The following is a 118201-nucleotide window of genomic DNA, read 5'->3' as shown; positions in this document are numbered from 1 at the left end:
CCTTATTTTTCCTTATATACATAAAAATAAAGAATGTAATATTGAGTCCTGTTTCCAGTTGAGTAAAAAGCCCACATTGTGGTTGTTAAGAACATCACTGCAACTCTAAGCAGGGGCGATCTTGCCAGAATCTATCAAAACATGAATGCACCGTACTTCAAACCAGCTTGCTCAAAGCATAGAAGCATGCACACATCTTCAGAGAAGTCATGCTCAGAGGCAACAACTAGAAGATCCTTTACAAATCCACGAATGTCTCTTTGGAATGTAGGTGTTGTGAGCTATTTTTTAAAAACACCTACTCTAAGACATTTAAGTTGATTCCATTTTTAAAAAGAAATTGTGGAATAAAACCCATCCCATCATGTGGATTAAATGCAACCTTGATTTTCATAGTCAGTTTCTACATTCTCCCAATTCATTCCAAATAATTACTATTTTCAGGCTAGACCCACACTGACTCACTTTGCTAATGTTGGAATGCATTATAAAGTCAAGGAGCTCACGTTTTCCATTATCAATCTTATTTTTTAGGATTCTCCAGCAATTCCTGCACATTAATAAACAACTTATCTGTGCAGTTTCTTTAATCCTTATTCATAGATATATCCTGAAGCCCTTCCACTGATTCACCCTCAAATGGAGATACTTTCCAAAGTTTGATGTCAATGGTTCATAGTGAGATGGAATCTATCTGGAGATGGAAAAGGGCTCAGAAAACACCATGAATGATTGAAAGCAAATGTTGTTAGGTAGGATACCTGAGAATTGAAGATTAGTAGGTCCTAAAAAAGCATTTTAGGAGGGAGAGAACATATCAACAGAGAATATATTTTTTTCCTAAGAAAGAGGCATTCTTGACTCCTGCTCATCTTCCTTCTTGTCTGAGCTTCCTTCTCAGGCAAGATCACTCTTAACTCACTACTGAGTGTTGAGACTATGCCTTTAAGGTCTTGGAATCAATATGCCCCTTCTTGTGCCTCAAGCATACACATACGGAGGAATTCACCATCGGATATGCAGTCCTCTGCTTTCCACTGAAACACTGGGACATCCTCCACAGGAACTCCTATGTGGACAATAATCTTCAACATGGAGAACTAAAGTTTGTTGTTTCTGTTCATTTGTTCAAAAAGGCTTCCTACCCTAGTTAAATCCACATGTCACTTGGCAACAGTAGGTACATGATAGGAACTGACTTTCACATGAAATCAGACACTAAAGACACTTCTAATACATGCTGAGCTTAGGATCTCCAGGTGAGGATGGGCAGAGATTTTAATTTCTCCATTTCAGGGCTTCCAAGTGTCCCACCCATTCCAGGCTCTTCAATCCCTTTCAGCACTCTTCTTTTCCTTGCCCAAGCCCAATTCACATTGCCAGATGCCCCTCTTCTTGGGACAGACACTTGCATTCTGTGCTTAAACAGTCTTGGTCCTCTCCTACCCAACTGCCTTGGAACCTTGTTCACAGGTGTTGGGACATGCAAGGAGATCAGTAGAAGCCAGCAGAATGCAACCAGCACTACCCTAACAGGAATAATGTGACCTGAATGCCACGGGGACAGGCTCTCTCTTCTCACCCCTACTTCCAAAGATTACTCCTTACTCTTACTCCTCAGCAAAAGCAACTTCTCTTTCATGGTTTTAATCATAATGATCTCAAGTATTTCTTTTTTTCTAAAACAACATATTAAAGCATCAGAACATATGAAGTTAAAAACTAATTCTTGGCATTGGAAATCATAAAGGATAGCCACCAAAGTAAATAGCTCTACAAGAGGTATTCTTGAACAGATGGGCTTTGATAGAACAAAACATAGGTATAATTGAGACCATCCTTTACATTTGCTGAGGAAGGATAAAGGGAGCATATACTTAGTTGAAAACTTTAATTCACAGCCCACAAATTTAAGAGATCACATAAAGGGGAGAAGGAGTTAAGCTGGTGGAGAAGTAGGGAGACCCTGGGTTTTCCTCATCCCTCAAACACAGTTCTGTTGAGGTCTGATCACTTGGACCACCCAGTAAATACATTTGCAGTCTGGCTTATCTCCATAGTTGAGGGAGATGGCATGGCACATGTGAAGTGCATAGATGGGAATTGGGGGAGAGAAAACCTGCGGTGTCACAGAGGGAGGGAACACTCTGTAAGGAGAGACAAAAGGGACAGAAAGAGAGAGGGGCTAAAAAGTGCAGTATCAAGTTAGCACAAGAAGGAAACCTCTCTGGACCATGGAATGGGGAGCAAAAAGTGCTGAGCATCCCAGGTTTTGTTTTGTTTTTTTCCAAACTGTGCTTGGAGCTCAAACTCGAAGTTTTTGGAAGTGAGCAACATTCTCCAGAGCATAGCTGTGCTGTGCACTCCTGCAGAGAAGGGAGCTGGCCCCAGAGCATATAGCATGGTGTAGAGATATCCAGGTGTACACTAGGAGAAAATGGTCCCCTTCCTGGAGTATTTTGGGAAGAGGGTTTTTTGCCTCCCTAAGGAAAGACCCTGCAGGTGCCAGCCAAAGGCCTTTCATCAAGCATCATGGAGAGGCTCTAATGTGGAGGAGGGGAGTGGATCCACGCAAGTGCCAGGTACTTTAAGACTGGGTTTTGAAACCCAGCCATACACCAAAGAAAAAGATGGAGCACAGTTGTGGCACAAGAACAAACAATCCTAAAATTTGTATGCAACCAGGAAAGACCCCAAATAGCCAAAGTAATGTGCACAAAGAAAACCAAAGCTGGAGGTACCACAATTCTGGACTTCAAGCTATGTTACAAAGCTGTAGTCATCAAGACTGAATGAAACTGGTGCAAAAACAGACACATGGATCAATGGAACAGAATAGAGAACCCACAAATGGACCTACAGCTATATGGTCAACTATCATCAATAAAGCAGGAAAGAATAAAAAAAGACAATTTCTTCAGCAAATGGTGTTGGGAAGATTGAACAGCAACATGCAGAAGAATGAAACTGGACCACTTTCTTATACCATACACAAAAACAAATTCAAAATGGATGACAGACCTAACTGTGAGACAGGAAAACATCAAAATCCTAGAGGAGAAAACAGGCAGCAACCTCTTTGACCTCAGCCCCAGCAATTTCTTTCCTAGACATGTCTCTGGAGACAAGGGAAACAAAAGCAAAAATGAACTATAGGGACCTCAACAAGATCAAAATCTTCTGCACAGCAAAGGAAACAATCAGCAAAACTAGAAGGCAACCAACGGAATGGGAGAAGATATTTGCAAATGAGTTAGTATCCAAATCTATAAACATATCGGGGCGCCTGGGTGGCTCAGTCGGTTAAGCGTCCGACTTCAGCTCAGGTCGTGATCTCGCGGTCAGTGAGTTCAAGCCCCACGCCGGGCTCTGTGCTGACAGCTCAGAGCCTGGATCCTGTTTCAGATTCTGTGTCTCCCTCTCTCTCTGCCTCTCCCTCGTTCATGCTCTTTCTCTCTCTGTCTCAAAAATAAATAAAAACTTTAAAAAAAAATTAGAACATATCAAACACAACACCTCCAAAACAAATAATCCAGTTAAAAATGGGCAGAAGACATGAATAGACATTTCTCCAAAGAAGACATACAGCTGGCCAACAGACACATGAAAAGATACTCAATATCACTCATTATCAGGAAAATACGAATCAAAACCACATGATACCACCTCACACGTATCAGAATGGCTACATTAACAGTTCAAGAAACCACAAAAGTTGGTCAGAATGTGGAGAAAGGGGAACACTTTTGCACCTTTGGTAGGAATGCAAACTGGTGCAGCCACTCTGGAGAACGATATGGAGGTTCCGCACAAAATTAAAACAAAACTACCTTATGACCCACCAATTGCACTACTCGGTACTTATCCAAAGGATACAAAAATGCTGATTTGAAGGGGCACATGCACCCCAAAGTTTATAGCAGTGCTAACAGCAATAGCCAAAGTATGGAAAGAGGCATAATGTCCATCAACTGACAAATGGATAAAGAAGATGTGGTAGATACAGACAATGGAATACTGCTCAGCCATCAAAAAGAATCTTGCCATTTGCAACAATGTGGATGGAGCTAGAATGTATTATGCAAAGGGAAATAAGTCAAAGAAAGACAAATATTATATGACTCCATTCACATGTGGAATTTAAGAAACAAAACAGGTGAACATAGAAGAAGAAAGGAAAAATAAGATAAAAACAGAGAGGGAGGCAACCATAAGAAACTCCTAAATTAAGAGAACAAACTGAAGTCTGCTGGAGGGGAGGTGGGAGGAGGGATGGGATACATGGATGGGCATTAAGGAGGACAATTGTTGGGATGAGCACTGGGTGTTATATGTAAGAGAGTAATCAATGGATTCTACTCCTGAAGCCAAGGCTACAATGTATGTTAATGAACTTGAATTTAAATCAATATATATATTTTAAAAAAGGTCACATGAAGGAAATTTATTATTCAAGCTGGTTAAACAGAATTTTGACTGTTTATACAAAAATAAAAACTAGGGGCACCTGGCTGGCCGCGTCAGTTATGCTTCCAACTCTTGATTTCAGCTCAGGTCACAATCTCCCCATCGTGGGATGAAGCCTCAATTCGGGCTCTGCACTGAGCCTGGAACCTGCTTGAGATTCTCTCTCTCCCTCTCTCTCTGCCTGTCCCTTGGTCACGAAAGCGCTCTCTCTCACACAAAAATAAATAAAGCTAAAAATATAAAAGTCACTATCCTTAACACATGCACACTGAAACAGTGTAAAATTAAGTTCCAAAGAATATTTTCACCAGAAAGAGCAGGTAACTGTTGACGCCTCATACCTGAGTATGACACAGTAAATGTGGAAGGTAAAAAACTGTAAAGATGTTGGCACCTATCTTCCTTTCCTTCCGTCTCCCCTTCTCCTAGTCTCCCCACTCCCTGACTACGCTAATGCCCTTTCCTTCTGTTCTCACCGAACCCACTGCTTCTTGCTCACTTCACCTGTCCTTTGCTATCCAAGTGTGCTGTCAAGACCAGGGGACCAGCATGCTCTGCAACCTGTCACCCCTCATGACCCCCACGCCGTCCATCCTCCCTTCCCCGTGCACACCACGGCGCTGACAGGGACCCTTCACACCTCTTCGCCCCCTCCCCGGCCCAGACCCCGCGCGCGCCCACACCTATGTGCACAGGGACCTGTCCCCCCTCTTCACCCCCGCCCCCGCCCGGTTCCCCGCCCTCAGGTTCACAGGGGCCCATCACCCCTCCTCACCCCCTCCCCCATCCACCCTCCCTTTCCAGCGCGCGTCACCACACTCACAGGGACAGTCACCCCTCCATACCCCCTCCCCCGCCCGGTCCCCTCAGTCCCGCTCCCACCCCCGCGTTCATAGGGACACAATCAAGACAGTCCCCCGAGGGGAGTGTTCCCGGCCGGAACGTAAACACACCCTAGCAGGCATAACCAGCGGCAAGGCATCCGGGACCCTCGCCTCTCCCAGCCCAGGACTCAGGCGGGATGGGGCCGCGAAGCGCGGAGCTCAGCCAGAGGCTACAAGCTCACACTCGCGAGCAGGTGCGGTCTTGCCAGAGAGGGCCTCCGGGTCGCGGGGTCGCGGGGTCGCGGGGTCGCGGGGTCGCGGGGTCGCGGGGTCGCGGGGTCGCGGGGTCGCGGGGTCGCGGGGTCGCGGGTCTTGGTGAGCTGAGGGGGCGGGGCCCGAGTGTGCGGTCTCGGCACTTCCTTCCGCTCCGGGCGCGGCATTTCCGGTCCGTCCCGTCCCGTCCGGCGCGGGGAGTCTCAGGGCGTCCACGCAGGTGTACGGGGCCGCTTCTGTTCTGCAAGTGAAGTACTTCAGCTACTTTCAAGCCAAAGCGTGCAGTTAGGAGGACACGTAATAAGGGCTGAGATGTTTCTTTGTCAACCGCTTGGAAAGGGTTTATGTCACAAACTGCCTTTTCTAAGTGTTTGCTGCGAGTGGGTTGAGAGCAGCTGGGTTTGGTAGTCGGGGACCCTGATGGGCGGGGGCGTCGAGCGGATGAGAGAAGGGGGGCTGTGGGGACCGGGGACCCGGATGGGTGGGGCGTCGAGTGGACGAGAGAAGGGGGGCTGTGGGGGCGTGGGACCCGGGTGGGAGGGGGCGTCGAGCGGATGAGAGAAGGGGGGCTGTGGGGCCCGGGGACCCTGGAGGGCGGGGGCGTCGAGCGGATGAGAGAAGGGGGGCTGTGGGGACCGGGGACCCGGGTGGGTGGGGGCGTCGAGCGGATGAGAGAAGGGGGGCTGTGGGGGCCGGGGACCCTGGTGGGTGGGGACGTGGAGCAGGAGAAGCAGGGGGTCTGTGGTGGCTCGGGACCCCTGTGGACAGGGGTATCCAGCAGGAAGAGCGTAAAGGGCTGTCGGTTGTGGCCTGGGCCACGGGGGCACCAGGGGTAGAACAGGGGGACATTGGTGGCCACAGCCAGTGGGCGAGGGGATGGAGCAGGTAGAGCGGGAGGGGGGGCTGGGGGGGGGTGGGAAAAGCCAGTTTGTGAGCACACCCGCCCCCCCCCCCCCCCCCCGCAACCCTCCCGTCGGCAGCCCAGGCTGAGAGACTGTGGAACCAGACTCCGTGTCCACGCAGGAGGCAGAAGCACTGCCCGGGGCTCCTACATGGCCTGGAACTCCTTTCTTCTTTACATTTGCTTTATCCTGTTTAGAATTTGTACAGGTGATGGGGTGCTTGGGTGGCTCAGTTGGTTAAGCTTCAGCCTCTTGACTTCAGCTGATAATCATGATCTCTCCGTTTGTGGGTTGGATACCCTCATGGAGCTCTGTGCTGATAGTGCGGAGTCTGGTTGAGATTCTCTGTCTCTCCCCATCCTCCTCTCCTTCTCCCTCTCCCCCTGCCCCACTTGTGTGTGCACACACATAGCTCGCTCTATCGCCCTCAAAAATACACTTAAAAAAAAGAAAAAATGTATTGAAAAAGAACTTGTACAGATGACTTATGAATTCTAAATGAGGAATGATGATGGCATTCCACAATTTGCTTGAACCAGTCTAAAGTATTTTAATCTTTTCATATCTTTGCTCGCATTATTATAATTTGAAATATATGAGATATTTATGATTTTTTCTCTATTTCTGAATATTGTGTGTCTCGTATGGAGACATTGAAAGTATGTATTTTTCAGGAAATAAGTCACTCTGTTGTTAACTAAGGAAACATTAGCTTTTCAGTAGTTCAGGCATAGTTGTTATGGATGTCTATTCTTTTACATGAACATTTCAAGGTTTTTTTGTTTTTTGTTGTTAAATTTTTTTCAATGTTTATTCATTTCTGAGGCAGAGAGAGACAGAGCATGAGTGGGGGAGGGGCAGAGAGAGAGGGAGACACGGAATCGGAAGCAGGCTCCAGGCTCTGAGCTGTCAGCACAGAGTCGGACACCCGGCTGGAAGTCACAAACCGTGAGATCATGACCTGAGCCGAAGCCGGACGCTTAACCGACTGAGCCACCCAGGCGCCCCTTCAAGTTTTTTTTTAATGTTTATTTATTTTTGAGAAAGAGAGAGGCAGAGTGTGAGTGGGGGAGGGGCAGAGAGAGAGAGAGGGAGACACAGAATCCAAAGCAGGCTCCAGGCTCTGAGCTGTCAGCACAGAGTCGGATGCGGGGCTCGGACCTATGAGTCGTGAGATCATGACCTGAGCTGAAGTCAGACGCTTAACCGACTGAGCCAACCAGACCCTAAAATGCTTTAACTCCAGTGGTCGTTAAAAGATTCCAGAAGGGAGAGGAATTTCCTGTGCTTTTCCAGACGCTTTCATTATTGCCCGAAATGAAGAGCCATGCTACTTTGTTTTTGCGAAAAGCTGCGAAACGGTAATGAGGCAGGATTTAGACGACGAGAGCACGGTCTAGCACGAAAAATAAACAGCCCGTGACCCAAGCAACGTGGGGACTGGACCATTGCATGGGTTACAGTGGATTTGGGGCTGGTCCAGCCTTGGGTTTCTTTCCTTTGCCCGTGTTTTTCACGGACGTTTTCTTGTTCTACAGGAGGCAGCCTGCACTCGATGGACAAGATTCCCGTCCAAAGACCAAAGCACCTTTGAGGTAAGTGCTAGACAGGGAGGAAGGAGAAGTTACTTGCTCTTCAGAAGGAAATCCTTGTCATCCAGAGCCATACAACTTTTCTTGATGCTCGTTAGGGATTTTCCAAAGTTGGAAAATATAGACAGCATGCGTGTGCTGCAGTATTTTCACCACCAACTCCAGTGGTTCTCCAATTTTGCTGCCCGTAACCATCATGTGGAGACTTCAAACCTCAAGGCCCAGGCCTCAAAACAAACCAACAAACAAACCAACAACAAATGATTGGTATCTTTAGGGCAGTGCCTAGGGAACAAAAAGTTTTAAAACCCAACAACTGTTTGCAATTTGAGAAAACCTGCCAGTCGGTTTGCACACAGTGCTTTTCACAATTTAATATACGTAAGATCCACTTAGGGATATTGTTTATATGCATATCTTGATGCATTGGGGCTGAATTGTGCCTAAGGTTTAGTGTTTTTAATAAGACACAGGTCCTACCAAGCTCCTTTTTATTCTCAGATAAATAAACTTTGATGAATGAAAATGATTTACAAAATGATCTCCAATGCTTCAAAGTTAAAATACTTGTACAGTGTATCGTATTTGTAAGAATTTTATTGATAGTGAAATAACTTTTAAAGGACACAGTTTCAATGGTGTTTAATAATCAAAATGTACCAGACAGTAGAGTATTCCCCACCATGGTTTCCACTGAAACACTTCAGCAGAGTCAAAAACTCTTGTCTCTGGAGAGGACACTGCTGAAAAGATGCACACCATATAGATGGGTCCTTTTCCCAGATTGTATCAAAATTTAATCATTTGCAGACCACATGCAGGTGAATTTCATAGTATTCTCTTTACATTACAGTTGAAACCCTACTCACACAACTTGACTCATTTTTAATAAAATTCATTAATTTAAAAATAATTTATATGCCAGTTTAATAAGTTCCGTTTACATACATACAATTTAAGTTTACGTGACTAAATATGCAGTGTCTGTGTGTGTGTCCCCCAAGCATTATCTGCAGTGTCCCGCCATTTGCACACATACCGCAGCTGAGGAAGCACTGAACAACCAGAAACAGCTGTTCGTATATCTTCCTCCTGTCAACTCGCTCACAGTCCCCTCGAGTCACTCGCTCCCAGTCCTTCTGAGAGAGGAGACCAGAGGTCTTCGCAGAGGACCCTCGAGGGGACAGAGGGACAGTGTCTGCAAACAAGAAACTGAGGGCTCCTGCTTCCCAGGAGGATGGAATGAGAGCCGCCATTGAATCTGGAGCTCCATTAACCATTGTCTTATCCAGTGAAGACCATCCTGAGGGACGGCCAAGAACATGGCTGGGTGGCGAAGGAGGAGGAGGCACGGTACAGGTATAGACAGCATTCAAGGGGAGGCCTTGTTGCCTGGAGGCCAGAGGTCAGTGATCAGGACCTGGGCTGGTGTCTTCCTGGTCATGTGGGGTGTTGCTTTTGGTCCAAGTCCATTTGTAGTGGACAGAAACTGGAGAGTCTGGACAGCCTCCAGATCAGGTCTCTGAGTGCTCTCCTGGGTGATCTGGCATGGAATGTGTCTTACTTTATTTGGGGGCTTAAGGCGCGTCTCTGGACGGGCATCTGGTCAAATCTCTTGCCGGATGCCTCGAGGCTGAGCTTAGAGTCCTGGCCCCGTATACATGCAGCAGGATGGGAGTTCAGTGTTGAGGGCATATTATGACACTTGATTTGTGTCTGTTGGGTTACAACTGGCTCAGGCTATGTGGTTTAGAGGCAGCCAGGGGAACGTCACGGGAGCAAACTTGAGGCCTGTTGTGTGTCAGCATGATGATGAGGGCAGGATCCTGGCCAAAGTGCTTGGATGCTGGCAGAAGGGCATCAGTGACAGCCACTTCCTGTCTTATTTTTTTGTCCCTGAAGTGAGGTGAAGCTCAGTTCAGGTTTTTTGATGGGAGACCCTGTAGGGCGCATGGGTCTCATACCGGGTTTCTTTCCCGGCAGCTGACTTGTGAGAATAGGGCCCAGGGTAGATGTCTTCTTGGTTGCATAGACAAGCACAGGCCTGTTTGGATGCTGTGGGAGGAGACCCCACACGTACACGCAAACGTATATGTACCTATGTATGTGTGTACGTATGTGTGTACACACACACAGTCGACCCTTGAACAACACAGGTTTGAATTGCATGGGACCACTTATTCGTGGCTTTTTTTCAATACAGTAAAACGTTGTAAGTATATTTTCCTTATGTTTTCTCAATATCAATTTCTTTTCTCTAGCTTACTTCGTTGTAAAAATACAGTGTGTAACACACATACCCTACAAATACGTGATAACTGACCGATTATGTTATCGGGAAGGCTTCCAGGCAACACTAGGCTATTAGTAGCTCAGTTTTGGGGAAGTCAAAAGTTCTACTCGGATTTCCAACTGGTGGTCTGTGTGTTAATTAGCTTGACTGTGGGAATCCATCACAGTATATATGTATGTATATCAAAGAGTCATGTTGTAGATAGATTTTAACATGATATGGGGGAACTTGGCAAGGGTGTGCCCTTTCACTGCGCATTTACGTGGGGATCCTGGGCTTGTGGCCTGGGAAGAAGCGGTGCTCCATGAGAGGGACCCTGCAGGGAAGTGGGCTGGTTATGGGCAGAATGTGTCCTGGTCTTGTCCATGTCTGTAGGCTCTGTAGAGAATATCTGGACTGCCTAGTATCAGTAGTTTGGTTTTCTCTCCATTTCTGTTCCTTAGCACGTTTGCTACCGGTTTATGAATATTATTATTAACCATAACAACTTCCCCCTCGTTTATTTTTATATTGTCTCTTTCTGTGTCATTATTTTATCCTCTTTATTATGTTCTTACTTCTGTATTATTCCAGCGTTTGTATTTTTTTTTTTTCTTACTTCCTGAGAAGGAAACCGACATGACGGATCTGAGTCTTGCCTGTATTCAGCCGTGTCCATGTCAGTCTCTAAATGGACGCCTAAGCACTGATTTAGTTGAGTCCTATGTCTTCCCTCTTGTCTCCTCAAATCCTGTGCCTGCCGGCCGTGTGTGCCCTCCGGGGCCTCCACCCCATGTGCCCGCAGCCCAAATCTGTTCTCCAGTATCGCCACGCCATGTCCTCCTCTGTGTATTTACAACCCCTGTGCCTGAGACCCATGTCCGTCATCGTGTTTTTCTAATCCCTCTGCCAGCAGTTCTTGACAGTCTCAAAAGTCTGCGTTCCCTGTGCCTGCACCCTCTGCCAGCCCACGTGATGCTTCATCCCTTTTCACAGTCCCATCATGGAACTCATTTCACCGTCTCTTCATCCCCACGGCCCAGGACAGTTCATGTGTTTCTCCTGGCAGGAGCTGAGCTGACCTTGGGGAGAGACATCTGAGTTGCCAGGTGTCAGAGTAGCAGACAAAGCCTCAAGTCAAAAATGAAAGAGTTAAGCCTATAATGACTTATTGTGGTGGCACAAGCAAGAGCCTTAGCCACAGAAGTTCTGACTCCCCCACCCCCTACCCCGTTCTATTCCTCATCACCTGGGATGTTGTACAGATCACGGATCGGGTGAACACAAACGTGGGCTTGGTCTCACTGTTGAGGAAACCCCAAACAAAAGGTGTGGCATTTTCATAGACCCTTGGGCTGGAGGGAGAGTGACAAGTGCTAGGGGCAGGAAAGCACTGGGCACTGTGTCAGAGTTGGACAAGCGTTTTCAGGGTTTTCCCGTCTTCTCCCCCTGGGAGGGGATCTCAGCAGAATCAACTGGAGAGGAGCTCATCCCCAGACGCAGATGAAGAGAAGCATGTGTGTTGTAGGAGATGCTGTCCTTCCCCGAGGTTTCTTATGCTGAAATCCAAGCACTTGCCAAGCACCAGATTCCTGAGTGGCACCATCATTTAATTATGAATGGAGAAATGGGATCGCACAAAGAACTTTAGGAGAATTGGTCCACAGTGACCACCCGCCATCTGCCCCACCTCCTTGGAGGTTCACGTCAGCCTTCCCTCGGATACGGATTTCTGGATTTCCTGAGTCTAATGAAAAAGGACAGACATTCACACAGACACAGGACTCCTTCATGTGCCTTCTTCTCCCAGGAGGCGTGAGGGGGAGCCATAACCACCAGGTCAAACAGAGTCCTCGCCCTGTGTGACCTCTCCTTCCTGCCTGTCCTGCACACTCTCCCGAGGACCCAACCCCAGGAGGGCACCCTCAGGCAAGGCAAGTGAGGTGGTCTTGAACGACTCATCGGGGAGACTTCCATGAAGCCTGTCACAATGTACTCCGGAAGCAAAGTCACACAAAGTCCTAACCCCGACGGACACCAGAATCGATGCTATGGCAACACCCTCTGTGGCACACAGAGTTGAATGTGGAAGAGGAAGTATGATGAATTTCTGGGGCGCCTGAGTGGCTCAGTCAGTTAAGCGTCTGACTTCGGCTCAGGTCATGATCTCGAGGTTTGTGAGTTTGAGCCCCGTGTAGGGCTGTGTGCGGGCAGCTCAGAGCCTGGAGCCTGCTTTGGATTCTGTGTGTCTCTCTCTTCTCTGCCCCTCCCCTGTTCGTGCTCTGTCTCTCTCTGTCTCTCAGAAATAAATAAATGGGAAAGAAAATTAAAAACAACATCTGAATTTCCCATTTGACACAAGAGGAAGCCATTTTCAAGTACAAATTTACTTCCAAAAACCTAGGTTCTCCTCTACTCAATTGGAAGCTTCCCAACTGAGGGTCTGAACTCTTTTTACTTAATGTTTTCTTTTCAGGGCCCCACTCTGAACCCACAAGGATCTTAACTTCCAGTAAACGAGCTAATACTTCAGGCTTTCAGTCCCCACAGTGAAACTGAGCTGGATGCTGTCACTGCTCCTTCATGACCCCACACAAATCAGACTCTGGGGTTCCGTTCCTTTGGAATTTGAACCTCATGTCATCAGGAACATTTAGAGCCCATGCCTTTCATCCTTCTCTGTTGTCAGAATACTGTTCAGCACTAAGGAGTCCTTAACCTGGTGAGTAAACGCACATCACAGCATCAATTTCCTCACTGTCCTGTTTCTGTGACGGCTAAATGTGAGGCTCAAATTGTCCAGAAACCTGCCTGAAATGCGCATGTGCTCCTCCTGTCTGTCAGTAGAGGCTCAGACAGGTGGGAAGCAGGCAGACTCCAGTGGAGGAGACTCAGCGTCCAGCGTGCCCGAGGAACGGTCAGTAAGGGACACTTCCCTCCCTCCCTGACCCAAAGTCACGTGACCTCTCAGGCACTTTAATCCAGTCAGCTTTGTGGTCCTCACTTGTAGACACTAGGAACTAATCCTTGTGCTTTAGCGTTTTCATGCGTTTTTAAATAGTGTGTATATGGAGATAGACTTTTCAGAATGCTCATTTACTCTAGGAAAAATAGACATGTCTGTGTATGCCTGTTTCATTCATAACCTAGTTTTCCTTGTTTACCTACACAGAAGTGTGGGGGTCCCCTGGCATCATGTACATTCACACTGTTGTCAGCTCATCAGCACCCTCCATGTCCAGCCTTCTCATTTTGAAACCATGTGTCCATGGCGTATTTCCAGTGTCCTTCACTACACACCCTGCCCTCCATGTTCCCCCTTCTGTCTCTCAGATGTTGACTATGCTAGGACATTCAGAGGAATGTTATCCTATGCTAGGTGCCCCCTTGGGACTAGCTTCTTTGGCACTTTGTCTTGTGACCCAGTCATTGTTCCGGCCAGTGCCCACGTTGACCCGTGGGGCTCTGTGTCTTCTAGTCTCCTAGTTTTGGATCCATTCTTCCATCCCTGGCCATCAACTAGGACTTTCCCTTTTAGCCTTTCCTCCCATTGTTTCATATTGGTGTGATTTCCACCATGTCCTATGGCCTGCCATCAGCCATGGACGGTGTCAGGCAGATGTCTCTGTGATCTTTAAGAGCCAGTCCACAATGGAAAGGTGGAATCCTATCATCTGGGCATTCCTGACTGTAATCCATGCGAACATCTTTCTTCCAGAGCTGTCCAACAATTAACCGCCCCCACTAGCCTAGGTGGAGGGCCTCCATTTGCAATGCCGTCGGCACTCTGGGTAGTTTCCCTACTTGAAGGTTGGCGTGTATTGGACGTCGTATGGACTTTTGAATCTGCCTCGCCTATCTTCCCCAGGGGGCTGCTCCCGTGGCCTCTGTCCATGTCCCTAAAGCCACGGCCCAGTCCCAGCCTGGTGCCTTCCAGCCCCGCCCACAGCTTCCTCCAGCCTCAGCCCGGCCTCACTCAGTCTCCCAGGCACGAGGCCACTGCCACACCCTTACACCCACCATCCTCTTCCCTGTCCCACCCATCATCACACCCATTCCCAATCCCCTAATGCCTCAACTGGCTGCACCTCACCCCCAGGCAGGCTCTCCCCTCCCACCTGGCCAGTGTGGCACCATTCACTCTCAGGGCCTCTCCCCGAGTAGAGTAGAGCAGAGCTGATACTGGGGAGCAGGGGGGTCAGTGGGGGCCAGGGAAAAACCACGTGTTTCGCTGTTCTTAAAATATCCATTGGCACACAGCAAGTTTGGACATGGTTTTTCAAGGATTACAGTTTCCATTAGGCTTTCCTCTTTTCCTATAAAATTGCTGGGTTCTAATGGAAAGTTTTCGACATTATTTGAATCTCTGACATAATTAGACTGGGGTAACAGATTGCCCTCCTCAGTGTAGTGACCTCAGCCAGTCAATTCGAGGCCTTTCTGGAGCAGAAAGCTGACCCATCTCCCAGGACTAGACACCTGCTCCTGTCTGAATGCTTTGGTACTGACATGTCCGTTCCTCCTGGGTCTTGAGACTGCCGGCCTTCATACTGGAATGACACCCCAGGTTCTCCTGGTCTCCTGTCGCAGACTATGAGTCTGGAGTTCCCTCTTGTCCGGCAAGAGTGGGGATGCAGAATCGAATACGAGAGACGCTAATGTCGGGAGGAGACAAGAGCCCCTAACAGGGCTTTCGTTTCGTCGCCGTATTTATTGAGCTCACAAGCTATCACCCACGTGGTGAACGTGGAGAAAACAATCAGACAGTAATCGTTAACTTGTGTGTGTAAGAAGCAAAGGGTCCGGGGGGCGAATGGTGTTTGTGATCAAGGTGCATTGGCGCCAGATGGAAAGTAATTTCCTGCAGGTGACATAAAAGTTTTTTTGTGATTCCATTACACCATCTCTCCAGCTGTCCTTGGGCGTTTTCGCCCCGTGGTGGCAGCTTTCCGCTCTAAGCCTTTTTCTAACGCGTTTGTGTAAGTGGAACCTATTTCCCCACAGTCTCCAAAGCTCAGACCAGCCCAGGATCTTCCAAGTGGGTTGTCAGGCTGGCAAATTGCCTCAAAAGGACCGTTTCGCCACCTATTTCTCTGTCATCTCTGTCTATGTGTCTATCATCTATCTCTCCTGTCTTCCTCGTGTATCTATTGTCTACTTACGGAGTGTCTTCCTCTTACTTATATTGTTCCATCCTCCTCCATACTTTGTTAGTGATATGTAAATTCAAATGCCTTTGAGTTAAATGTGGATCACATCCCATAATTGTTTAGTTTTCTAAGTATATTTTAAGTTCACGGTTGTCATGTTTGTATCCTGGATTCTTTGACAGATTATGTTAATTTTGAAAATAGAATGTAGTTTAACTCTTTTACCTGTTTTTTGCTCTCTCCTGAATATTTTGTTTCAATTGCGGATTGAAAGCTATGTCAAAGATGCACTTTTTAGGAAACACATCATTTTATTTTAATCTCACGAACAATGAAATAAATGTTCGCTATTTTCAGGCATAGTTTTTAGGGATGCGTGTGCGCTCACATGAACATGTAAAAATACAGACATACTGCTTTTTCTGTAGCCTCATTAATACCCTTATAAATTGAAGGGTGGAATCTGTGAATTAAGATTTCCCTGAGAAATCCAGAAGTTTAGTTTGGCTGGATTTGGCAAGGCCAAGTAACAGCGTTCCTATTGCCGAAATTGTCCCATCATCCTCTCAAGTGAGGGCACCTACTGGTTTTCCCATATGCAACCTCAGTTTGCTAATTGTCAACATTTTGATTATTTAATATCATGACTGAATTGGATTTATGTTTTGGAAGAAAAGTTTCTGTAACAGTGGGAAAACATATCACCAGCTGCCTGAGCAGCTCAGTGTTCTCTACGTTAGCTCAAAGTCCAGAGTCCAGCATGGCCAAAATTAAGAGTCACAAGGAGGGAATCCTGGGCCCACCGGACCTTCTGTAAATGTTCATGGTACCCTTTATGCCCCAGAGAATGCCCAGGCTGCAGTGCAAGGCATAGAGACTCAGACCTGCCAGGCTGAGCAACTGCCCAATGTCAGGTCCTCCTGGAAGCCTATGTAATGCCTGTGCTGGCCAGTGACGGCCCCTTCTGGTCAGAAAGCACCGTGCAACACTCTGTCTTGTGACCTCCCCTGTGAATTGCAAAGCCAGGTGTGTGGACTTCCTCGGGTGTGGGTGGAACACATGGCAGAAGGTCAGCCAGGAGGAGCTGGCCATAGTCGTCCTGGGAGCTCAAAGGATGCTTATGGATGCCATCATGAGATCCAGCTCAAAGTGTGTGTGTGTGTGTGTGTGTGTGTGTGTGTGTGTGTGTGTGTGTGATGCAGATGTCAATCCAGGAAGAGAAGGTTGGATACCAAAATCACAGGTTGACCTAGAGTGGTTATTTTTCTGAGGCTTTTCCCTTTATGGCTCTGGTGCCCATACACTACTGTTTGCATTTTACCTAAGATTCTGCCCAATTAAGAGTCAAATCAAAAGTAAAAATGGATTTCATTGGTTAAAGTCATTCAGGCTCTAACATCCATTTAGCCCAGTTGAACTCTTTTAATTAAAGAGTGAAGCGGCATCACTCATATGTGAAATAAAAAACAAAACAGAAGAACATAGGGGAAAGGAAAATAAAGTAAGATAAAATCAGAGAGGGAGGCAAACCATCAGAGACTCTTTTCGTGTTTTCTTTTTAATTTGTAATGTTTATTTTTGAGAGAGAGCGTGAGCAGAGGAGGGGAGACACAGAATCTGAGCAGGCTCCAGGCTCTGAGCTGCCAGCACAGAGCCCTATGCGGGGGTCAAACTCATGAACCCCAAGATCATGAACTGAGCCAAAGTCAGACGCTTAACTGATTGAGCCACCCAGGCGCCCCCGGAGGCTCTTAACTATAGAGAACAAACAGAGGGTTGCTAGAGGGAAAATGGGTGTGGGGATGGGGTAAGTGGATGATGAGCTTTCTGGAGGGCATTTGTGGGGATTAGCACTAGGTGTTACATGTAACCAGTGAATCACTGAATTCTACTCCCGAAACCAAGACTACACTAATTATTAACTAACTTGGACTTAAAATTTTACAATATATTATAAAAAAGAAAAAAGAGTATCTTTTTACCTTTGTCAGCTATGATATTTGAGAATCTAGAATTAAATAGGATTTCCTGTACAAAGTTCAACTGCTGACATTAGTTTCTAATAAATGTGACATCTCTATGTTTAACACAGACTGAACAAAGCAAGTGTTTACCTTTCAATGCCCTTGTCAAATGACCAGATTGCTCCTATGTGGCCCCACTCACACAGGAGGAATTTAAGGATCATGCACCAATTCCCCATTCAACAACGTATTTAGTCATTGTCTCTCCCAAGAAATATAATTATGACTTAGAACATCCATCCATACCTTGACCTTAAATACCACATCGCTGCCTAGGTGTCCATTTGGGACTGTTTTTCTGAGGTGTACAACTGAGGACCGAGATTGTAATGGAACCGACTGGAAATCCCCGTGCCTCCTCCCATGTGTAGGAGATTGTCAGATGGGGGATGGTAGCAAACTCTGCGGGACAAGATACAGCTGCTTGGTGGCCGAGCGATTACAGGTGGGAGAAGGTTCCTTTCCACCATCTTCTCTGCAGGCTCATGGGAGGGTGATTGTTAAGGGAGCCTAATTTAATCAACACGAGCCAATAAGGCTTCACCCACTTATCTCCTGAAAAACAAGCATTTATTTGCTGCTTACCATTTCCAAGCAATTAGCCAATGTTCACGTTGACATGTGTAGACTTTACAGAATATATATTATTTATGCAAGTAAAAACTTTGCACAATTAACCAATTGCTGTTTACTTCTGTTCCTCCCCTTTCACACAAAAACTTCCTGAAAAGTCTGTCTGCCTTCAGTTGGAGCTGTAGTTCATCCAGTTTCTTGGTCGTTTGTCATTTCTCTGTGTGGAAGCACTGAGTTTGTTTCAAACTCCTTCTTCTGTTGGTGCATGTTTGGATATTTCCAAACGCATCTTTACCTAACGTCCACACGTGAATATCTTTGGGCAAATGTACTTTAGAAATAAACAGAGAGTAAGGGATGGGATGATAGAACCGTGAGTATCAGGCATTTTCACAGGGACTCCAGGTGCTCAGCCTTGTTTCCACCCTTCATGCCCGACTGGCCACTTCCTCTGGCCCTTTCAGGCTCCCATAGCTCCCCAGTGCTCCTTGGTGCTGACGGAGGAGGGAAATCCTCCAAATATCCAGTAACAAACCTAAAACTCTCCAATAACATCATCATAGACAGCCAGCCTTATAGCTCAGTATTCTTCAGGTCAAGTTGAATGCCATATGTCATGAACACAGCCAGATAGATGGCCCCTCCACATGTCCAGATCACACATAATGTTCTACAAGGGGCCATGAGTGAATGTTTGTGGCTGAGTGTGTATGTGTGCAGGTGTGTGCATTAAAGCCTGCACTCAGATCCCTGGACTGCTTCCCAAGACCTCTGTCCCTTCTTGTTCTTCCTCTTGGTAGCTCGGGCTCTGCCTGTGAGACAAGGGACTTTGCCGATGTTGGTTGCCCTCTGAGGTGGGATGTCCCTGGCTAAGTTGTTGAGCCGGTAGATGTTTTGTTCAGGATGATCCTTTTCCATCTCCTCTCTGTATTTGGACTGGTGAATTAGGACTGCGTGGGCGGGAAGAACAAATTCTGTTTTCCTGAGGTTGAATTCAGACTTGGGATGGTGGCTTTCTTGGAAGACTCTCCACTGGTCTAACGTGATTGGTTGCACTGGTGTCTCTTCCACGTGGTCCTCCACCTCTGGAACTTTGATGCTGGGGTCTGTGTGAGCCCCTCCCCCACCCCCCCTTGGGCCACAGCCATGTCTGCATGGTCAGCCTGGAGTGATGTGGTCTCCCCACTGCCTGGTGCACTCCCGTGGTCTCTTTCCAATTCACTCGTCTGGGTGTCAAAGAAGACATAGGCATGTTGGCTCAGGGCAGAAGTCACATCACTGGTGTCATCCATTTTGTACCACTGGCCATTCCCAGCTTTGATGTAACAGAAGTGATGTCCGCTGTGACATTTCGTCCCCGGATGCACCGGCGCGGCATAGAGCAGGTAAATTATCAATCCCGCCTTCTGCTCAGACACGCACTGTCGCAGGTCAAGGCGCACAGGATATTGCACTTCCTTAGCCAGTTTGCTGCCTGTGGAATCTGAGAATTATTTCAATACCAGCATTAGGTCCTTGGGGCAAGTGTACAAAGTTAACGTCTTGGGAGCAGGTACCTTGTCTAGGCAAGTACTACAATGATAGGCATTTTCACCATCCAACTTTTCAGGCTTCCCCAACTGGAGCAAAGCTTGGCTCACACTCTGAGCTGCCCTGCCATCCAGGTAAGGGTCAAAAGTGCTGGAAACGCCAGGGCAGTGGAGACACTGGATTTGAGACCTCCAATACCCTCCAAAGATTTGCCAGATGAGGGTGAGGTCCTCAGACAGTGGGGCTCTTGAAGTCTTGTCCTCACGCAAACGCGCTTGCTGCATTGGATCCAGAGTGAATATCAGAAACTCATGGGTATCTTCCTGCTTGTGTGTGTGTGGAAGGCAGCCAGCAGTTCTGGCGGGGCCGGATCACATCTCCAGGGCAGCAGAGGGCCCGGGTCACGTGAGCCTGCGGAGCACACAGCACGCAGAATGTCTGCTTCCCACAGCTTTGGGAGTGCTCCTTGGACAGCTTATAGCTGGCGAGGGGTGGTGTGTACGTCAGACACTGCAGGGCCGCATTCGCATAGCACGTGTTCCCCAGGTTCTGCAGTCCAGCCCCAACCACAGAAGGTCTCCTCCAACTCACAGGTTTCTTTGCGGGGGGCAGACCTATTGACATGGGAGCCCAACCGTTAGGCAGGTTGCAGAGTGTCTGCGATGATGGTGATGGCTTCTGAGGTAGAGTGGGTCCCCTGTGGACTTCAGCACCACCTATATTTGAGCAGCAAGATTTGAGTTTGGGAAAGACATTGAACTGAAACTCTTCTTGGCAGTAGGACAAAACAGCCCTCATGTCTCCAGAAAGAGCTTTCATAGGATCTCCCATGTGGAGCCTCACATTGCAGAGCGATGCTTCTCTCAGGAGACCTGTCTCAGAATGATAGCTGTGGCCCTCTCCCCAGCCCCTTTATTGCTCGCCCCACCCACGCGACTAGGAACACGTCATCCAATCAGCCACAGGCTCAAGGTGGGATTAAGGGTTTTAAGGTGTGGTCACTCTTCTGCAGAGAGACCACTCAGCCCAGCCTGTCTCCTTCCCCTGCCTCCCTCAATGGATAGACACACATTTCAGCACTTTCTCCACCTCCCTCATTTCCATTGCTCCCTTTCTGCACAGACTGACTTGAGAGTTTCCAACTTCCCCGTGGAAGTCCTTTTTGAGTGTCCACTTTGCTTTCAGAGTAATATCAAGTGAGTCAAGCACTGATGGATATTATTTTTCCTAGGATGTGGAAGATCATTTTGCAAATTGAGCTCGGGTGTCATGTAGGAGGACTTCTTCCCCACCAGCCAGAATGTGTGTGGCACCAGCAAATTATTTGGGGATGATTGCTGTCCATCACTGTGCTTCTAAACTTCCTGAACTCTCTCCATATGGTCCGTATGTACAACTATCATGAAGGTTTTTATCAACACATTTGTCTATCAAGGTGTGGCCTAGAAATGCTAACAAGAGACATCCTGTGGCTGGTTTCATGCTTTGTAAAATCTTTTTTTTTTTTTTTTTTAGCTCCCTTCCCAATATGAGTACATATCCTATATCCATCGTTTATTTGCCAAATTTTAACTGGTACTACTGGGACATTACACTGCAAGGTAGTTTTAGGTTCACTTGTTTCAGGACACGTTTGTTGTGGATTTGTGACATTGATACACAGTTTGAGGTTGGAATTTGGAAATGCAGGGAACAGTGCGCCCTCATTTAAGCTGTGGCTGTAATGTGTCAGTATCTCTCACTCAACCAGGTGTCAGAACGGCAGGGTCCACCGAAATTGTGTTTTTCCCCCTCTATTGTTTGTTTGTTTTTATTTTTTTACTGTTTGTTTATTGAGAGAGAGAGAGAGAGAGAGAGAGCCCACGTGGGCAAGCCGAGGAGGGGCAGAGAAGAAAGAGAGAGAATCCCAAGCAAGCTCTATGCTGTTAGTGCAGAGCCCAACGTGGGGTTCAAACTGATAAACTGTGAAAACATGACCTAAGCTGAAATCAAAAGAGTTGGATGCTTAATTGACTGAGCCCTCCAGGCTCCCCTTGTTTGTTTGCTTTTTGACTTCAAGTTTTTATTTAAATTCTAGTTACTTAACATGTAGGGTGAGATTGGTCTCAGGATTAGAATTTAGTGATTCATCACTTACATACAACAGCCAGTGCTCATCACAAGCGCCCTCCATAATTTCCATCACCCATCTAGCCCACCGCCGCCCCCCCCACCTGCCCTCCATCAGTTAAGTTTGTTCCCTGTAGTTAAGAGCCTCTTAAGGTTTGCTTCTCTCTGTGTGTCTCTATCTCTCTGTCTCTCTGTCTCTCTTTCTCTCTCATCCCTTCCCCTGTGTTCTTCTGTTTGGTTTATTAAATTCGATATATTTTTGAGTGGACAAGAGAATTCTTTCACACATGTTACGATGATCAGGTCCTTTTAGAAAACGAGCAATGCTGGTGCACCATGTAATTTGCAATGACCAAAAAAAAAAAAATCATATCTGGAAGTCATAACACTTGGGAAGAGGAGCTATAGCTTAAGAAGAGAAGACACCAAAGTCTGTTTCTCCTCTTTGGTAAATAGAGGCCAAGAAATATAGGAGGACTTTGCCTGGCCCTTGTCACTGACTTGGCCTCAGAGGGAATGTGGCCTGAATAGCATCTTGATTTTGACTTCTCATCTCCAGACTGTGAGAGAATAACGTTCTCTCCTTTGAAGCCACCAAGTTTTTGGTAATTGCTTATACAACCTCTGGAGATCAATAAGATGTCTTAAGTGGAATACCCTTCATGATATTTCATTTTTGTAATTGAAAGAGTTCAAATTGACTAAATGGATTTTGGATCTTGAAGACTTAATCAAAAGAAATTAGTTTTACTTTTTATTTTATCTAAATTGAGCAGAATCTTAGGGAAAATGCCCACAGAGCAGTGCACATTAGCCATAAAGGAAATAGCTTCAGAAATATCCACAAATATGAGTCAACCTGTAGAAATATTGGTATCCAACCTTCTCTTCCTGAATTGACATCGGCATCACACACACACACACACACACACACACACACACACACACACACACTTAAGTGAACTAAACCTCATGTTCCCAGATGGCGGAACAGCATGGAAGTTCTCGGCTTCTCTCATCCCTGAAATGCAGCTAGGTCAGCACCAAACCATTTTGGGCACATAGGTAATTGATCTGAGGATTAACACAATAATCTGCACAACTTGAGCCACAGAACTTGGCGGGTACCTGGTGTGAGAGGTGAACTGGGGGAGAGAGAAGCCACGGAGGGTAGGGAGCTGTTTTTGTGGAGAGAGGACAGAGAAGGGGCGGGGGATGGGGGGAATGTAGAGGGAAAGCACTCCACCCAAAAGTAGCTAGAGAGAAAGAGTAGAAACACTCACCAGTGACTGAACAAGAAAAGGAGAAAGGAGAGGGTTTTAATACCATTACGACTCTATAAACAGGGGCGTGCAGAGTCTGAGGTTTCAGAGGTCAGTGCCTGGCCATGCTCTGGTGGGGAGGAGGGGCGAATCCCCAGGAACAGGCAGTTGGCTCCAAGGAGTCTGTGGGCCACAAGGGGAGAAGTAGTTCCCCTGCTTGGAGGGCATGTGGTAGAGGCCATATGGCTTTCCCACAGGCAAAGATCCCAGTGAGCCCCGGAGAACAGCCACGTTTGCTGGTATTAGAACAAAAATGCCAGAGTTCAGTAAAACCTGGTGCGGGCTGTGTGTCGTGAATTGCCACAATCTCTGAACCTCTGCTGCTGTGCGATTGCATGAACTTTTTCTGGGGCAAGCAGGCACCTGGCCACAGTCTCTGAACCTCTGCTGCAGCGCAATCACACGAATGTTCTCTGGGGCGAGGTGGCACCTGACCATTGCTCAGCAAGACCCTGCCCCAGAGAGTCAGAGTGGGTCCAAGCTGCAGGGGCCTCAGGAGTTAAGGGTCTGGAAACACAGCCTCATCTGAGGTAAAACTCAGGAGGGAGGTCCTGCCTGGCAGGCTGACAGCTTGGACATGGGCAGTATAGAAGCAGGGAGTGGACGGAAGCTGGAGACAGAGAAGGGGTGGTTGATTGAGGGTCGGTGAGAGCGTAGAGTTCCTGTGCCAGAAACTAGGAGGCTGGGTGAAGCCATTTACACCTCTCCTGTGCATGTGCATACATGCGCACACGCACCACACGGGTCCGCAGCAGTAAGCTAAGCAGCGCCTCCTAGTGGAGAACGGAGCAGTTACACCGAGCCCCGCCCAACTGCACCGACCAAGCCCTGGAGGACCACCAGAAGTCACTCCCGCTGCTTAGTGTACGGACTATAGAGTGCTTCATAGTTTGAGTCCTAGGGGAAACCTGAGGTAACTTCATTTGGGTTTCATTCTGTTTACTGGTCTATTTGTGGGGTTTTTTTCCTGCTTTTGTTTAAATTGCTATTTTTTCCCCCTTTTCTTTTTCTTGGATAAACCAAGAGAAAAGCTTCTTTTCATTTTTCTTTAAATTTTTCTTGAAATTCTTTTTACTATGCTTTTTTATGTTTTGGTAATTTTTTCTCTTTCTTCATTTCATTTTATTCTATTTTATATCCTTTTTGTAGTTTTTAAACTTTTTCTTACTTTTTTTTTTCTTTCCCTTTTATCTCTATTTTGTCAAGCTTCTTTCAGCAACCAGACCAAACACACCTAGGGTCTAGATTCCTTTATTTGATTTTTTGTGTTGTTTTTAATTTTTAACTTTTCCATTTTATTAATTCTTTTTCTTCCTGCCAAATGACAAATGAAGGAATTCACCCCAAAAGAAAGAGGAAGAAATGACAGCCAGAGGCTTAATCAATACAGACATAAGCAAAATGTCTGAACTAGAATATAGAACCACGATAATAAGAATACTAGCTGGGCTGAAAAAAAGCATAGAATCCTTTTCTGCAGGGGTAAAAGAAGTAAAAGCTAGTAAGGACGATATTAAAAATGCTATAACCGTGGGGCACCTGGGTTGCTCAGTCGGCAGCTCAGGTCATGATCCCACAGTTCATGAGTTGGAGCCCCGCGTTGGGCTCTGTGCTGACAGCTCATAGCCTGGAGCGTGCTTTGGATTCTGTATGTCCCTCTCTCTACCCGCCCCCCACCCTCGCTCATGCTCTGTCTCTGTGTCTCTCAATAATAAATAAACGGTTAAAAAAATTTTTTTACAGGAGTAACACCCAAATCATAGGAGTCCCCGATGATGAAGAGAAAGAATAAGGGGTAGTAGGTTTTTGTGAGCAAATTATAGCAGAAAACATTCCTAATCTGGGGAAAGACATATCAAAATCCAAGAAGCACAGAGAACTCCCATTAGATTCAACAAAAACCGACCATGACCAAGGTGTATATAGTCAACTTCACATAATATACAGACAAGGAAAGAGTGATGAAAGCAGCAAGAGGAAAAAAGTCCTTAACTGTGGGGAATAAGCTTAGGAATTCCCTGAGCTTACACCAATGGGTTAACAAGGCATAAAGAAATAGAAAGCCACAGGATGAACGCCTCCGAGATTAGGTAAACAAGATTAGGTAAACAGGGCAAAGGCCCCCAGTATAGGACAAAGGTGTAGGAATAGGAAATCTCAAGATGAAAACATCCAAGATTAGGTAAATAAGGTTAGGTATTCAGGGCGGAAGTGCCCCCTGATCTAGTACAATAGCAGAAAGCTGCTTTCACATGAAGGAAGGAAGGAAGGAAGGAAGGAAGGAAGGAAGGAAGGAAGGAAGGAAGGAAAGGAAGGACAAAAAGAGGAAAACAGGACTTTAGACCACAGAAGGGCAAAATTGCCCAGAGCTGAGCTAATTAGCAAAAGAAAGACGCCTTGTTGACCCTGAGGTAGCATGCTCTGTCTTTCTTATCCCCTAGGCCAGTTTAGGTAAACAGAGGTGGTGCCTCACGTCTGCTGTAAACAACCTTCTGGCCAGTGCCAGGATTTTGTTTCGTATTGACCCAAACCCCTAACAGCACATATCTTCAAAATCCCCTTTCCCTCACACCCATGAGTTAATGTTCACGATTTCATTGTCCCTTTGTGCACATGCATCATGCTTGTAAGCCTCTGATCCTGACAACAATGGAGCAAGGACCCTTACTCGGGGCTCTTGTCTCCTCCCGAACATTAGCCTCTCTCTCATTGTAATCCTGCATCCGCTCTCTTTCTGGACAAGAGAGAACTCCAGACCCAGAGTCTATGACACTTAACCTCTATGGGAAGACAGATCAGGTTCTCAACAGACCTATCCACAGAAACTTGGCAGGCCAGAAAGGGGTGGCAGGACATATTCAATGTGCTGAATCAGAAAAATATGGAGCCAAGAATCCTTTGTCCAGCAAGGCTGTCATCCAAAATAGAAGGGAGATAGAATTTCCCAGACAAACAAAAAATAAAAGAGTTCATGACCACTAAACCAGCCCTGCAAGGAATTTTAAGGGGAACTCTCTGAGGGGAGAAAGGATGAAACAAAACAAAATAGACCAAAAGTAACAAAGACTGGAAAGGACCAGAGAACATCACCAGAAACTCCAAACTCTACAGGCAACACAATGGCAATAGATTCATATCTTTCAGTAGTCACTCTAAATGTCAATGAACTATAAACGCTCCAATCAAAAGAAACAGGGTATCAGAATGGATAAGAAAACAAGATCCATCTATAGGCTGCTTACAAGAGATCTATTTTTTTTTTCAATTTCTTTAATGTTTATTTATTTTTGTCAGAGAGAGAGAGAGAGAGAGACAGAGCATGAGCGGGGGAGGGGCAGAGAGAGCGAGGGAGACACAGAATCCAGAGCAGGCTCCAAGCTCTGAGCTGTCAGCACAGAGCCCGACGCAGGGCTCGAACTCACAGACCGCGAGATCATGATCTGAGCTGAAGTTGGACGCTCAACTGACTGAGTCACCCAGGTGCCCCACAAGAGATCCATTTTAGACGCAAAGCCACCTTCAGATGGAAAGTAAGGGAATGGAGAACCATCTATCATGCTAATGGTCGCCAAAGGAACCCAGAGTAGCCGTACTTATATCAGACAAACTAGATTTTAAAATAAAGACTGTAACAAGACATGAAGAAGGGCATTATATCATAGTGAAGGTGCGTATCCACCAAGAAGATCTCACAATTGTAAACATTTATACCGCCAGTTTGGGAGCACCCAAATATATAAATCAAATAATCACAAGCATAATGAAACTCACTGATAATAAGGCCATAATAGTAGGGGACTTCAACACCCCACTTACAACAATGGACAGATCATCTAAGCATAAAATCAACAAGGAAACAATATCTTTGAATGACACGTGGGACCAGATGTACTTAACAGATATATTCAGAACATTTCGTCCTAAAGCAGCAGAATATACGTTCTTCTCCAGTGCACATGGAACATTCTCCAGAAGACATCACATACTGGGACACAAATCAGCCCTCAACAAGTACAAAGAGATCGAGATCATACGGTGTGTATTTTCAGACCACAATGATATGAAACTTGAAATCAACCACAAGAAAACATTTGGAAAGGCCACAAATACTCGGAGATTAATGAACATCCTACTGAAGAATGAATGGGTTAACCAAGAAATTAAAGAGGAAATTAAAAAGTACATGGAAGCCGGGGTGTCTGGGTGGCTCAGTCGGTTACGTGACCGTCTCAGGTCCGTGAGTTTGAGCCCTGTGTCGGGCTTGGTGCTGATAGCTCAGAGCCTGGACCCTGCTTGGGATTCTGTCTCCCCCTCTGTCTCTGCCCCTCTCCCACTCGCACTCTCTCTCAAAAATAAACAAACATTTTTAAAAAGTACATGGAAGCCAATGAAAATTATAACACGACAGCCCAAAACCTCTGGGATGCAGCAAAGGCAGTCATAAGAGGTAAGTATACAGCAATCCAGGCCTTCCTAAAGAAGGAAGAAAGGTCTCAGCTACACAATCTAATCTGCCACCTTAAAGAGCTGGAAAAAGAACAGCAAACAAAGCCCCAAACCAGCAGAAGATGGGAAAGAATACAGATTAGAGCAGAAATCAATGATATCGAGGAAAAAAAAAACAACGAAAACAAAACCCAGTAGAACGGATCAATGAAACCAGGAGCTGGTTTTTTGAAAGAATTAACAAGTTGACAAACCCGTAGCCAGATTGATCAAAAAGAATAAGGACCCAAATAAATGAAATCTCGAGTGAAAGAGGAGAGATCACAACCAACACTGCAGAAATACAAACAAAAGTAAGAGAATATCATGAGCAGTTATATGCCAGTAAATTGGGCAATCCAGAAGAAGTGGACAAATTCCTAGGAATATCTAAGTGACCAACACTGAAACAGAAAGAAATAGAAAGTTTGAACAGACCCATAACCAGTAATGAAATTGAATTAGTAATCAAAAATCTCCCAAAAATCGAGTCCAGGGCCAGATGGCTTTCCAGGGGAATTCTACCAAACATTTAAAGAAGAGTTAACCCTTATTCTTTTGAAGCTGTTCCAACAAATAGAAATGGAAGGAAAACTTCCAATCTCATTCTACAACACCAGCATTACCTTGTTTCCAAAACCAGACAAAGACCCCACTAAAAAGGAGAACTACAGTCCAATATCCATGATGGACATGGATGCAAAAGTTCTCAACAAGATACTAGCCAACCAGATCCAACAGGCATTCAAAGAATTATTCACCAGGATCAAGTGGGATTTATACCTGGGATGCAGGGCTGGTTCAATGTCCACAAATCAATCAATGTGATACATCACATTAATAAAAGAAATAATAAGAACCACATGATCCTCTCAATAGATGCAGAGAAAGCATTTGACAAAGTACAGCATCCTTTCTTGACCAAAAAAAAAAAAAAAAAAAAAAAAAAAACCCTCAAGAAAGTAGGGATAGAAGGATCATACCTCAAGATCATAAAAGCCATATACGAAAGGCCCACCGCTAATATTACCCTCATGGGAGAAAAACTGACAGCTTTCCCCCTAAGGTCAGGAAGGCGACAGAAACGCTTTCTCCCTAAGGTCTCACCACTGTTATTCAACATAGAGTTGGAAGTCCTAGCCTCAGCAATCAGACAACACAAAGAAATAAAAGGCATCCAAATCAGCAAGGAGGAAGTCAAATTTTCACTCTTCACCGACAACAGGATACTCTATGTGGAAAACCCAAAAGACTGCACCAAAAACCTGCTACAACGGATCCATGAATTCCGCAAAGTCGCAGGATTTAAAATCTTGGGGAAATAGATTCTATTTACGTAATGGGATAGAAAAATGCTTAGGGAGGAAAGCCACCACCACGGGGCGAAAACGCCCGAGGTTAGCTAGTGAGATACTGTAATGGGATCACGAAGGAAACTTGTTATATCACCTGAAGGAAATTACTTTCCATCTGGTGCCAATGTACCTTGATCACAAACTCCACTTGCCCCCCAGACCCTTTGCTTCTTACTCACACAAGTTAATGATTACTATGTGACTGTTTGCTCTGTGTTCACGTGTGTAAGATCTTGTTTTCTTCACGTTCACTACACGGGTAATACCTCGTGAGCTCAATAAATATGGAGACGAAACGCCTGTTTGGGGCTCTCGTCTCCTCCTGGACATTAGCCTCTCTTGTATTCACTTCTGTGTCCACTCTTCTGCTGCACAAGAGAGAACTCCAGACTCATAGTCTGTGACAAAAATCAATGCACAGAAATCGGTTGCACTTCTAGACACTAATAATGAAGCAGCAGAAAGAGAAACCAAGGAATCAATCCCATTTACAACTGCACCAAAACCCATAAAATACCTAGGAATAAACCTAACCAAACAGGTGAAAAATCTATACACAGAAAACTATAGAAAGCTTATGAAAGAAATAGAAGACAGACAGAAAGACAGACACACACACACACACACACACACACACACACACACACAGGAAGAACATTCCATGGACATGGATTGGAAGAACAAACATTGTTAAAATGTTGATACTACCCAAGGCAATCTACATATTCAGTGCAATCCCTATCAAAATAACACCAGCATTCTTCACAGAGCTAGAACAAACAATTTGTATGCAAGCAGAAAAGACCTAATAGTCAAAAACAATCCTGAAAAAGAAAACCAAACCTAGAGGCATCACAATTCCAGACTTGAAGATGTATTGCAAAGCTGTAATCATCAAGAAAATATGGTACTGGCACAAAAATAGACACTCAGATCAATGGAACAGAATAGAGAACCCTGAAATGGACCCGCAAACGTATGGCCAACTAATCTTTGACAAAGCAGGAAAGAACATCCAATGGAATAAAGACAGTCTCTTCAGCAAATGGTGTTGGGAAAACCGGACAGCGACATGCAGAAGAATGAACCTGGGCCACTTTCTTAACACCATACACAAAAATAAACTCAAAGTGGACAAAAGATCTAAATGTGAGACAGGAAGTCATCAAAACCCTAGAGGAGAAGACAGTCAACAGCCTCTTTGACCTTGGTCGCACCAACTTCTTACTCAACTTGACTCCGGAGGCAAAGGAACCAAAAGCAAAAATGAGCTATTGGACCCTCATCAAGATCAAAAGCTTCTGCAAGGCAAAGGAAACAATCAGCAAAACTAGAAGACAACCGACGGAATGAGAGAAGATATTTGCAAATGACATATCAGATAAAGGGTTAGTATCCAAAATCTATAAAGAACTTCTCAAACTCAAGACCCAAAAAACAACTAATCCAGTGAAGAGATGGGCAGAGGACATGAATAGACACTTTTCCAAAGAAGACATCCACATGGGTAACAGACACACGAAAAAATGCTCAACGTCACTTATCATCAAGGAAGTACAAATCAAAACCACAAGGAGATGCCACCTCACACCTGTCAGAATGGCTGAAATTAACAACTCACGGAACAACAGGTGCAGGTGCTGGCACAGAGGTGGAGAAACGGGAACCCTTTTGCATCATTGGAAGGAATGCCAACTGTCAGCTACCGTGGAAAACCCTATGGAGGCTCCTCAAAAAAGTTAAAAAATAGAGCCACCCTACAACCCAGCAGTTGCACTACTAGGTATTCAAACAGTACAAAAGTGCTGATTCTAAGGGGAACATGCACCCCAATGTTTATAGCCGCACTATCAAGAATAGCCAAATTATGGAAAGAGCTCAAAGGTCCATCGACTGATGAGCGGATAAAAGAGAAGTTGGTGTGTACACACACACACACACACACACACACACACACACACGCTGGAATACTACTCGGCAATCAAAAGGAATGAAATCTTGCCATTTGGAACAACGTGGATGGAACTAGAGTGTATTATGCTAAGCGAAATAAGTCATCAGAGAAACACAAACATCATATAATTTCACTCATATGTGGAATTTATGAAACCAAACAGGTATGCCTAGGGACAGGAAATAAAAGATAAAAACAGAGAGGGAAGCAAACCATAAGAGAATCTTTTTAAAGTTTATTTTTGACAGGGAGAGAGAGACAGAGCATGGGTGGGGGGAGGAGCAGAGAGAGGGAGACACAGAATCTGAAGCAGGCTCCAGGCTCTGCTGACAGCACAGATCCCGATGCGGGGCTCGAACTGAGAGACCGTGAGATCATGACCTGAGCCGAAGTCAGACGCTCAACTGACTGAGCCACCCAGGCACCCCTAGAGAATCTTAAATAAAGAGAACAAACTGAGGATGAATGGAGGGACGTGGGTGGGGGGTTGGGCTAGATGGGTGACAGGCATTAAGGAGGGCACTTGTGTTGAGCACTGGGTGTTGTATGTAAGTGATGAATCACTAAATTCTGTTCCTGAAAGCGGTACTGCACTATATGTCAACTAACTTGAATCTAAATAATCATGTAAAAAAAATCATCATCTCTTCTAGTGACAGGCTGTATACTGTTTGGCAAAACTCGTAGCGCAGAAAGAAGCTATGAAAATCTGATTTTTCTCAACAGCCATGAATCCCCAAATCACTAAATGGGAATGAGTCCCATATTAGTCCCTCCCATAAATACATGTAGAAGTCCGAGATGAGAGAGAGAGAGAGAGAGAGAGAGAGCGCTTCTCCTCTTTCAGGAGGACAAGGCAGTAACTGGCTCCTACTGTTCATTTAGAAATGACTAATATCCCTCTTTCATATGTGGAAACACTGAGAATCTAATTATCCTGTGCTTTTTGAAGGGTATTACAATGTCTTTCTCAGTTCCCCCACTTTATCTCTTGGGCTTTTGTGTGAATATTTCATATAAACATCCACGAGTTCACTAGTTTGGTTTTCTATTTTTTTTTTTAACATTTTAAAAGTTATTTTGAGGGAGAGAGAGAGAGAGAGCATAAACAGAGGAGGGTCAGAGAAAGGCAGAGAGACAGAGAAAGAGACAGACAGACAGAATCCCGAGCAGGTTCTGCGCCATCAGCCCGAACTGTGAGTCATGACCTGAGCCAAAACCGAGTTGGGCACTTAACTGACTGAGCCACCATGCGCCCCACTAATTTGGTTTTCTATGTAAAGCCTGTTAACCTCCTCCATTAATTTCACTTATAGACCAGAGTTCGCTAAAACCAGAGCCATTGCACTTGTCTCTATTTAAATATATTTTTATTACTTTATTCTATTTAACATAATTATTGTAAATTCCTTTCTTCGTGACTCCAATCTAAAAATATGCATGGGTTTTTTGGTCTTGTCTATATTTGTCCTTTACTCCCACCTCCCATCACGTTTCCTTACTTTTTTTCTTGTATACCTGAGATTTTCTTCTTCCTCTTCTTCTCTTCCTCCTCCTTCTCCTTTTTCTCCTTCTTTTTGAAGACTTTACTTTTAAGTAATCTTGATTTCCAACATGGGGCTTGAACTCACAACCCCGAGATCAAGAGTTGCATGCTCCACCGACTGAGCCGGCAGGGCGCTGCTCTGAGATCTTCTAAAAGGGAGACGCTGGCACTGATGTTGTTTTACATAGAGGTGGTGACTATCCCCTTCCTTAGGCAGATAGAATTGGGACACATCACATTTTCCCCATTCGGTAATCGGAATGCGCTCTGCCTGTGTTGCCACTTTGATTGGAGTGAATCTGACCTTCATGCCTTCAGGTTCATTCTTCTAAAATCACTGCGGATGTCTTCCTGCTGTTGGAAGTAATCTCCCAAAACCATGGGATTGTATTATACCACCTTTCTTGCCAGTCCCGACCTAATAGCCTGTAAAGAAAAGCAGCCCCGTTTGGGGGGACTCTTGCTGATTTCAAGCTGCCACGACAGTCTATGTGCCTATCAGCTTGTTTTTATTCCCTGGTGATGTCTTTCTCCCTGAGACTGTCAGTGTCCATACTAAGCAATTTCTTCAGGTGTGGAAATGTCTGGTGATCTCACCTCCACTAACGAAGGCTTTTACCCGGGTGGAATCTCAGTTCAGGTAATCCTTTCTGGTTCCACAACGTTTTAGACTTTAACAAATACACCTTTTAAGTGAATATTTAATTTCCACTGTTATTCCACCTCTACTCACACCTTATCTGGAAGCAAAAGCCCCAATATTTTGCATGCACAAAATTCAAACTCATTTCTACCAAGCCCAGAAAGGCTCCATCTTTTTTCCTGGAATTTCATTCTCCCACCACCCCGCTAATTTTCAATTGCCTCAGTAGAAAATCCAGTGTGGATGTGCCAATCATCTCATTGGATTTCCCTAGTCTCATGGATTGTACCTCAAAAACTCCTGTTTAAACAGGTAACATGACAAATCTTCAAAGATCTGTATATTTTAATCAGGTTTTGATGTTGCTTTTTATGGGTAAGACCAATAAAATCTACTCAGTCATGGCAGAAACTGAACTTCTTTTACTCCAAATACTTTTTATTTCTATTTAATTTTTTTTAACGTTTATTCATTTGTGAGAGACAGAGCACAAGCGGGGGTGGGGCAGAGAGAGAGGGAGACGCAGAATTCAAAGCACGCTGCAGGCTTCAGGCTCTGAGTTGTCAGTGGGGCTCGAACTCACGAACCGTGAGATCATGACCTGAGCCGAAGTCGGACGCTTAACCGACTTAGTCACCCAGGCACGCCAAATATTTTATTTTTTTAAATTTATTTTTGGGAGAGAGAGAGAGCGAGCAAGCCTGCACAAGCAGGCGAGGGGTAGAGAGAGGGAGACACAGAATCCGAAGCAGATTCCAGGCTCCAAACTGCCAGTGCAGAGCCCAATGTGGGGCTCGAACCCACTAACTGTGAGATCATGACCTGAGCCAAAGTTGGGACACTTAACCGACTGAGCCATCCAGGTTACCCCTACTTGAAATATTTTAACGCAAAGAATGCTTCAGTGTTTATATGTATACAACATTTATATGCAAGTTTTAAGAGCAATATGAATCTTCTGAGGAAAAATCCTCAGCTGACAGTTTGGACTCATACTGAATCCTTCATGCATTCTCACGGGACCCTGGCTAAATTTTCTGCATGTTTTTCTACCAAAAAAATTTTTTTTGGCTGGTATGTTTGTACCAAACACTTAGTATGCAGATCCTTAGGCTCCACCTGCCTCTTACACAATATACCAAGAACAAGCACTGCCAGGCTCTGATGGGCATCAGCACACATTCTGTGCCTTGAGCCTCTCCCCTCTAAGCCCTGGGTTGTCATGTTGATGGCAACATGTGAAACGCCTCAACACCAAAACACACATGCACAGCCAGATTCCCTTTATATGATGACTATATGTGTGTCACCAATTCTGTGTGGTCAGAAACTATATAGTCATATGATCTGTACACAGTTGTGTGTCCCTGCGTTGTCTGACTGTGGGGGTGTTGGCCATTATTGTGTCTGTTGAGAGTGTGGTCAGGGTGGAAGATCTACATGTGATTGTCAGAACATGTTATCAGATTGTGTGTGTGTCGAGGGCGTTTTGTTCACCGTGGGATCAGTGCATGCAGGAGGTGAAAAGCAAGGTCTGCCTGGCAACAGTCAAACCCCGGAGCACCAGCGAGTCCACTACAGGCCCACAGGCCACTGGGGAGCCTGGGAGAAGGGAAAGTAGCATCATGGCATCAGGCCTGTGAGACTTGTTAGGGACGTGGTGAAGGAAAGGCCAGATCCTGACCAGTGTGAAACTGGAATCCAGGGTCTGAATGGTTCAGAGATGGGGAAATCTGTGTGCACCAGTGATGGGGGCTGTGAGTGGCAGAGTTGTTGAGTTCGAACACACCGGTGCGGGGCAGTCATCAAAACATGTAATGGAGGGGCGCCTGGGTGGCTCAGTCGAGTGAGCATCTGACTCTTGATTTTGGCTTAGGTCATGATCTCAGTTCATGAGTTTGAGCCTCACATTGGGCTCTGCACTGACAGCGCAGAGCCTGGCTTGGATTTTCTCTCTCCCCCTCTTGTCCCTCCCCTGGTCATGCTCTCTCTCCTTCTCCCTCTCCAAAATAAATAAATATTAAAATGTTTTTTTTAACTATTATTTTTCTTCAATCGTTTGGTGGCCTATGATGGCACGTTTTGAGGCAGTGGCAGAGTGATCACACTCATTCTGGAGCTGCGGGTTGGATCCTGAAAACTGGGAGAGCCAGAATAGAGAGTTCCTTCCAAAGTCAGCTCTCCCAGGTCACGCTCTGTAGCGCCTGGCCAAGAAAGGAAAAGAAACATTACTTGTCCCCATTTCCACCTGAAAACAAGAGCTGCAACGAGAGGCAGATGAGTGTTTACTTGGGATTAAAGATTTGCAGTTTGGGGAGCACCGATTCCAGCAGTAAACAGAAAAGTGTCCTATCTGTGGGGTGAAAGCAAGGGCTTTATAGGAGAATGAGGAATAGGGGCAATTACATGGCTTGGGTAAAAGAGAAAAAAAAATTACTCATTGCTACTAACAGGCAGTAACTATGACCAATTCTGGAGAATGTCTCATGGAAACTTGCCAAGAGTATGTTATTCTGCTGCTTTGGGATGAAGTGTGCGGTGTACCTCTGTGAAGTCCGTCCATCTCATCTAACGTGTCACTTATGGTAGATGTTATCTGATTTTTGTCCGAATGATTCGTTCATTGATGAAAGTGTGTATTAACATCCCCCTTCTACTGCATAACTGTCTCTCCCTTGACATCTGTTTGTATTTGTTTTATATATGTAGGTGCTCCTATGTTGAGCGCATAAATATTTATAGATGTTATATCCTGTTGTTGAATGGACCCCCTTATTGTTAGGTAATACCCTTTTTGTTTCAATAATGGCATTTTAAAATGAAAATTTATACAGGGTTCAGTCACAAACTATCTATATAAGAATCTTTAATTCATCATTACGACCTACATACGTGGTTAACAATATGTAGTAATGATGCATCATCTTGTGTTCTATGTTTTTCAGTTAATATTCAAAGACACTTTCTAGTTGAATCGAATCATCATAATTACTATTGCTGCATGAAAAATAGGACCCTGACCAACATAATGGCTTTTTAAGCAACAACCTGCTTCATATGCAGTTCCAGGAACCAAAAAAAAAAAGTTACAAAATTCTGAATTTAGAACTGCCAGATGATGTCACAATGCTACCCTTCTTACATTTTTATAATAATAGGCTGTTAGGCAGAATTATAAATTAATGTCTAAATTGTGTGCTAGGACTTTCTTGATAAATGTTTTTCCTAGTCAGGGATTTCTAATGCAAAGTCTAACCTTTCATCTGATTTTAGTAATGCTATATATACAGTGTGAGAAACTACATGTTGACTAAGGAATTAAAAATCACTTAGGCTGCCATTCGTTTACTATAATACAGACTGTGAAGCTTCACTTGCCTACTAGATTTTCTACTCGTCAAGTTTTTTTCCATGCATGTAACAATGAATAACTTCTCCAGCATTAATTTTTCTGTTATTCTCCTACAGTGACCTCCATCTGTAAAGATTTTCCTGTGTAAATTCCCACTTAAAAATTCCCACTAATCTAATACTTAGATTAGTATTCATACTGGATGTTCTTGTGCTACCTATGACCAGAGACCAGCTAATGTGTCTTCCTCCTTGATTATAAATATAGGGTTCATCCAAATGTAGTTTACTCATGTTGTGTAAGGAGGAGTTAAAAACGAAGGCATTTCTGTAATGAATATGACCATGGAACTTCCCCCACCTGAGTCCTCTGGCTGGTTTCACATTAGTAATGTGGCTGAAGGCACTTCCATATTCATTCACTAGAATTAGAGTGAATTCCATTATGGTGTCTAAGATCAGAGCTTATATCAAAGACTTTTCCACATAGATGACATGTTTATGGTTTCTCTCTAGTGTGTTTTCTCATGTGTTCTAAACCAAGAGCTTTGAACAAAGGCTTTTTCACACAGAAGACAATGATATGTCTTCTCACCAGTGTGTTCTCTCATGTTTTCGAAGATTAGAGCCTTGAACAAAGGTTTTTCCACATAGATGACATGTATATGGTTTCTCACCACTGTGAGTTTTCTCGTGTCTTCTAAGACAAGAGGTATGATCAAAGGCTTTTCCACATAGACGACATGTATATGGTTTCTGTCCAGTGTGAGTTTTCTCGTGTTTACTAAGATCAGAGTTTGTAACAAAGGCTTTTCCACACAGATGACATGTATATGGGTCCTCTCCAATGTGAATTCTCTCATGTCTTCTAAGACAAGAGCTTCGAACAAAGGCTTTCCCACATAGATGACATTTATATGGTTTCTCTCCAGTGTGAGTTCTCTCATGTTCTCGAAGATAAGAGTTTTGAACAAAGGATTTTCCACATAGATGACATGTATATGGTTTCTCACCAGTGTGAGTTTTCTCATGTTTTCTAAGACAAGAGCTTTGAACAAAGGCTTTTCCACACAGATGACATTTATATGGTTTCTCGCCAGTGTGAGTCCTCTCGTGGTCTCGAAGATTAGAGCTTGTAACAAAGGCTTTTCCACATAGATGACATTTATATGGTTTCTCTCCACTGTGAGTTCTCTCATGTTTTCTAAGACAAGAGCTTTGAACAAAGGCTTTTCCACAATGATGACATGTATATGGTTTCTCTCCACTGTGAGTTCTCTCATGTTCTCGAAGATTAGACCTTGTAATGAAGCCTTTTCCACATAGAGGACATGTATATGGTTTCTCTCCAGTGTGTGTTCTCTGATGTTGTTTAAGGGAACTACGAACAAAGGCTTTCCCACATAGATGACATTCATAAGGCTTCTCTCCAGTATGAATTCGCTTATGTCTAGTTAAAGATGAAAAATACCTGAAGTGCCTCCCACATTGATTACAAACAAATGGATTCTCTCCTGTGTGACTTATTTTATGGGTATGAAGGTTGGCGTTTCGGGTGAAGTGTTTTCCACATTCATTACACTTATAGGGTTTGTGTCCAGTGTCAGTTAAGATATGTTGCGTAAGTGTGTAGGTGTGAATGAAAACTTCATACCCACTATATACAGAGAGGTCTTCTCCTGCATGACGTTTCTGCTGTTGGGAAAGAGATGAGAGACTGTTATAGGACTTCTCCCAAACATGAATACACCCAGTTCTCTACCTACGAATTCCAGGCTGGCCATTCAGTGGTAATCTCCAACTAAAACCTTCCCCAGATCACTTACGTGCACACAGGGTGTTCATCACTGACATGCACAAACATTTTTACCCTTGGTAGCATCTTTATTGGAGGTCTGAGTGTTTTTGAAGATATCATTACGTGTCATGCCAATAAACCATGGTTATGCAATTATCCATTTCTCAGAACAATTATAGCTTAAATCCAGGCTAATTTCTTCCCCAGATTTAAATTGTCAATCACATTCTGTGAGAAGGTACTTATACTAATTGTTATGTGATTCTACAACTGATGACTTAGGCTCCACCCAGGTGTTTGAACATGAATAGGCAAGGTTCCTCCTCATGACACTTACTATTGTCCAGCAGTTAGGTGGGTCCTTCAGGTAGATATCTTGCATAGATATTATTTCTTGCTTGTTATGGCTTTTTTTCATGCCTAAAATAATCGAGGAAAAAAAGAAATAAACCTGAGAAACACCTTGAGTATACTAGGAGAATTAAAGTGTTGACAAGCTCACAACACCAGGTAAGCACACATGACCAAATAATGTGAAATTGAGGAAAATACTGGTGAATAGACATACATTTTAGAACAGTATCAGTTAGAACAAAACTCAATGTTTAAGTGAAAGAAAAATAAAATAATGATGGGCTGTTGCAGAGAATATCAGAGTGGAAATCCTAAAAGAAAGACACTAGAAATCATGACACAGACCACAATGTGAAATTTCACCTCCAACGAGGTCAGGAACATTGCTTGCCTGAGGCGAAATGTAAGTACAGGTACATGAAGAGAAACTGATGTGGGAGAAATAATGACACAATCTGAGGAATGCTGTCTCACTGGCCACTCACAGTTTCTGAAGCTGTCGTTCACTCAAGGAAATCTGCACTGACATCAATAAGACCCTGCTTACTCACTAGCCTTCTCACACTGAGTGCATGTCTGCAGCTCACCTGGACTCCAGCCTTGGGGAGGTCCTCTTTCTTCCCTCCACAGCTCCCCTCTTTGCTCCCACGGGGAGATCACATCTGATCTGAAGAAATGACACCCTATATCAATGGAGAATGGTGTGTGAATTTGCAGTTCCGTGTCGAGAACAGCACCTGATATTCTACTGTACAGGCAGCTGAGGAAGAACGTGAGTGTGGAAGAACAGCCCAGAGAATAACACCTTGAACACTAAAAACATTGATAAAGGCTCTCAGCCTGACACTGCACCCAAAGACAGTATGATCTCTGGTTGCTGATGCTCCTGCCCAAGCTGAGAGAGAGCAGAAGGCTTAGTGTTTGCATCCAGAAGGAATTAAATGTTCTCACAAGGGGATTACTATTTTCAAAGGAATACAATACACATAAACTCCACCAGAATATTCTGTGGAGTTTTATGTGGAAAGTGATACAAGATGTTATATTTTCTACCGTGCTCACCATTCCCACACTGCTTAGGAGAGAAAAATATTTAGGACGTTTATTCATTCAAAAAATATGCACTGTATTCCCAGCATTGTTCTGGGTCTTGGAGAAAGTGCAGTAGATACACACTTGTGGCCAAGAAGTCTGTATTCAAATTATCATGTAACACACATGATGAAAGTAAAGAAAGTTACAAATTCCATCTAGTATTCAGAAATGCTACAAAAAAAAATCAGAGCAGACAGCTATATTAGAATATGTGGAAGCTCTCCTGGATACAAGGTTAATAAACAAAAAGATGGATGGATGTATGGAAGGATGGATGAATGAACAGATGTGACCAACTCACCCACAGAGACCAGATGACTAATGTTTTCCAGTGTCACATCTCTGTACAGCGTTCTCTGGGATGTGTCCATCAGGGCCCACTCTTCCTGGGTAAAGTCTACAGCTACATCTTTGTAGGTCACAGATTCCTAAAATATCAGATATTGTTTCAGTAGGGCCAGGCTGAACAATCCCTAGGGGCAGCTGTCACATGATAGTGATAGCAGATGGGGGAGCTGTATGTATAGAAAACTGACTCCATTTGTGGTTCAAATCAAATGTTCTACTGTGCCGATCTGCCTCCTGCCCTTCAGACACATTCAAACAGAAATACACACACAATTACTTTATCATAAAGGAATGTCAATAGGAAATAACCTGGAAATTTTCCAGTAAGATGGCAATTTTGATGTCCTGGGTGGCAATTATAACCTAGGTTAAATAGTAAATAGTAGTGAGAAGCACCTGGCTGGCTCAGTTGGAAGAGCATGTGATTCTTGGCCTCAGGGTCATGAGTGTGTGCCCCATGCTCGCTGTAGAAATTACTAAAAAAAGAAAAAAATATATTTGTGTGTATATGTATATGTATGTGTATATGTATATATACATATATATATATATATATATATATATATATACACACACACGCAGATATACATGCAAACACACATATATATATATATATATATATATATATATATATATATATATATATATATACTGAGAGTTCCAATGAGGTAATGTGCAGTTGCTTCTTTTACAGCAAACACTTCATATGTACAAGTGTAGGTATATAAACATTAAAGGTAGACACCTATGAAGCAATGCCCAGCATTCTGCAGGATGAACAACTCTCATGCAGAATTTGAGGTCAGCAAGTCGCACCTCTCATCTTAAAAACTCACTTGTTCTTTATAAGGTATCAGGGCAGACAGGTCCTGCGGTCCGGTTAGGGGCTCCTGAGATGGCTCGTCTGAAGGATGGCCCCACAGTGATCTCTCCTGCAGTGAGCTCTCCATTCTTAACAACAATGATGACTGCATCAATCCTCCGTATGGTAATCCTGTTTTTTCTGTTGAAAGGCAATAGAATCCTCTCGATTACTTGTAGCCTCTCTAATCCTTCTAAAATTGCAACAGGATTCTAAATTTGACTCTAGTTTTATCCACATTCTGCCAAATACAGAGTTAATTTTTTGAAAAATACTCCCTAGGCACTGTTTTCAGATTTCCAATTTTAAAAAGTTTAATTATAATGGGGAAAATGGGTGAAAAGGGATAAGGGTAGTAAAGAGGATTTAGTCATCTTTGGAAGTTTCCAGATTAGTCAAGTGTATGTTACCAAACCTTTAGTAAGCTTAAAACTGAGGGGAAAAGAAATGATGGCTGATTTCCTCTCTCATACAAATGTTTCTTGTACTCTCTGGAAAACTGCAGAGCTGACCTGCTCAAAGGCCCGCCTCCTCAGTGGAGTGTAAACTGCTGGTCCTGCTCATCTCTAGCACCTGTCACCACGTGCCGAGGTCACTGCAGCCACTACCATGGCCCACGGGTAAATCACCCCCCAACCAAGCCCATACACTGCATGAGGAAGGAAAACTCTGCATATTTCTTTTCTGCAAGGACATCCTTAAGGAGCATGAGATGCACTGGTGTAAATGCTGGAAAGGAGATTTCTTCCTGATCCATCCCTGACCAACAAACAGTATCTGCGCGTCCTGGCAACAATGAACTAGAACCCAGACCCTTGAAAACTGCCTGGATGCACTTCGAAGACTTGGGCCAAGAGAAGCCTTCCCAGCCACAGGCAACAGAGGCATCATTCAGGAGAAGGATCGCGTATCCACCCACCTGCAGTTGCATCATCAAGGGTTCGGCCACCACGTCTCTTCCTCTGGATTTCCACTCACAGAGAATGCAAACCGTATGCAGGAAAAGCTGGGCAAGGAGAGAGAAGCCAAGAGACTCCAGTCTTACCCACAATTCCCAGACCCCCTGGTCATGAATCCCTGATGCGCCTGCATGCAACCCCCCAGCTCCCCCTACAAGAACATGCCACATGCCCTGAGACAATTGCGGGAGCTCTCACTTCTGCTTGGGTCAGAAGTGACAAGGCTTTGGCTACTGCTGCTCATCAATAAGATAGGAATATTCTTTTTTATTTTCAGACAAGGCAATGAAAATCATTATTTCTAAGTTAACTGCCAACTTTTCATAGGGATATTTAATTCCCTCCCTGAACCCCAAACCTAAAAGTGCCTGACTTAGAAATCGTACAATGCAGAGGTTTTGTTTTATGAGGGAATATATTTGTTCAATCTGACATTTTAGTACAGTTGCCACTGGAATATTGTCGTATATCAGTCATCACCACAAATGAGACCCCAGCATTTCATCAATCGTATATTTAAACATATTGGTAAAGTCTGAATTCTTATCAAAATTTTGTTTGTACTTAAATGTATTTCACAGAAAAATGATATTGTATCACAAACAAAAGTAGACAAAACTCACCTCCTTACACCTGGAGTCCAAAAAATAAGGAAGACAAATTCAAAGTTTAATAATAGGACTCTCTGCTTGGAAACTTAAGAACATTCACTTAACTAATCCTCAGAATAGATCCTGCTGTTTTCAGTACAGTCACTGTTATGGACCGGATGGCAGTGTCCCCTCCAGCCTCACCCAAGTCCGTATGTCAAAGCCCTAACTCCCCATGTGATGGTACCTGGAGGTGGGGCGTTTTGAGAGGTAATTAGGTTTAGATGAGGTCTTGAGAGGAGGTCCCCGATGAAGGGACTGGAGTAATTCTTAGAGGAATACACCACAGCTCTCTTTCTCTCTCTCTACCAAGTTAGGACCCAGTGAGAAGGCAGGCACATCAAGGATACTGAATCTGCTGACACCTTGGTCTTGGGAGTTCCCAGGCTCCAGAACTGTGAAAAACAAATGTCGGTTGTTTAAGCCACCAATGTGTGGTATTTTATTATTGCAGCCCAGAATGACATGGACACGTGACACAGTTTCAGGAAACTTTAGCAAGATGAGGAAAGTACATGGCTAAGGAATGATACAGCTAGGATTTCAGTTGTGTTCCGTTTCCCAAACTCAGATTTCTAAACATGGTCCTCTTAAGTGGTATAGCCCCCTGCCAGGTCTTACCAGGAATGCCTTGTCAGATGAAGAACCGGAGATCCCTCCAGCAATCAGAGCCTCTCTCTTTCCAGCTCATCCACTGACACCACTTAAAGTCTATCAGCCCCTAATTCCATCACTTTTACTGCCCACCTCAATCCCCATGCACTCTTTTCTGCATGCATGCAGGACCAAAAAAAAAAAAAAAAAAAAAAAAAAAAAAGCTGTTTTATTCCAACTGCATACACGGGACCTATCCCAATGCCTGGTTACATGGCTCGTGCTCAACATCTGAGACAAAAAAGCCTATTTTGTTAGTTCTGCCTTCTTACCTCCCTTATACGTCCATTTCTTCCACCCACTTACCGACCAACACCCTGTGACAGACAACAGTCATGGATTGCTCAAAATCTAAAAATTCGTATAAATAGTTTTCTTCACCCCAACAACTAATGTTCTGACATTGCCTGGGTGTCCAAGGATTCAGTTCATTCTGGATACCATCTTCCTGGGGTCAGCATCAGATCCCACAAGTTCAAAGTCTTAGCCCCATGAGACTTCCTCTACTTCAGATGCCAACCATAAATGTAGTGCCCAGGCCGCCCACATTTTCTGCCGAGAGCATTGTGGATTCAAGGGTTCCCACAATCCCGCAAATTAGGCTTGGCAATTTTCTAGAATGACTCCTAGAATTTAGGAAAACACTTTACTCAGTTTTACTGGTTTATTACAAGGATGAACAGTCAGATGAAGAGGTACACGGGTGAGGTCCAGAAGGGTCCCCAGGGCAGGATCCATCAGTCCCCATGGAGGTGGGCAGGATTACCCTCCAGCAGATGGAAGCTCTCACCAGCCTGCAGGTTGGTCTCCAGTGTTCAAGAGTGTTTCTAGAGCTCAACCTCCAGCAACCACTCCCCTCTCCAGAGGCTGCTGGGTGGGGCTAATATCACTTACAAGCACAAATTTCATTCCTAACACTCTCCAGCTTTAACTTCCTCCCTGCTTTCTCACTGGCCTTACAAGTAGGACCTTAGACCTGCCATCATCTTCAGAAATCCACTAGCCTGCCTCCCCGTCCAGTCCACCTAACTCACCTGACTGTAGTTTGCTCTCAGCCCCTGGGACACAAATGGTTTGGCTTCTCTCAGCAATTTTACACAAGTTCTGTTACCAGGGGAGGGGGGAAAGTCTCTAATAGTGCTCCTGCCTACCTCCATGGGGAGTCCTAAGGCTTTGCTCAAATAAGTTTTTAGGAAACTGACTAAAACATCTGTATTTTCTACTACAAGTTTTCCTAAAAGATATATCCTTTGAGATTCTGTACACAAAGTTTTCTTGTTTTTTAAAAATTTCTTTAAGTGATCTCTTCTAAATGAGCCCTTGAACAATGCAGGATCTGACCACGTATCCTTTTTACTCTCTAATAGAGCTCCACTCTCTGTGTGGCACAAGCCTGGTCCACAGTCTCCTACCGCAGACACTCCTTTCTGATGAACAGAAGCCCTCATTGCCTCAAGGATGGTGCAGTGTGACGAGGCTGGCAAGACAGGAACGTGTCAGAGAACCAGGGAAACGAGAACCTGATTACCTTAAATTCCCACTGTAAAAATTATGCTCCCTTTTGAGAGTTACTATAGGTTCACTTTTATATTTGATACAAACACATTAAGAAGAAAAAAAGGACAAACTGTTCTTTTGGGAACCAAAAGCCTGTGCCTGAAATGAAAATACATTGCCCGATTTTCCTTCACAAGTAATTTATTCTTTTATATATGAAGACAGATCCTAAGACGTATATACTTTTTCGTATTATTCAAAAATAGTTGAAACACATCCTATGTATGGGAAAATGAACATTGAAGGTATAATTTATTCATGGAACCTATCATATTTTGTGCGTGTAGAGCATGGCAGTCGGTAGCATGTCAACTAAATCTGACTTGGAGAAGAGGAAGGGTCTGCTCTAGGATTTCATTTGCTTGCCTGGAGATGAAGAGGAGGGGGCTGCTGAAGGCGGTGGCCTGGGCCCAGAAGAATAGAGAACCTCTTCTCCTCCAGGTCTTAACTACAGGCAGGCACACTTTGTTGTATTGTGCTTTACAGATACTGCTTTTCACAAAGGTGTGTGGCAACGCCATGTTGCTCGGTGCCATTTTTCCAAGGGCAATTGCTCACATTATCTCTGTGTCACATTTTGGGAATTCTCACAATATTTAAAACATTTTCATTATCATATTTGTTACTGTGGTCTGTGCTCAGTGATCTTTGATGTTACTATTGCAATTGTTTTGGGGTGCCACGAGCTGTGCCCATAGGTGTGGGCTACCTTAATCAGTAAGTGTTGTGTGTATTCTGACTGCTCCACCTACCAGCTGTCCCCCTCCTCCTCTCCTGGGGCCTCTTTTCCATGAGACAGCCCTACACTGGCCTCCTAAGTGTTCAAGGTCTGTCACGTTAAATCAAGAGCTAGAAATGAATGAGCTTCGTGAGAAAGGCACGCTGAAAGCAGAGACAGGCTGAAAGCTAGGTGTCTTGTGCCAAAAAGTCAGCCAAGCTGTGAATGCAAAGGAAGAGTCCTTGAAGGAAATTAAAAATGCAACTCCAGTGAACACATGGGTGATAAGAATGTGAAGTGAGGGGAGCCTGGGTGGCTCAGTCGGTTAAGCGTCCGACTTCGGCTCAGGTCACGATCTCACGGTTCATGGGATCCGGCCCCATGTCGGGCTCTGTGCTGACAGCTCAGAGTCTGGAACCTGCTTAGGATTTTGTGTGTGTGTGTGTCTCTCTCTGCCCCTCCTCTGCTCGTGCTCTGTCTCTATCTCAAAAATAAATACACATTAAAAAAAAGAAAGTGAACTGAAACAGACCTATTGTAGATATGGAGAAGGTTTGTGTGGTCTGTATAGAAGGTCACCATTCCCTGAAGCCAAAGCCTAATCCAGAGCAAGGCCCTGACTCTCTTCAATTCTCTGAAGGATGAGGGAGGTGAACAAACTTCAGAAAAACACCTGATGCGAGCAGAGGATGGTTGGTGGGAGTAAGGAAAAGAAGTCGCCTCCATAACATAAACTGCAAGGTAAGGCAGCGAGTGTTGATACAGAAGCTGCAGCCAGTTATCCAGAGGATCTGGCTGAGACAACTCATGCTGGTGGCTGCACCGACCAACAGCTTTTAAGTTGGAAAATCTACTGGAAGCCTTCTGTTAGAAGAAGATGCCATCCAGGACTTTCATAGCCAGAGAGAAGTCAGCGGCTGGTTTCAAAGCTGCAAAGGACAGACTGACTCTCTTGTTAGGAGCTAATGCGGCTGGTGACTAAGTTGAAGCCAACGCCCATGTACCATCCTGAAAATCCTGGGGCCCTTAAGAATTATACTAAATCTACCCTGGCTGAACTCCATCAACAGACAACAAAGGCTGGATGATAGCGCATCTCATTACAATGTGGTTTGCTGAGTATTTTAAGCCCACTGTTGAGACCTACGGCTCAGAAAAAAAAATCCTTTTCAAAATATCACTGCTCATTGACAATGCATTTGGTCACCCAAGAGTTCTGATGGAAATGGACAATAAGATTACTGTAGTTTTCATGCCTGCTAACACGACATCCATTCTGCAGAATGGCAGGGGCAGTGGGGTCAGACATATGGATTCAAGACCCAGAATGTTGATAAATTATACAGGAATAAAAACTTACAAAGATCTCCTAAGAAAAAAAATCCAAAAACAGAAGAGTTTCCCCTCTTTAACTTGTAGGCACACTTTTTTTTTTTTTTTTTTTTGTTAATGTGTATTTATTTGTGAAAGAGAGAGAAAGAGAGAGGGCGGGCAGGGAGAGAGGGAGACACAGAATTGGAAGAGGCTCCAGGCTCTGAGCGGTCAGCACACAGCCCAACATGGGGTTTGAACCCACAGACTGTGAGATCATGACCTGAGCTGAAGTCAGACACTTAACTGGCTTAGCCACCCAGGGGCCCCGAGGTACATTTGTAAATATGGCATAGTTGAATAAATCCTGAAAATATCTGTTGTTAGAAAACAAAATTTGTTGTAAAAACATGCATTCAGAGAGTGTGGTTCTGAGAAAGTAGAGAAATGATAGTGGCAGGCATTCATGACGAGATCTGGGGAAGAGCCATACAGAGAAGAACAGACAAGTGCAAATGCCCTGAGGTGGGACAAGCCAAACAGGACTGTAATTAGCAAGTGGATGTTGGCACTGGGATAGAGAGTCACAGTAACCCCCCTTGGGTGACAGGTAAAAGGTAAGTTTTAATATTAAGTATCATTTGTTTTGTGCTGTATTCATCACTGGCAAAAAGTATTAGAATCAGTTTGTGTAATTTTTAGGAAACAAAAGACAATATGGAAGCTTGTTTTGAAAGGAAAATGGATAGAAGCATTAATATACAATTACTGAGACAGAGCTCCTTATATGCCTGGTTGGCATTTATCCTAATACAATGATACCTGAGGCAGAGTGGAGAAGGCAGGCACGAATCTTAAAGTTAAAAGACTGACATACTTAAATTGGGTCTGATAGTTGGCTTCCTAGTGCTGGTTCCTTCTATCCCTTTTATTATTATTATTATTATTATTATTATTATTATTATTACTATTTAATGATTTGTTTATTTTGAGAGAGAGAGTGGGACCAGGGTAAGGGCAGAGACACAGAATCCAAAGCAGGCTTCAGGGTCCAAGCTGTCAGCACAGAGCCCAACATGGGGCTCATACTCACGAACCATGAGATCTTGACCTGAGCCAAAGTGGCATGCTCAATTGACTGAGCCACCCAGGAGCCGGTGGTTCCTTCTGCCCTTTAAAATTTTTTTTTTTTTAACGTTTATTTATTTTTGAGACAGAGAGAGACAGAGCATGAACAGGGGAGGGGCAGAGAGAGAGGGAGACAGAGAATCCGAAACAGGCTCCAGGCTCTGAGCTGTCAGCATAGAGCCGGACGCGGGGCTCGAACTCACAGACCGCGAGATCATGACCTGAGCCGAAGTCGGACACTTAACCGACCGAGCCACCCAGGCGCCCCCCTTCTGCCCTTTAACTTAGCAGTGCAAGATAATTAGTGTTTATCAGACAGAACATGAGCAGCATTCAACCTGGAAAACAATATGAGAATATCAAATCCCTAGGCTGTGCCCTGTTGATATATAATTCGCAAAGATTTCCCAGGATATCCTAGTTCTTATGTTGCAATGTTTTATTCATCTTTGATATCTACAGGGCTTCTAATGGAAAAGGCAAGCTTCCTTGATGGAAGCTCAATGTGACTGAGAGACAGCTGCTATGTCCCGGTGTCAGGAAGAGGCAGAGTGGCTCAAGGTTTCAATACAGGAGTGGTGGGTCATCTGAAGTTCTGACATCCTGATTTTTGTCTCAGTTATGCAGTCGAGTGTTAACATTCAGTCACAGGACAATGGTCATTCAGGTGAGAGAGGAGATGCTATCTTCAACCTATCAGGTTCAGTCATCCTTTTGAGTCTTTACAGATCACCAATGTGATTTGTCATGTGTTGAGTCAGCTGACATCACTCATCATTGTTCTCCATGCCATTAAAGCATCAATAATCCCCAGGCCTGACCAGCTACTACATTTCAGCAAACGCTACCAGTGGTTTGTGTGTGTATGCTCTGTAGCCATGTGTTCAGAGCTCTTTCTTCAGAGAGTTTTGATAACATGCAGATTCACACATGAAAAAGCCAATGCACAAGTCAAAATTCACATAGTTATGTGAAATAATTTTTTAAAAAGGTTGTAACATATATTTATTTTTGAGAGACAGAGTAAGAGTGGGGGAGGGGCAGAGAGAGAGGGAGACAGAATTGGAAGCAGGCTCCAGGCTCTGAGCTGTCAGCAGAGCCCGATGCGGGACTTGAACTTGTGAACCACGAGATCATGACCTGATCCAAAGTCACACACTCAACCAACTGAGCTACCTTGGTGCCTCGTGAAATAATTTGTAACCTTAATGAAAAGTGGTTTAAGAATATTTCCATTATAATAAACAATACTTATTCATGTAGGGTTGAATTTTCTCCTGGAAAAAAAGGGACACAAGATAACAGAGACTCAAAGACATTGTGTATACAGTTTGCTTTACTCAAGATACCTACCTTATGGGCTCAGCTTCTCATAGGGATATGTGCTCCACATAGACCCAAGAAAACTCACTCCATCTAATGTGGGGACTCTCAAGTACATATTATGTAAACACCTAAACATTGAAGATTTGATGGAGAAGGTGGTCTGCAGGCTGGATGGGTCACAGACAGAATTGTATCACTGGACTCCTAGGTAAGCAGAGAGGGATAAAGAAAAGCAAACAGAGAGTCCAACTGTCAAGGCCACTTAGCCACCAATGGTGTAAAGTCCTGGCTGCTTAATCAGAGTCCACTTCCCAGCAGGTCTGAGTGGAGTAAGCTGAGCTCAGGGGAATGGAGATTTGGAGACTTGGAGGAGCACTGGGTCCCGTTTTTTAAGGAACTCCATAGTGGTTACTGTTCTGTTACCTAAAAGAAATATATCTTCCAAATTCTGAATTGATTTGAGTTCAAATACTAATATTAAATCAACCTAAAAGTTTTGAGAAAGAGGGCACCTGGGTGGCTCAGTTGGTTAAGCATCTGACTTCGGGTCAGGTCATGATCTCATGTTTCCTGAGGTTAAGCCCCAAGTTGGGCTCTCTGATGTCAGCATGGAGCCTGCTTTGCATCCTGTCTGTCTTTCTCTCTGTCCCTCCCCTGTGGCTCACTCTCAAAAATAAACATTAAAACAATTAAAAAAAAAGTTTTAAGAAAGCCAGAAGAGTGTCTTCTCTTGTAAATAATCTTTGAGAAGTTATGCAGCATGAGTAGTTGGAATCAGGTATTGCCAAATTCCAACCAGGATCACATTTCCAAAGGAAATATAAAAAAGAGATGTTAACGCTTTCATGTTAAACTTTCATGTTAAAGTTTATGGAGTGTACATTGGGGCATGTGGAGGGCTCAGTGGTTTGAGCATCCAAGTCCTGATTTCTTGGCTCAGATCATGATCTCACAGTTCATGATGAGTTCGAGACCCACATTGGGTTCTGTGCTGACATAGCAGAGCCTGCGTGGGATTCTGTTTCCCTCTCTCTGCTCATGCTTTCTCTCAAAATAAATAAATAAAAACTTTAAAAAGGTATAAATGAAGATACTGAAATTTGAAGATCTAATTTCCTTACTGATTTTTAATGCTTATGGTGTGAAACCTAGTAATAGGAAACCTCTCTAAAATGGAGTGGGCAGATGTGGCAGGGAAAACTTTCACACCCTAGAACACACAGTCAATTGCAGACCCAACAGGAAGAGGGACTGGACCCTTCCGGGACTTGGCCTTGCACGTGGATACTACTCAACAAGTCCAGCAGGAGGATGAGACCTTTTCCTCAGCCCCCAGAACAACAGTTCAGCCAGTGAGAAGCCACCACACTTCAAACTCTGTTTACTCCAATGGACTTTTAGTTCACAGCAACCTTCCCAAATTACCCCTTTTCTCCTTAAAAAAGCAAGCCTCCCCTTGGTTCCCATGCTTCCCTACAGTTTTTCTAAAGCCTGTTTGTCCAGGATTGCAATTCTCTTTTATTCATTCCCAAATAACCCCATCAGTTGCTGCTAAAATAACAGGCAGTTCTACTTTTTTTTTTTTTTTTTAAGACAGAGGGAGAAAGAGAACGAGCGATCATTCGCTCTCGCGCAGGGGAGGGTAGAGGGGCACAGGGACAGAGAGAATCCAAGCAATCTCCACGCTCATCGTGGAGCCTGATCTGTGGCTAAATCCCATGACCCCAGTAGCATCAAGGCCTGAGCTGAAATCCAGGGTCCGACACTCACTGACTGAGCCACCCAGGTGCCCCGTGGCAGTTTTGTTTTTAAGGTTAACAATGGCAAACAAGAAACATCCCTCAGATATCCAATGTCCTCACATATTGAAAAATTACTTTTTCATTAGTTGAAAGCAAAATATGCTTCCTAAATGGTACCAATTATACAAGCCTCATTAATTATCCCAACGACTTAAAACATTAAAATAAAAAGAGTGATTAGAATATCTATACACCTCGGGGCGCCTGGGTGGTTCAGAGGGTTGAGCATCAGACTCGACTTTGACTTAGGTCATCATCCCAGGGTCTGGCATCCAGAGCTGCATAGTTCGGCGCTGGATGTGCAGCCTCCTTGGGATTCTGTCCCTCCCTCTGCCCCTCCCCCGCTTGCACTCTCTAAATACAACAAAAAGAAAAGAATATCCCATACTTCTCAAAAAAAAAAATTTTTCAGATAATTCTGGAAGTCGCCCAAGAAAACGTGAAGCTGCAATACAACGACGACTTAACGACCTAAGGCGATTCTCGGTGACAACCACGCTTCTCCCCAAGTCCCGTACACTCAGCCTCCCGTTCCCGCCGGATCTCCGCCACTAGCATAGACCCTGCCTGCCCTGCTCGGTCCATTATCCCGCGCCGAGTGAGGCCGCCGCGGCCGCCGTGGTCCCGCGAGACCCGCGCTCGCAGCCCGGTGTGTCCAGCCAACAGGGGATATGCACACACTTGTCACCCTAACGGGGACACAACGGCGCGTTCAGTGCAAGAGGCTCCAGGGCTCGGAGTCTCACCTGGAACTGCTCGAAACAGTCATGGCAGTTAGGGAAGTAACAGCCAGCTCCCTCGGACCGGAAACACCCCAAACCGAGAGGAGCAACCAACCTACTGGCGTGTGGGATGGAAGGAGGGGCGGGTCCGGAGGGTTGGGCGGAGCGGGGGGGAGGGTGACCCCTCCCCCAACAGCCCGGACGCTCCTCGCCTTCCAAGACCCCGCCCCAATGGGGCCACGTCCAGCACTGGCCTCGCCCCTCAGATGACGTGCCTTTCCCGCTCTTCGCACACCTTCCCTAAGCCCCGCCCCATGCTGGACACGTTTTACGCCGGCCCGGCCCCTTGGCAAACGCTTCTTCCCCGCTCTTTCTCCCTAGGCCCCGCCCCACGCTGGCTACGTCCTAGGGGCCGCCCCGTTCCCCTGCGGTACCCTCTCTGCTTACCTTCCCTGCGACCCGCCCAACGCTGGCCACGTCGGTGGCCGGGGTCGCCCCGCTGCTGACGCCCCGTCCCCGCTCAACTTCACAAGGCCGCGCCCCACGCTGGACAGGTCCTAGACACGCCCCGCCCCTCCGCTGACGCCCTGGTTCCTCTAACCCTCCCTTAGGCCCCTCCTCGCTCTGCCCACCTCTTGCATTGGCTCCGCCCCTCCGCTTAGGTCCCCTTCTGGTTTCTGTTCAACCTCCTTAGTCCCCGCCTCACGCTGCTCACGTCCTCCCCGGCCCTACCCCTCGGCTTTTGTCCCGTTCCCGCTCACCCTCCCTATGCCCCGCCCCACGTTCGTCACGTCCTACAGCAGCCCCGCCCCTCAGTGGACGACTCCGTCCCCTCCCTCTGCTCACCTCCTTAGTCCCTGGCCCGCGCTAGCCACGCCCCAAGATGGCCCCTTCCTTTAGCTGACGCCCATCCTGGTCTTTGCCCCCCTTCCTAAGTCACGCCCCACGCTGGTTACGCCCTGACCGGCCCCGCCCCTCCGCTGACGTCTCCTCCTGGTCTCTGCTCACCCTCCCTAGTCCCCGCCCACGCCATGTCCTCCCTCGGACCTGGGTTCTTGCTCTTCACGTTCCCCCCACGCCCTGCTACCCACGGGGCCGCCGCCTCCGCCCCTGGCCCTGATATTGGCCTGACCCCATTCCTCTCCCAGACCCACCTCCGAGCCATTCTCATCCTCCTGCAGTGAGGCCCTGCCGTGGCCAGGCCTTCCATTCGCGGTCACCTTGTGGGCGAGGCCCCTGGGCCCCGGGCTGGGGAAGGGGACGACCCCGTTGTGTGACACCTCGTGCTGTTCTGTCCCCAAACCTGTTCCCCCGGCCGTACCTGCCAGAGTGTGCCTACATTCCCGATATCCCACTGGAAAGTGAGCTGCTAGGACGTAGACGGCATCCGTTCCGTCGCCGAGTGCCGAGTGGGCGGCGACTTGAGGGAAGAAAGACCGGGAGGGAGACGCCGGGCGACCGCGAAGGGAGAGTGAGTAAAATGAGCAGCCTAGAGGATGCCACGTGGGGGGTCCTGTGCACTGCGGGAAGCGGTCCTAGTGGATGGGAGTGCCCGGGCTCGACCCAGCGGGAGCAGCGGAGGGCTGGCAGAGGGGCGGGGGTGGGGGGTGGGGTGGGTAGCAGGGGGCACATCCCAAATGCATTCCCTTTTAACCTTATTGTGTGAGGGTCATGCTAGAGGTCTCCGTGCTTTCCCAGCCTTCATTACATTTTGAAAATATTGTTGGGTCCTAAGTAATTTTACACCAATTTCATGTGCACTCCGTGAGGATATTGATCATTTGTTACATTAACAGAACTAGTGTAACAGCTTCCCGTCGTTCTTGTCATCTTTTGACTGAGCTGGCCGTGAGCTAAGGTTTCCAACTGTATTTTCAAGTTTCCTGTGGCCTTTTTGTACAAATGTTCAGGGATGGTACAAGTTGTTCCCGGCCCCTCCCCGCCCCCCAGGACTTATAAAATTTATTGTCATTTTTCAGTGTGCGCATCACCTTCTCAGCGGTTTCTAGTCCTGCAGCGGCCTTTCCAGGCAGGCCTAGAAAGCTTCCCTTGAGATTCCCATTTGGAGCAGTGGCATTTCCCGTGCTCCTGAAGTAACCTAGGAAGTTCTGGATAAGAATTCAGTAGCATAGACACCGTCTCCCACCTTTCCAGGCAGACACTAGTGGCTCTTGGGTCCTCATGGCCACTTAGAATATTTCCAGAGTCAGGCAGAGCATAGGTGAAGTTCGCGGGGGTCCACAGTAACCACAGAAAGTGGTTCCTGGCTTGACTTAGATCCTCCCCCCTTCCCCTGTGGCTCTGATGGGTCAAAATGCCCTGGCTGCTGTTTTCACTGTTCCCGTGGCCCACTGGAAAAAGAAGCTGAAATACCGGATGTAGGTTGTCTAATGGACCTGGAAAGACGGAGTAAGTGAAAGGGAGTGAGTGAATATACTATTTTGGTATTCAGTTTTTGCTATGGTACCATACATACAATATCCATTTTTTTCTTCAGATGTGTTTTTCATATGGTACGACTGCAGTGAGCTTGTTTCAGTATTTTTAGAATGGAAATACAAATATGAAATTTATGAGTCTTCTTTTCAAGAAGTAATATCTATGAAGTGTGTGCTATGTGTGAGATATGATAGACCAACAGGCCGACAGTCAGGACAAAGTTTTTATGTTACACATAATGTGTCATGTGTCGTGGAAACCTTATTAGATAATACTTATACCTTATTTAGCATCATTCATTAGAAACAGTTACTTAGGGGCAGCAAGAACTCACTTTCATAGAGCTCATGGTTTTTGTCATCACTAGGTCAAGTGATGCATGGAAACTATGAAACTTAATGTAAAAAAAGTACTCATGGGTTTTATTTCCTTATGATGTGGTTTCCAAATGGCACATTACATGTTTACTATAAGTTTTGTTTATATCAAGAAGGATGTTTTAGAATGATGATCATACTTATTTCTTATGTAATCCAACTCATATCCTACTGAGAGGGAAAGCCAGTAAGAGCAGATAATAAAAAAAGGGCCAGCTCAATGTCTGCGCCTGGATAGTTCCTTGTATGCTTTTGGCTTCTGCAGCCTTGCTTGTCTCTTGCATCAGTCAGCAGCCAGGAATCAGAAGCTTGACTATACTAGTCCTGTCCAATCTGGAAGCAGATATGTATAAAAGATCAGTAGGACACAAGCCGGGTACTCAGCCTTTGGAGGTGGTACCACTGGGCCAGCACCGGTGTGAAATAAACAGTCTCTTCTGATTCCCTGAGCGCATGTCACTTGTCTCTTCCTGGGTGGCGGGTATTTGCTGTAACATTTTTGGTGCATTGGCCAGGAAGCCGACAGCCATACTGGCCCCTTCAGTCACCATTGTGGGAGGCCAGCGGAGAGGCCACTCATCGTGGACCCCTGTGATGGAAAGGAAGGCACACTGCTGGGGATTTCACTGGACCCCAACCCCCGCCGGGCCTGACAATAGTTGGCCATCACTTCGCTTGAATGGAATCCTGGAGGAATCAGAAAATTCTGCCAGGATGGGACATGGATCAGGTAAATGTCCCCAGGGACCCAGGGCCAAATTCAGCCCTGCCCTAGAGGCAGAGGGGGAGCTTGATCACCTCCCAGGCTACACACTTGCCACATAGGACAGGGAAGTCCTGGGTGTAAGTCTGCGATCTGTCTGAATGTATGTGTGAGTGCCTGTGCTCCACAGTCTCAACTACGGAGCCTGAGTGGGTCCTACACTGCAATTCCATGATGACCTCATACGACTCAAGGCAGAATCAGGTCCGCAGAGGCCTGATCCGAGTCAGGGGTTTATATTGACCTGCCTGCCAATGCTAAGAACTGTCTAAATCCCCGTGAGGGGAGCGGCCAGGTAGATGAAGCAACCTCTTTCCTTGTGTATGTCTTGTGACACCATACATTGGGAGTTACCCATCTAGGATACCAGGACAGATGGGGAGAAAATTTCACAACCAACTGTTTTGGAGTGTATGATTAAGAATTTTTTTTCTTATCATTTTACTTGATTTATTTTTTAAATTTACATCCAAATTAGTATATAGTGCAACAATGATTTTAAGAGTAGATTCCTTAATGCCCCTTACCCATTTAGCTCATTCCCCTTCCCACAACCCCTCCAGTAACCCTCTGTTTGCTTTCTCTTTTTAAAAGTCTCTTATGTTTTGTCCCCCTCCCTGTTTTTATGTTATTTTTGCTTCCCTTTTCTTATGTTCATCTTGTTTTGTATCTTAAAGTCCTCATGAGTGAAGTCATATATATGTGTTTCTCTGACTGACTAATTTCACTTAGCATAACACCCTCTAGTTCCATCCATGTAGTAGCAAATGGCAAGATTTCATTCTTTTTGATTGCTGAGTAATACTTCATTGTATATATATACCACATCTTCTTTGTCCGTTCATCCATCAATGGACATTTGGGCTCTTTCCATACTTTTGCTATTGTTGATAGTGCTGCTATAAACATTGGGGTGCATGTGCCCCTTCGAAACAGCATACCTGTATCCCTTGGATAAATACCTAGTAGTGCAATTGCTAGGTCATAGGGTAGTTCTATTTTTAATTTTTTGAGGAACCTCCATACTGTTTTCCAGAGTGGCTGCACCAGTTTGCATTCCTACCAGCAGTGCAAAAGAGATCCTCTTTCTCCGCATCCTCACCAACATCTGTTGTTGCCTGAGTTGTTAATGTTAGTCATTCTGACAGGTGTCTGGTGGTATCTCCTTGTGGTTTTGATTTGTATTTCCCTGATGATGAGTGATGTTGAGCATTTTTCATGTGTCGGTTGGCCATTTGGATGTCTTCTTTGGAGAAATGTCTATTCATGTCTTTTGCCCATTTCTTCCCGGATTATTTGTTTTTTTGGGTGTTGAGTTTGATAAGTTCTTTATAGATTTTGGATACTAACCCTTTATCTGATATGTCGTTTGCAAATATCTTCTCCCATTCCATTGGTTGCCTTTTAGTTTTGTTGATTGTCCTTCGCTGTGCAGAAGCCTTTTATTTTGATGAGGTCCCAATAGTTCACTTTTGCTTTTGTTTCCCTTGCCTTTGGAGACATGTTGAGTAAGAAGTTGCTGCGGCCAAGGTCAAAGAGATTTTTTTTCCTGCTTTCTCCTTGAGGATTTTGATGGCTTCCTGTCTTACGTTTAGGTCTTTCATCCATTTTGAGTTTATTTTTGTGTACGGTGTAAGAAAGTGGTCCAGGTTCATTCTTCTGCATGTCGCTGTCCAGTTTTCCCTTCACCACTTGCTGAAGTGCAAGTGTCTTTATTCCATTGGATATTCTTTCTTGCTTTGTCAAAGATTAGTTGGCTATATATTTGTGGGTCCATTTCAGGGTTCTCTATTTTGTTCCATTGATCTGAGTGTCTGTTTTTGTGCCAGTGGCTAAGAATTTTAAAAAGGTGGGGAACACCTGAGTGGCTCAGTCAGTTAAGCATCCAACTTTGGCTCAGGTCATGATGTCACGGTTCGTGAATTCGAGCCCTGCATCGGGCTTTGTGCGGACAGCTCAGAGCCTGGAGCCTGCTTCAGATTCTGTCTCTTCCTTTCTCTTTGCTTCTCCCCTGCTTGTGCTCTCTTTCTCTCTCTCTCTCAAAAATGAACATGAAAAAAAAAATTTTTTTTAAAGGGATTTTCAGGGGACTATGGGGTCAGATTGACCCCTGGGAATTATGCACCTTCTCTGAATTAGAATGGCCTACGTTTGGTGTAGGCTGGCCTGCTGAGGACACCCTAGATGTCCCCACAGTCCGAGCTGTTTTTAAAGTAATTACTGGAGACCCCGGCCACCTGGATCAATTCTCATACATTGATCAGTGGTTGGAAATAGCCTAAGCCCAAGGAGGGTCCAGTTCTGCCTTAATAGTAATGGACAATGTAAAGTCTTGTGGCACAGCCTAAGAAGAAGACCTCACAGCAGAAAAAACCGCCCCCATCCTCCAAAAAAATTCAGAAGAAGTCCTTCCATTTCCACCACGAAATGCCCCAAGCGGCCCATCAATGGAGGGAGGGGAACCTTACCTGCCTGACAGTCCACCCCTGTCGGTCACACCTTCGCTAGCAGCCAGTCTGCCCTAACCAGGGACACTTGAACTGGTAGGAAGGTGCCTTAGATCTGCAGCTCAAGGTACAAGGCCCCCAAGGTCAATGCAGATGCCATTGTGGGAGACTAGGGGTCTCCATAGAATAGGCCCCAGTGGGACCCTACAAGAGGGGGATTGGTTTTCTACTGCCAACTGTTCTCCACTACTGACCTCCTCAACTGGAAACACCACACCCACCCTACTCTGCGCGGCTGCAGGCAATGATATATCTCTTAGAATCCATATTCCAGACTCACCGCCCTGCCTGGGTCGATTGTAAGCAGCTTCTGTTCACCCTTTTCAATACAGAAGAGCACTGATGAATTCTCAACAAAGTCAGAAAATGTATACAGACTCAGGCACCAGATGGGCAACTAGACATTGATGCTTGGACACGGGAGCCTATATGCCCAAAGAGGAGCCCCACTAGGACCCCAACACAGAAGCGGGAAGGGCCAGGTTAGAAAGATACCAACTCCCCTTCCTCCAAGGGGTAAAAAAAGCAGGGGCCAAAAAGCCACCGATATTGGAAAGGTATCTGAAGTCCCACAAAAGCCAGAAGAGAGCCCAGGTGACTTCTATGAAAGATTATGTGAAGCCTTTAGAGTTTACACTCCATTCGACCCAGAAGCCCTGGAAAACCAGCACATGGGCAGTGTTTCTTTCGTGGGACAGACCCAAAGTGACATTAGACAGAAGCTCCAAAAATTGGAAGAATTCGCTGGACAGAACGTGATGAAACTATTGGAAATTGCCAACAAGGTTTTTGTAAATTGGAATCGAGCTGCCAGAAAGGAGACAGACTGAAGAATGAAACAAAAGGCAGTTCTCCTGGCTGGGGCCTTGGGGCGACTGTCCCCTCCAGAAGGGCCCCCACGGAAACCACGTGGGATTCAAGAACAAAAAAGAAGGGTGCCAGGACAGGATCAGTGTTCCTACTGCAAAGAATTTAGACAGTGGAAAAATGAGTGCCCCAATCTCCAAATGAGAAAACCAAAAACTTCCGCTCCACCCAACTGCTACCAACCAGAACCACCTGAGGCTGACCTGATAGGACTGGCAGGTGTGGACTCTGATTAGGAAAGACTGGGCTCTATCCACCTGGGCCCTCATGAGCCCACGGTCAAAATGAAGGTAGGGGGCCAGGCAATAGACTTAATAGTCAACACTGGGGCCGAACACTGTGGTGACACACAAGGTGGTACCTCTATCAGGTCGAGAAGTCATCATTGCAGGAGCCACTGGGATGCAAACCCAAAGGCCATTTTGTGTTCCCAGGCAATGCCAGCTGGTGGGGCTTACCAAGTAGTTAATGAATTCCTATATTTACCTGACTGCTCAGACTCACTGTTAGGTAGAGACCTCCTAGCGAAGCTGGGTGCAGAAATAGCCTTCACTTCGGATGGACAGATGCAATTGCATCTAAATAAAAAAGGCCCAACCCATGATTTTGTCCCTGACAATACCACAGGAAGAGGAATGGAGATTATATACTTCCCCTCCCAGTGAGCCAACTGTGGCCCCTGAGCTAGAAGCTGAATTCCCTTCAGTTTGGGCAGAAGGAAACCCCCCTGGTCTGGCAAAAAAACCACCCCCCAATATTAATTGACCTAAAGCCTGGGGCTCAACTTGTTAAAATATGCCAATATATGGTCCCATGGGAGGCATGCCTGGGGATCCAGATACACTTGGACAGACTACTCAAATGGGGACTTCTAAAACGATGCAAGTCCCCATGGAATACTCCTTGCTGCCTGTGAAAAACCCTGGGACAGATGATTACTGCCCTTACAGGACCTAAGAGCCATTAATGAAGCAGTCATCATGCAGCATTCAGCATTGCCTAACTTATACACTCTACTAGGACTCATACTCTCTGAAGCAGGATGGTTCACATGTCTGGATTTAAAGGATGCCTTCTTCTGTCTCCAGCTAGTGCCTAATAGCCAACCCTTATTTGCCTTTGAATGGGAAAACCCTACCACAGGGGCAAAGGAACAATTCACTTGGACTAGACTACCACAAGAATTCAAAAATTCACCAACCTTATTCAATGAGGTGCTGGCATCCGACTTAGCCAGTTTTCTGGGACAGGACCTAAGATGTGTCCTTCTCCAATATGTGGATGACTTCCTGCTGGTCAGTCCCATGCAGACCCAATGCTGGGAGGGAACCAGAGCCCTACTCAGGCTACTAGCAGAGGTGGGATACTGGGTGTTAAAGAAAGAGGCACAGATTTGCCAAGGAAGTTAAATACTGGGCTTCAGAATTACCCAAGACAAACAGATGCTGGGAGCCAAAGGGAAACTGGCAGTTTGTGCCATTTCAGTTTCCACTACCCACCGGCAGGTCTGAGAGTTTCTGGGAGTAGCAGGATTCTGACAGATATGGATCGCAGCGTTCTTGGAATTGGCCACACCTCTTTATAAGGCACTAAAGGAGGAAGAAAGGGCACCCCTTTTCTGGGGTGCTAACCGAGAAAAGGCATTTGAAACCATAAAGACAAAACTCACAGAGGCACTGGCCTTGGGACTCCCAGATGTATCATGAGATTTCAACCTGTTCATACATGAGAACAATGGGGTGGCCCTGGAGGTTCTTACCCAAGAATTTGGACCTTGGCAAAGACCAGTGGCATACATTTTAAAGCAATTTGACTCAGTTGCGGCAGGATGGCCCCCTGAGGGCCCTGGCAATCACCACACTTTTAATCAAGGAAGCAGACAAACTCACGTTAGGGCAAAACCTAAACATTAGGGTTCCCCCATTCTGTTATTACCTTGATGGATGCCAGAGGGCAACACTGGCTAACTCATGCTCAGATGACACAATATCAGGACTACTATGTGAAAACCCATGAATAAGATTGGAAGGCATAAAAACCCTAAATCCTATCGCTTTCTTGCCTGCAGGGGTGTGGCCCTCAGAGCATGATTGTGTAGGGGTACTTGATGAAGTCTATTCTAGTCGACCTGATCTATCAGACAAGCCCTTACAAAATCCAGACCTCATGCTGTACACTGATAGCAGCAGCTTCATGAACGATGGCAAGAGATATGCTGGTTATGCAGTAGTCTCTGATTTTGATGTCATAGAAGCAAATGTCCTTCCACATGCATGGTCATCCCAAAGAGCGGAACTGTGGGCCCTAATGAGAGCGCTAGAACTCAGTAAAGACAAAAGAGCCAACATATACACTGACTCGCGCTTTGCCTTCACCACTGTACATATACATGGGGCTCTATATAAGGAGAGAGGACTTTTGACTGCAGGGGGAAAAGAAAAAATCGAGAAGAAATCCTAAAACTATTAAGGGCAGTCTGGGAACTGAGGGGGGTAACAGTCATCCACTGCAATGGGCACCAAAGAGGAAAAGACTCAGTGTTGGAAGGTAACCGATGGGCAGACACTGCAGCTAAACAAACAGCAGAACAAACAACATCCTCAAAAATCATGCTGGCTCTGGAACTGCCAACTTCCCCAAGGTACACAACCCAAGAAACAAAATGGGCACAACAGGAAAAGGGAAGCAGACAAAAGAAGGATGGTGGGTACTTCCAGATCAAAGAGTCTATATACTGGAACAGCTAGCCCACCAGGTGATTCTCCCAACAGCATGAGCTCACCCACCTAGGAAAAACTGCCCTTGAAACCTTAGTAAGTTGTTACTGTGTAATTGCTTGGCTCCCATCCCTCTGTGCCTTGATCTTTTAATGCTGCCTCCTCTGTGCTCAAAATAATGCCAAATAAGGCGCCCTGGGCCCATGGGGATCTAAATGCTATGGTTAGGCACCTTTCGAAGATTTGGAGGTAGACTTTACCAAAATAAGACCCAGTGGAGGATACAAATTTCATCTGGTATTCATCTGCACGTTTTTTGGCTAGGTTGAGGCCTACCCCACACGCACCAAAAAGGCAAGAGAAGTAACTAAGGCTCTGTCAAGGGATATCATCCCGAGACATGGAATGCCATTAACCATGGGCTCAGACAGTGGCCTGGCTTTTGTGGCTGAGGTGGTGGAAAAAGTAGCCAAAACCGTAGGCATCCAATGGAACTTACACTCAGCCTACCAACCCCAGAGTTCAGGGTAGGTGGAACGTATGAACTGGACCCTTAAGTCAGCCATGGCAAAACTATGTCAGGAAACTAACTTGTCCTGGCCAGATATACTACCCCTACCTCTTCTCCAAGTATGCTGCACACCCCAGACAAAAATAGGATTATCCCCACTTGAGATCCTATATGGAAGGTCCCCTCCACTAGTCAAATTCAGGGGAGACCTGACACAGCTAGGGAATTTGGAAATAAAAAAAAACTACAAGGATTAGGGAAAACTATATTTGAGATAAATAGATGGGTGACAGACTACCCATTTCTCTAGGAATAATTGTACACCCCCACAAACCTGGGATCAGGTTTGGATAAAAGATTGGAAAAAGGAACCACTCAAACCCACCTGGAAGGGACCCTATTTAGTTGTGCTAACCACACCCAGCCCTCAATGTTGCAGGACTAACTGCCTGGATCCACCATTCTCAAGTAAAGGCAGGCCATCTGTCACCTGACAACCACTTGGAATGGAAAGTAACTGCTAACCAGAATAATCCTCTACAGATCACCCTTAAGAAAAGAGCAGATGATACGCAGCCTGCAGCCAACACGTAAGAACTCTCTGTAACCAGAAGCTTGAGGAAATCACCAAATGACTTAAATGAACTATAGCAAATTGTTCTCTCGAATTTCAATGTCATCCCCTACCTATTTCTCTTTCCATACTTGTTATACTCTTTGCTGTATGGCTTACCCAAGTTTCTTCTGCAGATTTGTGTCTCAGTCACAAACTCTTGTTAGCCCCCTTCTACTTACTAATGTCAGGATGTCTTATGCTCCTTAGACTTATATGATCTGAGTTGTGATTGACGTCCTTCACTGCATATTGTTCTCTGTCTTTATTACCTGTCTCCTACCCCAGGATGGAATTGCCCTATCTCCTGTCCTTGTTGCACATATTCCTGTTCCTAACCTGCTCAAAAGGAGTCTTCTCACTCACGCCATGCAAATGCATGATTTATCATTCCCCCCTTGTCCCTCGAGGCCTGAGGAGCCACTCTGTGCTCCCCACCGCTGGACCCCATCTACTGTCTTCATGAGGGACAAACTTATGTTACAGGCGCACAGGTTGCACTGCCTGCTACCCCATTTGGCCTCCTAAAGAGGCCATTCCTCCCCCTGTGCCCTTCCTGACTCTTGCTCCAACCCCTCCCCTTGTACCAATTCCTTCCCCTGCTCCTCTGGTCCACATAGGTAAAACAACACTACCACCATGCCCCTGTGCCACCGTGTACACCTGCATGCTGAAAAGATGTTTCGATACCAGGAGAGTCACTCCTTGTACCAGAAATGGGACAACTTATTGGACAGGAAAAATGAAAATAAAACGTTACTGGGGGACCTGCCCTGATGTTCCTCATGCCTGTTGTGTCACTTCTGACCTAACCCTTCAACCTCTGGCGTAACATAAATCAGGTAGACCACCTGTCTTAGATCCCTGTCTGGACCAAGTGTTAAATGCAATTCATCACCTCCTCAATGATATCAATCCCAGCCTGGCCAGAGCCTGCTGGCTCTGCTTGTCCACAGGACACCCGCTATGCAGCTACTCTGATGACATAGGCAACTGTAAGTGTTACCCTGTTAACTGAAGACCCAGACCCCCACATGGTGAGACCTGTACTAACTGGAGTCTAACTGTCCCAAATGGCTCCCAGGTGCCTGGCAAACACAATGGGAACAGAGCCAGTTGGCAATCTGACCATTGGCCAGTGCAATCAAACTCTTGACAGTCAGGAACTCACTCATTTCCCCACAACCCATCCCTGGTGTCAACCCCTCCCAGGGCTTCTCTTTGTATGTGGGACAGATGCCTACCTATGTCTACTGGTCGATTGTGTGGACATCTGTACATGGCCTTCCTCACTCCTCAGAAAAACATTTTTCCCAACAATCGGTCTCTTATAGTACCCTTGGCAGCATATACTCAATCAAAAAGAGCCATTCAAGTCATACCCCTGCTGATTGCCTTAGGAATAACGGCAGGGATGGGCACTGGAATAGGAGGAATAGTCTCCTCAACCACTTATTGTCATAAATTATCTAAGGACCTAACAGATGACATAGAATGGGTTATCAAATCTCTGGTGGTTTTACAAGACCAAATAAACTCCCTAGCAGCGGTAATCTTGAAGAACAGAAGAGGGCTGGACCTGCTAACTGCCGAAAGGGGAGGATTATGTCTCTTCCTAAATGAAGAATGTTGCTTCTGTGTCAACCAATCAGGGGTAGTTGGAGATACGGTCCAGCAGCTAAGGGAGTGAATCAACAAACGGAGGCAGGAATTAGCAGACTCATGGAACTCTTGGAGCAACATATGGAATTAGGCATCCTGGCTCCTCACTTTAGCTGGTCTTCTCTTAATGCTTTTCATAGCCCTCCTGTTTGATCCTTGTATTCTTAATATGCTAACCAGGTTTGTTTCCTCTCGCCTAGAAGCTGTCAAACTCCAGATGATGGTCTAGTTGGACCATTCTAGCTGTCACTACTCTCCTTCGGATGGCAAAGAATCCTAGCTGTCACATTCCTCTCTTCGACATCCCTGTCCAGTGGGAAGAAGCCAGAATGGTCTTCGCTCCTCCTCCTGTGGCAGCAAAGGGTTTCCTGCCCCCACAAAATGATTTTCTCTAAGTCTGCTACAGCAGCTTGAGAATCAAGAGGCGGGAATGAGAAGGAAAGCTGGTAAGAGCATATTCAAAAAAAAAAAAAAAAATGGCCAGCTAGATGTCTTGCATGCTTCTGTCTTTCAGGAACCAGAATCTTCACTATCCTAGTCCCGCCCAACCCGGAAGCACATATGTATAAAGGATCAGTAAAACATGAGCTGGGTGCTCAGCTTTTGAAGGTGACTCGGTGGGGCCAGCACTGGTGCAAAAGTCTCTTCTGATTCCCTGAGTGCACGCTGCTTGTCTCTTCCTGGGCGCCGAGTGTTTGCTGTAACACTAGGAGCGAAATTCATTTTACTTCTCTCTTATAAAAATATTAGATTACTATTTGTGTTGATTTTTCCAAAATGCTGAAAATAGAAATTCACTAAATAGGATAGGGCATGAAAATTCATCTGAAAACAATCTGTCATTCAGAGACAATTCTTATTTTGGCTCATATAAATGTGTTCATGCATGTGTTTTCCAGGGAAGCTGGACTTAGGATCCATTTCTGCCTGTCTCCAAAGCCCTGCCTATACCAAACATCAGGCCACAGCCCTGTCTCCATGCTGACTGCCTTTCTGCACTTCCTGCAGCCACCCTCATGTCTGGACTTCTGGGTTTGTGTTCTTTATCTGGGGCTGTTGATGGACCACGAGGAGGTCCTTGGGTATCCTGTTTCCCAGCTACTAGAGGATGACTTGTGACAGCATCCCAGGTTCTGGCACATACTTAGAAAATTCTGCACAGGCACCAGCAGGTAGACACCAATGTGGAAATGAATTCTTTCCAACCCAATGGCCAAGAAAGATTTTTTTTTTTAATTTTTAATGTTCATTTTTGAGCGTGAGAGACAGAGCATGAGTGTGGAAGGGGCAGAGAGAGAGAGAGAGACAGAATCCGAAGCAGGTACAGGCTCTGAGCTGTCAGCACAGAGCCTGATGTGGGGCTTGAACCCACAAACCACAAGATCATGACCTGAGCCAAAGTCAGATGCTTAATGGACTGAGCCACCCAGGTGCCCCAAATAAAGAAAGAATTCTTGAGACATTTTTGGTACAAAAAAAAAAGTGGTTTTATTAAAGCGCAGGAACAGGACCCATGGGCAGAAAGCATTGCATTGAGATTATGAAGACTGACTACTAGAAGGTTTTCCATTCTATAGAGGGGAGGGTGACCTTAGGGCTCCAGGAATTTGACTCTATAGGTTCCTTGAGGTCTATTATTATTATTTCTTTTAAAGATTAAAAATTTTTTTAACGTTTATTTACTTTTGAGACAGAGCATGAATGGGGGAAGGGCAGAGAGAGAGGGAGACACAGAATCAGAAACAGGCCCCAGGCTCTGAGCCATCAGCCCAGAGCCCGACGCGGGGCTCGAACTCACGGACTGCGAGATCGTGACCTGAGCTGAAGTCGGACGCTTAACCCACTGAGCCACCCAGTCGCCCCTTGAGGTCTATTATTAACATGGTGTTTTTCTTGTAAATCATTAAGACAGTTACAATCTGGCTGCCTGGGTGGCTCAGTTGGTTGAGCGTCTGGCTCTTGATTTTGGCTCATGTCATGGTGCCACAGTCATGAGATGGAGCCATGTGTCGGGATCCTGGCTGAGCGTAGAGCCTGCTTAAGATTCTGTCTCTCTCTGCCCCTCTGCCTTGCTCACACTGTCTCTTAAAAAAAAAAAAAGGACAGTTACAAACTCTAGTGGTTTCATGTCCAGCATGACTGTAATTGATGTGACTTGATCTGGGGTCTGGGAAGGAATTCTTGAGATGTTTTTGGTGCAAGAAAAAGGTGTTTTTATTAAAGCACAAGGACAGGACTCTTGGGCAGAAAGAGCTGCACTGGGGTTGTGATTGGTTATATGCTTTTAAGTGGAGGAATGTACAAATCAGTTTCCAAAGGGATATTCACATGTTAAAGATGACATAGGATCCAGGAGCCCTGGCTATTATTGTCAAGATAAGGTGGTTTTTTTGCCTCTAGCAAAGCATTAAGATTGGGAGTTCCTGGAGGAATGTCATACTCTGCAGATCTCAAGTATTTGTCAATGGGCTGCAAGTTATAAGGAGATTTAATGTTATCTACATTTCCTTTTGCCTTTGTTTTCCACATCAGCTAACCGTTTCTTTTCTCCCTGCCTATGTTCTCAGGCAGTCACCAGTACCTGAGGAATGTTTTACCCATCCCACCTTAACTGGGGGACATTTGGAGGGTGTCTGCTCAGTGTAACTCACACATTCTGTACAATGTAGTCTCCCAAGTCTCCCAGAGTCTAGATTAGAAAAATGAATGCAGGGTGCAACAGAAATTCATGTTTAGACACCCCGTTTTTTTTTTCTTCAGCTGTACAGTTTCTTGCAAGGTAAGAAATGCAAAGCCATGTGAAGATATGGATTGTCATGTGTTTTTGTTTTGAGCAATGTAAACTTACTTTCCTAAAATGTTTTACATGAGGGAAAGTTAAACGCAAAATATCAGCCATCATGTTGAATAAAATATGAGATGGGACTAAATAACATTTTACAGAGACCTGGTTTACTCTTTACTAGAAAAACACACTTCTACAATGTAGAGGATGATGACATGCAGGAGGTTTTCCTTGTTGTTCACCTTTTACCTGGCAGTAAACCTGTATTACATCATTTTGTTTAAAAAAATGGATATGGTCTAGGTTAGGTAATTATCAATTGGCAACATGATATTGATATAAAACTGCTCTTGGCCAGATACAATAATGGACAATTATGACAACCATAGATAAAGGGAGAAGTTATGTCCCTTTCCCAAAATCACTGTGCCAAATCTGTGTTCAGCTCACAATTTCAAAAGTCTTTAAAACTTCCATTTCTATAAATATAAATAGAATAACCTTTAAAAATAGGGTACAAGGTATACATTTTTTTTCTAACTCAGCAAACACATGGAATATTCTCATTTCTGTTCTATAAACTACCTATAAACACATAGATACACACATGTTACAGCAAATGCTCAGCGCCCAGGAAGAGACAAGTGGCACACCCTCGGGGAATCAAAAACTGTATTTATCACCGGTGCTGGCCCAGCAGAGTCACCTCCAAAGCTGAGCATCTGGCTTAGCATGGGTTTTACTGATCTTTCATGCCTATGTGCTTCCGGGTTGAATGGGACTACTAGTCAAGCTTCTGGTTCCTGGTTTCTGGCTGATGGAAGAGGCAAGCAAGATTACAGAAGCCAAAAGCATTCAAGGGGAGTATCCAACCTTGGACATCGGGCTGGCCCTTTTTACTTGTGTTTACCAGCTTTCCTTCTCACACAGGGCACCGAGATTGAATGCTACTAGAACAATTTCCTCATAAATTACCATTTTACCAAGTACTAACATACATAATCTCTGAAGAGGAAGTACAGTGCTGAAATCAAAACCGTTTTTAAATGCAAATTATCAATGTGATACATTATTTTGAACAAAGGAGAAACTGGCACTATATGAAGTTGTGTGCTATTAGAAGGCCTGTCCCCCTGCTTAAAACAAATGAGAGAAAGTGACTTTGAAAGCTGGTTAGATATATGTGAAGCTTTAAAAGAACTTAGAAATACACTTTCTGAATTTGGAAAAAAAGGTAAGGTACTGGAATACTTCTGTTTGGGGTGTAAATAAAATTTTGGAATTTCAAATATGTTAGTACATCTGTTTTTTCAACTACTTTATATAGTTATAAGGAAATGAAACATTAAAAGGCAGTAGAAGCATGTACATAGGGGCCCCATTTCCCCTTGGTGTGCTAAAAAAACTGCATTCAACCCTGTCAATTTGAAGATCTAATTGGCTTTATTAAACGGTTTGTGGGTGGGGGTACATTGCATCCGGCAAGAGAGGCTCCTCTGAGTGAAATAGGAAAAGGTTTTTAAAGGCCAAAGGCGGGGATTAAAAAGAAAAAGTGTACTAGCAAGGAACGCATGTTCAGGCAAAGTTGCCTCTGGGTGGAGGCTGGGGTCCATCTGGACCTGCTCAGACTGCCCCGGAAGTTCCACTTTGGCCTCGCAGACTCCCGCGGTGGCTGTCCTTTGAGAGTCCCCCTAAAGCGGCACTGCGAAGGTGGAGAGTGGGCCACACGGGGACACTCAGAAGCGAGGCTCTGCGTTCCCTGCCTGAGAGGAGCCTCCAGGAGGCGGGGCGCAGCCCCTCCCCAGCCCATAGCCGTCAGTGCGCGTGTCTCCCCCGTCCCCCCCCCCCCCCCCCGCCCCCAACCGTGGTGGAAAGCTCACGCGCCCCTCTCCCCCTAGAAAGGGCAGGTTTGCGCGCCACCTGCTGGCCGCCGGGAGCAGCGCAGGGGCTCAGAGCCTCCCGTTTAGTGTTGTCTGGCACCCCAGCTGGGGTGGGACGTCAAAGCCAAGAACCTAGAAGGGTTAAAGGAAAATTATTTTTCTTCGGGGCACCTGGGTGGGCACAGTCCATTGAGCATCTGAATTCACCTCACGTCCTGATCTCATGGTTAATGGGCTCAGGCCCCAAAATGGGCTTTGTGAGGACATGGCAGAGCCGGCTAGGATTCTCTCCCTCCCTCAAAAATAAATATTAAAAGATTTTAACAATTATTTTCCTTCAATAGTTTGGTGGTCTATGGTGGCACCTTTTGAGGCAGGGGCAGAGTGAGCACACTCACTCTGGAGCTGCGGGTGGGATCCTGAAAACTGGGAGAGCCAGAATAGACTAAGACTTCCTTCCAAAGTCATCTCTCCCAGATAGTGCCTGGCCAAGAAAGGAAAAGAAACATTACTTGTCCCCTCTGCCAACCTGAAAACGAGCTGCAATGAAAGGCAGGTAAGTGTTTATTTGGGATTAAAGAATTGCAGTTTGGGGAGCACCAATTCCAGCAGTAACCAGAAAAGTGTCCCATCTGTGGGGTGAAAGCAAGGGGTTTTCAGGAGAGGAAGAGGGGCAATTACATGGCTTGGATAAAATGGGAAGAAAATACCCACTGGTACTAACAGGCAGTAACTATGACCAATTCTGGAGAATATCTCATGGGCACTTGCAAAGAGTGTTTTTCTGCTGCTTTTGGATGAAGTATGCATGTGCAGTGTACCTCTCTGAAGTCCATCTCATCTAACGTGTCACTTACGGTTGATGTTTTCTGATTTTGTCTGAATGTTTCATTCATTGTTGGAAGGGTGTATTAACGCCCCCCTTCTATTACATAACTCTCTCTCCCTTAACATCTGTTCATATTTGTTTTATACATGTAGGTGCTCCTATGTTGAGTGAATAAATATTTACACACTATATCCTATTGTTGAATGGACCCCTTATTGTTAGGTAATACCCTTCTTTGTCTCAATAATGGCATTTCATTCTTTTTAATCTTTACATTTGTTTATTTTTGAGAGACAGTGGGGGAGGGGCAGAGAAAGAATGAGACAGAATCTCAAGCAGGCTCCAGGCTCTGAGCTGTCAGCACAGAGCCCAAACGTGGGGCTTGAATTCAGCTGTGAGATCAAGACCTAAATCAAATTCGAATGCTTAACCGACTGAGCCACCCAGATGTCCCTCAATAATGGCATTTTAAAATGAAAATTTATACAGAATTCAGTCACAAGTTATCTATGTAACAATCTTTAGTTCATCACTACGACCCACATACATGGTTAACAATATGTAGTCATGACGCATCATCTTGTGTTGTTTTTCGGTTAATATTCAAAGACACTTTCTAGTTGAATCCAATCATCATAACTACTATTGATGCATGAAAAATAGGCCCTGACCAACACAATGGATTTTTCAGCAACAACTTTGCTTCATATCCAGTTCCAAGAACTATTCTAAAAAACAAAAGTTACAAAATTCTGAGTTTAGAATTCCCAGATGATGTCACAATCTTACCTTTCTTATATTTTTATAATAGGCCATTAGGCAAAATTATAAATTAATATCTAAATTGTGTGTTAAGACTTTCTTGATAAATGTTTTTCCTAGTCAGGGATTTCTAATGCAAAGTCTAACCTTTTATCTGATTTTAGCAATGCTATATGTACAGTGTGAGAAACTACATGTTGACTAAGGAATTAAAAATCACTTTAGACTGCCATTCGTTCACTATTATACAGAGTGTGAAACTTCACATGCCTACAATGGTTTTTCTACTAGTCAAGTTTTTTTCCATGCATGTAACAATGAATAACTTCTCCAGCATTAATTTTTCTGTTATTCTCCTACAGTGACCTCTTTCTGTAAAGATTTTCTTGTCATTTCCCATTTAAGGAGATTAGACTGTTATTCACTGGATTTTCTTGTGCACCCTATGACCAGAGGCCAGCTAATGTCTCTTCCCCTTTGTAAATATAGGGTTCCTCCAAATGCAGTTCACTCACGTTGTGTAAGGAGAAGTTAAAAATGAAGGCATTTCCATAATGAATATGACCATGGAACTTCCCCCACCTGAGTCCTCTGGTTGGTTTCACATTAGCGCTGTGGCTGAAGGCACTTCCATGTTCATTCACTAGAATTAGAGTGAGTTCCCTCATGGTCTCTCAGATCAGAGTTTGTAACAAAGGCTTTTCCACACAGAAGACATGCGTATGGTTTCTCTGCAGTGTGAGTTCCCTCATGGTCTCTCAGATCAGAGCTTGTAACAAATGCTTTTCCACATAGATGACATGCATATGGTTTCTCTCCAATGTGAATTCTTTCATGTTCTAGAAGATCAGACCTTGTAACAAAGCCTTTTCCACATAGATGACATATATATGGTTTCTTGCCAGTGTGAGTTTTCTCGTGTTTTCTAAGATGAGAGCTTGTAACAAAGGCTTTTCCACACTGATGACATGTATATGGTTTCTCTCCAGTGTGAGTTTTCTCGTGTCTTTTAAGACAAGACCGTCGAACAAAGGCTTTTCCACATAGAAGACATTTATATGGTTTCTCACCAGTGTGAGTTCTCTCATGTTCTCGAAGGTAAGAGTTTTGAAGAAAGGCTTTTCCACATAGATGACAGGTATATGGTTTCTCCCCAGTGTGGATTCTTTCATGTTCTCGAAGACTGGACCTTATAACGAAGCCTTTTCCACATAGATGACATGTAAATGGCTTCTCACCAGTGTGAGTTTTCTCATGTTTTCTAAGATTAGAGCTTGTAACAAATGCTTTTCCACATAGATGACATGTATATGGTTCCTCACCAGTGTGCGTTCTCTCATGTTCTCGGAGATAAGAGCTTTGAACAAAGTCTTTTCCACATAGATGACATGTATAAGGTTTTTCTCCACTGTGAGTTCTCTCATGTTCTCGAAGATTACAGCTTTGAAGAAAGGCTTTCCCACACAGGTGACATTTATACGGTTTCTCTCCAGTGTGAATTCTCTCATGTTGTCGAAGATTCGATCTTGTAACAAAGCCTTTTCCACATAGGTGACATGTATATGGTTTCTCCCCAGTGTGAGTTTTCTCATGTTTTCTAAGACAAGAGCTTTGAACAAAGGCTTTTCCACATAGATGACATATATATGGTTTCTCACCGGTGTGAGTTCTCTCATGTTCCCGAAGATTAGAGCTTTGAGTAAAGGCTTTTCCACAAAGATGACATGTATATGGTTTCTCTCCAGTGTGAGTTTTCTCATGTTTTCTAAGATTAGAGCTTGTAACAAATGCTTTTCCACACTGATGACATGTATATGGTTTCTCGTCAGGGAGAGTTTTCTCGTGTTTTCTAAGACAAGAGCATTCAACACAGGCTTTTCCACATAGATGACATGTATAGGATTCCCCTCCAGTGTGAGTTTTCTCGTGTTTTCTAAGATCAGAGCTCGTAACAAAGGCTTTCCCACACTGATGACACGTACATGGTTTCTCACCAGGCTGAGTTTCCTCATGTTTTCTAAGACAAGAGCTTTGAACAAAAGATTTTCCAAACAGATAACCTGTATATGATTCCCCTCCAGTGTGAGTTTTCTCGTGTTTTCCAAGATCAGAGCTTGTAACAAAGGCTTTTCCACACTGATGACATTTATATGGTTTCTCTCCAGTGTGAGTTTTCTCGTGTTTTCTAAGACAAGAACTTTGAACAAAGGATTTTCCACATAGATGACATTTATATGGTTTCTCTCCAGTATGAGTTCTCTCATGTTTTCTAAGACAAGAGCTTTGAACAAAAGCTTTTCCACATAGATGACATTTATATGGTTTCTCTCCACTGTGAGTTCTCTCATGTTCTCGAAGATTAGACCTTGTAACGAAGCCTTTTCCACATAGAGGACATGTATATGGTTTCTCGCCAGTGTGAATTCTCTGATGTTGTTTAAGGGAACTACGAACAAAGGCTTTCCCACATAGATGACATTCATAAGGCTTCTCTCCAGTATGAATTCGCTTATGTCTAGTTAAAGATGAAAAATACCTGAAGCGCCTCCCACACTGATTACAAGCAAATGGATTCTCTCCTGTGTGACTTATTTTATGGGTATGAAGGTTGGCGTTTCGGGTGAAGTGTTTTCCACATTCATTGCATCTATAGAGTTTCTGTCTAGTGTGAGTTAAGACATGTTGTGTCAATGTGTAGGTGTGAATGAAAACTTCATACCCACTATATACAGAGAGGTCTTCTCCTGCATGACGTTTCTGCTGTTGGGAAAGAGATGAGAGACTGTTATAGGACTTCTCCCAAACATGCATACACCCAGTTCTCTACCTACGAATTCCAGGCTGGCCATTCAGTGGTAATCTCCAACTAAAACCTTTCCCAGATCACTTACGTGCACACAGGGTGTTCATCACTGACATGCACAAACATTTTTACCCTTGGTAGCATCTTTATTGGAGGTCTGAGTGTTTTTGAAGATATCATTACGTGTCATGCCAATAAACCATGGTTATGCAATTATCCATTTCTCAGAACAATTATAGCTTAAATCCAGGCTAATTTCTTCCCCAGATTTAAATTGTCAATCACATTCTGTGAGAAGGTACTTATACTAATTGTTATGTGATTCTACAACTGATGACTTAGGCTCCACCCAGGTCTTTGTTACGTTTTTTTTTTTTTTTTTTTTTGGGACAGAGAGAGACAGAGCATGAACGGGGGAGGGGCAGAGAGAGAGGGAGACACAGAATCGGAAACAGGCTCCAGGCTCCGAGCCATCAGCCCAGAGCCTGATGCGGGGCTCGAACTCACGGACCGCGAGATCGTGACCTGGCTGAAGTCGGACGCTTAACCGACTGCGCCACCCAGGCGCCCCACCACCCAGGTCTTTGAACATGAATAGGCAAGGTTCCTCCTCATGACACTTACTATTGTCCAGCAGTTAGGTGGGTCCTTCATGTAGATATCTTGCATAGATATTATTTCTTGCTTGTTATGGCTTTTATTCATGCCTAAAATAATCGAGGAAAAAAAGAAATAAACCTGAGAAACACCTTGAGTAGACTAGGGGAATTAAAGTGTTGACAAGCTCACAAGACCAGGTAAGCACACATGATCAAATAATGTGAAATTGAGGAAAATACTGGTGAATAGACATACATTTTAGAACAGTATCAGTTAGAACAAAACTCAATGTTTAAGTGAAAGAAAAATAAAATAATGATGGGCTGTTGCAGAGAATATCAGAGTGGAAATCCTAAAAGAAAGACACTAGAAATCATGACACAGACCACAATGTGAAATTTCACCTCCAACGAGGTCAGGAACATTGCTTGCCTGAGGCGAAATGTAAGTACAGGTACATGAAGAGAAACTGATGTGGGAGAAATAATGACACAATCTGAGGAATGCTGTCTCACTGGCCACTCACAGTTTCTGAAGCTGTCGTTCACTCAAGGAAATCTGCACTGACATCAATAAGACCCTGCTTACTCACTAGCCTTCTCACACTGAGTGCATGTCTGCAGCTCACCTGGACTCCAGCCTTGGGGAGGTCCTCTTTCTTCCCTCCACAGCTCCCCTCTTTGCTCCCACGGGGAGATCACATCTGATCTGAAGAAATGACACCCTATATCAATGGAGAATGGTGTGTGAATTTGCAGTTCCGTGTCGAGAACAGCACCTGATATTCTACTGTACAGGCAGCTGAGGAAGAACATGAGTGTGGAAGAACAGCCCAGAGAATAACACCTTGAACACTAAAAACATTGATAAATGTTCTCAGGCTGACACTGCACCCAAAGACAGTATGATCTCTGGTTGCTGATGCTCCTGCCCAAGCTGAGAGAGAGCAGAAGGCTTAGTGTTTGCATCCAGAAGGAATTAAATGTTCTCACAAGGGGATTACTATTTTCAAAGGAATACAATACACATAAGCTCCACCAGAATATTCTGTGGAGTTTTATGTGGAAAGTGATACAAGATGTTATATTTTCTACCGTGCTCACCATTCCCACACTGCTTAGGAGAGAAAAATATTTAGGATGTTTATTCATTCAAAAAATATGCACTGTATTCCCAGCATTGTTCTGGGTCTTGGAGAAAGTGCAGTAGATACACACTTGTGGCCAAGAAGTCTGTATTCAAATTATCATGTAACACACATGATGAAAGTAAAGAAAGTTACAAATTCCATCTAGTATTCAGAAATGCTACAAAGGTATATGAATGAGGGCAGACAGCTATATTAGAATATGTGGAAGCTCTCCTGGATACAAGGTTAATAAACAAAAAGATGGATGGATGGAAGAATGAATAGATGGCGACAGACTCACCCACAGAGACCAGATGACTAATGTTCTCCAGCATCACATCTCTGTACAGCGTTCTCTGGGATGTGTCCATCAGGGCCCACTCTTCCTGGGTAAAGTCTACAGCTATATCTTTGAGGGTCACAGATTCCTAAAATATCAGATATTGTTTCAGTAGGGCCAGGCTGAACAATCCCTAGGGGACAGCTGTCAACATGATAGTGATAGCAGAGTGAGGAACTGTATGTATAGAAACCTCATTCCATTTGTGATTCATATCAAATATTCTCCCATGCTGATCTGCTTTTTGCCTTTCAGACACATTAAAAAAACACACAATTACTTCATCATAAAGGAATCTCAATAGGAAATAACCTGGCAACATTCTAATAAGCTGGCAATTTTGACTTTCTGGGTGGTAATTATAACCTAGGTTAAATAGTACTATTGAGAAGTGCCTGGCTGGCTCAGTTGGAAGAGCATGTGACTCTTGGCCTCAGGGTCATGAGTTTAAGCCCCATGCTTGCTGTAGAAATTACTAAAAAAAGAAAAAATATATATATATATACACATATATATGAATAGTGGTACTGAGAGTTCCAATGAGCTAATGTGCAGATGCGTCTTTTACAGCAAACACTTCATACATACAAGTGTAGGTATATTAACATTAAAGGTAGACACCTATGAAGCAATGCCCAGCATTCTGCAGGATGAACAACTCTCATGCAGAACTTGAGGTCAGCAAGTCGCACCTCTCATCTTAAAAACTCACTTGTTCTTTATAAGGTATCAGGGCAGACAGGTCCTGTGGTCCGGTTAGGGGCTCCTGAGATGGCTCGTCCGAAGGATGGCCCCACAGTGATCTCTCCTGCAGTGAGCTCTCCATTCTTAACAACAATGATGACTGCATCAATCCTCCGTATGGTAATCCTGTTTTTTCTGTTGAAAGGCAATAGAATCCTCTCGATTACTTGTAGCCTCTCTAATCCTTCTAAAATTGCAACAGGATTCTAAATTTGACTCTAGTTTTATCCACATTCTGCCAAATACAGAGTTAATTTTTTGAAAAATACTCCCTAGGCACTGTTTTCAGATTTCCAATTTTAAAAAGTTTAATTATAATGGGGAAAATGGGTGAAAAGGGATAAGGGTAGTAAAGAGGATTTAGTCATCTTTGGAAGTTTCCAGATTAGTCAAGTGTATGTTACCAAACCTTTAGTAAGCTTAAAACTGAGGGGAAAAGAAATGATGGCTGATTTCCTCTCTCATACAAATGTTTCTTGTACTCTCTGGAAAACTGCAGAGCTGACCTGCTCAAAGGCCCGCCTCCTCAGTGGAGTGTAAACTGCTGGTCCTACTCATCTCTAGCACCTGTCACCACGTGCCGAGGTCACTGCAGCCACTACCATGGCCCACGGGTAAATCACCCCCCAACCAAGCCCATACACTGCATGAGGAAGGAAAACTCTGCATATTTCTTTTCTGCAAGGACATCCTTAAGGAGCATGAGATGCACTGGTGTAAATGCTGGAAAGGAGACTTCTTCCTGATCCATCCCTGACCAACAAACAGTATCTGCGCGTCCTGGCAACAATGAACTAGAACCCAGACCCTTGAAAACTGCCTGGATGCACTTCGAAGACTTGGGCCAAGAGAAGCCTTCCCAGCCACAGGCAACAGAGGCATCATTCCAGAGAAGGATCGCGTATCCACCCACCTGCAGTTGCATTATCAAGGGTTCGGCCACCACGTCTCTTCCTCCGGATTTCCACTCACAGAGAATGCAAACCGTATGCAGGAAAAGCTGGGCAAGGAGAGAGAAGCCAAGAGACTCCAGTCTTACCCACAATTCCCAGACCATGAATCAGGTCATGAATCCCTGATGCGCCTGCATGCAACCCCCCAGCTCCCCCTACAAGAACATGCCACATGCCCTGAGACAATTGCGGGAGCTCTCACTTCTGCTTGGGTCAGAAGTGACAAGGCTTTGGCTACTGCTGCTCGTCAATAAGATAGGAATATTCTTTTTTATTTTCAGACAAGGCAATGAAAATCATTATTTCTAAGTTAACTGCCAACTTTTCATAGGGATATTTAATTCCCTCCCTGAACCCCAAACCTAAAAGTGCCTGACTTAGAAAACGTACAATGCAGAGGTTTTGTTTTATGAGGGAATATATTTGTTCAATCTGACATTTTAGTACAGTTGTCACTGGAATATTGTCGTATATCAGTCATCACCACAAATGAGACCCCAGCATTTCATCAATCGTATATTTAAACATATTGGTAAAGTCTGAATTCTTATCAAAATTTTGTTTGTACTTAAATGTATTTCACGGAAAAATGATATTGTATCACAAACAAAAGTAGACAAAACTCACCTCCTTACACCTGGAGTCCAAAAAATAAGGAAGACAAATTCAAAGTTTAATAATAGGACTCTCTGCTTGGAAACTTAAGAACATTCACTTAACTAATCCTCAGAATAGATCCTGCTGTTTTCAGTACAGTCACTGTTATGGACCGGATGGCAGTGTCCCCTCCAGCCTCACCCAAGTCCGTATGTCAAAGCCCTAACTCCCCATGTGATGGTACCTGGAGGTGGGGCGTTTTGAGAGGTAATTAGGTTTAGATGAGGTCTTGAGAGGAGGTCCCCGGTGAAGGGACTGGAGTAATTCTTAGAGGAACACACCACAGCTCTCTTTCTCTCTCTCTCTACCAAGTTAGGACCCAGTGAGAAGGCAGGCACATCAAGGATACTGAATCTGCTGACACCTTGGTCTTGGGAGTTCCCAGGCTCCAGAACTGTGAAAAACAAATGTCGGTTGTTTAAGCCACCAATGTGTGGTATTTTATTATTGCAGCCCAGAATGACATGGACACGTGACACAATTTCAGGAAACTTTAGCAAGATGAGGAAAGTACATGGTTAGGAATGATACAGCTCGGATTTCAGTTGTGTTCTGTTTCCCAAACTCAGATTTCTAAACATGGTCCTCTTAAGTGGAATAGCCCCCTGCCAGGTCTTACCAGGAATGCCTTGTCAGATGAAGAACCGGAGATCCCTCCAGCAATCAGAGCCTCTCTCTTTCCAGCTCATCCACTGACACCACTTAAAGTCTATCAGCCCCTAATTCCATCCCTTTTACTGCCCACCTCAATCCCCATGCACTCTTTTCTGCATGCATGCAGGACCAAAAAAAAAAAAAAAAAAAGCTGTTTTATTCCAACTGCATACACGGGACCTATCCCAATGCCTGGTTACATGGCTCGTGCCCAACATCTGAGACAAAAAAGCCTATTTTGTTAGTTCTGCCTTCTTACCTCCCTTATACGTCCATTTCTTCCACCCACTTACCGACCAACACCCTGTGACAGACAACAGTCATGGATTGCTCAAAATCTAAAAATTCATATAAATAGTTTTCTTCACCCCAACAACTAATGTTCTGACATTGCCTGGGTGTCCAAGGATTCAGTTCATTCTGGATACCATCTTCCTGGGGTCAGCATCAGATCCCACAAGTTCAAAGTCTTAGCCCCATGAGACTTCCTCTACTTCAGATGCCAACCATAAATGTAGTGCCCAGGCCGCCCACATTTTCTGCCGAGAGCATTGTGGATTCAAGGGTTCCCACAATCCCTCAAATTAGGCTTGGCAATTTTCTAGAATGACTCCTAGAATTTAGGAAAACACTTTACTCAGTTTTACTGGTTTATTACAAGGATGAACAGTCAGATGAAGAGGTACACGGGTGAGGTCCAGAAGGGTCCCCAGGGCAGGATCCATCAGTCCCCATGGAGGTGGGCAGGATTACCCTCCAGCAGATGGAAGCTCTCACCAGCCTGCAGGTTGGTCTCCAGTGTTCAAGAGTGTTTCTAGAGCTCAACCTCCATCAACCACTCCCCTCTCCAGAGGCTGCTGGGTGGGGCTAATATCACTTACAAGCACAAATTTCATTCCTAACACTCTCCAGCTTTAACTTCTTCCCTGCTTTCTCACTGGCCTTACAAGAAGGACCTTTAGACCTGCCATCATCTTCAGAAATCCACTAGCCTGCCTCCCCGTCCAGTCCACCCAACTCACCTGACTGTAGTTTGCTCTCAGCCCCTGGGACACAAATGGTTTGGCTTCTCTCAGCAATTTTACACAAGTTCTGTTACCAGGGGAGGGGGGAAAGTCTCTAATAGTGCTCCTGCCTACCTCCATGGGGAGTCCTAAGGCTTTGCTCAAATAAGTTTTTAGGAAACTGACTAAAACATCTGTATTTTCTACTACAAGTTTTCCTAAAAGATATGACATCCTTTGGGATTCTGTACACAAAGTTTTCTTGTTTTTTAAAAATTTCTTTAAGTGATCTCTTCTAAATGAGCCCTTAAACAACGCAGGATCTGACCACGTATCCTTCTTACTCTCTAATAGAGCTCCACTCTCTGTGTGGCACAAGCCTGGTCCACAGTCTCCTACCGCAGACACTCCTTTCTGATGAGCAGAAGCCCTCATTGCCTCAAGGATGGTGCAGTGTGACCAGGCTGGCAAGACAGGAACGTGTCAGAGAACCAGGGAAACGAGAACCTGATTACCTTAAATTCCCGCTGTAAAAATTATGCTCCCTTTTGAGAGTTACTAGAGGTTCACTTTTATATTTGATACAAACACATTAAGAAGAAAAAAAGGACAAACTGTTCTTTTGGGAACCAAATGCCTGTGCCTGAAATGAAAATACATTGCCTGATTTTCCTTCACAAGTAATTTATTCTTTTATATATGAAGACAGATCCTAAGACGTATATACTTTTTCGTATTATTCAAAAATAGTTGAAACACATCCTATGTATGGGAAAATGAACATTGAAGGTATAATTTATTCATGGAACCTATCATATTTTGTGCGTGTAGAGCATGGCAGTCGGTAGCATGTCAACTAAATCTGACTTGGAGAAGAGGAAGGGTCTGCTCTAGGATTTCATTTGCTTGCCTGGAGATGAAGAGGAGGGGGCTGCTGAAGGCGGTGGCCTGGGCCCAGAAGAATAGAGAACCTCTTCTCCTCCAGGTCTTAACTACAGGCAGGCACACTTTGTTGTATTGTGCTTTACAGATACTGCTTTTCACAAAGGTGTGTGGCAACGCCATGTTGCTCGGTGCCATTTTTCCAAGGGCAATTGCTCACATTATCTCTGTGTCACATTTTGGGAATTCTCACAATATTTAAAACATTTTCATTATCATATTTGTTACTGTGGTCTGTGCTCAGTGATCTTTGATGTTACTATTGCAATTGTTTTGGGGTGCCACGAGCTGTGCCCATAGGTGTGGGCTACCTTAATCAGTAAGTGTTGTGTGTATTCTGACTGCTCCACCTACCAGCTGTCCCCCTCCTCCTCTCCTGGGGCCTCTTTTCCATGAGACAGCCCTACACCGGCCTCCTAAGTGTTCAAGGTCTGTCACGTTAAATCAAGAGCTAGAAATGAATGAGCTTCATGAGAAAGGCACGCTGAAAGCAGAGACAGGCTGAAAGCTAGGTGTCTTGTGCCAAAAAGTCAGCCAAGCTGTGAATGCAAAGGAAGAGTCCTTGAAGGAAATTAAAAATGCAACTCCAGTGAACACATGGATGATAAGAATGTGAAGTGAGGGGAGCCTGGGTGGCTCAGTCGGTTAAGCGTCCGACTTCGGCTCAGGTCACAATCTCACGGTTCATGGGATCCGGCCCCGTGTCGGGCTCTGTGCTGACAGCTCAGAGTCTGGAGCCTGCTTAGGATTTTGTGTGTGTGTCTCTCTCTCTGCCCCTCCTCTGCTCGTGCTCTGTCTCTATCTCAAAAATAAATACACATTAAAAAAAAGAAAGTGAACTGAAACAGACCTATTGTAGATATGGAGAAGGTTTGTGTGGTCTGTATAGAAGGTCACCATTCCCTGAAGCCAAAGCCTAATCCAGAGCAAGGCCCTGACTCTCTTCAATTCTCTGAAGGATGAGGGAGGTGAACAAACTTCAGAAAAACACCTGATGCGAGCAGAGGATGGTTGGTGGGAGTAAGGAAAAGAAGTCGCCTCCATAACATAAACTGCAAGGTAAGGCAGCGAGTGTTGATACAGAAGCTGCAGCCAGTTATCCAGAGGATCTGGCTGAGACAACTCATGCTGGTGGCTGCACCGACCAACAGCTTTTAAGTTGGAAAATCTACTGGAAGCCTTCTGTTGGAAGATGCCATCCAGGACTTTCATAGCCAGAGAGAAGTCAGTGGCTGGCTTCAAAGCTGCGAAGTACAGACTGACTCTCGTTAGGAGCTAATGCAGCTGGTGACTAAGTTGAAGCCAATGCCCATGTACCATCCTGAAAATCCTGGGGCCCTTAAGAATTATACTAAATCTACCCTGGCTGAACTCCATCAACAGACAACAAAGGCTGGATGATAGCGCATCTCATTACAATGTGGTTTGCTGAGTATTTTAAGCCCACTGTTGAGACCTATTGCTCAGAAAAAAAATCCTTTTCAAAATATCACTGCTCATTGACAATGCATTTGGTCACCCAAGAGCTCTGATGGAAATGGACAATAAGATTACTGTAGTTTTCATGCCTGCTAACACGACATCCATTCTGCAGAATGGCAGGGGCAGTGGGGTCAGACATATGGATTCAAGACCCAGAATGTTGATAAATTATACAGGAATAAAAACTTACAAAGATTTCTATAAGAAAATAAATCCAAAAACAGATAGAAGATTTTCCCCTCTTTAACTTGTATGCACAGTTCTTTTTTTTTTTTTTTAATGTGTATTTATTTGTGAAAGAGAGAGAAAGAGAGAGGGCGGGCAGGGAGAGAGGGAGACACAGAATTGGAAGAGGCTCCAGGCTCTGAGCGGTCAGCATACAGCCCAACATGGGGTTTGAACTCACAGACTGTGAGATCATGACCTGAGCTGAAGTCAGACACTTAACTGGCTTAGCCACCCAGGGGCCCCGGGGCACAGTTGTAAATATGGCATAGTTGAATAAATCCTGAAAATATCTGTTGTTAGGAAACAAAAGTTGTTTTAAAAACATGCATTCAGAGAATGTGGTTCTGAGAAAGTGGAGAAATGATAGTGGCAATCATTCATGAGGAGATCAGAGGAAGAGTCATACAGAGAAAAACAGACAAGTGCAAATGCCCGAGGTGGGACAAGCCAAACAGGACTGTGAATTAGCAAGTGGGTGTAGGCACTGGGATAGAGAGTCATAGTAACACCCCTTGGGTGACAGCTAAAAGCTAAGTTTTAATATTTATTAAATATCATTTGTTTTGTGCTGTTTTCATCGCTGGCAAAAAGTATTAGAATCAGTTTGTAATTTTTAGGAAACAAAAGACAATATGGAAGCTTTTTTGAAAGGAAAATGGATAGAAGCATTAATATACAATTACTGAGACAGAGCTCCTTATATTTATCCCAATACAGTGATATCTGATGCAGAGTGGAGAAGGCAGACACAGACCTCAAAGGAATAAGATAGAGATACTTAAATTGGGTCTGAGATAGTTGGCTTCCTAGTGCTGGTTCCTTCTATCCTTTTTAGTATTAATATTATTTAATCTTTCATGTATGTGCTTATTTTGAGAGAGAGAGTGGGACTGGGGTACAGGCAGAGAGAGAGGGGGGATACACAGAACCTGAAACAGGCTCCAGGGTCCAAGCTGTCAGCACAGAGCCTGACGTGGGGTTTGAACCCATGAACGGTGAGATCATGACCGGAGCCAAAGTTAGATGCTCAATCGACTGAGCCGCCTAGGAGCCCCTGGTTCCTACTACCCTTTAACTTAGGAGCACAAGAAAATTAGTTTATCAGACAGAACATAAGCAGTCTTTATTCCAGAAAATAAGAGAATATCAAATCCCTAGGCTCTTCCCTGTTGATACATAATTCCCAAAGATTTCCCAGGGTATCCTAGTCCTTATGTTGTAAATTTTTATGCATCTCTGATTTCTAACAAGCTTAGAAAATGCAAGATTCCTTGATGGAAGCTCAAGATGATTGAGAGACAGCTGTTATGTCTAGGTGCTAGGAAGGTCTTTGTGGAGTAAGGTGAGCTCAGGGGAATGGAGATTCAGAGACTTGGAGGAGTACTGGGACCTTTTCTTTATAGGAACTCCATAGTGGTTACTATTCTGTTGCCTAACAGAAACATATCTTCCAATTTCTGAGGTGATTTGAGTTCAAATATTAAATCAACTCAAAGTTTTGAGAAAGAGGGCACCTGGCTAACTCAGTTGGTTAAGCGTGCTTTGGGTCAGGTCATGATCTCAGGTTTCATGAGTTTGAGCCCCATTTTGGCCTCTCTGCTGTCAGCATGGAGCCCACTTTGGACCTGTGTCTCCCTCTCTCTGTTCCTCCCCTGTGGCTCACTCTCTCTCAAAAATAAATAAACATTAAAAAGAAAAACCATTAAAAAAAAGTTGTAAGAAAGCCAGAAGCATGTCTTCTCTTGTAAATAATCCTTGAGAAGTTATGCAGCATGAGTGGCTGGAATCAGGTATTGCCAAATTCCAACCGGGATTAGATTTTCCAAAGGAAATATAAAAAAGAGATGTTAACTTATGTTTTCATGTTAAGGTTTATTAAGGGTATATTGGGGCACCTGGGGTTTCAGTGGGTTGAGTGTCTGACTCCTGATTTTGGTTCAGGTCATGATCTCACAGTTCAGGAGTTCGAGCACCATATCTGGGTCTGTGCTGACAGTGCGGAGCCTGCCTGGGATTTTCTGTCTCCCTCTCTCTCTGTCCCTTCCCTGTTCATGCTCTCAAAATAAATAAATAAAACTTTAAAAAAGGTATAAATGAAGCCACTGAAATTTGACAGCTAATTTTTAATGTTTATGGTGTGAAACTTAGTAATAGGAAACCTCCCTAAAATGGAGTGGGGAGATGTGGCAGGGAAAACTTTCACACCCTAGAACACACAGTCAATTGCAGACCCAACAGGAAGAGGGACTGCACCCTTTGGGGACTTGGCCTTGCACGTGGATACTACTCAACAAGTCCAGCAGGAGGAAGAGACCTTTTCCTCAGCCCCCAGAACAACAGTTCAGCCAGTGAGAAGCCACCACACTTCAAACTCTCAGTTCACTCCCGTGGACTTTTAGCTCCCAGCAACCTTCCCAAATTACCCCTTTTCTCCTTAAAAAAGCAAGCCTTCCCTTGTTCCCATGCTTCCCTACAGTTTTTCTAAAGCTTGTTGTCCCGGATTGCTATTCTCTTTTACACATTCCCAAATAACCCCATCATCTGTTGTTGCTAAAATAACAGGCAGTTCTACTTTTTTTTTTTTTAAGAGAGAGAGAGAGAGAATGTGCCTTCACACAGGGGAGGGAAGAGGGGCACAGGGAGAGACAGCAACCAAGCAGTCTCCATGCTCAGCTTGGTGTCTGGTGTGGGGCCCCCTGGCAGTTTTGTTTTTAAGGTTAACAATGGCAAACAAGAAACATCCCTATCAAATGTTCCCAGATATTGAAAAATCAATTTTTCATCAATTAAAAGCAAAATCCACATATTCCCAAATGGTATCCATTTTACAAACCTCATTCATTGTCCCAACTTGACATAAAACATTAAGAAATAGAAAACAAAAGCAGTGATCATAATATCCCACACTTGGGGCACCTGGGTGGTTCAGTCGGTTGAGTCCGACTTCGCTCAGGTCTTGATCTCACCATCTGTGGGTTCGAGCCGCAAGGGGCTTTCGGGGCCAGGAGCTTGCTTCTGATTCTGTGTTTTCTCTCTGCCCCTCCCCCGCTAGCACTCTTTCTCCGTCTCTCAAAAAATGAATAAGCACAAAAAAAATTAAGGGCAAAAAACCCCCCACAAAAAACAATATCCCACACTTATCGGGGGCGTGGGTGGCTCAGACGGTTGAGCATCAGACTCTCGATTTTCACTCAGATCGTCCCAGGGTCTGGGATCCAGCGCTGTATTGGCTTGGCTCAGGGTTGCAGCCTGCCTTGGATTCTGTCCCTCCCTCTGCCCCTCCGCCGCTAGCACTCTCTCTAAATACAATAAAAGAAAAGAAATAAAAGAATATCCCATGCTTCTCAAAAAAAAAAAAAAATCTTCAGATAGCTCTGGGAGTCGCCCCAGGAAAACGTAAAGCTGCAACACCGAGGACCTAACGACACAAAGCGATTTTCGGTGGCACCCACGCTTCTCCCCCAAGTCCCAGACACTCAGCCTCCCTCTGAGCACCCCCTGCTCTGGGCCACGTCCCGCCGATCCCTCCGGCTCTCCGCCACTAGCACAGATCCCGCCTTCCCGGTCAACTAACCCGCACGCCAAGGGCAGCCGCTGGGGTCCCGCGAGATCCGCAACCCCAGCCCGCCGTGTCCAGCCAACGGGGCTGTGCACACACCTGTCACCCTAACCGGGGCACATCGGCGCGTTCAGTGCAAAAGGCCCAGGGCTCTGAGTCTCACCTGGAATTCCCTGAAACAGTCACGGCAGCTAGGGAAGCAACAGCCAGCTCCCCAGACACCAAGCACCCCCAAACCCACTAAGAGCGGCCAGTCCGCTGGCGCGTGGGACGCAAGGAGGAGCGGGACCGGAAAGGCGGGGGCGGAAGGGGGCGTGGCCCGCGCCGCAAACCGGCCCGCCCCCGCTCGTCCTCCTAGGCCCCGCCCCTCCGTGGCGACGTCCAGTCTGGCTCCCCGCCTCAGGTGACAAGTCGTTCCCGGTCTACACTCACCTTCCCTCGACCCGCCGGTCGTTGATTCCACGTCTGGGCGCTCTGCTCACCTTCCTTAGGCTCCGCCTCACGGTGACCACGTATTACGCCCGTCCCGCCCCTCGCCTGACACCCACTCCCCGCTCATCCTCCCTAGGCCGCGCCACATGGCTGGCCACGTCCTACACCGGCCCTGCCCCTCGGCTTTTGTGCGGTTCCCGCTCACCCTCCCTAGGCCCCTCCCCACGTTCGCGACGTCCTATACCAACCCCGCTCCTCAGCGGACGTCCCCGGCCCCAAAATCCGCTCACCCTCCCTAGGCCCAGTCCCGCGCTAGCCACGCCCCAAGCCGGCCCTGTCCTTCAGCTGACGTTCCGTCCTGGTCTCTGCTCACCTTCCCTAAGCCGCGCCCCACACTGGTTACACCTCCCACCGGCTCCGCCCCTCCGCTGACGCCCCGTTCCCCCTAACCCTCCCTTAGGGCCCTCCTCGCTCTGCCCCACCTCTTGCATTGGCTCCGCCCCTCCGCTTAGGTCCCCTTCTGCTCTGTTCAACCTCCTTAGTCCCCGCCTCACGCTGCTCACGTCCTCCCCGGCCCTACCCCTCGGCTTTTGTCCCGTTCCCGCTCACCCTCCCTATGCCCCGCCCCACGTTCGTCACGTCCTACAGCAGCCCCGCCCCTCAGTGGACGACTCCGTCCCCTCCCTCTGCTCACCTCCTTAGTCCCTGGCCCGCGCTAGCCACGCCCCAAGATGGCCCCTTCCTTTAGCTGACGCCCATCCTGGTCTTTGCCCCCCTTCCTAAGTCACGCCCCACGCTGGTTACGCCCTGACCGGCCCCGCCCCTCCGCTGACGTCTCCTCCTGGTCTCTGCTCACCCTCCCTAGTCCCCGCCCACGCCATGTCCTCCCTCGGACCTGGGTTCTTGCTCTTCACGTTCCCCCCACGCCCTGCTACCCACGGGGCCGCCGCCTCCGCCCCTGGCCCTGATATTGGCCTGACCCCATTCCTCTCCCAGACCCACCTCCGAGCCATTCTCATCCTCCTGCAGTGATGCCCTGCCGTGGCCAGGCCTTCCATTCGCGGTCACCTTGTGGGCGAGGCCCCTGGGCCCGGGGCTGGGGAAGGGGACGACCCCGTTGTGTGACACCTCGTGCTGTTCTGTCCCCAAACCTGTTCCCCCGGCCGTACCTGCCAGAGTGTGCCTACATTCCCGATATCCCACTGGAAAGTGAGCTGCTAGGACGTAGACGGCATCCGTTCCGTCGCCGAGTGCCTAGTGGGCGGCGACTTGAGGGAAGAAAGACCGGGAGGGAGACGCCGGGCGACCGCGAAGGGAGAGTGAGTAAAATGAGCAGCCTAGAGGATGCCACGTGGGGGGTCCTGTGCACTGCGGGAAGCGGTCCTAGCGGACGGGAGTGCCCGGGCTCGACCCAGCGGGAGCAGCGGAGGGCTGGCAGAGGGGCGGGGGCGGGTGGGGTGGGTGGGTAGCAGGGGGCACATCCCAAATGCATTCCCTTTTAACCTTATTGTGTGAGGGTCATGCTAGAAGTCTCCGTGCTTTCCCAGCCTGCGTTAACATTTTGAAAATATTGTTGGGTCCTAAGTAATTTTACACCAATTTCATGTGCACTCCGTGAGGATATTGATCATTTGTTACATTAACAGAACTAGTGTAACAGCTTCCCGTCGTTCTTGTCATCTTTTGACTGAGCTGGCCGTGAGCTAAGGTTTCCAACTGTATTTTCAAGTTTCCTGTGGCCTTTTTGTACAAATGTTCAGGGATGGTACAAGTTGTTCCCTGCCTCCCCCTCCCTCCCCTCAGGACTTAGAAAATTTGTTGTCGTTCTTTAGTGTGCTCACCACCTTCTCAGCGGCTTCTAGTCCAGCAGCAGCCTTTCCAGGCAGGCCTAGAAAGCTTCCCTTGAGATTCCCATTTGGGGCAGTGGCATTTCCCGTGCTCCTGAAGTAACCTAGGAAGTTCTGGATAGGAATTCAGTAGCATAGACACCGTCTCCCACCTTTCCAGGCAGACACTAGTGGCTCTTGGGTCCTCATGGCCACTTAGAATATTTCCAGAGTCAGGCAGAGCATCGGTGAAGTTCGCGGGGGTCCACAGTAACCACAGAAAGTGGTTCCTGGCTTGACTTAGATCCTCCCCCCTTCCCCCGTGGCTCTGATGGGTCAAAATGCCCTGGCTGCTGTTTTCACTGTTCCCGTGGCCCACTGGAAAAAGAAGCTGAAATACCGGATGTAGGTTGTCTAATGGACCTGGAAAGACGGAGTAAGTGAAAGGGAGTGAGTGAATATCCTATTTTGGTATTCAGTGTTTGCTATGGTACCACACATACAATATCCATTTTTTTCTTCAGATGTGTTTTTCATATGGTACGACTGCAGTGAGCTTGTTTCAGTATTTTTAGAATGGAAATACAAATATGAAATTTATGAGGCTTCTTTTCAAGAAGTGATATCTATGAAGTGTGTACCATGTGTGAGATATGAAAGACCAACAGGCCAACAGTCAGGACAAAGTTTTTATGTTACACATAATGTGTCATGTGTCGTGGAAACCTTATTAGATAATACTTATACCTTATTTAGCATCATTCATTAGAAACAGTTACTTAGGGGCAGCAAGAACTCACTTTCATAGAGCTCAGGGTTTTTGTCATCACTAGGTCAAGTGATGCATGGAAACTATGAAACTTAATGTAAAAAAAGTACTCATGGGTTTTATTTCCTTATGATGTGGTTTCCAAATGGCACATTATATGTTTAGCATAAGGTCCTAGAATAGATTGTCATCCTTATTTCTTATATAATCCAATTCATATCCTAGGAGCAATATTCATTTTTCTTCTCTCTTCTAAAAATACCAGATTACTATTTATATGTGTTCATTTTTCCAAAATGCTGAAAATAGAAATTCACAGACTAGGCTAGGGCATGAAAATTCGTCTGAAAACAATCTGTCATTCAGAGACAATTCTTATTTTGGTTTGTGCATGTGTTTTCCAGGGAAGCTGGACTTAGGATCCATTTCTGCCTGTCTCCAAAGCCCTGCCTATACCAAACATCAGGCCACAGCCCTGTCTCCGTGCTGACTGCCTTTCTGCACTTCCTGCCAGCCACCCTCATGTCTGGACTTCTGGGTTTGTGTTCTTTGGGGCTGTTGATGGACCACCAGGAGGTCCCTGGGTATCCTTTCAGTGTTTCCCAGGCACTAGAGGATGACTTGGGATGGCATCCCAGGTTCTGACACATACTTAGAAAATTCTGCACAGGCAGCAGCAGGTAGGCACCGATGTTGAAATGAATTCTTTCCAAGCTGACGGCCAAGAAGGAATTCTTGAGATGTTTTTGGTGCAAAAAAAAAGTGGTTTTGTTAAAGCATGGGAACAGAACCTGTGGGCAGAAAGCACTGCACTGAGATTATGAAGACTGACTACTAGAAGGTTTTCCATCCTGTAGAGGGGAGGGTGACCTTAAGGCTCCAGGAAATTGAGCCTATAGGTTCCTGGAGGTCTATTGTTAACATGGTGTTTTTCTTGTAAATCATTAAGACAGTTAGAAACTGGGCGCCTGGGTGGCTCAGTTGTTTGAGTGCCTGGCTCTTGATTTTGGCTCAGGTCATGATGCCAGGGTCATGGGACTGATCCCTGCCTCGGGGTGCTGGCTGAGCATGGAGCCTGCTTAAGATTCTCTCTCCCTCTGCTCCTGTCCCCTGCTCACGCTCTCTTTCTTAAAAAACAAGCAAACAAAAAAGACAGTTACAAACCCTAGTGGAAGTTTCATACCCAACATGACTGTAAATGATGTTATCTGCATTTCCTTTTGCTTTTGTTTTCCACATCAACTAACTATTTCTTTTCTCCCTGCCTCTGTTCTCAGGCAGTCACCAGTACCTGAGGAATAGTCTACACATCCCACCCTAACTGGGGGATGTTTGTAGCGTGTCTGCTCAGTGTAACTCCTCTCGCATTCTGTACAACGCAGTTTCCCAGAGTCTAGATTAGGAAAGTGAATACAGTGGGGCGCCTGGGTGGCTCAGTTGGTTAAGTGTCTGACTTCAGCCTAGGTCATGATCTTGCTGTTCCCGAGTTTGAGCCCCATGTCCAGCTCTGTGCTGACAGCTCAGAGTCTGGAGCCTATTTCAGATTCTGTGTCTTCCTCTCTCTCTACCCCTCCCCAACTCATGTTCAGTTTCTCTCTCTCAAAAGTAAATAAACATTAAAAAAATGAATGCAGGTGCAACAGAAATTAGCATTAAACTTTTTACCCCCCTCCTTTTTTTTTTTTGTTTTTGTTTTGTTTTTTGTTTTTTGTTTTTTTGTTTTTTGCTTCAGCTATACAGTTTCTTGCAAGGTAAGAAAGAAATGCAAAGCCGTGTTAGGACATAGGTTGTCATGTGTTTTTGTCTTGAGCAATGTAAAGTTAAATTACTTACCTAAAATATTTTACATGAGGGAAAGTTAAACACAGAATATCAGCCATCATGTTAAATAAAATATGAGATAGGACTAAATAACATTTTACAGAGACCTGGTTTACTCTTTAGAAGAGAAACACACTTCTACAATGTAGAGAGTAACGACATGCAGGAGGTTTTCCTAGTTGTTCCCCTTTTACCTTGCACTGAAACTGTATTACATCATTTTGCTTTAAAAAAATGGAAATGGACTAGGTTAGGTAATTATTAATTGGCAACATGATACTGATATAAAACTGCTTTTGGCCAGAGATACGATAATGGTCAATTTTGGCAACCTAGATAAAGGGAGAAGTTATTATGTCCCCTTCCCAAAATCATTGTGCCAATCTGTGTTCAGCTCACGATCTCAAGTATTTAAAACTTCCGTTTCTATAAATATAAATAGAATAACCTTTTAAAATAGGGTACAAAGTATAAATCCATTTTTTTCTAATTCAGCAAGCACATGGGATATTCTCATTTCTTTTCAGAAGACTACCTGTAGACACACAGATAGACATGGGGCACCAAGTTTGAATGCTACCGGAACAATTTCGTCACAAATTAACATTTTACCAAGTACTAATATACATCATGTCAAAAGAGGAAGTGCACACAGCTGAAATCAAAACCGTTTTTAAAATGCAAATTATCAGTGTGATACATTATTTTGAACGAAGGAGAAACTGGCAATATATGAAGTTGTGTGCTATTAGAAGGCCTGTCCCCTTGCTTAAAACAAATGAGAGAAAGTGACTTTGAAAGCTGGTTAGATATATGTGAAGCTTTAAAAGAACTTAGAAATACACTTTCTGAATTTGGAAAAAACGGTAAGGTACTGGAATACTTCTGTTTGGGGTGTAAATAAAATTTTGGAATTTCAAATATGTTAGTACATCTGTTTTTTCAACTACTTTATATAGAGTTATAAGGAAATGAAACATTAAAAGGCAATAGAAGCATGTACATAGGGGCCCCATTTCCCCTTGGTGTGCTAAAAAAACTACATTCAACCCTGTCAATTTGAAGATCTAATTGGCTTTATTAAACGGTTTGTGGGTGGGGGTACATTGCATCCGGCAAGAGAGGCTCCTCTGAGTGAAATAGGAAAAGGTTTTTAAAGGCCAAAGGCGGGGATTAAAAAGAAAAAGTGTACTAGCAAGGAATGCGTGTTCAGGCAAAGTTGCCTCTGGGTGGAGGCTGGGGTCCATCTGGACCTGCTCAGACTGCCCCGGAAGTTCCACTTTGGCCTCGCAGACTCCCGCGGTGGCTGTCCTTTGAGCGCCGGCGCCGAGTCCCCCTAAAGCGGCACTGCGAAGGCGGAGAGTGGCCCACGCGGGGACACCCTGGAGCGAGGCTCTGCGTTCCCTGCCTGAGAGGAGCCTCCAGGAGGCGGGGCGCAGCCCCTCCCCAGCCCATAGCCGTCAGTGCGCGTGTCCCCGGTGGTCGCTCTCCAGGGTGCCCCGGCTGGCGCAAAGTGCACGCGCCCCCTGCTGGCCGCAGGGAGCAGCGCAGGGGCTCAGAGCTTCCCGTTTAGTGCTGCCTGGCACCCCTCCTGGTCTTCGTGGGTGTGGATGTTAATGAAATGCACCCGCCGCTCCTGGCTTTGACTGCAATGCACTCACAGACCAGGAATCAAAGCATAAAGTCAGCTTATTAAGGCCAACTGCTTTCCCACCCACTAATAATTAACAGTTGGAATTTGAACATTTAAAAATGCCATTTTTAATAGCCATTTGGCAACCTTCAAATTGAAGTTCCTTTGGCATGAACCTAACGACGTATGTAAAAATCTGCATTCAGTAACATCATAACCCTGCTGAAAGGTCGCAAATAAAACGGAAATGCGGAGATGTTAGTTTTTCATGATCCACAGACTCAATATTCTTAAAATGAGGATTCTTCCTAATTTGATGTACAGATTCAGCTAAGTCCCAATCAAAATGTGAGCAAAGGGATGTGCTAGAATACACAACATAGGACTGAGGAACAAAGCTAAAGAACTCACACACCCACATTCCAAGACTTACATAAGTATACATAATGAAGTGAGTGATCTTGGCGAGGAGCTAGATGCAGATGATGAAGTTTTGGGGTGATGGTGGGGTGGTCCAGAGCCGATGGCCAAGAAAGAATTCCTGAAGATGTCTTTGGTGCAAAAAGGCGATTTTGTTAAAGCATGGGGGCAGGACCCATGGGCAGGAAGAGCTGTTTGGGGTCATGAGGAGTAACTCATTCTATACCCTCAGGTTGGGAGGGGGGCAGGGATAGAGTAAGTCTCTAAGGTATATTGGAAGCAAGGTTTCCAGGGCCTTGAGGGGCTAGCTGTTGCTAGGGAAATGCCATTTGTTACCGTTTAATAAAACCCCAGTCATGAGACCCTTCAAATGTATATGGGGGGGGGGGGACATACGCTTGGAGTATGATTGCCAGCATATATCTTGGGGGACTTGAGATAAAGAAAATAGAGTTACAGGAGCCTCGAGGTTGGGATCATGTTAAGCTAAGGTTCTCTTTTGCCCCCAGCAAAGTGTCGTCATGGAGGCAACTGAGCCCCTAGAGGGAGGTCACTCTGCTGGTTCCAAGGACTTGTCAATGGGCTGTAGGCAGTTAGGGAATTTAATTTTTCATTTGCCTTAGTTTCCCACATCATTATGGCAAACACCTAAACCCTTTTCCTTTGTTCTTGGGTAGGCAGGAGCGTCCTTGGAATACCACGTATTCCGTGTGTGTGTGTGTGTGTGTGTGTGTGCCCCAGCATGTATTTTGCCCTCAGCTTGCCCCAAGCTCCCTCATCACAGAGCAAACAGGAACAATGGGAGCCCCCCCAAAAGACCCATATGGGAAAAAGTGAACATTTTATACCAGCCTTACAAACTACACAAAAATGTATTCAAAGTTGTCAATAGACTTAAATTTAAAATGCAAAACTGAAAATTCTGGAGGAAACCACAGAAGAAAAGCTACATGACCTTGGGTTTGGTGATATTTTTATTTACAACAGCAAAAACCAAGCCATGTAAGAAAAAAATTGATTACACGGATTTTAATAAAATAAAAAATGTCTACTCTGTACATGTCAGTCTAAATTTGTCAAAACTCATACAGTATACAATGCCAAGAGTGAATTCTAATGTAAACCGTGAACTGTGGGCGATAATGATGTGTCACTGTTCATGGACCCAACAGATGTACCATCTGGTTGATAACAGGGGAGGCTGTGCATGAGTGAGGCAGGGGGTGTATGGGAAATCTCTGCACCTTTCTCAAGGCGGGGGTCCTGGAGGGGGCTGGGAGTGGGCTGCAGGGCGACCGAGAAAGGGGCTGAAGGGACTGGAAGCAGTATGTGGAGACCAAGAGTGGCACTTGGCAGGTCAGGGTCTGGAGAGGGGCATTGGGGACAAGTACCTGGACTGGGCTTAGGGTGAGGGTTTAGGGTGAGGGTTTATGGTGAGGGTAAGGGTTTAGTGTTTGGGTTAGGAATTAGGGCTCAAGTTAGGCTTCGGGTTCGGATTCACCGTGTGGGTTAGTGTTAGAGTTAGGGGCTAGGGTTAGGAGTTTGGGTTAGTGTCAGGGGTTAGGGGTTAGGGTCAGTGTCAGTGTTAGGGTTAGTGTTAGGGTTAGTGTCAGGTTTAGGGTTTGGGGGTTAGTGTAGGCTTAGGGTTAGAGTCAGCGTCAGGGTCAGGGTCAGGATCAGGGTTAGGGTTAGGGTTAAGACCCAGCTGACCCCAGGGGGTGGACCCACAGCAGTGAAGTTGTCTCCTCAAAGGGCTTAGTGGGTGCAAAAGGCAGGGTACTGGTCAAGATAAGTGTGTGGGTTCCAAGGCCAGACAGTTGTATGTGCCACTTTTTGGGTAGGCCTTAGGAACCTCTCTTGCAACTGCAGCCAGGCTTAGGAATTGATGTGATGTTCCAAATTCTATGCGTAGTGATCCTGCACTGCTTCTGGACCCCAGGCATGTGGTGTTGTCAGACTTTGGTGTTGGGTCCCAATGGGGAGAGAGCCTTAGCTAGGGTTAGGATTCAGTCCAGGGACGTAGCCAGGCCCGACGCGACTCCTGTCTTGATCTTCCTCGAAGGCTGAAGTGAGGGCCCATATGACGGTGTGGGTCAAGTTAGAGTTAGGGTTAGAGATAGGGTTAGGGTTCGGTTGAGGGTTATGGTCAGGGTTTCGTTTAGGGTTAGCATCAGGTCCCAGTAGGCTCCAGGGACTGAATCCACAATACTGCAGTTGTCTCCCCAAAAAGCTGAGTGGAGTGCACAAGGGAGTGTGCCAATCAGGATTAGTCTTTGGGTTCCAAGGCCAGACAATTGTATGGACGCTCTTCGTGTAGGCCTCAGAAATCCTCCTTTGTAGCTACAGTCGCGATTTGGAAATGACATGGTGATGTTCCATGTTCCATGCAGAGTATTTCTTCTGCACCAATTCTCAAACCCGTGTGTGTGCTGTTGTCAGTCTTTGGAATTGTGTCCCCATGGGGAGAGAGCCTTAGCTAGGGGTAGGGTTGTCCAGGGACATCGCCAGGGCCTACGCAATCCACTCTCCTGATCTCCCTTGAGGACTGAATTTAGGGACCATGGGAGGGTGCAGGTCAAGATAGGGTTAGGGTTAGAGATAGGGTTAGTTTTAGTTTGAGGGTTATGGTTAGGTTTACGGTTAGGGTTAGCGTTAGGGTTAGGTCCCAGGAATCTCCAGGCACTGGCCCACAGCAGAGCAGTTGTCTCCCTGAAGGGCTGAGTGGAGTACACAAGGGAGGGTGTTGATCAGGATTAGTCTTTGGGTTCCAAGGCAGACAAAGGCATGGGCCACCCTGCCGGTAGGCCTCAGGAATTCTCTGGTGCAGCTGCTGCCGCGCTTTGGAAATGACATGGTATTATTCCACATTCCATGATGAAGTTCCTGCACTGCTTCTGGACCCCATGCGTGGTGTTGTCAGACTTTGGAATTGGGTCCCCAAGGGGAGAGAGCCTTAGCTCGGGTTAGGGTTCGGATCAGGGAAGTCGCCAGGGCTGAAGCGACTCCAGTCTTGTGATCTCCCTCAATGCCTGAAGTGAGGGCCCATGCTTGGGTGTGGGTTGGGTGTAGAGTTAGTGTGATAGTTAGTGTTAGGTGTAGGGTCAAGGTTATGATTAGGGTTATGATTAGGGTTAGGGTTAGGTCCCAGGAGGCATCAGGCACTGACCCCACAGCAGAGTAGTTGTCTCCCGAAGGGCTGAGTGGAGTGCACAAGGGAGGGTGCCGGTCAGGATTAGTCTTTGGGTTCCAAGGTCTGACAAATGTATGGGCCCCCCTTCAGGTAGGCCTCAGGAATCCTATCAGGCAGCTGTTGTGGTGCTTTCGACGTGCTATTTTCAGACTTTGGAATTGGGTCCCCAAGGGGATAGAGCCTTAGCTAGGGTTAGGGTTTTGGACCAGGGACATTGCCAGGGCCGAAGCGTCTCCAGTCTCCTGATCTTCCTCGAGGGAAGAAGTGAGGGCTCATGCGAGGGCACAGGTTACGTGTAGGGTTAGGGTTAGAGATACGATTAGGTTTTGGTTGATGGTTATGTTTAGGGTTATGGTTAGGCCCCAGGAAGCTGCAGGCACTGAACACACAGCAGTGAAGTTGTCTCCCTGAAGGGCTTAGTGGAGTCAACAAGGAAGGGTGCTGGTCAGGATTAGTCTTTGAATTTCAGTGTCAAAGATGTGTATGGGCCACTCTTTGGGTGGCTTCCGGAATCCTCTCTTGCAACTGTAACCAGGCCTTGGAAATGACATGGTGATGTTCCACATTCTATGTCGAGTGATCCTGCACTGCTTCTGGACCCCAGGCGTGTGGTGTTGTCAGACTTTGGAATGGGGCCCCATGGGGAGAGAGCCTTATCTAATGTTAGGGTTTGGTCCAGGGACGTCGCCAAGGCTGAAGCAATGACAGTCTTGTGATATCCCTCGAGGGCTGAAGTGAGGTCCCATGTGAGGGTGTGGGTCCAGTGGAGGGTTAGGGTTAGAGATAGGATTAGGTTTCACTTGAAGGTTATCTTTAGAGTTATGGTTATGGTTAGGGTTAGGTCCTAGGAGGCTCCAGGCGCTGAACCCACAGCAATGCAGTTGTCTCCCCAGAGGGCTGATTGGAGTTCACTAGGGAGGGTGCTGGTCAGGCTTAGTGTTTGGGGTCTAAGGTGAGACAACTCTATGGGCCACTCTTCGGGTGGGCCTCAGGAAAGCTCTCCTGCAGCTACATCCTGGACTTCGAAATATTATGGTGATGTTCCACGTTCTATGTTGAGTGATCTGCACCGCTTCTGGACCCCAGGCACGTGGTGTTGTCAGACTTGGTATTGGGTCTCTGTGGGGAGAGAGTCTTAGCTAGGGTTAGGGTTCGGTCCAGGGACGTCACTAGGGCCAAAGTGACTCCAGTCTCGTGATCTCCCTCGAGGGCTGAAGTGAGGGCCCATGCGACGGTGCGGGTCAAGTGTAGGGTTAGGGTTCGAGATAGGGTTAGGTTTTGGTTGCGGGTTCTAGTTAGGGGTAGGTTTAGGGTTAGGGTTAGGTCCAAGGAGGCTCCAGGCGCTCAACCCACAGCAGTGCAGTTGTCTCCCCAAAGGACTGTGTTGAGGGCATAAGGGAGGGTGCCGGCTAGGATTAGTCCTTGGCTTCCAAGGGCACACAATTCAATGGGCCACTGGTCAGGTAGCCTCAGGAATCCTCTTGGGCATCTGTACCCGGGTCTGGGAAACGACATGGTGAGGTTGCATGTTGTATGCCAAGTGATCCTGCATTGCTTCTGGACCCCAGGCGCGTGGTGTTGTCAGACTTTTGTATTGGTTCCCCATAGGGAGAGAGCCTTAGCTAGGGTTAGGGTTCGGTCCAGGGATGTCACCATCAGGGCTGAAGCGACTCCAGTCTTGTGATCTCCCTCGATGGCTGAAGTGAGGGCCCATGCGATGGTGCGGGTCAAGTGTAGGGTTAGGTTTCGAGATACGGTTAGGTTTAGGTTGAGGGTTCTGTTTAGGCGTAGGGTTAGGGTTAGGGTTTTGGTTAGGTAGGTTGCAGGAAGTTCGAGGCACTGAAGCCACAGTAGTGCAGTTGTCTCCGTGAAGGGCTGACTGGAGTGTACAATGAAGTGTGCTTGTCAGGATTAGTGTTTGGGTTACAAGGCCTGAAAACTGTATGGGCAACTCTTTGGGTTGACCTCAGGAATCCTTTCCTGGAGCTGCAGTGGGCTTTCCAAATGACATGGTGATGTCCAACATTCCACGCCAACTGATCCTGCTCAGCTAGTCGACCCCATGTGTGTGGTGTTGTCAGACTTTGGAATTGGGTCTCCATTGGGAGAGAGCGTTAGCTTGGTTTAGGGTTAGATTCCCGTGCGTCGCCAGGGGTGAAGCGACCTCAGTCTCGTGATCTCCTTTAAGGGCTGAATTCAGGGCGCATGAGAGGCTGTGGGTCATGTGTAGGGTTAGGGTTAGAGATCGGGTTAGGGTTTGGTTGAAGGTTATGTTTAGTGTTAGGGTTAGATTCAAGGGGGCTCCAGGCGCTGAACTCACAGCAGTGCAGTTGTCTCCCCAATGGGTTTGGAGTGCTCATGGGGGTTGCCGGTCAGGATTGTTCTTTCTCTTCCAAAGCAAGACAAGAGTATGGGCCACTAGTAGGGTAGGCCTCAGGAATCCTCTTGTGCAGCTGCAGTGGACTTTGGAACTGACATGGTTATTTTCCAGGCTCTATGCTGAGTGATTCTGCACTGCTTCTGGACCTCATGTGTGTTTTGTTGGCCAATTTTGAAATTGGGTCCCTATGGGAAGAGGGCCTTAGCTCGGGTTAGTGTCGGTCCAGGGACGTCGCCAGGGCCAAAGTGACTCCAGTCTCCTTATCTCCCTCAAGGGCTGAAGTGAGGGCCCAGGCAAGGGTGCGGCTCAAGTGTACGGTTAGGGTTAGAGATAGGGTTAGTTTTGGTTGAGGGTTATGGTTAGGTTTATAGTTAGTGTTAGGTCCCAGGAGGTTCCAGCGCTGAACCCACAGGAGTGCAGTTGTCTCCCCAAAGGCCTGAGTGTAGTGCACAAGGGAGGGTGCCAGTCAGGATTAGTCTTTGGGTTCCAAGGCCACACAACTCTATAGGCCACTGGTCAGGTAGGCCTTAGGAATCCTCTTGGGCTGATGCAGCCGGGCCTGGGAAATGACATGGTGAGTTTCCAGGTTCCATGCTGAGTGAGCCTGCACCGCTTCTCGACCCCAGGCGCGTGGTGTTGTCAGACGTTGGAATTAGGTCCCCTTGGGGAGACAGCCTTAGCTAGGTTAGGGTTCGGTCCAGGGATGTCGCCAGGGCTGAAACGACTCCGGTCTCGTGATCTCCCTCGAGGGCTGAAGTGAGGGCCCATGCCACAAGGGTTAGGGTTAGGGTTAGGGTTAGGGTTAGGGTTAGGGTTAGGTCCCAGGAGGCTCCAGGCGACGAACCCACAGCAGGGCAGTGGTCTCCCCGAATGGCTGAGTTGAGGGCACAAGGGAGGGTGCCGGTCAGGATCCGTCTTTGGCTGCCAAGGCCACAGACGTCGATTGGCCCCTGTTTGAGGAGGCCTCCGGAATCCTCTTGGTCAGCCGCAGACGGGCCTGGGAAACGACATGATGAGCTTCCAGGTTCCATGCCGAGTGACACTGTACCACTTCTGGGCCCCATGTGCGTGGTGTTGTCAGACTTTGGTATTCGGTCCCCATGGGGAGAGAGCCTTAGCTAGGGTTAGGGTTTGGTCCAGGGATGTCACCAGGGCTGAAGCGACTCCAGTCTTGTGATCTTCCTCGAGGGCTGTAGTGAGGGTCTATGAGAGGGTGTGGATCAAGTGTAGGGTTACGTTTAGAGATAGGGGTAGCGTTTGGTTGATTTACATTTGGTTACATTTGGTTGATTTACATATGGTTAGGTGTACATTTAGGGTTAGGGTTAGGTCCCAGGAGGCTCTAGGCTCTGAACCCACAGAAGTGCAAATGTCTCCCCGAAGGGCTGAGTGGAGTGGACAAGGGAGGGTGCCGGTCAGGATTAGTCTTTGTGTTCCAAGGCAGACAAATGCATGGTTCACTCGTCAGATAGGCCTCAGGAATATCCCGTGCAGCTGCAGCCAGGCCTTGGAAATGACATGGTGATGTTCCACGTCTATCCCGAGTGTTCCTGTACCGCTTCTTGACCCCATGTGAGTGCTGTTGTCAGACTTTGGAATTAGGCCCCCATGGGGAGAGAGGCTTAGCTAGGGGAGGGTTCGGTCCAAGGATGTGACAGGGCCGTAGTGACACCATTCTCATGAATTCCATGGAGGGCTCAAATGTGGGCACATGCACGGGTGTGGGTCTGGTGTAGAGTTAGTGTGAGTGATAGGGTTAGGTTTAGGTTTAGTGTTAGGGTTAGGGTTCTGGTTAGGGTTAGGATTAGGTCCCAGGACGTTCCAGGCACTGAACCTACAGCAGTGCAGTTGTCTCCCTCCCAATGGCTGACTGGAGTGCAAAAGGGAGGTTCCTGTTCAGGGTTAGTCTTTGCATTCCAAGGCCAGACATCTATAGCTGGCACTCTTCGGTAGGCTGCAGGAATCCTCTTGTGCATCGGGAGCCATGATTTGGAAATGATATGGTGATGTTCCATGTTCCATGTTCCATGCTGAATATTTCTGCACCTATTCTCGAACCCTTGTGCGTGCTGTTGTCAGACATTGGAATTGGGTCTCGTGCAGAGAGAGTCTTAGCTACAGTTAGGGTTTGGGCCAGGGAAATCTCAAGGGCTGAAGTGACACCAGTCCTGTGATCTCCCTGGATCGATGAAGTGAGGGCCCATGCGCGGTGTGAGTCAGGTGTAGGGTGAGGGTTAAAGATGAGGCAAGGTTTAGGTTCATGTGTATACTCTGGGTCACTGTTAAGATTAGGGTTTGGTCACAGGAGGCTCCTGGCGCTATACCCCCAGTAGGGCAGTGGTCTCCCTGCAGGGCTGAGTTGAGGGGTCTAGGGAGAGTCCCAGTCAGGCTGAGTTTTGGGTGCCAGGGCCACTCCTCGGTTAGTCCTCAAGAAGTCCCCTGTGAATCTCCTTCTGGTCTTTGGAAATGACATGGTGATGTTCCAGGTTCCATGGTGAGTAATCCTCCTCTGCTTCTGGGCCCCATGTCCATCGTGTCCTCAGACTTAGGAATTGGGTCCACATTGGGAGAGAGCTTTAGCCAAGGTTATGGTTTGGTCCGAGGACGTTGCCAGGGCTGAAGCAACACCAGTGCCGTGATCACCCTGGAGGTCTGAATGAGGGTCCATGAGCGAGTGCGGGTCAAGTGTAGGGTTAGGTTTAGAGTTGGAGTGAGGTTTAGGTTGAGCGGTATGTTGAGTGTCACAGTTAAGGTTAGGGTTAGGTCCCAGGAAGCTCCAAGTGCTGAAACTTCAGCACAGTAGTGGTCTCCCCAGAGGATTGAGTGTAGGCCTCATCGGAGCGGGCTGTTCAGGCTTAGCCTTTTCATGCCAGGGCCAGCCACATGTGTGTGCCATCTTCAGTTGGGACTCATCAACCACCTTGTGAAGCTCCATGCAGACCTTGGAAATGTCATGATGATGTTCCCCACTCCGTGCCAAGTAATCCTGGACCGCTTTGGGCCCTTTGTGGTGTTCTCAGAGATAGGAATTGGGTCCCTATCCAGAGAGAGCATTAACTAGGGTTAATGCTCTGTCCTGGAACTTCACCAGTGCCAAAGTGACACCATTCCTGTGTGTTGTGGGCATTGGGTTAGGGTTTGGGATTGGGTTTAGTGTTAGGGGTTAGGGTTATGGTTAGGGTTGGTGTTAGGGGTTATCCCATAAATATCCTATTTATGGTTAGGATTAGGTGTTAGGTTTAGGTGTTGTGATTTTGGTTAGTGATAGGGTTAGGGATAGGGCAAGGAGTAGGTCATGCTTGCACCCCCACTTGGAGTGGGACGGTGTTCATGCGTGGACACTGCTTTCTATCTGTGAGGGAGTGCGTTCTTGCTATTGTCCCAGTCTCTCTGCACCAGAGGTCGTTCTCACCTCTCCCAATCCCAGCTTTGTTCTGGAGTGTTTCACACCGTCACCCTGCCCTCTCTTGGTATGGTAGGATTTCATGTACTGCCCCATCCCTTTTTGGTGCATGGGGCGGGTTCACACATGTGACCCTCCAAGCCTTCTGCATGTGATGGCATCACCCATGTCCTCGCCAATCCTTAGATTGGGATTAGTGATGCCAGTATTAAAACTGATGTTTCTCGGGGCGCCTGGGTGGCGCAGTCGGTTAAGCGTCCGACTTCAGCCAGGTCACGTTCTCGCGGTCCGTGAGTTCGAGCCCTGCGTCAGGCTCTGGGCTGATGGCTCGGAGCCTGGAGCCTGTTTCCGATTCTGTGTCTCCCTCTCTCTCTGCCCGTCCCCCGTTCATGCTCTGTCTCTCTCTGTCCCAAAAATAAATAAAAAAACGTTGAAAAAAAAATTAAAAAAAAAATTAAAAAAAAAACTGATGTTTCTCGAATGGTTCTTTTCACTTTCACAGCTGAAGAAGCAGGCATCTATTAAGGTAAGGGTTATGGTTAGAATTAATTATAGGTGTCCGTGTAAGGTTTAGGTCATGATCGCAATCCCCCCTTAGTGTGCAAGGGCTTCATTAATGTGCCCCATCTGCTCCACTTTATCTGCAATGTAGCAGTGATATTCCTTTTAAATCAGATGTTTTCTTTGACACCTGGGTGGCTCATTGAGTTAAGCGTCCCATTTCGTCTCGGGTCGTGGTCTTTAGGTTGCTGGTTTTGAGCCCTGGGTGGCCTCTGTACTGATGGCTCTGAATCTGGAGCCTGCTTTCAGATACTGTCTGTCTCTCTCTCTCTCTGCCCATGCCCCACTTGTGTTCTTTGTCTCTTTCAAAAATTAATGTACCTAAAAGCATTTTCAATCAGATATTTCCTGGATGCCTCTTTTCACTTTCATTCCTGAAGAAGCAGGCGTCTGTCTCATCCATTGTTCTTTTGTTATCTTTGGCATAGCTGACGGCATATACGACATTTCCCCAGCCAGCATCGGGGATGCGCAGCATTTCTTCTTCACCCCCACCACACAACTCCCGCTCCAGAGGCAGCGCCTTTCTACATGCGCACAAACCCCCTCAGCGAGGGAGCGCATTCATGCATGCTTCCTGCCCCCAACTGCAGGAGGCTGTACACACATGCGCACAGCCCCCTCAATGAGGGAAGGCATTTGCACATGCGCCCCCCTCCCCTGGGTGTGGCAGGAGGTTCACGCATGTGCAGAACGCCCACCTCCGTAAGGGAGGTCCTTTGCACATGCGCCCTGCCCCGCTTAGCACAGGAGGTGGTTCAGGCTTCCACCTGGCCCCCTGTCAGCATGTGAGTCAGTCACCCATGCACAGTGCCAGCCCTCAGGGAGGAAGTAGTGATGTCACTATTAAATGTGATGTTTCATGAATGGTTCTTTTCACTTTCATAGCTGAAGAAACAGGAGTCTCTTAAGGTAATGTTTAGAGTTACCATTACCATCAGGGGTAGGGTTAGGGTTTGATCAAGCTTCCTCTCCCCCTGGGCAAGGATTTCCAAGCATTAGCATGTCCCCCTTTGGCATGGGAGCGTATTCACCCATGCACTGGACCCCCCTTTGGTACAGGAGGGTGTTGACCTATGCGCCCTCCCCCATATCGCGGGAGGCTATTCACACATGGGCACTGCAGTCCCTAGGGACAGAAGGGTGTTCATACGTGTGCACAAACCCTCTCATTGTGCGATGGTGTTTGCGCATGCACCCAGCCCTCTCTGCAAGGGAGATGGTTCTCATAGGCACCCTGCCCCTGTGTCAAAACAGGGTGTTCACACATGCGAACAAGCCCCGCTCTGTGAGGCGGGTGCTTTCACGCATGCGCCCCACAACTGTGTGGCGAGGGAGGGCATTGACATATACTCCCCGCTCCCCTCGCCAGGATGATGTTCACGCATGTGCAAAGCCTCCCCTCCTGGTGGAAGTGTGGTCAGGCATACCTACAACCCCTGCTCTGTGAGGTAGACCATTTGTACAGGCACACAACCTTCCCTCAGCAAGGGAGAGTTCGCGCGCTTGGCCCCACTCACCTTGGCGGGGAAGGGTGTTCACGCATGCACAGAATCCCCATTGGCAATGGAGGGCATTCAAACATGCACCCCACTCCACTTGACACCAGGGGTCTGACGCTTGCAGCCTTTCTGTGCCCCTTCAATGGCCATGTAGATATGTCACGCCTGTGCCCCTTCCTGGGCCATGTAGGGGCGAGCCACCTGTGCCCCTTCAGGGGCTATGTAGGCATGAGCCACCTGCAACCTTTCATGGGCCCTGTAGGCGTGTGCCGCCAGCACCCCTTCATGGCCACTATAATATTTGTACTGTCTGTGGTTTCAGGGACCCACCTGGGGTCTCCAGACATATCCCCATGGAAAACGGGGAGCTTCTGTAGTTGTGTTCCTCTGCATTACATCTCTCCACAAGACCCTTGTCTCCAGATAAATGTTACAGGATCAGGAACCACTTTCCTTTGCACTTTCTTCTCAGTGGAAACATCTTACCTTTGCTTAGCACGGCTGCTTTGCCCTCTCCACCATCTCCTGGAAGTTCCCTTACCCTTGCAGTGCTCTTCACGCACTGCTTTTGGGTGTGCTATCTGCCTCCTGTCGCAGTCCTGAACCAATGGTAATTTGTACCATGAGTGGCTGCAGAAAACCGCCTGGAACAGGGACTCTGGGACTGGACTGCTTTTCCAGTAGAAGACATACAAGTAGCTTCGTTGATGGCAGGAGTGGATACTGGTCATTGGTGGTAAGAGGTGATTTCACATTTGCTCACATTACCACTAATGCTGGTGTGGGGTGATGGAGGACAGCACGCTGGAGGATCGTGGGTGGAGTTGTCACTGTGGCCATGGGGGGCAGTTACAGAGCCTGCCCGGGGTCAGTTTTGGGTGTCTGGGGTATATGCAGGAAATAAGATAAGTCGAAAGCAAGGGAAAAACATCAGAAAACGTATGGCCCCATGAGGTGAGTATCTTGCGTTTGTTGCCAGGAGAAGCAGCTCCCCCTGTCTGAGGACAATAGTCTTACACCACCCCCAGGACCCCTAGAGAAAAGGTTTCAATGGCTTCACCTAAGACAATACTGTCATCACCGAGAGCAGTGATCTTCAGGCTCCATGTCTACCATTCATGTTTACTTCCTGGAAATAGCGGGATTCCAATGTACTCCAAACGGAGGTGTGGGATCAGGTCCATGCATGGTCAGGTGCCAATGCAGGGAAATTTCAGGGTATTACTAATATGCACTGGTAGTAGATGGGGGGACGAGTATGGGAGTGGGTTCAAAGAGTATTACACAAAAGAGGGTGACATACGATAGGCCAGACATGGATACACGGTTCTTCCTGCAGGAAATGTAATTTAATGTGTTGCCTGGAGAACTGGGAATGGTCATAATAATGACTCAATAGCTGCCTGCAGTCAACTAGGTTGAAATGCCAGAGCTTCCCTGACTTTCTCAGGGAAAGAAGACTCCAAAGTCCGAGGGAGATGGGAATGGGGACCTATTGTGTGCACACCTGCTCTGTTACCACAAACATGGTGGCTTATGAGACCAAAATCATGTTCTCTCACAGCTCTGGAGGCCAGGAACCAAAAATTCCTTCACTGAGACTAAGGTGTCAGCAGGGCTGTACTCCCTCTGGAGACCCCAGGGCTCCAGGGGACAGTGTATCCCTTCAATCTGGTAGCTCTCAGTGGCCACCAACCTCCCTTGGCTTGGGACCACATCATCCCAGTCTGTCTCCATGGACACAGTGCCTCCTCTATTGTCAAGTCTTCCTTTGCCTCTCTAAGGATGCTCATGATGCCATCTAGGGCTCACTCAGACAACCCAGGACTCAAGATCCTTAACTAGGTCCCATCGATGGGAGTTAGATTCCAGCTATTAGGATTTGCTTTCTTTGAGGGCCATTGCCCAGCCTAGTACAACGTGTCCTTCCATAGGGAGACAGCCAAACCCTGCTATCCCCATGTGGTGGGGTGCTCACAGGTGATAAGTGCCAGGGCACACACTGCTGACAAACACTGCAGCAGGACTGAGTCTCCAGAGAATTATGCCCAGAGGGGAAAAGCGAATCCTAAAAAGGTCACATGCTTTTTTATTCCATTTGTATAATATTCTTGATGTGACAAAATCATAAAAATGGAGAGCAGATCAGGGATTGCCTGGCATCACAGAGGTGATGGGTGCAAGAAGGAGGTGGGAATGTATGCTGTAAGAAGACAACTTGGTACAGCCTTTAATTTAAAATCCAGTTTGTCTGATATAAGTATGGCTACTCCAGCTTTCTTTTGGCTTCCAGTAGCATGATAAATAGTTCTCCATCCCCTCACTCTCAATCTAAAGGTGTCCTCAGGTCTAAAATGAGTCTCTTGTAGACAGCAAATAGATGGGTCTTGTTTTTTTTTATCCATTCTGATACCCTATGTCTTTTGGTTGGTGCATTTAGTCCATTTACGTTCAGTGTTATTATAGAAAGATACAGGTTTAGAGTCATTGTGATGTCTGTAGGTTTCATGCTTGTAGCGATGTCTCTGGTACTTTGTCTCACAGGATCCCCCTTAGGATCTCTTGTAGGGCTGGTTTTGTGGTGACAAATTCCTTCAGTTTTTGTTTGTTTGGGAAGACCTTTATCTCTCCTTCTATTCTAAATGACAGACTTGCTGGATAAAGGATTCTCGGCTGCATATTTTTTCTGTTCATCACATTGAAGATCTCCTGCCAATCCTTTCTGGCCTGCCAAGTTTCAGAACAGAGATCAGTCATGAGTCTTATAGGTCTCCCTTTATATGTTAGGGCATGTTTATCCCTTGCTGCTTTCAGAATTTTCTCTTTATCCTTATATTTTGCCAGTTTCACTATGATATGTCGTGCAGAAGATTGATTCAAGTTACGTCTGAAGGGAGTTCTCTGTGCCTCTTGGATTTCAATGCCTTTTTCCTTCCCCATTTCAGGGAAGTTCTCAGCTATTATTTCTTCAAGTACCCCTTCAGCACCTTTCCCTCTCTCTTCCTCCTCTGGGATACCAATTATGCGTATATTATTTCTTTTTAGTATATCACTTAGTTCTCTAATTTTCCCCTCATACTCCTGGATTTTTTTATCTCTCTTTTTCTCAGCTTCCTCTTTTTCCATAATTTTATCTTCTAGTTCATCTATTCTCTGCCTCTTCAATCCGAGCCATGGTCATTTCCATTTTATTCTGCATATCGTTTATAGCGTTTTTCAGCTCCTCCTGACTATTCCTTGGTCCCTTGATCTCTGTAGCAATAGATTCTCTACTGTCCTCTATACTGTTTTCAAGCCCAGCAATTAATTTTATGGCTATTATTCTAAATTCACTTTCTGTTATATTATTTAAATCCTTTTTGATCAGTTCATTAGCTGTTGTTATTTCCTGGAGATTCTTCTGAGGGGAATTCTTCGTTTGGTCATTTTGGATAGTCCCTGGAGTGGTGAGGACCTGCAGGGCACTTCCCCTGTGCTGTGGTGTATAACTGGAGTTGGTGGGCGGGGCCACAGTCAGACCTGATGTCTGCCCCCAGCCCACCGCTGGGGCCACAGTCAGACTGGTGTGTGCCTTCTCTTCCCCTCTCCTAGGGGCGGGATTCACTGTGGGGTGGCGTGGCCCATCTGGGCTACTTGCACGCTGCCAGGCTTGTGGTGCTGGGGATCTGGCGTATTAGCTGGGGTGGGTAGGCAAGGTGCACGGGGGCAGGAGGGGCAGGCTTAGCTCGCTTCTTCTTCGGTGATCCACTTCAGGAGGGGCCCTGTGGCAGTCAGACACGCTGCCGGAGGGGTGGCTCTGCAGAAGCACAGCGTTGGGTGTTTGCGCGGAGTGAGCAAGTTCCCTGGCAGGAACTGGTTCCATTTGGGATTTTGGCTGGGGGGTGGGCGAGGGAGATGGTGCTGGCGAGCGCCTTTGTTCCCCGCCAAACTGAGCTCTGTGGTCCCAGGACTCAGCAACTCTCCCTCCCGTTGTCCTCCAGCCTTCCCACTTTCGGAGCACAGCTGTTAACTTATGACCTCCCAGATGCTAAGTCCCGCTTGCTGTCGGAACACACTCCGTCTGACCCCTCCACTTTTGCCAGCCAGACTCGGGGGCTCTGCTTGGCCGGCAGGCTGCCCCACCACCCCGGCTCCCTCCCGCCAGTCCATGGAGTGTGCACCGCCTCGCCGCCCTTCCTACCCTCTTCCGTGGGCCTCTCGTCTGCGCTTGGCTCCGGAGACTCCGTTCTGCTAGTCTTCTGGCGGTTTTCTGGGTTATTTAGGCAGGTGTAGGTGGAATCTAAGTGATCAGCAGAATGCGCGGTGAGCCCAGCGTCCTCCTACGCCACCATCTTCCCTAGACTCCTGTAAGAAGACAACTTGGGAGTCCCTATGGAGGGCTTGATGCTCTGTTTCTCATGTGCATCAGTATTGAAACGCTGGCCATGATCCCGTTCTACAGGCAGAGAGATCATAGGGCATCTTTATTGTGTTTCCCAATCACACACAGTCCCAGCAATCTCACAGCCGCCCACTTTGCTACATCTATCCCCACGGCTCTGGCTGGGACCCGTTGTCACAGTTGTCCCGCTGTCACAGTTGAGTCCTGTTCCTAAGGGAGGAAGCCATCTCTTGCTAACACACCTCCCACACTGCTTCCCTCTCTCCTGCACACCGGGGGTTTCCTCGGGACCCGGCCATCCTGTGCACCTGCAGCTGTTTCTCCCAGCCCACAGGGAGCAATCACTTCCCATCCAGCACCACCTGTTTGGTCTTCCTATGCCTAGCATTGCACGTGCCAGCGCCTGCAGACCTTCCCTTGTCTCTGTCAGCTGAGTCTGAGTGGGTTTCCTCTCCCACTCATCCCTAATTCTCATCTCATTAATGAACGACACTCACATCGCTGAAGCTCACAGTGAAGTCTCAACCCCCAGTATGTGGACTACGTGGCACCATTTTACAGACACATTTGATTACTCCCTTTATTTAAACACTACTTCCTTCCTCCTCCAACCATCTGGGCCGCTGCTCACCAGTGTCTGTGTTGGCTGGTCCTCATCTTCTTCCTGCTCCCCATCTGCTTTCCGCCCGTCCTTACTCCGGGGTGATCTCAGCCAGCCTCAGGCTCCTATATACCTGCAGCTGGGGCCTCCAAGCCTTTATGCCCTGCTTCCAGCTCTTCATGTCTCCAGACGCCTGACTCCAACTGTCTACCACACAGGTGCTATCCTCCCCAGACTCTGCTACCTCCCTGAAGGCATCTCCTCTTTCCCTCCCGTTGTTTACTAGGCTGCAGTCACACTGACCCCTCACTGCTCCCTGAGCATGTCAGGCACATATTCCTGCTTCAGGTCTTTGCACTCACTTTTCCTCTCTCTGTCCGGAATGTTCTCCCACATGCCAACATGACATACTCCCTCATTTCCATCATATCTTTGCTCTGACATCACCTGCTCAGTGGAGTCTCTGCTAGCTCTCTATCTAAAGCTGAAAACTGCTCCTTCTCCGACCTGAAGACCCGATATCTCTTCCCCGCATTCTTTTTCTTCCTGGCCCTTGGCATCATCTGTTTTTCTTACTTGCTTGCTGTCTGTCACCTGCTTTGGTCCCTGCCAGAATGTTGGCTCCATGGGGTCCAAAGACCAAACTAGCTTGTTTAGGGCTGTTTTCTTAGGGCCCTAGAACAGTGCCTAACTCCTACAAAGGCTGAAACACCATTCGCTGAGTAAATGTTGGGATTTCGTATTAATTTTCTGGGTCCGCCATCACAAATTACCACAGACTGGGTGGCTTAAGCAACAGAAATTGATTTATTTATTTTCTCACACTTTAGATCAAGGTGTGGCCAGGGTGGGTCTCCTCTCCCCGTGACTGGTGGAAGACCTCATTCCTACTGTCTTTACGTGGTCTTCCTTCTGTGTGTGTAGGTGCCCACTCTCTTTTTATAGGACACCAGTTATCAGAGTAGGGTTCCACCCCCCAAATCAGCTCATTCGACCTCCACTTTATCTTTCAAGATCTGGTATCCACTTATGGTGGTAGTTAGGACTTCAACGTATGGATTTTGGGGGCAAATCCATTCCATAACAGGTTTCTGTCTGTTGTACCTAGTCACTACCTACATGGGTTTTTTTTCCTGTATGCCCTTGTCCCCATTATTTGCTCACACAGGGCTAATTCCAGTTTGCCCTTAGCCCAAGTTATAAATCTGTTTATTTATTTGTATAGGCTTGCATCTTCCCTCTACCTCTATACTCCAAGTTCCTGGCTGGCACTGGAATTACATCCTTAGAAGGCGCATCATAACCTCCAGGTGAGGTGAATATGATTACTCTCATTTCTAAAATCAACAATCTGAAGCTCCAAAGAGAGTAGGTCATGTTTCTGAGATCATAGTACTAGTAAGTGCTGTGTTTTTGATAATTCATTCTAATGGGCTCCAAAGCCCAGTTTCTTTCATCTACCACACTGTCCCCAAGATGAACGGGGAAAAGTCATACTTCAGCCTGATATATTGTAGGCAATGGTACGTGTAAAGCTGGTGTCACATTTCAGAAAATGGGGTTAAGTTTAGAATCTGAGTAATTATACCCACAGTTTGAATTTGAATCTCACATCCTTTTATTTTTCACTGCTGCAATTTCTGTTATCTTTAATGATTATCTAAATGTATTCTTCCCTTGGTAAAATTTAGCCACTAAGAGTACTAAGAGAGTTTGTTTCCTTTGTAAGAGGTCGGAATTATACAATGAATTCATAATGTCAAGGCAATAGCTGTTATTTTATCCTAAAATATAGAGGAAAAGGTCATTGCCCTTGTTGTAAGAGTTTACCATGTGTTATTGATAACATGCCTGAGCTCTATTGGTGAAAAACCGTTGTGGACTTTGAAAGTCAGTTATTTATAATTAAGAGAGTATTGTTCTCTCTTTGGGTGCAGCTGATTGTTTAAAATAGAACTTAGGATTTTTCTGCATAGATTTTATATTTCAGAATGAGCTTTGTTTTAAAAGGTATGTTATATTTGCATTCATGCAAGTTGTGCAATCATTAAATTGACAGGAAAGTAGCTGTTAATAGTTGTCATTTGGACATGTAGATGGAAATACTATAGGTCATGGTGTGACTCCTTACACGTGGTGAGCTCTGGTTTTATTTGGCATTTCCAAACCATTGCCCTGAGCTTATGGATGTTGATCAAGTGGCCATGTAATGGTTGTTTTCAATTTATATCAGGGGTATAGAGATGATTCTTATGTTGTGTATGTCGAAGTTGCTGGTTTTCTGCTTCTATGTCTGTGTAGCTCCTACAAAATAGAAGACTAGGGCATCTTATCGAAATTAATTTTGTTCAAAGTAAATGCACCTTGTGAATGAGCTGAAGGTTTAGACAATAGTCACTACTTTTGGAGTCTGATATTAATTTGCGAATTCCAAATTTGCATTTTTACACAATAGGGGCATCTGTGTGGCACAGTTGGTTAAGTGTCTGACTTCGGCTCAGGTCATGATCTCACTGCTCATGACTTGGAGCTCCGTGTTGGGCTCTGTGCTGGCGGCTGGGAGCCTGGAGCCTGAAGCCTGATTCAGATTCTGTGTCTCCCTCTCTCTTCCCCTCCCCGGCTCATGCTCTTTCTCTCTCTCTCTCTCTCTCTCTCTCTCTCTCTCTCTCTCTCTTAAATATAAATTGAAACATAGAAAATGGGTGTAGAATAAATCTGTAGACAGTAACATCCTTATAATGACTGCTGATTAAAACAAAGAAATAGCCTGAAACTCCAAGCATAAATTACTTTTGTTTCCCTAGGAAACCATCATATATCAGGTTGACCATTAAGCTTAATAAAATCATTAATCTTTTAGTAACTTGGAAAAGATAAGCATACTATCTTACCTAGTAAGTTTTGGTATATATCATTGTGGTAGACCTATTTTCTTTAATGATCAAAAAATTAATTTGAGGTCTCTTTTATTTGGGTATTCAGGATTAAGATAAGTAACCTGAGGCAAATGGATTAAGGCCATTTTAGAAATGAGCTGGAGGGGCGCCTGGGTGGCGCAGTCGGTTAAGCGTCCGACTTCAGCCAGGTCACGATCTCGCGGTCCGTGAGTTCGAGCCCCGCGTCAGGCTCTGGGCTGACGGCTCGGAGCCTGGAGCCTGTTTCCGAGTCTGTGTCTCCCTCTCTCTCTGCCCCTCCCCTGTTCATGCTCTGTCTCTCTCTGTCCCAAAAATAAATAAATTTAAAAAAAAAAAAAAAAAGAAATGAGCTGGAGTTAAAAATCCAGAGACTGGAGTCATGATAAAGATAGTTTGAACATTCCATTTCGTCAATAAAAAAAAATTACAGCTCCCGGATGACAATCATCATGTTGGAGGAGAGTTTCTGGGGTTCCCTCCACAAATGGTACATGATTTTGAGTCAAGGATACAGCCTCATTGACTGTACTTTTACTGACATAATGGTTCAGATACCAACAACGTTGTCTGTTGGAATTGTCTTTTGCAAAACTGATATCCTTTCAGTTTTTGACATGATTAATTTACTAAAAAGAAAAAAAATGTTTCCCTCTTTCTGAACCATAATACCATTTGTATTTAGAGTTATCATTAAAAATAGTATTTGTAAAAATGGTTAATAAATTGGAAGTCAACATAAATTTGCTTGTGCAGTTATCAAATGGAAAACTGTTCCCAAAGCAGTTATTTTACGTTTTATAGGAAAACTAATCTTTTATGTCCTTATTGCATTTATGTTATATCGTCTTCACTTTTGTTTCATGCTATGTGTGTGTGTGTGTGTGTGTGTGTGTGTGTGTATACGTGTGACTAAGTGAAACGTGCAATATTTGGTCATTTAAAAAGTTTCACTAGTTTAGGCAAAGTCAGCCAGAAACAAATGCAATACATTATGTCCAAAGTAATCATGCAGATTTTCCATCATGAGAAATAGTTGATTTATCTCCAATGAATCTTCTTTCCTCTTTTCTTTTCTTTTTAACAAGCCAAGTCATAGGAGAATATTTACCTTCTGCTAACACTGAGGCAGGGCAAGAGCAGATTTGTGTCAGAGCACATTGTCCATATTTATGAGACACTAGGGAAATTAAGAAAGCCACTTAGTTACAAGGTTAGTGGGGACGCATGATTGACAGAGTTTTCAAAAAATATTCTGTTGGGAAGTCTTTTATTTACTGGGTTAGTTTTTTTTAATTTTTCCTTTTTTTATTTTTTAAATTCGCATCCAATTTAGTTAGCATAATGTGCAAGAATGATCTCAGGAGTAGATTCCTTAATGTCCCTTATCTATTTAGCACATTACCCCTTCCACAATCCCTCCAGTAATCCTCTTTTTATTCTCCACATTTAAGAGTTTCTTATGATTTTCCCCTCCCTGTGTTCATATTATTTTTGCTTCCCTTCTCTTATGTTCATCTGTTTTGTATCTTAAAGTCCTGATATGAGTGAAGTCCTATGATATTTGTCTTTCTCTGACTAATTTCGCTTAGCATAATACCCTCTAGTTCAATCCACATAATTTCAAATGGCAAGATTTTATTTTTTTGGATTGCTGAGTAATACTCCATTGTGGATGCATATATACATACATATATATGTACACACACACACACACACACATATATATATATATATATATATATATATATGTACATATATACATACACTTATATATACCATGTATATATGCATATATATATATATGTATATATGTATATATATGTATGTATGTATGTATATATACCACATCTTCTTTGTCCATTCATCCATTGATGGACATTTGGGATTTTTCCATACTTGAGTTATTGTTGATAGTGCTGCTATAAACTTTGGGGTTCACGTGTCCCTTCAAAATAGCATATCTGTATCCCTTGGATAAATACCTAGTAGTGCAACTTCTGGGTTGTAGGGTAGTCCTCTTTTTAATTTTTTGAGGAACCTACCTACTGTTTTCGAGTGGCTGCACCAGTTTGTGTTCCTACCAGCAGTGCAAGAGTTCCTCTTTCTCCACCTCCTCGCCAACATTTGTTGTTGCCTGAGTTGTTAATGTTAGTCATTCTCACAGGGGTGAGGGGGTATCTCATTGTGGTTTTGATTTGTATTTCTCTGATGATGAGTGATGTTGAGCATTTTTTGATGTGTCGGTTGGCCATCTGGATGTTTTCCTTGGAGAACTGTTTGCTCGTGTCTTTGTCCATTTCTTCACTGGATTACTTGTTTTTTGTGTGTTTAGTTGGATAAGTTCTTTATAGATTTTGGGTACTAATCCTTTATCTGATGTGTCGTTTGCAAATTTCTTCTCCAATTCTGTTGGTTGTCTTTTAGTTTTGCTGATCGTTTCCTTTGCTGTGCAGAAGCTTTTTATTTTGATGAGGTCCTAATAGTTCATTTTTGCTTTTGTTTCCCTTGCCTCCAGAGACGTGTTGAGTAAGAAGTTGTACAGGCCAACATCAAAGAGGTTTTTGCTTGCTTTCTCCTCGAGGATTTTGATGACTTCCTATCTTACATTTAGGTGTTTCATCCATTTTGAGTTTATTTTTGTGTGAGAAAATGGTCCAGGCTCATTCTTCTGCATATCACTGTCCAGTTTTCCCAGCACACGTGCTGAGGAGACTGTCTTTATTCCATTGGATATTCTCTCCTTCTTTGTCAAAGGTTAGTTGGTGATACATCTGTGGGTCCATTTCTGTGTTCCTATTCTGTTCCATTGATCTGAGTGTCTGTTCTTGTGCCAGTACCATATTGTCTTGATGATTACAGCTTTGTAATATAGCTTGAAGTCCGGGATTGTGATGCCTCCTACTTTGGTTTTCTTTTTCAAGATTGCTTTGGCTATTTGGGGGCTCTTCTGGTTCCATACAAATTGTAGGATTGTTTGTTGTAGCTCTGTGATGAATGCTGGTGTTATTTGATAGGTATTGCATTCAATATGTAGATTGCTTTGAACTATTGACATTTTAACAATATTTGTTCTTCGTATTCAGGAGCATGGAATATTTTTCTTTTTTGTGTGTTTGTCATCTTCAATTATTTTCATAAGCTTTCTATAGTTTTCAAGTGTATAGATTTTTCACCTCTTTGGTTAGATTTATTCCTAGGTATTTTATGTTTTTTTTTATTATTTTTTTAAAATTTTTTTAACGTTTATTTATTTTTGAGACAGAGAGAGACAGAGCATGAACGGGGGAGGGGCAGAGAGAGAGGGAGACACAGAATTGGAAACAGGCTCCAGGCTCTGAGCCATCAGCCCAGAGCCTGACGCGGGGCTCGAACTCACGGACTGCGAGATCGTGACCTGAGCCGAAGTCGGACGCTTAACCGACTGAGCCACCCAGGCGCCCCGGTATTTTATGGTTTTTGATGCAATTGTAAATGGGATCGATTCCGTGATTTTTCTTTCTGTTGCTTCATTTTTGGTGTATAGGAATGCAACTGATTTCTGTGCATTGATTTTATATCCTGCCACTTTGCTGAATTCATGGTTCATTTCTAGCAGTTTTTTTGTGGACTATTTTGGTTTTCCACATAGAGTTTCATGCCATCTACAAAGAGTGAAAGTTTGGGCTCCTCCTGGCTAATTTGGATCCCTTTTATGTCTTTGTGTTGTTTGATTGCTGAGGCTAAGACTTCCAATATTATGTTGAATACCAGTGGCGAGAGTGGACATCCTTGTCTTGTTCCTGACCTTAGGAGGAAAGCTCTCAGTTTTGCCCTATTGAGGATGATATTAGCGTCAGGTCTATCATATATGGCTTTTTTGATCTCGAGGTATGATCCTTCTATCCCTACTTTCTTGAGGGCATTTATCAAGAAAGGATGCTGTATTTTGTCAAATGCTTTCTCTGCATCTATTGAGAGGATCATGTGGTTCTTGTCCATTCTTTTATTGATGTGATGAATCACATTGATTTTTTTTTTGTGTGTGTGTGGATATTGACCCAGCCGTGCATTCCAGGTATAAATTCCACTTGGTCATGGTAAATAAACTTTTTTTTTTTTTTTAAATTTTTTTTTTCAACGTTTTTTATTTATTTTTGGGACAGAGAGAGACAGAGCATGAACGGGGGAGGGGCAGAGAGAGAGGGAGACACAGAATCGGAAGCAGGCTCCAGGCTCCGAGCCATCGGCCCAGAGCCTGACGCGGGGCTCGAACTCACGGACCGCGAGATCGTGACCTGGCTGAAGTCGGACGCTTAACCGACTGCGCCACCCAGGCGCCCCGGTAAATAAACTTTAAATGTATTGTTGGATCTGGTTGGCTAATATCTTGTGGAAGATTTTTGCGTCCACGTTCATCATGAAAATTGGTCTATACTTCTCCTTTTTAGTGGGATATTTGTCTGGTTTTGGAATCAAGGTAATGCTCGCTTTATAGGAAGAGTTTGGAAGTTTTCCTCCCATTTCTATTTTTGGGACAGCTTCAAGAGAATAGGTGTTAACTCTTCCTTAAATGTTTGGTAGAATTCCCCCTGAAAGCTATCTGGCCCTGGGCTCTTGTTTTTTGGGAGATTTTTGATTACTAATTCAATTTTTTTACTGGTTATGGGTCTATTCAAATTTTCTATTTCTTCCTCTTTCAGTTTTGGTAGTTTATATATTTCTAGAAATTTGTCCATTTCTTCCAGATTGCCCATTTTATTGGCATATATTTGCTGATAATAGTCTCTTATTATTGTTTGTATTTCTGCTGTGTTGGTTGTGATCTCTCCTCTTTCATTCTTGATTTTATTTATTTGGGTCCTTTCCTTTTTATTTTGATCCAACTTGCTAGTGGTTTATCAACTTTATTAATTATTTCAAAGAACCAGCTTCTGGTTTCATCGATCTGTTCTGTTTTTTTTCTGTTGTTGTTTAATATGGGTTTTTTTGTTGTTTGTTTGTTTGTTTGTTTTTGTTTCAGTTTTGATAGAATTGTTTTTTGCTCTAATCTTTATCATTTCTTGTCTTCTGCTGGTTTTGGTTTTTATTTGTTGTTCTTTTCCCAGCTCTTTAAGGTATAAGTTTAGGTTGTGTATCTGAGACCTTTCTTCCTTCTTTAGGAAGGCCTGGATTGCTATACACTTCCTCCTATGACTACCTTTGCTGCATCCCAGAGGTTTTAGGCCGTGGTGTTATCATTTTCATTGGCTTCCATGTACTTTTTAATTTACTCTTTAACTTCTTGGTTCACCCATTCATTTTTTTTTTAATTTTTAAAAAATTGTTTACAATTTATATCCAAATTAGTTATCATATAGTGCAACAATGATTTCAGGAGTAGATTCCTTAGTACCCGTTACCCATTTAGCCCATCCCCCCTCCCACAACCCTTCCAGTAACTCTCTGTTTGTTTTCCATATTTTTGAGTCTCTCAAAATATGTTTTGTCCCCCTCCCTGTTTTTTTTTTTTTTTTTTTTTTTTTTTTTTATTTATTTATTTATTTTTTTTTAATATATGAAATTTACTGTCAAATTGGTTTCCATACAACACCCAGTGCTCATCCCAAAAGGTGCCCTCCTCAATACCCATCACCCACCCTGCCCTCCCTCCCACGCCCCATCAACCCTCAGTTTGTTCTCAGTTTTTAACAGTCTCTTATGCTTTGGCTCTCTCCCACTCTAACCTCTTTTTTTTTTTTTTTCCCTTCCCCTCCCCCATGGGTTTCTGTTACGTTTCTCAGGATCCACATAAGAGTGAAACCATATGGTATCTGTCTTTCTCTGTATGGCTTATTTCACTTAGCATCACACTCTCCAGTTCCATCCACGTTGCTACAAAAGGCCATATTTCATTTTTTCTCATTGCCACGTAATATTCCATTGTGTATATAAACCACAATTTCTTTATCCATTCATCAGTTGATGGACATTTAGGCTCTTTCCATAATTTGGCTATTGTTGAGAGTGCTGCTATAAACATTGGGGTACAAGTGCCCCTATGCATCAGTACTCCTGTATCCCTTGGATAAATTCCTAGCAGTGCTATTGCTGGGTCATAGGGTAGGTCTATTTTTAATTTTCTGAGGAACCTCCACACTGCTTTCCAGAGCGGCTGCACCAATTTGCATTCCCACCAACAGTGCAAGAGGGTTCCCATTTCTCCACATCCTCTCCAGCATCTATAGTCTCCTGATTTCTTCATTTTGGCCACTCTGACTGGCGTGAGGTGGTATCTGAGTGTGGTTTTGATTTGTATTTCCCTGATGAGGAGCGACGTTGAACATCTTTTCATGTGCCTGTTGGCCATCCGGATGTCTTCTTTAGAGAGGTGTCTATTCATGTTTTCTGCCCATTTCTTCACTGGGTTATTTGTTTTTCGGGTGTGGAGTTTGATGAGCTCTTTATAGATTTTGGATACTAGCCCTTTGTCCGATGTGTCATTTGCAAATATCTTTTCCCATTCCGTTGGTTGCCTTTTAGTTTTGTTGGTTGTTTCCTTTGCTGTGCAGAAGCTTTTTATCTTCATAAGGTCCCAGTAATTCACTTTTGCTTTTAATTCCCTTGCCTTTGGGGATGTGCCGAGTAAGAGATTGCTACGGCTGAGGTCAGAGAGGTCTTTTCCTGCTTTCTCCTCTAAGGTTTTGATGGTTTCCTGTTTCACATTCAGGTCCTTTATCCATTTTGAGTTTATTTTTGTGAATGGTGTGAGAAAGTGGTCTAGTTTCAACCTTCTGCATGTTGCTGTCCAGTTCTCCCAGCACCATTTGTTAAAGAGACTGTCTTTTTTCCATTGGATGTTCTTTCCTGCTTTGTCAAAAATGAGTTGGCCATACGTTTGTGGGTCTAGTTCTGGGGTTTCTATTCGATTCCATTGGTCTATGTGTCT

At 45.4% G+C, this 118201-nt stretch overlaps 2 protein-coding genes, 3 long non-coding RNA genes and 1 pseudogene across 31 annotated transcripts; 3 read left to right on the top strand and 3 right to left on the bottom strand.

The window, feature by feature from the left end:
- Nucleotides 1-18052: 18052 nt before the first annotated feature.
- LOC131506293 (ubiquitin carboxyl-terminal hydrolase 17-like protein 6) lies at nucleotides 18053-21806 on the bottom strand (annotated as a pseudogene).
- Nucleotides 21807-33689: 11883 nt separating this feature from the next.
- LOC131506297 (zinc finger protein 501-like) lies at nucleotides 33690-53119 on the bottom strand. 15 transcript variants are annotated; one of them, XM_058719773.1, is made up of 10 exons: nucleotides 52978-53119; nucleotides 49160-49336; nucleotides 42626-42833; nucleotides 41749-41835; nucleotides 40804-40970; nucleotides 39921-40047; nucleotides 39112-39207; nucleotides 38508-38590; nucleotides 36968-38067; nucleotides 33690-35225 (listed from the first exon to the last, which is right to left on the bottom strand). In XM_058719773.1, the coding sequence occupies exons 5-10, from the start codon at nucleotides 40939-40941 to the stop codon at nucleotides 35210-35212; spliced, it is 1560 nt and encodes a 519-aa protein (XP_058575756.1). In that variant the 5' UTR covers nucleotides 40942-40970; nucleotides 41749-41835; nucleotides 42626-42833; nucleotides 49160-49336; nucleotides 52978-53119; the 3' UTR covers nucleotides 33690-35209. The 15 variants fall into 15 exon arrangements, with proteins under 15 accessions (XP_058575756.1, XP_058575770.1, XP_058575759.1 ...); XM_058719787.1 differs by having other exon boundaries at nucleotides 36968-38064; XM_058719776.1 differs by lacking the exon at nucleotides 52978-53119 and adding an exon at nucleotides 52289-52401.
- Nucleotides 33690-87172, bottom strand: LOC131506289 (zinc finger protein 14-like). 13 transcript variants are annotated; one of them, XR_009258834.1, is made up of 9 exons: nucleotides 85896-86295; nucleotides 77779-77988; nucleotides 76898-76984; nucleotides 75953-76119; nucleotides 75202-75328; nucleotides 74400-74495; nucleotides 73796-73878; nucleotides 69599-73128; nucleotides 33690-35565 (listed from the first exon to the last, which is right to left on the bottom strand). XR_009258834.1 is itself a non-coding variant. In XM_058719746.1 (9 exons), the coding sequence occupies exons 5-9, from the start codon at nucleotides 76088-76090 to the stop codon at nucleotides 71005-71007; spliced, it is 2568 nt and encodes an 855-aa protein (XP_058575729.1). In that variant the 5' UTR covers nucleotides 76091-76119; nucleotides 76898-76984; nucleotides 77779-77988; nucleotides 85040-85203; nucleotides 85896-86295; the 3' UTR covers nucleotides 69321-71004. The 13 variants fall into 13 exon arrangements, 12 of the variants coding, with proteins under 12 accessions (XP_058575729.1, XP_058575728.1, XP_058575726.1 ...); XM_058719746.1 differs by lacking the exon at nucleotides 33690-35565 and adding an exon at nucleotides 85040-85203 and having other exon boundaries at nucleotides 69321-73128; XM_058719745.1 differs by lacking the exons at nucleotides 33690-35565; nucleotides 85896-86295 and adding an exon at nucleotides 87065-87172 and having other exon boundaries at nucleotides 69321-73128.
- On the top strand, nucleotides 53942-65197 carry LOC131506301 (uncharacterized). The gene is made up of 3 exons (XR_009258845.1): nucleotides 53942-54065; nucleotides 64313-64558; nucleotides 65012-65197. It is a non-coding gene; the product is annotated as an uncharacterized LOC131506301 (long non-coding RNA).
- On the top strand, nucleotides 73122-77465 carry LOC131506303 (uncharacterized). The gene is made up of 2 exons (XR_009258847.1): nucleotides 73122-73524; nucleotides 73752-77465. It is a non-coding gene; the product is annotated as an uncharacterized LOC131506303 (long non-coding RNA).
- An 878-nt stretch (nucleotides 87173-88050) lies between the features above and the next one.
- LOC131506300 (uncharacterized) lies at nucleotides 88051-93422 on the top strand. Its single transcript, XR_009258844.1, has 3 exons — nucleotides 88051-88157; nucleotides 88895-92877; nucleotides 92914-93422. It is a non-coding gene; the product is annotated as an uncharacterized LOC131506300 (long non-coding RNA).
- Nucleotides 93423-118201: the final 24779 nt, after the last annotated feature.

The sequence above is a fragment of the Neofelis nebulosa genome, chromosome 3 (genome assembly GCF_028018385.1).
Source record: "Neofelis nebulosa isolate mNeoNeb1 chromosome 3, mNeoNeb1.pri, whole genome shotgun sequence".
In the NCBI taxonomy this organism is placed as follows: Eukaryota; Metazoa; Chordata; class Mammalia; order Carnivora; family Felidae; genus Neofelis; species Neofelis nebulosa.
This window is presented reverse-complemented; position numbering and strand designations above follow the sequence as displayed.

Excerpts from the sequence above, each read along its gene's own strand:
- LOC131506289 (XM_058719745.1), bottom strand. The coding sequence starts at position 76,090 with ATGCAGTCATCATTGTTGTTAAGAATGGAGAGCTCACTGCAGGAGAGA. Across the intron at positions 75,329-75,952 it reads TGATACCTTATAAAGAACAA|GAATCTGTGACCCTCAAAGA; the intron begins GTGAGTTTTTAA and ends CTGATATTTTAG. Across the intron at positions 74,496-75,201 it reads TAGTCATCTGGTCTCTGTGG|GGTGTCATTTCTTCAGATCA; the intron begins GTGAGTCTGTCG and ends CCATTGATATAG.
- LOC131506297 (XM_058719773.1), bottom strand. The coding sequence starts at position 40,941 with ATGCAGTCATCATTGTTGTTAAGAATGGAGAGCTCACTGCAGGAGAGA. Across the intron at positions 39,208-39,920 it reads TAGTCATCTGGTCTCTGTGG|GGTGTCATTTCTTCAGATCA; the intron begins GTGAGTTGGTCA and ends CCATTGATATAG. Across the intron at positions 38,068-38,507 it reads CACCTAACTGCTGGACAATA|CAGAAACGTCATGCAGGAGA; the intron begins GTAAGTGTCATG and ends CTTTCCCAACAG.